Genomic DNA, 144,179 nt, shown 5'->3' with positions numbered 1-144,179 from the left:
TCTAATGTAATCAGTGGGTGTGACTGCAGATAAAATCATGTAGAAAATCACTGTATAATTGTGTAACGACTGTATAAAAACAAACCCATGATTTTATTTATGATCTTTAAGTTTTATGTTTGTTTACTAAAATAGATTTCCAGAATTTAGCATGCCACAGTTCATTTAACTGTGAACCCCTGCGAGTCGCAGTCTATTTTTGTCAGATTTGTCTCAAGAAGTCAAGTGAAGCACTTAAATGGCATAATGCTGATTAGTCCTTAGTGTGACATTCATCAGGCACAGCCAATGTGATGCATGATGTGCAATGATTGGAATCTGTGTAGACAGCAGACCTGAAGGTGAGGGGAAAATGTAGAGGGACAGAGGTGGCGGCTTGAAAATCGAACTTGAATAATCTGACAGTGGATCTGTATTCTCTGACCTGGGTGGCAGTGTTATTGTTAAGGCCTACAGTCTGTTGTGATAAAATTATTTATAACAGTTAACTGTAGCAACAAAGGCCTAGAAATTGAAAAACTGGTTATTAAATATTGTATGACTCTCTTGAAAAAGCAATGTTGCAATAAAGACATGCATTTAATTTCAGCTGGTAAATCCACTCTCCGACCACGCATGTCATACTATTGTATGTCTTTTAGACAGGTTCTATTTGGAATGTAAAAGACAGCCCATGGCAACATGGTAATTTAGCATATGGAAACTACTCATGTCGTAAGCATGAGCTCATAATTAATTTATGGTTGTAAGGGCTAATGGTCTCTTATGGTTAACAGTACTTTGGGCAGAGATTGAGGAAGTAGTATAAGATATTCTCTCCTTCTCATTGTTTCTGAGGTGATTGCTTTATGGTAAAAGCTGAGAAGAGGTTGGTTGTCTCCTTAACAGAGGATTGGTTGCTTTAATGAGTATTTGTTTTATCTAACATATATCAAATAAAATGTTATTTGTCACATTCACCTTACAGTGAAATGGTTACTTACAAGCCCTTAACCAACAATGCAGTTTTAAGAAAAATACACAAAAATAATAATAAATAAAGTAACAAATAATTAAAGAGCAGCAGTAAAATAACAATAGCGAGGCTATATACAGGGAGTACCGGTACAGAGTCAGTGTGCGTGGGCACCGGTTAGTCAAGGTAATTGAGGTAATACATAAACTTCAAAAGTTTGGGGTCACTTAGAAATGTCCTTGTTTTTGAAAGAAAAGCACATTTTTTGTCCAGTAAAATAACTTCAACTTGATCAGAAATACAGTGTAGACATTGTTAACGTTGGAAATGACTATTGTAGCTGGAAACTGGTTGCTGATTGGTTGCTGATTTTTTTTATGGAATATCTACATAGGCGTACAGAGGCCCATTATCAGCAACCATCACTCCTGTGTTCCAATGGCACGTTGTGTTAGCTAATCCAAGTTTATCATTTTAAAAGGCTAATTGATCATTAGAAAACCCTTTTAGCACAGCTGAAAACTGTTGTGCTGATAAAAGAAGCAATCCAACTGGCCTTTGGACTAGTTGAGTATCTGCGGCCTCAGCATTTGTGGGTTCGATTACAGGCTCAAAAGGGCCAGAAACACAACTTTCTTCTGAAACTCGTCAGTCTATTCTTGTTCTGAGAAATTAAGGCTATTCCATGCGAGAAATTGCCAAGAAACTGAAGATCTCGTACAACGCTGTGTACTACTCCCTTCACAGAATAGCGCAAACTGGCTCTAACCAAAATAGAAAGAGTAGTGGGAGGCCCCAGTGCACAACTGAGCAAGAGGACAAGTACATTAGAGTATCTAGTTTGAGAAACAGACGCCTCACAAATCCTCAACTGGCAGCTTCATTAAATAGTACCTGCAAAACACCAGTCTCAACGTCAACAGGGAAGAGGCGACTCCGGGATGCTGGCCTTCTAGGCAGAGTTGCAAAGAAAAAGCCATATCTCTGTCCAGTGTATGTGTTCTTTTGCCCATCTTAATCTTTTCTTTTTATTGGCCAGTCTGAGATATGGCTTTTTCTTTGTAACTCTGCCTAGAAGGCCAGCATCCTGGAGTCGCCTCTTCACTGTTGACAGTGAGACTGGTGTTTTGCAGGTACTATTTAATAAAGCTGCCAGTTGAGGATTTGTGAGGCATCTGGGACTAAACACTTGTGAGGGAAGTGTTTAGTCCCAGGTCCTTAGCTCAGTGATGATCTTTGAGGGCACTATGGTGTTGAACGCTGAGCTGTAGTCAATGAATAGCATTCTCACATAGGTCTTCCTTTTGTCCAGGTGTGAAAGGGCAGTGTGGAGTGCAATATAGATTGCATCATCTCTGGATCTGTTGGGGCGGTATGCAAATTGGAGTGGTTCTAGGGTTTCTGGGATAATGGTGTTGATGTGAGCCATGACCAGCCTTTCAAAGCACTTCATGGCTACAGACGTGAGTGCTACGGGTCGGTAGTCATTTAGGCAGGTTACCTTCGCTTCCTTGGGCACAGGGACTATGTTGGTCTGCTTGAAACATGTTGGTATTACAGACTCAGACAGGGAGAGGTTGAAAATGTCAGTGAAGACACTTGTCAGATGGTCAGTGCATGCTCGGAGTACACGTCCTGGTAATCCATCTGGCCCCGCGGCCTTGTGAATATAGACCCACTGATTGTGTTTGGCTCTGTTCTTGGGAAACGGCTGCTGCTGCTATTTTAGATTTCTGAACCAACATACAGATATGTACAGCTTAATTATGCATATCTACATACAGCGCCTTCAAAAAGTATTCATACCACTTGACTTAATCCACATTTTGTTGTGTTAAGGCCTGAATTCAAAATGTGTTAAATATTTTTTGGGGGTCAGCCATCTAGACACAATACTCCATGTTGACAAAGTAAAAACATGTTTTTTGATATTTCTGCAAATGGATTGAAATAGCTAATTTACACCCATGAGTCAATGCAATTTAGAAGAATCGGCTTTGGCACCAATTACAGCTGTGAGTCTTTTTGGGTAAGTTCCCTAAGAGCTTTGCACACCTGGATTGTACAATATTTGCCCATTCTTTTTAAAATTCTTCAAGCTCTATCAAGTTGGTTGTTGATCATTGCTAGACAACCATTTTCAAGTCTTGCCATACATTTTTCAAGCAGATTTAAGTCAAAACTGTAACTTGGCCACTCAGGAACATTCACTGTCTTCTTGGTAAGCAAATCCAGTGTGGAGTTGGCCTTGTGTTTTAGGTTATTGTCCTGCTGAAAGGTGAATTAATTTCCCAGTGTCAGGTGGAAAGCAGACTGAATCAGGTTTTCCTCTAGGATTTTGCCTGTGCTTAGCTTCATTCTGTTTCTTTTTTATCCTGAAAAACTCCCAGTCCTTAAGCATACCCATAACATGATATAGTCCATGCTATGCTTGAAAATATGGAGAGTGGTAGTCAGTAATGTGTTGTATTTGTATTCAGGACAAAAAGCTAGTATTTAAATTTGTACATGCTTCCTCCTTTTCACTCTGTCAATTAGGTTAGTATTGTGGAGTAACTACAATGTTGTTGATCCATATGGGGTGTCAGGTAGCCTGGCGGGTAGGAGTGTTGGGCCAGTAACCGAAAGTTTGTTGGATCTAATCCCAGAGTTGACAAGGTAAAAATCTGCCATTCTGCCCCTGAGCAAGGCAGTTAACCCACTGTTCCCTGGGCGCCGATGACGTGGATGTCGATTAAGGCAACCCCCCACACCTCTCTGATTCAGAGGGGTTTGGTTCAATGCGGAAGACACATTTCAGTTGAATGCACTCAGTTGTTCAACTGACTAGGTATCCCCAGTTTCCATCCTCAGTTTTCTCCTATCATAGCCATTAAACTCTGTGACTGTTTTAAAGTCACAATTGGCCTCCTGGTAAAATCAATGAGCGGTTTCCTTCCTCTCCAGCAACTGAGTTCGGAAGGACGCCTGTATCAAATGACTAGGTGTATTGATACACCATCCAAAGAGTAATTAATAACTTCACCATGCTCAAATGGATATTCAATGGCTGCTTTTTTATTTCCACCCCTCTACCTATAGGTGCCCTTCTTTGTAAGGCGTTGGAAAACCTCCCTGGTCTTTGTGGTTGAATATGTGTTTGAAATTCACTGCTCGACCAAGTAACTTACAGATAATTATGTGTGGTATACAGAGATGAGGAAGTCATGTTAAACACTATTAATGCGCACACAGGGAGTCCATGCAGCTAATTATGTGACTTGTTAAGCACATTTTTAGTCTTAAACTTATTTAGGCTTGCCGTAATAACGGGGTTGAATTCTTATTGACTGAAGACATTTCAGCTTTTCATTTAAGGAATTTGTAAACATTTCGAAAAACATTATTCTCCTTTGACATTATGTGAAGGCCAGTGACAAAAAATCTCAATTGAATCAATTTTAAATTCAGGCTGTAACAACAAAATGTTGAAAAAGTCAAGGGTTGTGAAAATACAGTGCCTTTCTGAAGGCACTGTATATGGTTAACATTCAAATCAGTATGGTAATGTTGCTTTTTTCAGAGGTTTAAGAAATTGTGTCACATACAGTATGCAACTATCAACAGTGAGCACATAGCCTACCTCCTACTCTCCACTCTCCCTGCGCTGTGTGTACGCTTATGCAAATAATTATTCTCGCGGACTTAACTCACACTCCCTTTACATGTTTGGTAATTACACTTACTCCTGATTCAAGGGTGTGTTAAGAAACAGACTGAAAAAAAATCCCTGGATGAAAAGCCTACAGTGGCAAGTCTGTTTGAAATGTACATTAGATTTGCAATTCTCCTGCTGCAAATAAAAGAGACTGAGCCAACTGCAGCGATGATATGATGCCATACTAATTTCTTAGAGGTACTGTATAGCCTTGGCTTTAACAGAGCAATTTTACAGTCCTGATTGTAACAATCTTCTTCGTCTGATGAACAGGAAGGATCGGACCAAACGCAGCGTGGTAAGTGTTCATGCTTTATTTAAAACTGAACACTAAATACAAAATGAATAAACAAAAATCGAAACAGTCCTGTAAGGTGCAGCAACACAAAACAGAACAACTACCCACAAAACCAACATGGGAAATGACAACCTAAATAGGCTCCCCAATCAGAGACAACGAGAAACAGCTGTCTCTGATTGGGAACCAATCCAGGCCACCATAAACCTACAATCCCCTAGACCATACCAAATCCCCATAGATAGACAAAACCCCTAGACAAGACATAAACTAAAACACCACCCTTGTCACACCCTGACCTAACCAAAAAATAAAGAAAACAAATATAACTAAAGTCAGGGCGAGACACTGATATTATTTTTAAACCAGGCAATGCTTATTCAGATATTCCACATTTATCTGCCATTGTAGGCTACTCACCTGACTGGCTGTGTAAAAAAATCTGACTTTGATCAACATACACATTATATTTACACAGACATTTCCCTGACAATATTTTTGTAGTGTAGTTATGGTCTGTCTTGCAATTGACACTTTTGATGACAAAGATTAGATCTGTAAGAATGAACAGTGTGCACTGTGGTGGTCTCTGGTGCCTTGGATTAGATTGTATATTTTCTATGACGTTTTCATCAGGGTTTCTCTGCCAGCCGAATTGCAGGAGCCATTGATTTATCTGAAATATTGCAATGTATGAAAGGGTTAGGCCTGTGCCTTTAAGATAAATATGCAGCTAGGGAAAGCAAAGTGTTTGCCCGTCTTTACAAACTGATCTAACGGCTGCCATAATGGATGGTGCATTATGCTGAATTATTGGAGTATTTTACATGAAGCCAGGACAACTTAGTGTGGCCCCTTGCTATACTTTACACTTCTGCTCGGTCCCTGACTGCACTGTACACAGGCAGAGCCATAAACTAGAGGGTGTTCTTTATCATTGCAGCCCTGGCTAGGGCCATCTGTCCTCCTGAAAGGTGGAGCTTCAAGCAGGTAATGTGAATGACAGCCCCACTTTTTCTCCCAGGCCACCGTAGAGACCTTGGCTGAGATGCTCTGGTGACTGGTCTTCATCCATTCATAAGTCACAAGCTTTTCTCTTGATTAATGTCTTTAGTATCATTTATTAGGCATTTGAATCTCATATATTGAGGCCTATATCTGATTCCTATTACCCTCAAGCTAGTGGCTTCCCTCTCCGCTATATTGGATTTCAGCCAACATACTGTTGTAAAACCTTGATCTGAGAGGGTCTGTAGGGACTTATTTAGAGAGGGCCAGGAGTATGAGATCTGGTGTTCTTTTACATATGCGATTCAATTCAGGAAACTAGGCGCATGTTGCAAGTCACTACTTCACAGGAGAGCCGTTTTGAACATTAATAAAAAAGGTTTTTATCAAAATGTGTTTTTTGGCAGAAATGCCTTCTCGAACATGTGAACTTGCAGGTGCCTTCATAACAAACGTGTATACCATCTGTAAATACGAATAAAATTGTTAAATTACAAGCCTTGTTGGTTAACTTCTCTGCGCTACGAATCCCGTTAGCGGGATCAGTTTCCTAAACAACCGCTAGAATTGCAAGGCGCCAAATGCAAAAATATTACTAAAAATATTTATAATCATGCAATCACAAGTGAAATATACCAAAACACAGCTTAGCTTGTTGTTAATCCACCTATCGTGTCAGATTTTGAAAATATACTTTACAGCGAAAGAAATCCAAGCTTTTATGAGTGTAGCAATCAATGCTACAACAGCTAGCCCCAAATTAGCATGGTCACGAAGTCAGAAAAGCAATACAATTAATCGCTTACCTTTGATAATCTTCGGATGTTTGCACTCACGAGACTCCCAGTTACACAATAAATTTCATTTTTGTTCGATAAATATTACTTTTATAACAAAAAAAAAACGCCATTCGGGTTGAGCGTTATGTTCAGAAAACCAAAGCCTCGTTCCGTTCGACGAAAATTCCAAAAAGTATCCGTAATGTTCATAGAAACATGTCAAATGCTTTTTATAATCAATCCTCAGGTTGTTTTTAACAAACATAATCGATAATATTTCAACCGGACCGTAACCTATTCAATAAAAGAGAGAAAGAAAATGGAAAGCTACCCCTCTCGCGCGTAGGAACTAATCAAAGGACACCTGACTAATTTTTCAAAATAAAAGCCTGAAACTATGTCTAAAGCCTGGTCACAGCCTGAGGAAGCCATTGGAAAAAGAATCTGGTTGATACCCATTTAAATGGAAGAAAGACAGGCAAGGAAACACAGATAAAAAAAATATAAAAAAATAATCACTTCCGGGTTAGATTTCCTCAGGTTTTCGCCTGCAGAATCAGTTTTGTTATACTCACAGACAATATTTTGACAGTTTTGGAAACTTTGGAGTGTTTTCTATCCTAATCTGTAAATTATATGCTTATTCTACGATCTGGACCTGAGAAATAGTCCGTTTACCTTGGGAACGTTATTTTAAGAAAAAATAAATAAATCTGACCCCTATCGTCCAGAGGTTAACTAGTTAACGTTAGCTGGCTGGCTCGTTAGCTAAGGTTACGAGACATGTGTACAACCCTCGTTGACTATGGCCGGTGTCAGTAAACGTCTGCAAAAAAACAAAATACTTTTAAACAAATCAAAATATATTTTAGATTCTTCGAAGTTGCAACTGTTTGCCTTGATGACAGCTTTGCACACTCTTGGCATTCTCTCAATCAGCTTCATGAGGAATGCTTTTCCAACAGTCTTGAAGGAGTTCCCACATATGCTGAACACTTGTTGGCTGCTTTTCCTTCGCTCTGTGGTCCATCTCATCCCAAACCTTCTCAATTGGTTTGAGGTTGGGTGATTGTGGAGGCCAGGTCATCTGATGCAGCACTCCATCACTCTCCTTCTTGGTCAAATAGCCCTTACCAAGACTCGCTGCCAAAGGTGCTTCAACAAAGTACTGAGTAAAGGGTCTAAATACTCACGTATGTAAATGTGATATTTCTGTTTTTAATCAAACAATGGAAGCAGGAAAACCGAATATCTCTCAGACGGTTGACGAGCAGGGTTACCTTCTACGTCAACACCATGACCAGCTGGCACAACTGGGGATGGCTATGGAGAGGTTCTTCGCAGTTTTCAACGTCTCGATCACGCCCGGGAGGCGTTGCCTTCAACTACCGGATGATACAACTAGCCGACCCAGTGAGCCAGCACAACAGCCCATTCAGCAACCCGCTCAGGTCAGTGATGCCTGTTTGTCCCTCCCAGATAAATATGACGGTACCCCATCCAAATGCCATGGCTTCCTTCTTCCTGTACATAAGAATGCAGAAAAAAATATTATTTCAAAGAACACAATAGCATTTTTAATTGTTTATGTTACTGTAAGCTCTATGTTCAAAATTCGAAAACCACTAAAAACACCACAATTCAAGTGTTAAATCTATCACAAAGAAATTAATTATAAATCCATGTTGGCAGAAACATGTCTGTGCTTTGTCGCCTAGGCTGCTGCCACCAGTGCTCACATTGGAATCAAGGTTATTCTAAATAGAGCTCATCCTCTCAAATATTTTAGTTAATTGACAAATTTAGATGTTTTAGGAACCTTAGAATATGCTCTTTCTGATAAGAACTTGCAAGACCTGCATGAACATCGGTAGGATTATTTAAATTTTTCTTTGTCTATTATACGCTGCGCTGTTCATCATTAGTCCCTTCATTCAGAAATTACAATTGATTATATTGTCACCCATCAGACTATTGTAAATGTAATATTTTCTTTAGGGTACATCTACAGTATTATTATATGTGAGAAATTAGTTTCAATGTGGTTTAGGTGGAGTTTTGATGTGCCATGATCAGATGGGCAGCCAACAGTGGGGTGAAGGACAGGAGGAAAAAATGAACATGTCATCCTAAAACTGCTTATAACAGAAACTCTGTTAACTCTGACATTGAAATTCTATCAACGTCAGTGTGTTAAATAAGTCAAGGACGGGGGGGGGGGGGGGGGCATGACTTTAAAAACGGCAGAGATATTTCAATTTTAAATTCACATGATGTCAAAATTAAGGTCTCTGCGCTTCTAGTACACTAGGCAATGCATTTCACACTTAATCTAAGGGACAGCTCTTAGGACCACTGATAGCTTTTATGCACTGATGCTTTCAATAGACAGCTGCAGTATGTGCAGGGTTGGATGTGAGGGAGAGAAGAGGAGGCTATTAGCGTGTCATTTCCCCATCAGGAAGGAAGCTCTAGAACTGCCAGCTTCAGGATTACAGGCTGACTGAGCAGAGAGGACTGGAACACCCTGTCTTTTCATATACAGCTGAAAATAGCAGATTGACATTTCAGTATCATTGGTGTGTAGCCTCTCACACCCTGAATGTGTGGCAATGAGCACTTTCTTATTTACGGCAACACTCATATGTAGATGAGTCCAATAGCTGAGGGATTCTGATTGTTCATAGAAAACTAATCAAGGGCCATTTAAGTACTTGCAGACAGATAGAACCATTTACATGTACCTGGTAAGATTAGAATGGTTATACTGTCAAGCAATAATGCAGTAGATAATGTACATACAATGAAATAATTAATACTTTCAGCAATGAAGTGGACAGTTTTACCTGACATTGTAATTACAGATAATATGAAGTCAGAATGCCTGAAGACTGTTGAACACTGCTACTGATGTAGTCTGAAATGTCCTTAGGGAAACCCCCCTTCCAGGCTGTCAACCTCTCCCTGGCTGACTTCACGTGTTGCTTTTAGTTCAGTTGATCTTGCCTTCAGGAATGGTTGTGTGCAGTCTGAGAAAAGCAACCAATGAATATTTTATGGCATAAATATGGTAAGTGGTTTGTAATGGTCCCTAAACGGTCCCTAAAATTACCCATAAGGCACTTTCCTTCACCCCTACGTACCCTCTCAGGTTGCATATTGTCAGACAGCCTTTGTGATGGATTTACTGCAACAACACCGCTCTCAACTAGTACTGTTTGACATTCTCAGGGGTGCAAACCTAAATGCTATCAGTTTCACTGAAACATGCATAGAGGTTTGACAGATAATCAGGAGACTCAATGCAGTCAAGAAAATAAAGATAACTCACACTGCCCTTTTCCCCAAGTGTTTTCCTTTCCTGTCCAGCATAGAGAGCTTTCTTTGTGTGCACAGCTTTGTATAAAAGGCCCTTGTCCGAGCCAATACAATCCATTGCAATCCAATCAAAAATTGATTATTTGAAAGCCATGTCAAATGCTTTCAAAATTATTTATAGAAAAAGTTGACACGGTGAATAAAAGGAAGAGGCTAATTTAACTACCACAAACTAGATTACAGTAAGTCATGAAAGGAGTAATGAAATGTTCGATGTTGTCTTCCCAGCCAGGCATCACTGAACTTGATAATAAAACAGCTGAGGAGTTATGGTGGATGGAAGGCAGCCTGGACTCCTGTCACACTGTAAACAATGGAGGCTCCTTGGTCTCTTTGCATGCCTTCCCGTTTATAATTTTATTTAAATGGGTTTTGAATGGATTGGGTTGACAATCCTCTCTGCACTGTAGTCATGGAGAGAGAGAAAGAGCGAGCACAGTCAGCGGGTTTTAAAGCTCTTTTTAAATTTATAGTGAATTTTCTGGAACGAGAACGTCCTGAATCTCTAAGCATGTTGTTTGCCTCTTGGTCTAGTCCATGTTGAATGCCAGCAGCAATCCTACCAACTGGACGTTAAGTCTGTGGGAATTATTTGTATTTCTATGGGAAACAAAAGTTCATTATACACTTCACAATGTGGTATCTCAGCCGAGCTCCCTGCCATCCAGGAGATCTATACCAGGCGGTGTCAGAGGAAGGCCCGAAAAATTGTCAGACTCCAACCATCCAAGCCACAGACTGTTCACTCTGCTACCGCATGGCAAGCGGTACCAATGCACCAAGTCTGGAACCAACAGGACTCTGAACAGCTTCTACCCCCAAGCAATAAGACTTCTTAACAAGACTGCTAAATCGCTAATCAAATGGTTACCCGGACTACCTGCATTGAACCTTTTTTGCACTAACTCTCTTGAACTGACTCTATGCACACACACTGGACCCTACCCACATACTCACACATACTTACACTGATACCCCAACACTCACATATACACACACACAGCCATTATCAAGGTTGGCATCACAGTAACACATCTAGAATATTATTGACACCACAAAGTCCAGGAATAGCAACAAAGCTAGTAATTAGACATACATAATACATTTCCAGTTATTTTTAATGGATTGCAGCTTAGCAAAATTAGGAGTCAAGTAAATAATATCTGTTAAACTGTATAGCCTCATGAAACATTAAGCAGCACCTTGGACAGCCTGCAGGGTTAGGTGTCTCCTGTGACAGTGGACTTTTTGGATCTGGTGTCCTCTTAACCTTTTACTGCAGTGGGCTAAATCAGGGTAACACAGAGTGATTCTTGGTAGTCTTAAACAAATCTACTTTGAAACAAAAGTATATACCTCACAGACATGGTTATGGGCTTTAAAAAAAGACACCTCTACCATGTCAGATATAGAGTTGAAATGTATTACATTTTGAGTTTGCATCCCAATATTAAACTTTATATACATCACAGAAGACTGAAATATAACAAAACTGTTTGACATAGAAACACCCGATTTTCGTTGTTCATTTAAAAAAACTTTATTAATTATAAAATTATGAAAAATATTAATAACATTCCACCCATGAGGCTAAAGAGGGCACTTTTGGTCATTGACTGCAGGAAAGGGCTACACAGCTATTTCTGCATTAATGATCACCCCCTCATGTCACCTGCCAAATGTGTACGGCCTGTCAGTGGCTGACTTATATACCCTACACAGGACATGGAATCTCCTCTCATCGAGGTGATGATTAACCTTTCAAAACTCAAAAATGTTACCGTTATTTTATACCCTCTTATGATCTGACACTATATCACATGTGGCAGTGATAGTTTGCCACCTCTTCCCAGAGAGACTGAAATCCCACCCACTTGGTGGATAGTGTCCTCATTCTCACAAAAAGCTGAGCTCTAAGTTCCCCTCTAAATCCCTTGGATGGCTGAGGAGACAATTGATTTATTAGTCTGTTTCTCCACAGTTGCCCGTTATAACTGTGCTCAGTGGGCTGGTTGGGGAAGGTTTAATTAACAGGTTTATTGGCCCATTTAAAAAAAAAATATGAATATGTCCAAGATCCATGTTGTGGAAGTGTCATTACTGCAGTAAACGCCTAGTATTTTTTTTATCCAGAGCTCTGCTACACCCTTCTGATGTCTCATTACTGCAGCCATTTAATCTGGAAATGTACACAAAAGCATAGAACAATATTGTTGATTGGGACATCGTTTACTCCTTTAATTCTGCAGCAATTACAGCACTTCAAAAGAGATGATCCCTGGTATTTAAGTCACAAAGCATGGGGGTTTTCTCCAAGGAACACTTACCTTTTATGGTAATTGAATGGTAATTAACACAGATTTGTTTCTAATTAATTGCTTTAAAATGTTATAAGAAATACAACTGATGTATTGACTTCAGTCCAGTAATATGCATGTATTGCCACCTGAATCAAGTGGAACAGTCATGGTAAGAGAGCCTTGAGGGCCATTGTGCACGCATCAGTCTTTGTTTTACCATCGACCTGAGTTGTGTCTGTATAATTAATATTGGTGACAGAAATATATGACAGATCTACAACCATGTGACAGAGATTACATATAGGGACTGCCAAAGCTGTCCGTCGCTCCCAGGTGGCACAGCGGTCTAAGACACTGCATCTCAGTGCTGGAGGCGTCACTACAGACACCCTAATTTGAATCCAGGCTGTATCACAACCGGCCGTGATTGGGAGTTCCGTAGGGCGGCACACAATTGGCCCAGCGTCGTCCGAGTTTGGCCGGTGTAGGGCTTCATTGTAAATAAGAATTTGTTCTTAACTGACTTGCCTAGTTAAATAAAGGTTAAATAAATAAATAAAATTAAAATAAAATATTGTTTCCTCAGGTAATTAAAGGTCAGGGTTGGGTATGTTACTTTCTAAATGCAATCCTTCACAGTTACAAGTTACCTGTCCAACTCAGTAACGTAACTTTTGGATTACCCAAACTCAGTAACGTAATCTGATTACATTCCGTTACTTTTAGATTACTTTAGAAGAAAAGAAAAATGTATATTACCAATTGAACGGCATCTATTGCAGGATAAATCAATGTTAAAGTTTACATAGCAGGCCATATTTTTATGTTACATTTTACTTTATGGGTTGGTTATGTAGGCTTCTTCTAATCTAACCCATCGCTTTCTACTACATACAATAATGTGACTAAATTATATCTTTACATTAAAAACCAAAGTCTATCAGAATTCCAGTCATTCCTATAAATGTTATATCCCTTGATTTTCAAGAATAGGACTTGAAATATTAGCCAAATTGTTTTACCTTAGCATGACCCCAAAACTAAGGAGTTATTAGCCAGCCCTACTCTGTTGTTTATGTTTTGTTGTCATGGAGGACTGATTGGGCTCATTGATTCGAGTTTAAAAATAAATGCTGCGCTCATGGAATGGCATGCTTTGCCAAAAGTGTGCAAAGCTGTCATCAAGGCAAACAGTGGCAACTTTGAAGAATCTAAAATCTTGTAACGGTAGTCGTCATATTCCTCCTCCTCGGACGAGGAGAGGCGAGAAGGATCGGACCAATACGCGGAGTGGTTAGTGTTCATGATGAATGATTTATTATAAAGGAAAAACTGAACACTGAAAATACAAAACAAATAAACGAAGTGCAGAAAACAGATACAGTACCGTGTGGTGAAAAAAAAAAACACGGAAACAAACACCCACAAAACCCAGGCTGCCTAAGTATGATTCTCAATCAGGGACACCGATTGACAGCTGCCTCTGATTGAGAATCATACCAGGCCGAACACAAAAATCCCAACATAGAAAATCAACCATAGACAAACCCACCCAACTCATGCCCTGACCAACTAAAATAAATACAAGACAAAGGAAAACAGGTCAGGAACGTGACAGAACCCCCTCCTTAAGGTGCGAACTCCGGGCGCACCACCATAAATTCTAGGGGAGGGTCTGGGTGGGCGTCTGTCCACGGTGGTGGCTCTGGCGCGGGACGTGGACCCCACCTTAACAATGTCTTTGTCCGCCTCCTTACTCGCCCCCGTGGCCTCCTCCTAACAACCACCCTCCATGTACGCAGCACCGGACTAAGGGGCAGCTCCGGACTGAGGGGCAGCTCCAGACTGAGGGGCAGCTCCGGACTGAGGGGCAGCACCGGACTGAGGGGCAGCACCGGACTGAGGGGCAGCACCGGACTAACAGATGGTTCTGGCAGCTCCAGCTCCTGGCTGGCTGGCGGATCCTGGCTGGCTGGCTCTGGCGGATCCTGGCTGGACGGCTCTGGCGGATCCTGGCTGGACGGCTCTGGCTGGTCCTGGCTGGACGGCTCTGGCGGATCCTGGCTGGACGGCTCTGGCGGATCCTGGCTTGACGGCTCTGGCGGATCCTGGCTGGACGGCTCTGGCGGATCCTGGCTGGACGGCTCTGAGGATCCTGGCTGGACGGCTCTGGCGGATCCTGGCTGGACGGCTCTGGCGGGTCCTGGCTGGACGGCTCTGGCTGGTCCTGGCTGGACGGCTCTGGCTGGTCCTGGCTGGACGGCTCTGGCTGGTCCTGGCTGGACGGCTCTGGCTGGTCCTGGCTGGACGGCTCTGGCTGGTCCTGGCTGGACGGCTCTGGCTGGTCCTGTCTGGCGGAAGGTTCTGGCTGGTCCTGTCTGGCGGAAGGCTCTGGCTGCTCCTGTCTGGCGGAAGGCTTGGCGGAAGGCTTGGCACCACTCCCCCAGGCTGGAATACTACTCCAGCCCGTACCCTCCAGAGTGCAGGCACAGGTTGAACCGGGCTGTGGATGAGCACTGGAGATCTAGTGCCTACTACGCGCACCTCTCCCTTAGGCTCCACTCCCACATTTGCCCGGTACGAGCGGAGCGTAGGCATAGGACGCACTGCACCCTCCCAGCGCCCGGAGACACAGCACGCAGAGCCAGCGCAGGATACCCTGGACCGAAACTGCGTACCGGAGACCAGACCCGCTGAGCAGGCACAATACGCCCCGGCTGGATGCCCACACTCACATGACACTTTCGGGGGGCTGCCCTATAGCGCACCGGGCTATGGGCACGCACTGGCGACACCGTGCGCTTAACCGCATAACACGGTGCCTGACCAGTAACGCGTTGCTTATGATAAGCACGAGGAGTGCGCTCAGGTCTGCTACCTGGCTTAGCCACACTCCTCTCTAGCCTCCACCCCAAAAAATTCTGGGGTTGCCTCTCGTACCTGTCGCGCTGCCGTGCTGCCTCCTCATATCGCCGCCGCTCAGCTTTCGCTTCCTCCAGCTCAGCTTTGGGGCGGCGATACTCCCCAGCCTGTGCCCAGGGTCCTTCACCGTTCAAAATCTCCTCCCATGTCCAGGAGTCCTGGGATTTCTGCTGCTGCTGTCGCTGCCCTTTTCCACTCCGCTTGGTCCTTTGGTGGTGGGTGTTTCTGTAGTCGTCATATTCCTCCTCCTCGGACGAGGAGAGGCGAGAAGGATCGGACCAATACGCGGAGTGGTTAGTGTTCATGATGAATGATTTATTATAACGGAAAAACTGAACACTGAAAATACAAAACAAATAAACGAAGTGCAGAAAACAGATACAGTACCGTGTGGTGAAAAACACAAACACGGAAACAAACACCCACAAAACACACGTGAAACCCAGGCTGCCTAAGTATGATTCTCAATCAGGGACAACGATTGACAGCTGCCTCTGATTGAGAATCATACCAGGCCGAACACAAAAATCCCAACATAGAAAATCAACCATAGACAAACCCACCCAACTCACGCCCTGACCAACTAAAATAAATACAAGACAAAGGAAAACAGGTCAGGAACGTGACAAATCTAAAATATATTTTGATTTGTTCAACAATTTTTTGGTTACTACATGATTCCTTATGTGTTATTTCATAGTTTTTATGTCTTCACTATTATTCTACAATGTAGAAAATAGTAAAATAAAGAAAAAGTTGGAAGTTTACATACACTTAGGATGGAGTCATTAAAACTCATTTTTAAACCACACCATTCATTTCTTGTTAACAAACTATAGTTTTGGCAAGTCGGTTAGGACATCTACTTTGTGAATGAGACAAGTCATTTTTCCAACAATTGTTTACAGACAGATTATTTCACTTATAATTCACTGTATCACAATTCCAGTGGGTCAGAAGTGTACATACACTAAGTTGACTGTGCCTTTAAACAGCTTGGAAAATGCCAGATAATGATGTCATGGCTTTAGAAGATTCTGATTGGCTAATTTACTTAATTTGAGTCAATTGGAGGTGTACCTGTGGATGTATTTCAATCAAAAGAAATCAGCCCAGACCTCAGAAAAGAAATTATAGACTTCCACAAGTCTGGTTCATCCTTGGGAGCAATTTCCAAACACTTGAAGGTACCGCGTTCATCTGTACAAACAATAGTACGCAAGTATAAACACCATGGGACCACGCAGCCGTCATACCGCTCAGGAAGGAGACACGTTCTGTCTCCTAGAGATGAACATACTTTGGTGCAAAAGTGCAAATCAATCCCAGAACAACAGCAAAGGACCTTGTGAAGATGCTGGAGGAAACAGGTACAAAAATATCTATATCCACAGTAAAACAAGTCCTATATCGACATAACCTGAAAGGCCGCTCAGCAAGGAAGAAGCCACTGCTCCAAAACCACCATTAAAAAAGCCAGACTACGGTTTGCAATTGCACATGGGGACAAAGATCGTACTTTTTGGAGAAATGTCCTCTGGTCTGATGAAACAAAAATAGAACTGTTTGGCCATAATGACCATCGTTATGTTTGGAGGAAAAAGGGGGAGGCTTGCAAGAACACCCTCCCAACCGTGAAGCACGGGGGTGGTAGCATCATGTTGTGGGGGTGCTTTGCTGCAGGAGGGTCCGGTGCACTTCACAAAATAGATGGCATCATGAGGGAGGAAGATTATGTGAATATATTGAAGCAACATCTCAAGACATCAGTCAGGAAGTTAAAGCTTGGTCGCAAATTGGTCTTCCAAATGGACAATGACCCCGAGCATACTTCCAAAGTTGTGGAATAATGGCTTAAGGACAACACAGTCAAGTTATTGGAGTGGCCATCACAAAGCTCTGACCTCAATCCCATAGAAAATTTGTGAGCAGAACTGAAAAACCGTGTGCGAGCAAGGAGGCCTACAAACCTGACCCAGTTCCTCTGTGAGGAGGAATGGGCCAAAATTCACCCAACTTATTGTGAGAAGCTTGTGGAACCGTTTGACCCAAGATAAACTATTTAAAGGCAATGCTACCAAATACTAATTGAGTGTATGTAAACATCTGATCCACTGGGAATGTGATGAAAGAAATAAAAGCTGAAATAAATCATTCTCTCTACTATTATTCTGACATTTCACATTCTTAAAATAAAGTGGTGATCCTATCTGACCTAAGACAGGGCATTTTTACTAGGATTAAATGTCAGGAATTGTGAAAAACTGAGTATAAATGTATTTGCCTAAGGTGTATGTTAACTTCCGATTTCAACTGTATATAATTTCTAAGTCCAAGAATTGATGTAGCAACTACAGATTGCTCCTTTAAAGCTAGGGGGCAGAATTTTTATGTTTGGAAAAATAACGTTCCCATTGTAAGCTGCCTATTTCTCAGGTCCAGATGCTAGAATATGCATATAATTGACAGAGTAGGATAGAAAACACTTTAAAGTTTCCAAAACTGTCAAAATATTGTCTGTGTATAACAGAACAGATTTTGCAGGCGAAAACCTGAGAAAATCCAACCCGGAAGTGACTCTTATTTTGATAACTCCCTGCCTTTCCTCCATTTAAAGGGATATCAACCATATTCCTTTTCCTGTGGCTTCCTCGGGGTGTGAAAAGTCTTTAGACATAGTTTCAAGCTTTTATTTTGAAAAATGAGCCAGATTTATCAAAACGCGTCAGTGGATACACGGATGTCCTTACATTAGTTCATGCGCTCGACACTGGTTGCCCGACATTTTCTTTCTCTCCAGTATTGAATAGTTTACAGTCCGGTTGAAATATTATCGTTTATTGATGTTAAAAACAACCTGATGATTGATTATTAAAAACGTTTGACATGTTTCTACGAACTTTACGGATACTCTTTGGAATTTTCGTCAAGCCTTGATGACCTGTCTAAGGCTGTGGAATAGTGAACATAACGCGCCAAACAAATGGAGTTTTTTTTATATAAAAATAATCTTTATCGAACAAAAGGAACATTTATTGTGTAACTGGGAGTCTCGTGAGTGCAAACATCCGAAGACCATCAAAGGTAAGCGATTCATTTCATTGCTTTTCTAGCTTTCGTGACCAATCTACACTGCTGCTAGGTGTTCTTAATGTTTTGTCTAGTGATCGATAAACTCACACAAACGCTTGGATTGCTTTCGCTGTAAAGCATATTTTCAAAATCTGACACGACAGGTGGATTAACAACAAGCTAAACTGTGTTTTGCTATATTGCACTTGTGATTTCATGAATATAAATATTTTTAGCATTTTTTTTTAAATTTGGCGCTCTGCAATTCAGCGGTTGTTGATGAAAATGATCCCGCTAAAGGGATCCGTGCGTCAAGAAGTTAAGTCTATCAAAAGTGTGCCAGTTTGAGCATGTGCCCATTAGACCTATGGATGAAAAACATTTATCAGTATGAATTGGATTGAGCAATAAAAGCCCAATTTTTATTCCATAGGCTTGGATTCGCACTATGCAGCTGTTGCAAGAGCGCATTTTTCACTGGTTGTCCACTGGTTTCAGAAACAATAATTGATAGGCAGCTTAAACTTCTTGAATTGGCTTTGTGGCTTTGCATTTTACATTTTCTTCTGGCTGCTTTATTGTATTATTGTAATTTCCCATTTCCATTGAATATGTATGTGTACTAGAAGGTGTGGTCCCCATGAGCATTGGCTATGAGCCAAAACAAACAAAGGTAGCACTTTATTTGGATAGTCCATCTGTAGATGCTCTACAGACTATCTATATGCTATCAGTAACATTTCAACTAACTATCTATCTATAACCCTAACCCTAATCTTAACCCTAAATGTAAACCTTATGCCAACCCTTATTCTAAACCTAACCCTAACCTTATCAAGCAGATACTTATCAACAGATAATTTGTTGATAGTGTGACCATCTGTAGAGCATCTACATTACAGAAGGACAATCCGGTCTATCCAAATAAAGTATGACAAACAAGCACTTTGTTTAATATTTTGGCTTATAGCATATCACACCCATTTAGCAGTAAGTACAAAAACAAGGTGTTTGTGAGTGTAGCCTGACATCAGAGGGCTCGGTCAGGGTTCAGTAGCCCAGCCAGAGCACTGTGAGCTGGGATGAGTAAATAGCAGACCGTCAAATCTCTGTGGAGCTGACCTGCATCTGGAAATAAGCACTGAATGACCATATTGAGTACCACAGTATGAGTCATAATGCCCATAAAACCTAGCGGTCAAACAAAGAAATGGTTTCAATCGTTTTTCCACCATTCATTTTTCCCATAGGGGATTTTAGAAACACTTCAAATAAGGGCTGTGTTTCGTGTAGGCTTACTCTGGTGTGACGTTTTGATAACCATGTAAACACTCTCGGGCAAGGTGACTTTTATCAATATATTCGCCTGTATTTACCCCCAACAAATGAAATGCTAATTATCTGCTAATGTGGATATCATAAAGAACTACAAATGCCATGATGATCTGGACTAGACTGATGAATCGAGACAAAGGTTAGAATATATGGATTTACTATCTAATGTTAGCTAAATGTAGTAATGAAAAAATTGGCAAAATGTATTTAAATGTACCTGTTAGCAAAGGTTCCAGCTAGATTTGACGTGCAGTAGCTTGCAGGGATTTGTAGTCTTGCATGATGTTCATTTTGATGCCAATTAGCATTTTCAAATCAGAGAAGAGCCGAATATATTGATAAAAGTTTACATGGTTATCAAAACGTCACGCCAGGGTAAGCCTACATGAAACACAGCCCTTATTTTAAGTGAATGAATGAAATGTTATTTTTGTGTCAAATCGCCAATTGGGGTTAATTGACACATAAGCAAACGTTACAATAATTCACTATGGTAATTCAATTATAATTCTTATTCCGGTGTTCTCTGCATTGCGCATCGCATAAAGAGTAAAGAATAAATAAGAATATTAAAATAAGAAAAAAATAAGGTAAAAATCAATACATAATAGTAAATTTCATCCCGAGAGCAGTAAAATAATATACATACATACTGTGTTTCTAAAATTCCCTATGGGTAAAATTCCCTGCTTGACCACTAGGTTTTATGGGTATTATGACACCTCCACTGTGGGGCTCTATTGCTAGTTCATATGTGCAATGTTTGAAACACTCTTAGCAGTGCAAGTGATAACAGTTGAAAACCACATGCTGCCCCTTATATTGATACCAGTGTAAAAATAGACAGCAAAGCCTCAGTGTGTGATGGTTTGAACATAGAACAGACACTGTTACACTATTTTTAGACAGGCCACAATCACTGAGCAAAAAGAGCCTCCTGACATTTTTTAAGGGATAGTTCAGGATTTTGGCAATGATACATAAAAATGGTATCCATGAGTTCATCTGACTCTGGGGAAATAGATAAAGGGCATCCTTGAGAAAATCCTAACATAAATCAGAGAGTTCTGCTGTGGCGCAAAAAACCTGAACTACTATTAAAGTAGCTGCAAATACCATTTGACTGTTATAATCATGCAGTATTTATGCACCATAGCAGAACTCTCTGATTTCTGAAAGAATGAAGCTGAACTCCACTTTTGGTCAGAACTGTATATTATACAATTGGGTACAAAGGCAGAGCAGCCCATTGTACTATGAATCTGATATTATTGTCTGTGTTACACATTGCCTGCTTTGATGTTAGATTACAAGCCTGACCTGTCGTCACCCTCTTTCTCACTCTCACGAGTGCTGTGCCAAAGGGCATGCACACTGTACACCACACTCAGTGATCTTTGTTTGTGAACTGCAATCCAAGGCCACTAGTTTAGCAGTTGCTCCTCAGAACTCCAGTAACCATGCCAATATATCCTCTAAACACCAGCTTCGAGGGCATTATCACTTTTATACAACAGGTTACCAAAATATTTAAATAATGATTGACATATTTTAATTAAAAAAGTTATTTTGATGAATTGAATCATACTATAACATCCTTCCACAATATATAATCCCGACATAAATATAGGGTTGCTATCCAAGCCGGATGGTCGTTCATTCTATCGGTTCGGTTGCCAGAGACGCGACCCAGTCGTTCAGTCTTTTTGTTCTGTATCAATTGATGCGATGCAGTCATTCGTTCTAAATGTTCCATTGCCATACTGGCTGGCAACATTCTTATCCCTTGCTTGCTAGCTAGCCAACTACGGCTAGCTTACAGTCACATCAAACAGCGCAGCCAGAATAACAACAGTAGCTGCATTTGCATTTGTTTAAGCTGTTTTCTAGTGGCATTTATTTGGATACATCCAAATACATACAACAATGAGCTAATGAGGCGCGATTTCGCCTGGCATAGAATTTTTTTTCAGTGGAGCTAGCCAACAACACAGCTAACACAATCACTTCAAACTGAAGCTGAAAAGACTGAACTAGCTGCACTTGGTTTTGTTTGACCTTTTTTCAATTGACATTTCTTTGTATATATCCATAAAAATGATGCCAGCTGATTCATGTTTTCGACTGGCTGAGAAACGCTGCCTGCCTGTGTGTCTCGTCCCGACTCCCGACACGTTCATTACTATGGGACAGCTGGGGGCCGAATTTTAATATTGAAACAATGTTGCAAATGTTGGAGTGACAGACAGGAAGGTTTATACAAATTTCCTCTGTTGAAAACTAAATGTTAGTCTATAAGAAATGTGAGATAATGTCTAGATGCTTTTATTGTGGAGAAGTTCATAAATTGAGTGGCCTATTGAGTGGCCTATTGAAACCTATTGAGACTTTTACTGCCAACTTCATGGCGGAAATAGATGAGAAAAAGGCATACCAGTATCTGTTTTTTGGTTCAACTTGAAATTCAGCATTAAAATTCCATGGAAATATCTTGATACTCTTGTTGTATGACCACTCCTATTCTGTCAACTAAAATATTTGAAATGTACAGTATGTGCAAGTGGCAGTAATAAAGCCTCTCTTGAAAAAGCCAAACCTTGACCCAGAAAATATAAAAACTCTCAGCCTATATCAAATCTCCCATCCCTCAAAAAAAAATGAAAAGCTGTTTCGCAGCAACTCACTGCCTTCCTGAAGACAGACAATGTATACGAAACGCTTCAGTCTGGTTTTAGACCCCATCATAGCACTGAGACTGCACTTGTGAAGGTGGTAAATTACCTTTTAATGGCGTCAGACCGTGGCTCTGCATCTGTCCTCGTGCTCTTAGACCTTAGTGCTGCTTTTGATACCATCGATCACCACATTCTTTTGGAGAGATTGGAAACCCAAATTGGTCTACACGGACAAGTTCTGGCTTGGTTTAGATCTTATCTGTCGGAAAGATATCAGTTTGTCTCTGTGGATGGTTTGTACTCTGACAAATCAACTGTACATTTCGGTGTTCCTCAAGGTTCCGTTTTAGGACCACTATTGTTTTCACTATATATTTTACCTCTTGGTGATGCCATTCGGAAAAATAATGTTAACTTTCACTGCTATGCGGATGACACACAGCTGTACATTTCGATGAAACATGGTGAAGCCCCAAAATTGCTTTCGCTGGAAGCCTGTGTTTCAGACATAAGGAAGTGGATGGCTGCAATTGTTCTACTTTTAAACTCTGACAAAACAGAGATACTTGTTATAGGTCCCAAGAAACAAAGAGTTCTTCTGTTGAATCTGACAATTATTGTTGATGGTTGTACAGTCGTCTCAAATAAAACTGTGAAGGACCTCGGCGTTACTCTGGACCCTGATCTCTCTTTTGACGAACATATCAAAACTGTTTCAAGGACAGATTTTTTTCCATCTACGTAACATTGCAAAAATCAGAAACTTTCTGTCCAAAAAATGATGCAGAAAGATTAATCCATGCTTTTGTCACTTCTAGACTAGACTACTGCAATGCTCTACCTTCCGGCTACCCGGATAAAGCACTAAATAAACTTCAGTTAGTGCTAAACACGGCTGCTAGAATCCTGACTAGAACCAAAAATTTAATCATATTACTCCAGTGCTAGCCTCCCTACACTGTCTTCCTGTTAAGGCAAGGGCTGATTTCAAGGTTTTACTGCCAACCTACAAAGCATTACATGGGCTTGCTCCTACCTATCTTTCTGATTTGGTCCTGCCGTACATACCTACACATACACTACGGTCACAAGACGCAGGCCTCCTAACTGTCCCTAGAATTTCTAAGCAAACAGCTGGAGGCGGGGCTTTCTCCTATAGAGCTACATTTTTATGGAATGGTCTGTCTACCCATGTGAGAGACGCAGACTCGGTCTCAACGTTTAAGTCTGTATTGAAGACTCGTCTCTTCAGTAGGTGTCACGTTCTGACCTTTATTTTCCTTTGTTTTGTCTTTAGTTAGTATGGTCAGGGCGTGAGTTGGGGTGGGCAGTCTATGTTATGTGTTTCTATGTTTAGGTTTCAGACGAAGAGGAGGACATCAGCCGTTACAGTAGGTCCTATGATTGAGTGTAGTCTGGCCCAGGAGTGTGAAGGTGAACGGAAAGGCATTGGAGCAATGGACCACCCTTGCTGTCTCTGCCTGGCCGGTTCCCCTCTCTCCACTGGGATTCTCTGCCTCTAACCCTATTACAGGGGCTGAGTCACTGGCTTACTGGTGCTCTTCCATGCCGTCCCTAGGAGGAGTGTGTCACTTGAGTGGGTTGAGTCACTGACGTGATCTTCCTGTCTGGGCCACAGTGTCTCCCGACCACTCCTGTCTCAGCCTCCAGTATTTATGCTGCAGTAGTTTATGTGTCAGGGGGCTAGGGTCAGTCTGTTATATCTGGAGTATTTCTCCTGTCTTATCCGGTGTCCTATGTGAATTTAAGTATGCTCTCTCTAATTCTCTCTCTCCTTCTATCTTTCTCTCTTTCTTTCTCTCTTTCTCTCTATCGGACGACCTGAGCCCTAGGACCATGTCTCAGGACTACCTGACCTGATGACTCCTTGCTGTCCCCAGTCCACCTGGCCGTGCTGCTGCTCCAGTTTCAACTGTTCTGCCTGCGGCTATAGAACCCTGACCTGTTCACCGGGCGTGTTACCTGTCCCAGACCTGCTGTTTTCAACTCTCTAGAGACAGCTGGAGTGGTAGAGATACTCCGAATGATCGGCTATGAAAGCCAACTGACATTTACTCCTGAGGTGCTGACCTGTTGCACCCTCGACAACCACTGTGATTATTATTATTTGACCATGCTGGTCATCTATGAACATCTTGGCCATGTTCTGTTATAATCTCCACCCGGCACAGCCAGAAGAGGACTGGCCACCCCTCATAGCCTGGTTCCTCTCTAGGTTTCTTCCTAGGTTCTGTCCTTTCTAGGGAGTTTTTACTAGCCACTGTGCTTCTACACCTGTATTGCTTGCTGTTTGGGGTTTTAGGCTGGGTTTCTGTACAGCATTTTGAGATATCAGCTGATGTAAGAAGGGCTTTATAAATACATTTGATTTACAGTAATTTGAGTCTAACTTTTGCAGCATTAAGCCCGGATGGTCAATTAGGGGAATTTTATAGTACAAGCTGTAATTTCCAAGCTGTATTCTGTTCTGTATGGATTTTTGCCTCTGAGATATTTAACAACCAAGTGAATGCTCCATAATCCTCATCTCATCTGTCAAAGGATCCCAGCATCCACCCAAAAATCTTCAGCTTTTTCTAATGCCACAGCAGTTGCCATGGAGACAGCTTTAGGAGGGAATGGGCAGTGGCATAGTATGTAGGGACTTTAGGCTTCTCTTGTGGACACTGCTTCATTGAAAGTGTTAAGCATATTTCCAGAGACTTTACACTTTACATTATTATCTTACTCTGTGAATGCGAATGACAATCAAATAAATAATGCCAATAGATTCTAGGTGATATTACTAGATGAGAGCACTATGAATATGAATGCCTATACACTGAGTATACCAAATATTCAGAACCCCTGATTTTTCCATGACATAGACTGACCAGGTGAATCCAGGTGAAAGCTATGATCTTTTATTGATGTCACTTGTTAAATCCACTTCAATCAGTGTAGATGAATGGAGGGGGTAGGTTAAAGAAGGATTCTTAAGGGGGGGTGACTCAATATTAGGAAGGTGTCCTAATGTTTGTTATACTCAGTGTACATCAAGAATAATGATACTGTATGTGAGTAGCTCCATTGCTGTGTATGACTCACCATCTCCATTGGAAATAGAAGGTAAAAGCCAGGATGTGTGAGGACAGGATTCGATTACTTGTAAGCTGAAAGCTTTTTGTCATCTCTTTGACAACATCTTTGTCACATCCTCTTCCAACTCACATAAAAAATGCATGTGTCATATGGCGCATCATCAAAAGTTTGCTGAGGTTATTTTGAGAAGGTCTCCTCTTTACTCTGACCTTTTCATTCCTACACAGAAGTGTGAACATTCTAACGTGATATACTAAGATACAGTATTCATGCATGCATAGGCTAGACCCCACATTGGATTCTCTCAGAAATATAGATTAGTGACTGTTACAGTACATCTCATAGCCTCTCAATCCTGACTTTATCTATAGTTCATATTGTGCAATTGAATATGAATTATGAATTAAAATGTACCTGCCTGTGTAATGTTGATTTGATAAATAGTCGAAGGAAATGTTATGCCTCATTCTACAGGTATGGCCGTGGTTTAAGCGTGCACATTGACCACAACAACTGAAGCCATGAGCAGTGAATGCTTTTCTTGGCACTACTTTTACAGTCCCTAGGATGGTGTGTCAATAAGAAACCCCTTGAGAAGCAGAGTGTGTTTTGCAGATGCATTAACTTCTATCATTCCATATCTCCAGGGTCATGCTGCTCCTAAAAAATCCCCCAAAAGGCACTGTGTTAAATTGCCTTCTCTGCAGCATCAGCCTGAGAGGTGCAGATAATGACAGTAATGTGGCAATCACAATGCCTTACTTAAGTACATAATTTATGGTGTAGTCAGAAAAATGTCCCTTTCGATGTTTAACACAAACTACCATCAAAAGGACATAGCATTGGTTTTTATGATGTTAAATGTGAACTGCACTCACCTATTCCGCATGTGTTTCTTCCGGTGCTCATTATGAAATGCAATGGCCATTACTGAAGCCCAAACAAGAGTTGTCTTTGGGGTGTGTTTTAATGTGGATGTTTCTTGGGTGTGTCTTTGCCATTCAATCACATTAAACAAACAAGGGCAGTAGTGAGTAACTTAGTGACAGTAAGGTAACCTAAGCTAGATTTGCTATGGAGAGAAATGTTGAAATTGAGGACTTCTCCCTTCCTGGCTGACTCGCCATCTCAAGATGATCTGCTAATTCAGTCCGACGTGTAGGCTAAAGCCTGCACTGACCTTGTGTTTGGGAATGGGAAGATGGCGCTGCAGTGGATAGCTGCTGTCTTACGGGCTCTTGACCAATTCTGCAACAACAAAAAAAAGCGCTTTTTTGTACATAACATTTCCGCTACAATTTCCTACTGTATGACCAAAAACAGCTTCTGGACATCAGAAGAGTGATCACTAACCGTGATTTGGATGAAGATTTCTACTTCAATGAGTCAGCAGCTGTGGATATACTGCTCATTCCAAGAGACAGGGCAAGAGAGGCAAACGAGCGGGCTCCCTGATGAGAATACGTTGGCAAGTAAATAAACCGCCTCTACCCTCCGTTCTATTGGTGAATGAACAATCACTAGAGAAAAAACTGGACGAGCTCCATTCGAGACTATCCTAGCAACGGGACCCGACGAATCGTAATATCCTATGAGTCGTGGCTGAACAAGGACATGGATAATATACATCTAACTGGTTTTCTATGCATCAAGACTGAACGGCAGCTTTGAGTAAGGTTAAGGGGGAGGTGTGTGGGCCTTTGTTTACAACAGCTGGTGCACAATCTCTAATGTTAAGGAAGTCTCAAGGTTTTCACACCTGAGTTAAAATACCTCATGATTAGCTGCAGACCATACTGCACTGAACAAAAATATAAACGCAACATTTCAAATATTTTACTGAGTTACAGTTCATATAAGGTAATCAGTCAATAGAAATTAATTCATTAGGCCCTAATCTATGGATTTCAAATGACTGGGAATACAGATATGCATCTGTTGGTCACAGATACCTTAAAAAAAAGAACTGTAGGTGAGTGGATCAGAAAACCAGTCAGTATCTGCTGTGACCATAATTTTCCTCATGCAACACGACACGTCTCCTAAGCATAAAGTTTATCAGGCTGTTGATTCAATGGCTGTGTGAAGTTGCTGGATATTGGCGGGAACTGGAAAAACGGATCCAGAGCATCCCAAAAATACTCAATGGGTGACATGTCTAGTGAATATGGAGGCCTTGGAAAAACTGGGACATTTTCAGCTTCCAGGAATTGTGTACAGATCCTTGTGACAGGGGTCCGTGCATTATCATACTGAAACATGAGGTGATGGCGGAGGATGAATGGCACGACAATGGACCTCAGGATCTCGTCATGGTATCTCTGGGCATTCAAATTGCCATCGATAAAATGCTATTGTGTTTGTTGTCCGTAGCTTATGCCTGCCCATACCATAACCCCACCGCCACTATGGGCCACTCTGTTGGCAACGTTTATATCAGCAAGCCGCTCGCCCACACAATGCCATACACGCTGTCTGCAATCTGTGCGGTAGAGTCGAAACTGGGATTCATCCGTGAAGAGCACACTTCTCCAGTGTGCCAGTGGCCATTGAAGGTGAGCCTTTGCCCACTGAAGTCAGTTACGACACCGAACTTCAGTCAGGTCAAGACCCTGGTGAGGATGACGAGCATGCAGATGCTCTTCCCTGAGACGGTATCTGACAGTTTGTGCAGAGATTCTTTGGTTGTGCAAACTCAAAGTTTCATCAGCTCTCCTGGTGGCTTGTCTCAGACAATCCCGCAGGTGAAGAAGACAGATGTGGAGGTCCTGAGCTGGTGTGGTTAGACATGGTCTGCAGCTTTGAGGCCAGTTGGACATATTGACAAATTCAAAAAATCTAAAAACTCTAGATCACCTTTACTTCACACACAGAAACACAAAGCTCTCCCTCGGCCTCTATTTGGCAAATCTGATCACAACTTTATCTTCCTGATTCCTGCTTACAAGCAAAACTCAAACAGGAAGTACCAGTGACACGCTCAATATGGAAGTGGTACGATGAAGCAGACTTTTTTGCTACCACAGACAGGAATATGTTTCGGGATTCTTCCGATTACATTGAAGAGTTTACCACATCAGTCACCGGCTTCATTAATAAATGCATTGACAACAAAGTCCCCACAGTGACCATACGTACATATCCCAACCAGAGGCCATGGATTACAGGCAACATCCGCCCTGAGCCAAAGGCTGGAGCTGCCTCTTTCAAGGAGCGGGACACTTATCTGGACGCTGATAAGAAATCCCGCTACGACCTCTGACAAGCCATCAAACAGTCAAAAAATCAATACAAGACTAAGATCAAATCCTACTACGTTGGCTCTGACACTCATCAGATGTGGCAGGGCTTGCAAACTATCAAGGATTACAAAGGGAAACCTAGCCACGAGCTGCCCGGTGAAGTGAGCATACCAGATGAGCTAAATACCTTCTATGCTTGCTTTGAGGCAAGCAACCATGCATGAGGGCCCCATCTGTTACGGACGACTGTGTGATCTCGTTCTCCGTAGCCGATGTGAGTAAGACCTTTAAATAGGTTAACATTCACAAGGCCGCGGGGCTAGACGAATTACCAGGATGCATACTAAGAGCATGCGCTGACCAGCTGGCAAGTGTCTTCACTGAAATGTTCAACCTCTCCCTAACCCAGTCTGTAATACCTACATGTTTCAGGCAGACCACCATAGTCCCTGTGTCCAAGAATGCCAAGTTCTCCTGTCTAAATGACTATCGCACCGTAGCACTCACATCTGTAGCCATGAAATGCTTTGAAAGGCCGGTCATGGCTCACATCAACACCATCATACTAGACACCCTGGACCCACTCCAATTCACATACCGCTCCAACAGATCCACAGATGATGGAATTCTATTGCACTCCACGTTGACCTCTCCCACCTGGACAAGAGGAACACCTAGCTGAGAATGCTGTTCATTGCCTATAACTCAGCGCTCAACACCATAGTGTCCTCCAAGCTCATCACTGAGATCAGGACCTCCCTCTGCAATTGGATCCTGGACTTCCTGATAGGCCGCCCCCAGGGGGAGAGAGTTAACAACAACACATTCGTCACACTGACCCTCAACACATGGGCCCCTCAGGGTGCGTGCTTAGTCTCCTCCTGTACTTCCTGTTCATCCACGACTGAGTGGCCGTGCACGACTCCAACACCATCCTTAAGTTTGCTGATGACACAACGGTGCTTGATTTGATCACCGACAACGATGAGACATTCTATAGGGAGGAGGTCAAAGGAGACAAAGGAGACAATGGAGACAAAGGATATGACCATGGACTACAGGAAACGGAGTCCCGGACACTCCCCCATTCATATCAACAGGGCTGTAGTGGAGGGAGTTGAGAGCTTCAAGTTCTATCACTAAGTAATTATCATGGTCCACACACACCAACACTGTTGTGGAGAAGGCACGACAACACCTCTTCCCCATCAGGAGGCGGAAAAGATTTGGCATGGGTACTCAGATCCTCAAAAAGTTTTACAGCTGCACCACTGAGAGCATCTTGACTGGCTGCATCACCGCTTGCAATGGCAACTTCTTGGCAACCGACTACAAGGCGCTACAGAGGGTAATGCCTACAGCCCAGTGCATCACTGGGGCCGAGGTCTTTGACATCCAGGAACTCTATACCAGGCGGTGTCAAAGGAAAGCCCTCTCTGCTACCGCACGACAAGCAGTACCGATGCAGCACGTCTGGAAACAACAGGGCCCTGAACAGCTTCTACTGTTTATTATCTATCCTGTTGTCTAAGTCACTTTTATTGTTACCTATATGTACATATCTTCTTCAATTACCTCGTACCCCTGCACATCGACTCAGTACTGGTACCCTGTGTATATAGCCAAGTTATCGTTACTCATTGTGTATTTATTCCTTGTGTTATTATTTTCCTATTATTTCTCTTTTAGCTCTCCGCATTGTTGGGTAAGTAAGCATTTCACTGTTAGTCTACACCTGTTGTTTACAATGCATGTGACAAATGCAATTTAATTTAATTTGTTTAGCCAACCTGACAGCAGCTAGCTAGCATTTCTTGGGGATAGCTACAGCTGGCTAGCCTATCTATCTAGCTGATATTTCTCTGTCAAATCACAGTTATGCCAAAAGAGTAAGAAGTACCAGTGTCTGTTTCATGAAACACTTGTTTTACAACACCTTGCTATGAAAGTAGCTTGCAACTTTATGTTTTATCACATCATGTAAAGACATGTTACCGTGGAAACGATATCAACAACTGTGAGTTGAATGCCTGGTCTTCAGTCAGCTCAGCTGTCAACACAATATTATATAACTGGCTAGTTTTGTCTCATCTCCTCTCTCCTTATGTCCGCTGTCAGATCTTTCCTGGCTGAGCTAATATCCCTGCAGGTTTAGGCTGCATGTGGACATTGCACAAACATGGCCAGCTGTAGTGTAGATCAACAATGTGCTTTATATTACACTTGTCTTTCATATTTTGTTATCATTCACAGCCGAGACAGATACTGTACCTATCTGCATTTTGTATGATGGTACATGTTAGTCTTCATCCCTTCGTATGGTGTCCCATATAAGACAGTGACATGTTTGAAGAATACACATTTCAAGAATACACCGCCACCATTCAATTCAATAATAACAAAAGACAATGAAAGTAATAGATGTGTCTTGTATCATTTTAATGCCGAGCGCCAGGTCTCACCCAGTTATGACATCCGTATCAACCTGTCTTTTAGTCAGAGGGCTCCATGACAAACCAACTCTTCTGTCCTCCATCTATAGAAAAACAAGGTAGAGTTGATACACACAACACTGATACATTATCAATGGTTGTTAGGTGAATTCCAGGACAGACAAGTGATAATATTTTGACCTATGACCAGATCAAATGTGACCAACCAGAAGTGGGACTGGTGCCTGGCCATGTATTGCCTCAGCCTTCTGGTAGGGGTGTTCCCACGACACTGTTGAACAACAAATCCACTAGGTTTTGTAAGTAGCCTGGGAATATAATACAATTTGATCGTGAGAAAAACAGCGAGAAAATAACTTTTTTATAGATTGGAAGTAATTATACTAATAGAGTGACTGTGTACGTACAGAATAGATTCAGGCCAGTGATGCTGACGGCATTACTATGCAACCAGATGTGTAACATTATGTTTCTGAATGCTTGCTGACACATATTTGTAGCATGTTAGTTAAAGAGACTGGTACTCAGCCTAGAAAAGTAACAGCCTGCATTTGTTTTTGCCCTATAAAATACACAATAGACTTTTATGAGAACAGTCATGTTGTTTTAACAGTAGTAGCAGACAAAACCTGTGAATGATAGCTAGCTAGTTCTAACCTAGCCCTTGATCATGACTCTCAGTTCCAGTACAGCAAAGGCAGAATGCCCCCAGGGCCTGAGATATCGAGAGCAAATGCTAACCCAAACAACATGAATGTTTTTATAAAGTAGCTAGCTACCTAACTTGCAAATCTGGATAATGTTATCAATATCTTTGTCAGAGTTTAAATGAATTGGCTAGCCAGCTAACGTTAGCTAGCAAGGATCTTCTTAGCTAGCCAGTTTCAAGTTGAAACATTATTCTTTAGCAAGCTGGCTAACGTTACATCCTATCAAACATTATTGCCAGTTGCAACGCTAGCTATGCAAATCTTCCTCTCTGATATTAGATACATCACGTTACACATTAGGGAGAGGCTTTGTATTTAGCTGGTTACATCACAGTATCACAGTATCATAGCTAGCTAACTACTCACCACACACCAGTCACAGCCATCATGTCGTACGTTTGTTGTATGTAATCCATTCCTTGCCATCTTGTGCAATATTGTTGAATGCATAAAAAATTTGCACCAACTTCATGGAAGCCCATTTTCACTTAATATATGTAGCCTTAGAAATAAGGTTCATGAAATCAATAACTTGCTAAAATCAGAAAACATTCACACACGCATTTTGCGACACCCGCAAAAACATCTGCTAAATATGTGTGTGACCAATAAAATTTGATTTGATTTGATATATTAGCCATTTCTGAGATTCACTTAGATAATTCATTTGATGATACAGCAGTAGCAATACAAGGATATAACATCTATAGAAGAGATAGGAATGCTTATGGGGGAGGTGTTGCTATATTTTTTCAGAGCCCTATCCCTGTAATGCTTAGAGAAGATCTCATGTCAAGTGCTGTGGTTCCAGGTTTACCTGCCTCATCTAAAGTCTATTATTTTGGGGTGTTGCTATAGGCCACCAAGTGCTAACAGTCCCTATCTAAATAACGTGTGTGAAAAACTTGACAGTGTTTGTGATGTAAACAGAGATGTGTACTTTCTTGGAGAACACATTTTTATTAATACTGTAAACATTTTTCGAAAGCTGTATCCGTGCCTATTGGATGCAGAGATCAGAAATAATAGTAGCTACAGTGGGGCAAAAAAGTATTTAGTCAGCCACCAATTGTGCAAGTTCTCCCACTTAAAAAGATGAGAGAGGCCTGTAATTTTCATCATAGGTACACTTCAACTATGACAGACAAAATGAGGGAAAGAAATCCAGAAAATCACATTGTAGGATTTTTAATGAATTTATTTGCAAATTATGGTGGAAAATAAGTATTTGGTCACCTACAAACAAGCAAGATTTCTGGCTCTCACAGACCTGTAACTTCTTCTTTAAGAGGCTCCTCTGTCCTCCACTCGTTAACTGTATTAATGGCACCAAACTCATCTTGACCTTCCAGGACACAACACACCCGTTTTCCACTGCCAAGGAAGCTCAAGACTTCTTCTAGAATAACATCAAATCCAACACACAAGGGGACAAGCAGACACATGAAACCCCATGACTGGCTCATTATTCAGATATACTATCCATGCACAATCATGCAGCCTAGCCAATGGCTTTAATGCTGCACCCAGCATAAGACAATGACGAGGATACTCCTCATCTTTGGGTACAAGAAACAAGGAAAGGGAAGGAGGAACGATTTATAGAGAGGGACATCTGGATGGGGAGCGGGTGGGTTTCCCAGTGGGTTCTGCTTTTTATTTTACATCTATAGGCTTATCAACACTAGATAACAATTACATTTTAGAAAAACAATGGCAACACTAGCAATTCTCTCAGGTAATTTGAAAGGCCTTAATATTCCTATCAAGCGTTCCAGCTGTCTTGATATTGTAGCAAGAAACCATATTGATATAGCAACGCTCCAAGAAACACACATGCTCCAAAAGGACACATATAGAATAGAGAACTATTTGTACAAACTGTCTGCTTTTTCATCAGCCCCAAACAAAACTAAAGTGGTAATCATAATGATACATAAGAAACTCAAAATCACCATCCTTGGTAAAGGTGAAGACCAAGAAGGTAGAATCACTTTCCTTAAATGTATCCATATTGGAAAGAAAATTGCCTTTGTTAATGTGTATGCTCCTAATTCATATGATCTTAAGTTTTTTGATTCTCTGAACAGCATATTGTTAGAATGAACTGAAATCCAACTGGTTATTAGGACAGACATGAATGCCATTCTGGACATGCGCAACAAATCTAATAAGACCAACTACAATCCACAGGCAACCAAGGTTCTCCAACATACAGTATACTCTCTGATTACAACCTCATTGATAGCAAAACATTTGATTTGAATTGCTTTTGATTTGAAGAGAACACTTTCTATTCAAACAGGCACAAAACATTCTCATACTATTATCTACTGCTCTATTTTCTTTAATCAAGAAATAGAAATTCGAAGTATGAGCCTATCTGATTATTATACTTATTACTACCAGATACAAACATCAGAATCTCCTAAAAGAGCTACATGATGGCGCTTTAATATTTCCTTACTACAAAATCCTACTTTCTGTGAACATTTTGAAACAGAATTGAATTAATTTATAATGATTAACAAAAATCCAGTAGATGATCCTCAGATTTTATGGGACGTCATTAAAGGTTTTATTAAAAACAAATCAACTGCATTTGCATCTGGACTGAATAAATCACAATTAAAGTAGGTATCAGAAGTAGAAAAGTTGTTAAAGATGTTAAAGCATTCTCAACAAACACTTTTTTCAGACCAGGTAGTGAATACTCTTGAAAATCCAGACAGAACTAAATCTATTGATAACACACAGAGCAGAATTTGCCATCCATCGAGTTAGACTCAACCATTACATCCATGGTAATTTACAGCTTCGCAGTTATGATCAATTATTGCAACTTCTGAATCTGAATTAGGTGAGTTACTTTCAGAACCCAAATTAATCAACCAAAGATTATCCTGTTTATATAAAGAATTGTACACCTCTGATTGTAAATCCACACTAAGCCAGATCGAGTCCTTTTTAAACTATATAACAAGTCCTCTTCTCTCAACTGAGGAAGCTGGCTTGCTGGTGATCCCATCTCACCTCCCCTATTTTTATTTTCTATGTGGCCCCTGGCTCAGGCAATTTGACAATTGAAAGAAATTACACCAATATCTCTCAATTCTACGGATCACGTCATATCATTCATTGTATGTCGATTATATCTTACTTTATCTAGACAATGTATCTCAATCCCTCCCAAAAGTTGTGAAGATCATAGACAAATTCAGCTCCATCAAGTTATAAAATAAATCTAACCAAAACTGTCCTACTGCCTTTCAAGACGACGATGGAGGACTCCATCCCTACTTATGGAATCCCAATCCTTTCCCATTTGAAATATCTGGGAATAGATATATTTACTTCCTTAGATAAAACCAGGAAGTTTTATCTAGATTATAATCAATCAACAGGATTCTAAAATCAATTCAATTCGACCTCAGTAGATGGACTAATATCCCAGTAGCTTTAACCCGCAGAATATCTATTGTCAAAATGAATATATTCCACAACTTAATTTCTGTAGTTCAATGCTTCGCTTGTCTCCCCCTTCTGGCTATTGGGATAAAATCCATAGTGTGTTTTCTAAATGGATATGGAAAGGTAATCGTGCCCGTATAAAATAAACAAACTTGCAAATCGGGAAAGATGTAGGACTATCCGTACCAAATTTGTATGAATTGTATTTCCAGGCACTAGCATTTCGTCCCACCCTGAATTGGTTTCGACATGATTCTTCCACCCCCTTAAAAACTTCTTGCCACTAGGGGGGTGCCATTTCGACATAGCACAAATTCGTATCCAAATTAAACTGCCTCGTACTCAATTCTTGCTCGTACAATATGCATATTATTATTACTATTGGATAGAAAACACTCTCTAGTTTCTAAAACCGTTTGAATTATGTCTGTGGGTGAAACAGAACTCTTTCTGCAGCGAAATCCATGACAGGAACTGCGAAGGTCTGAAAACGAAGCTCTGTTCTCAGATCAGTTTAAAGCTCTGTATGTATCCTATGGGTCGACATGAACTGCACCCGCCTTCCCCTGGATGTCAGTAACCAATGAGAAGTGGAATGGAGTGTCTACGTAGTTCTCAGAGTTTATAAAAGGCCAAGGAACGAGGGGAGCTCTCTTTTCGACGTTCGTCTTTACGCAAAGCAGGACCTCAGGATGGCATTTTGAAACGCTCAGTTATCGACCTTAGATATATCCGTCTGTAATTTAATTCGATATGGGTGTTAGAAACATCATAACGAAGTTATTTTAAACCGAGTTATATCAGTTTATGTGAGTATATTGCTATTTTCGGAATTTCCTTAGTATTGAGTTTTGAGGATTTGGGCATGTTGAAGCCACATAGCTATTGGTAGCTGCTAATTCCGAAGTTGAAGACGACGTTTTACAACCAAGCAACGATTCTTTTGGACAAAGGACCACTTGGCCAAGATTCTGATGGAAGCTCGTCCAAAAGTAAGAGCTATTTATGATGTTATTCCGTATTTATGTGGAAAAATGTAAACGGATTTGTCCGCCATTATTGCGGCACTAGTCTGGCTGTAACGCACACTGTATGTCTAGTAACGTTAATTTTAAAAATCTAACTCAGCGGTTGCATTAATAACTAATGCATCTTTCATTTGATGTCCAACCTGTATTTTTTAGTCAAGTTTACGATTATTTATTGATTAGATTAGGTGCCTTTCCAAGATGGCGCCGGCCAGAATGCATGACCTGTTGCCACTGATCACATTGTATAACCACGATTTGTGCTGCTAAATATGCACATTTTCGAACAAAACCTATATGGATTGTGTAATATGATGTTACAGGACTGTCATCTGAAGAATTCTGAGAAGGTTAGTGAAAAATTAATTTATTTTGGTGGTGAATACGTTATCGCTATGTTTGGCTGGAATCAATGCTGTTGTCTGGTTTGCTATTGTGGTAAGCTAATATAACGATATATTGTGTTTTCGCTGTAAAACACTTAGAAAATCTGAAATATTGTCTTGATTCACAAGATCTGTGTCTTTCAATTGCTGTACGCTGTGTATTTTTAAGAAATGTTTTATGATGAGTAATTAGCTAATACACGATGGTCTCTGTAGTTATTCTAGTCATTTTAGTGAGAGTTGTGATGGGGGCTGCAATTGTAAACTATGATTTATACCTGAAATATGCACATTTTTCTAACAAAACCTATGCTATACAATAAATATGTTATCAGACTGTCATCTGATGAGGTTGTTTCTTGGTTAGTGGCTATTTATATCTTTATTTGGTCGAATTTGTGATAGCTACTGATGCAGTAAGAAAATGGTGGAGTATGGGAGTGGTGTCTTTTGCTAACGTGGTTAGCTAATAGATTTACATATTTTGTCTTCCCTGTAAAACATTTTAAAAATCAGAAATTATGGCTTTATTCACAAGATGTGTATCTTTCATTTGGTGTCTTGGACTTGTGATTTCATGAACATTTTATTATATGATATCCCTGTGGCTTTAGGCTAGGCTATGCTAGTCAGCTTTTGTGATGGGGGGGATCCCGGATCCGGGTTTGGGAGGTGTTAGAGGTTAATGAGTATAGAGAGAAATGTGGTGTCTCCTATTGCCCTGGAGGAGGTGGTCTTCACTGATATATCCCTTAAACAATGTAAACTACACTTTGGTCCTATTATTGCTCACATAATTTTTATTTTGTGCAAAATTGAAAAACAATGTAACTGGGAATCAGAATGGCATGCCCATACTCCAATATTTCCCAATAACACCTTGCGATCTGGAGGGCAGCTTTTTGCATCCCCCAATGGTCCAAATGTGGAATCAATACCCATTCCAAGATTTCAAAGACATACACTTTACCCGGAAAATCCTTTTCTCTATATTTACAACTCAGGTCAGCTATGCTGGCCTATGTATCCCTTGGGAAACCCAACTACCGAACCATCCAATAATGGGATTTATAAATAAATTATCTGGGCTTCCGAAAGGACTGATCTCTATAATATATAAACAACTTTTGGAAAGCTCATCTTCTGAGAAAGCCATTAAAAAAGTATGGTCCACAGATCTAATTGAATCTGAACAACCCTTTAACTGGAACAGAATATTGAAAAATATGACCTTGGCATTCCGTAATCTTAACCATCAATTTATACATTTTAAAACTGTTCACAGACTGTATGTAACACAAAAAAATGGTCCCCAACTCCCAACTCTTCACTGTACTCCCTGAATCAGGTAGACACATTCCTCTAAAGGTATTCTGAATAGTTCTTCTGTCGAATGTTGATGGATGGCCCACTTGTTGTAAACATTGGCCCAGAGTAAGTGATTAAAACACACAAGTAATTGCCAATATTTGAGCAGAGTTCATGTAAATTTCGATTAGAGAGGGTAAATCCTTCACTTGTGTTTTGGTTGAAATTATAATAGCCTTGGCTGAGTTCACGTCTCTCTCTGCGCCCCCTACACCAGTGGTTCCCAACCAGGGGTACTAGGACACCTTGGGGTACTTGGCCTACCTACAGCGGGTACTTGAGAAGACTCATGAGACCATAGGTTTACTGGTAAAATGCACATGAGGGGGTATTTTAGGGGTACTCCAGTCAGACAAAAATTCAGTTGGTGGCAATGCTCCATCTAATTTTTTTCGGCACTGAGCAAATGTCTGCTGAGCGGAAACTTGAACATTGTGAAAATTCGGTGCATTTACTGGGAACACTGAGGCTGTACCCGCTTTAAGTTACAGTTTTAAAAGTAGCCAAGTAGGCTACTGTGGCTATTTGATCATAATGTAGGCCTATCGGAGTGGCCTACCATCAAAAACAATGGAGAAAATGCATCACATAACAGCTGATATCTCAAAGTGCTGTACAGAAACCCAGCCTAAAACCCCAAACAGCAAGCAATGCAGGTGTAGAAGCACGTGTTCAATGTAGGCCTACATTCCATGAGACTTTTGAAAAAAGATGCAGGGCTTGACATGCACCTGTTTATCCACTTGTCCTTCAGACTAGGAGGTGACTGAAAATGTTGTTGTGTTGTTTGATGCAAAATGCATTATTATTCCCATGCCATTATTACAGAGAATCAGACAAATTATGCTACCCTCTGCCTATTGGCTACTTAGCTTATTCAAACTTGTCTCAAAATATAATACTGCCCCTTTAACACACAAAAAGCTCTTCACCTGACTATCTTTTCAAAGATGTCTAGAAATGTACACATTTAGGTCTCTTGTAGGAACAATCACTCCCCTATTGCTGACTACAAACGATCTATAACTGGGCTAATGACTCACTAACAAGCAAAGGATATTTTTAAAAAGTGCACAAGTGGCTACATGCAGCTCTCACTTTGATCTCAAAAGAAGAGCATCTACTCACGACCGCTCATGCTGTAAACCAGTGGTTCCCAAACGTTTTATAGTCCCATACCCCTTCAAACATTCAACCTCCAGCTGCGTACCCCCTCTAGCACCAGGGTCAGCGCACTCTAAAATGTGTTTTTTTGCCATCATTATAAGCCTGCCACACACACAATATACGATACATTTATTAAACATAAGAATGAGTGTGAGTTTTTGTCACAACCCGGCTCATGGGAAGTAACAAAGAGCTCTTATAGGACCAGGGCACAAATAATAATATAATAATAATCAATCATTTTGCTCTTTATTTAGCCATCTTACATATATAAAACCTTATTTGTTCATCAAAAATTGTAAATAACTCAGCAAAGGTTAATGAGAAGGGTGTGCTTGAAAGGCTGCACAGAACTCTGCAATGTTGGGTTGTAGAGAGTCTCAGTCTTAAATAATTTTCCACACACAGTCTGTGCCTGTATTTAGTTTTCATGCTAGTGAGGGCCGAGAAACCACTCTCACATAGGTACGTGGTTGCATAGGGCATCAGTGTCTTAACAGCGTGATTTGCCAAGGCAAGAAACTCTGAGCGCAGCCCTATCCAGAAATCTGGCAGTGGCTTCTGATTAAATTCAATTTTCACAGAACCGCTTGTTGCAATTTCGATGAGGCTCTCTTGTTCAGATTTCTTATATGTTTTTATTCAGATATCGGTAAGTGGACTGGACGCAGGGCATGAAAGGGATAACAAATCCAGTTGTTTGTGTCGTCCGTTTCAGGAAAGTACCTACGTAATTGCGCACCCAGCTCACTCAGGTGCTTCGCTATATAACATTTGACTGTCACGCCCTGGCCTTAGTTATCTTTGTTTTCTTTATTATTTTAGTTAGGTCAGGGTGTGACATGGGGGATGTTTGTGTGTTTTTGTCTAGTCTAGGGTGTTTGTATTGTCTAGGGGGTTTTGTAGAGTTCATGGGGTTGTGTTCAGTGTAGGTGTTTATGTAAGTCTATGGTTGCCTGGATTGGTTCTCAATTAGAGACAGCTGTCTCTAATTGAGAGACAACAGCTGTCGTTGTCTCTGATTGAGAGCCATATTTAGGCAGCCATAGGCATTAGGTAGGTTGTGGGTAATTGTCTATGTTTTGACGTTAGTTGCTTGTGTCTGCACTTTCGTTTGATAGCTTCACGGTCGTTTGTTGTTTTGTCTAGTTTGTATTAGTGTTTGTGTTCGTTTCTTCTTCTATTAAAAAGAAGATGTATTTATATCACGCTGCGCCTTGGTCCTCTCTTTCACCTAACGACGATCGTGACAGAATCACCCACCATACCAGGTCCAAGCAGCGTGGTAACAGGCAGCGGCAGCAGGAGCAGCGCAAGGAGGAATGGACATGGGAGCAGAGTCTGGACTACACTACGTGGGAGGAGATCGACAGGTGGGCGATCGACCCAGGGCGAATGCCGGAGCCCGCCTGGGATTCTCTGGAGCAGTGTGAGGAGGGATACCGGCGAATGGAGGCAGCACGATGACGCGGTAGGAATCCCGAGAGTCAAGCCCAAAAATTTCTTGGGGGGGGCTACAAGGGAGTGTGGCGAAGTCAGGTAGGAAACCTGCACCAACTCCTCGAGCTTACCGTGGAGAGCGAAAGTACAAGCAGACACCGTGTTATGCGGTAAAGTGCACGGTGTCTCCTGTACGTGTGCTTAGCCCGGTGCGGTACATTCCAGCTCCTCGTATCGGCCGGGCTAGATTTAGCATTGAGCCAGGTGCCATGAAGCCGGTTCAACACGTCTGGTCTCCAGTGCGTCTCCTCGGGCCGGCATACATGGCACCAGCCTTACGCATGGTGTCCCCGGTTCGCCAACACAGCCCAGTGCGGGTTATTCCACCTCCCCGCACTGGTCGGGCTACGGGGAGCATTCAACCAGGTAAGGTTGGGCAGGCTCGGTGCTCAAAGGAGCCAGTACGCCTGCAAGGTCCGGTATATCCGGCGCCACCTCCCCGCCCCAGCCCAGTACCAACAGTGCCAACACCACGCACCAGGCTTCCAGTGTGTCTCCAGAGCCCTGTTCCTCCTCCACGCACTCGTCCTGTGGTGCGTGTCTCCAGCCCGGTACCACCAGTTCCGGCACCACGCACCAAGCCTCCTGTGCATCTCCAGAGCCCTGTGCGCCGTGTTGCTGCTCCCCGCACTAGCCTTAAGGTGCGTGTCCTTAGCCCGGTACCACCAGTTCCGGCACCACGCACCAGGCCTACTGTGCGCCTCAACCGGCCAGAGTCTGCCGTCTGCCCAGCGCTATCTGAGCTGCCTGCCTGCCCAGAGCCATCTGAGCTGCCTGCCTGCCCAGAGCCATCTGAGCTGCCTGCCTGCCCAGAGCCATCTGAGCTGCCCATCTGTCCCGAGCCGTCAGAGCCGCCCGTCTGTCCCGAGCCGTCAGAGCCGCCCGTCTGTCCCGAGCCGTCAGAGCCGCCCGTCTGTCCCGAGCCGTCAGAGCCGCCCGTCTGTCCCGAGCCGTCAGAGCCGCCCGTCTGTCCCGAGCCGTCAGAGCCGCCCGTCTGTCCCGAGCCGTCAGAGCCGCCCGTCTGTCCCGAGCCGTCAGAGCCGCCCGTCAGTCAGGAGCCGCCAGAGCCGCCCGCCAGTCAGGAGCCGCCAGAGCCGCCCGCCAGTCAGGAGCCGCCAGAGCCGCCCGCCAGTCAGGAGCCGCCAGAGCCGCCCGCCAGTCAGGAGCCGCCAGAGCCGCCCGCCAGTCAGGAGCCGCCCGCCAGTCAGGAGCCGTCCGCCAGTCATGAGCCGCCCGCCAGTCATGAGCCGCCCTCCAGTCATGAGCCGCCCTCCAGTCATGAGCCGCCCTCCAGTCATGAGCCGCCCTCCAGTCATGAGCCGCCCCTCAGTCCGGTGCTGCCCCTCAGTCCGGAGCTGCCCCTCAGTCCGGAGCTGCCCCTCAGTCCGGAGCTGCCCCTCAGTCCGGAGCTGCCCCTCAGTCCGGAGCTGCCCCTCAGTCCGGAGCTGCCCCTCCGTCCAGTGGCGCCCTCTAGGATGGTCTTCAGTCCGGGACTCGCTGCAAGGGTCACCGCTCCAGAGGCGCAACCAAAGCAGGTATTGACTATGATGGAGTGGGGTCCACGTCCCGCACCCGAGCCTCCGCCGTAAGAAGGCCCACCCGGACCCTCCCCTTCTGTGTCAGGTTTTGCGGCCGGAGTCCGCACCTTTGGGGGGGGGTACTGTCACGCCCTGGCCTTAGTTATCTTTGTTTTCTCTATTATTTTAGTTAGGTCAGGGTGTGACATGGGGGATGTTTGTGTGTTTTTGTCTAGTCTAGGGTGTTTGTATTGTCTAGGGGGTTTTGTAGAGTTCATGGGGTTGTGTTCAGTGTAGGTGTTTATGTAAGTCTATGGTTGCCTGGATTGGTTCTCAATTAGAGACAGCTGTCTATCGTTGTCTCTGAGAGCCATATTTAGGCAGCCATAGGCATTAGGTAGGTTGTGGGTAATTGTCTATGTTTTGACGTTAGTTGCTTGTGTCTGCACTTTCGTTTGATAGCTTCACGGTCGTTTGTTGTTTTGTCTAGTTTGTATTAGTGTTTGTGTTCGTTTCTTCTTCTATTAAAAAGAAGATGTATTTATATCACGCTGCTCCTTGGTCCTCTCTTTCACCTAACGACGATCGTGACATTGACATTGTCCGTGAGCTTGACTTCATTTGCAAACAAAAAATTGTACAATGATGGAAAGACCTGTGTGTTGTCCTTGTTAATGCAGACAGAAAAGAGCTCCAACTTCTTAATCATAGCCTCAATTTTGTCCAGCACATTGAATATAGTTGCAGAGTCCCTGTAATCCTAGATTCAGATCATTCAGGCGAGAAAAAAACATCACCCAGATAGGCCAGTCGTGTGAGAAACTCATCATCATGCAAGCGGTCAGACAAGTGAAAATTAGGGTCAGTAAAGAAAACTTTGAACTCGTCTCTCAATTTAAAAAAATGTGTCAATACTTTGCCCCTTGATAACCAGCGCATGTATGTTGTAAAAGCGTTACATGGTTGTTGCCCATATCATTGCATAATGCAGAAAATACACGAGAGTTCAGGGGTCTTGCTTTAAAAAGTTAATCATTTTCACTGTAATGTCCAAAACGTCTTTCAAGCTGTCAGGCATTCCCTTGGCAGCAAGAGCCTCTTGGTGGATTCTGCAGTGTCCCCAAGTGCCGTTGGGAGCAACTGCTGGCACGCGCATTACCACTTCACTATGTCTCCCTGTCATGGCTTTTGCGCCATCAGTACAGATACCAACACATCTTGACCACCAAAGTCCATTTGATGTCACAAAGTTGTCCAGTACTTTAAAAATATCCACTCATGTTGTCCTGGTTTCCAGTGGCTTGCAGAAGAGGATGTCTTCCTTAATTGACCCCCCATAAAGGTAATGGACATATACCAGGAGCTGAGCCAGGCCCACCACGTCTGCTGACTCATCCAGCAATAACGCATATAATTCACTGGCTTGTATGTGAAGCAGTAATTGTTTCAAAACATCTCCTGCCATGTCACTGATGCGTCATGAACAATGTTGTTTGATAAAGGCATTGCTTGTATAGTTTTTTTGTCCTTTTCCCCCAGCATTGTCCCAGCCATATCTGCGCAGCAGGAATAATTAAGTAGTACACAATAGTATGGGGCTTGCCTGTCAAATCAAATCAAATCACATTTATATAGCCATTCTTACATCAGCTGATATATCAAAGTGCTGTACAGAAACCCAGCCTAAAACCCCAAACAGCAAGCAATGCAGGTGTAGAAGCACAGTGGCTAGGAAAAACTCCCTAGAAAGGCCAAAACCTAGGAAGAAACCTAGAGAGGAACCAGGCTATGAGAGGTGGCCAGTCCTCTTCCGGCTGTGCCGGGTGGAGATTATAACAGAACATGGCCAAGATGTTCAAATGTTCATAAATGACCAGCATGGTGAAATAATAATAATCACAGTAGTTGTCGAGGGTGCAACAGGTCAGCACCTCAGGAGTAAATGTCAGTTGGTTTTTCATAGCTGATCATTGAGAGTATCTCTACCGCTCCTGCTGTCTCTAGAGAGTTGAAACCAGCAGGGCTGGGACAGGTAGCACGTCCGGTGAACAGGTCAGGGTTCCACAGCCGCAGGCAGAACAGTTGAAACTGGAGCAGCAGCACGGCCAGGTGGACTGGGGACAGCAAGAGTCATCATGCCAGGTAGTCCTGAGGCATGGTCCTAGGGCTCAGGTCCTCCGAGAGAGAGAAAGAGAGAAAGAGAGAATTAGAGAGAGCCTACATAAATTCACACAGGACACCGGATAAGACAGGAGAAATACTCCAGATATAACTGGACCCTAGCCCCCTGACACATAAACTACTGCAGCATAAATACTGGAGGCTGAGACAGGAGGGGTCAGGAGACACTGTGGCCCATCCGATGATACCCCCGGACAGGGCCAAACAGGCAGGATATAACCACACCCGCTTTGCCAAAGCACAGCCCCCACACCACTAGAGGGATATCTTCAACCACCAACTTACCATCCTGAGACAAGGCCGAGTATAGCTCACAAAGATCTCCGCCACTCAGTAGCTCACCATAAGATGCTTCTAGCCCCTTCTTATTAATGGTATCTGTTGCTTTTATACATGTCTTACTACTCAAAAGTCATCTTTATTCTCGCTCAAAAAACTCCTGTGACTTATTTTTCGAATTGTCATGTTTCGTTTCTAAATGTCTGCGCAAGAGTGAAGGTTTCTCGCGAGAGAGTAACGGTTAATGTGATTGGATGTTAATTATTTGACTAGGCTACCTGTATTTGACATTGTGTTGTTATTTCTCTGAACACAAGATGGTTTAATTTTATTTTTGGCAGTGAAACAAGGCTACCCTGGCGAGAAAAAAACTCACCCAAATGCATAGCCCCTTTGGAAAATATAAATGTACTGTTTGAAAATGTGAAGAATGCCTACAACAAAATATCTTGCAGAGTTAGTTTCGCATACTAAGTCTTGCATACTGTAGTTCATTTTGTTGTATTGAAAGTGGCAAATATTCCGTTGATTTGATCCCAATTGCCACAGTAAAGGGAAACGTTGATAGTGTTAATTAACAGGGAAAACTTTAGAAAGTTGAGTGACGTTCAGTCTCATGTTTCTCTTGGTGGGCTGACACTGTATTTCGGGGCTGCTGCGTTCACAGTTGAGAGGGAACATCGGTTGGTGGTACAGTAACCAAAACATGTAGGAAATCACTGTTCTACACCATAACCTCATTTGAATTAATGGACACCCAACAGAATGTGATCTTCCGGTGTGCAGGCAATTATTAATCGCTGGCAGAAACAAATTACCTTAATCTATCTACCTCAATGATGTTGTTAATCATGCAGGAAAAGAGTGCAGGGAAGGAGGAAATCCATGTGTTTGAAATTACAGCATTGGTCTGAGTCTCTGAAACGAACATTTGCTTCAACATATTACTGAACGAACTGTATACAGATAAAAATGTATGCTGTTGCAAAATAATAACCAGCATCTTTCTACTTCTCTTACCATGACATGCTCCTGTTAAGAGCCATGCTTTTCAGGACGTGACTTTTAGGATGTTAAGACAACTATCTCTTACAATGTGTGTATAAAATGTTTGTTATGCACAATGTGCAGGTTTCATAACAATTTTGGATGTTTTTTTAATACATTTTTTATTTCACCTTTATTTAACCAGGTAGGCCAGTTGAGACCAAGTTCTCATTTACAACTGCGACCTGGCCAAGACAAAGCAAAGCAGTATGACAAAAACAACAACACAGAGCTACACATAAACAAACGTACAGTCAATAACACAATAGAAACATCTATGTACGGTATGTGCAAATGTAGAAGAGTAGGGAGGTAAGGCAATAAATAGGCCATGGAGATGAAATAATTACAATTTAGCATTAACACTGGAGTGATAGATGTGCAGATGATGATGTGCAATTAGAGATACTAGGGTGCAAAAGAGCAAGAGGATAAGTAACAATATGGGGATGAGGTAGTTGGGTGTGCTATTTACAGATTGGCTGTGTACAGGTACAGTGATCGGTAAGCTGCTCTGACAGCTGATGCCTAAAGTTAAGCTGGAGTCTTATATCTCCCTCTCTCAGTGATTTTTGCAATTCGTTCCAGTCATTGGCAGCAGAGAACTGGAAGGAAAGGTGGCCAAAGGAAGTGTTGGCTTTGGGGGTGACCAGTGAAATATACCTGCTGGAGCGCGTGCTACGGGTGGGTGTTGCTATGGTGATCAGTGAGCTGAGATAAGGTGGGGCTTTACCTAGCAAAGACTTATAGATGACCTGGAGCCAGTGGGTTTGGCGACGAATATGTAGTGGGGACCAGCCAACGAGAGCATACAGGTCGCAGTGGTGGGTAGTATAGGGGGCTTTGGTGACAAAACGGATGGCACTGTGATAGACTACATCCAGTGTGCTGAGAAGTGTTGGAGGCTATTTTGTAAATGATATCGCCGAAGTCAAGGATCGGTAGGATAGTCCGTTTTACGAGGGTATATTTGGCTGCATGGGTGAAGGAGGCTTTGTTTTGCGAAATAGGAAGCCGATTCTAGATTACATTTTGGATTGGAGATACAGTCTAACCAGACACCTAGGAATTTGTAGTTGTCCACATATTCTAAGTCAGAACTGTCCAGAGTAGTGATGCTAGTGGCAGGGTGCGGGCAGCAATCGGTTGAAGAGCATGCACTTAGTTTTAATTGCATTTAAAAGCAGTTGGAAGCCTCAGAAGGAGTGTTGTATGACATTGAAGCTCGTTTGGAGGTTTGTTAGCACAGTGTCCAAAGAAGGGCCAGATGTATACAGAATGGTGTAGTCTGCGTAGAGGTGGATCAGAGAATCACCAGCAGTAAGAGCAACATCATTGAGATATACAGAGAAAATAGTCGGCCCGAGAATTGAACCCTGTGGCACCCCCATAGAAACTGCCAGAGATCCGGACAACAGGCCCTCCAATTTAACACACTGAACTCTATCACAGTGAACCAGGCAAGGCAGTCATTTGATAAGTCAAGGCTATTGAGTTTGCCTATAAGAATGCGGTGATTGACAGAGTCAAAAGCATTGGCCAGGTCGATGAAGACGGCTGCACAGTACTGTCTTTTATCGATGGCGGTTATGATATCGTTTAGGACGTTGAGCGTGGCTGAGGTGCACCCATGACCAGCTCGGAAACCAGATTGCATAGTGCAGAAGATACGGTGGGATTCGAAATGGTCGGTGATCTGTTTGTTAACTTGGCTTTTGAAGATTTTAGAAAGGCATGGCAGGATGGATATAACAGTTTGGGTCTAGAGTGTCTCCCCCTTTGAAGCTTTCCAATCTTTGGGGATCTCAGACGATACGAAAGAGAGGTTGAATAGGCTAGTAATAGGGGTTGCAAGAATTTCGGCGGATAATTTAGAAAGAGAGGGTCCAGATTGAATAGCCCAGCTGATTTGTAGGGATCCAGATTTTGCAGCTCTTTCAGATCATCAGCTGTCTGGATTTGGGTGAAGGAGAAGCGGGGGGCGGGGTGGCGGCTTGGGCAAGTTGCTGCAGGGGGTGCTGAGTTGCTGGCCGGGGTAGGGGTAGCCAGGTGGAAAGCATGGCCAGCCATAGAAAAAATTCTTGCTGGAATTCTCGATTATTGGAGATTTATCGGTGGTGACAATGTTTCCTATCCTCAGTGCAGTGGGCAGCTGGGAGGAGGTGCTCTTATTCTCCACGGACTTTACAGTGTCCCAAAACTTTTGGAAATTTGTGCTACATGATGCAAATTTCTGTTTGAAAAAGCTAGCCTTAGCTTAGGAGAGCGAGCGAGAGAGAGAGAGAGCCTGGCATCCACAGATCAGATCTGCCTCTGCTACTGATTATCTGCTGTTTCCAGCACTCTCTTCTCCATCACTTCCTCCGTCACCCCCTCCACTCCCTCCCCCCTAATTTATTTATAGAAAACAGAAAACCTCTCTTATTTCCAAATATATACGAAATATATACGAAGAAAAATATATATACATGGGACGGGACAAACAGACGAAACAAGACAAATAAACGTCCGACTGCTACACCATCTTGGAATCTATGTAATGTGTTATAGACAAGATGCAGTGTGTTATAGACAAGTATTTATATTGCCTTAGCATACATTAGGTTTATAGAACTACCAACAGTGATCTAGAATGTAGAGAGAGAGAGAGAGAGAGAGAGAGAGAGAGAGAGAGAGAGAGAGAGAGAGAGAGAGAGAGAGAGAGAGAGAGAGAGAGAGAGAGAGAGAGAGAGAGAGAGAGAGAGAGAGAGAGACCATGTAAATGATAGGTGGCCTAGTGGTTAGAGCGTTGGGCCAGGAACCAAAAGGTTGCTAGATTGAATCCACCAGCTGACAAGGTAAAAATATGTCGTTCTGCCCCTGAACAAGGCAGTTAAACCACTGTTCCTACGCTGTCATTGTAAATAAGAATTTGTTTTTTACTGACTTGCCTAGTTAAATTAAAAACATATATACATAACCTATGTTTGTTTATTTTAGCTTTTGTACTTCAACTATTTCCACATCATTACAACACTGCATAAAGACATAATATGACATTTGAAATGTCTTTTTTCTTTTGGAACTTTTGTGAGTGTGATGTTTATTGTTAATTTTTTATTGTTTATTTCACTTTTGGTTATTATCTATTTCACTTGCTTTGGCAATGTAAACATATTCTTCCCATGCCAATAAAGCCCCTTAAATTGAAATTGAGTGAGAGGGAGTAAGAGAGAGACAGAGTCTGTAAGTAAATCCGAGCCCTCCATTTAGTATGATATGTTATGTCTGGTATGGTTAGATAAGACAGATGGTTCCTTAAGGCAAAATTAAAAGAGGGTGGTTGGTCAGGGTGGGTGTGTAAGCATATAATGCAAACGTCTAACAATCGAAAGGTTGTGAGTTTGAATCTCATCAAGGACAACTTTAGCATTTTAGCAACTTTCCAACAACTTACTACTTTTTAGCTACTTTGCAACTACTTAGCATGTTAGCTAACCCTTCTCCTAACCCTTTTAGCTAACCCTTTGCCTTACCCTAACTACCCTTTTAGCTAACACTTCCCTTAACCCTAACCTTAACCCTTTAACCTAACTCCGAAATGTAACCCTAGCTAATGTTAGCGAGCTAGCTAACGTTAGCCACTTAGCCAGAATTCGTAACATATCATACGTTTTTCAATTCGTAACATAACTTAATACGAATTGTAATTCGTAACATTTCATAAAAAATGGGTGATGGACATCCACAAATTAATACATACCATACGAAACGTAACATAGTATACTATGTAAAGTGTCTCGGATTTACATACGGAATAATACTAAATGCTCTGAGACCATGTTGCAACCCAGAATTTGGTGCATGCTACACAGCGCCACTGTAGGGCTGTCAGTGGTTGGAAGAGGCGCAGAGTCAGAACATAGGCTACACAAGTTGTGGTGGAGGGAGTGAGTGCATGCTTAAATACTGTATAGCAGGCTACATGACCAAAGACCATGCCAAGTAAAGGTGGAGCAGCGACAGCGTGGCAAGATTCTTATCGATTGTTTTTAGAATCTACGCATTGTTATGCTTAACATTCGGGAACGAACGTCAAGATTCTGAAAAAATGCTATTTGAGAGAAAACCTGGCGTCTCTCGTTCTCGTATGCATATGAGAAAATCGTCGTGGAGTTCATGTGTCTTATTCGACGAAGTGGCAATGTTTAGAGCTTGCGGAGGGGCAGCCCTTTGGAGTATGGCTGAATATTTACTGTAATAGTTAGTCAGATGTAAAGCATAGGTTGAACGAGAAAATAGACAGAGACCGTGCGTCAGACACGTGCTGAATGTAGCCTACAGGGGCCGGTTACCCTCTGGATTTCTTTTCTCGCTATAATACAAAGTAGCGGCTCCAAAGGATGCAGGTGAAAAAACAGAGGGGCTCGGACACGAGCACTGGAGAGGGTACCCGTAAAAAGTCATCATGCTTCTCAAACATCAAGATATTTTTGATATCGGAATGTGCCCTGATGTTGGCACAGGGCACTGTTGGAGCCTACCTGGTAAGTGAAACATTTTAAGCTGTGTCATTACGTCTGTGATGTCTCTCATGAGAACATCTGTCCAGACTCAGGTTTCATATGAATTCTAATACTTTGGGCCATTTTATCTTAGCTATAACTCCGTGCCAGTATTGAGCATGTAAGCAAAGTAGGCTATCTGTCATGAAACGGGCAAAAGCAATGACATAATGAGATACATTTTAGCCGGTTTAAAGAAGGCTTGACATACACCGGTGTTTTAAATACGCAGTAGCCAGTGCCCATGCCAGGCTAGCCCACATGTGGACTCAATATTAAATTCGAAACTAATTTTCGTCTGGTTGAGGAGTTTAACCTTGTCCATATATCCACAGCTAACATAGCCTATTTTCCCTCTGTCAAAACAAACCTGTTAATGATGGTTTGTTCTCCTAATGCCGCACCTAAATAATCCAAGTACCCAAAATAACACTGATTCCGTAGAGGACAACCATTTACAGGTGATTTGTTAGTTTATGCGGCAAATGGCCCATATAGCTGTAATATACATGTAATATGCTGCAATAACACAATCTATTGATGTAGCTAGATAAGTGAAATTATAGGCCCCTGCCTGTATTATCAGAGTGCCAGGCTTGAAAGCAATGCTATCTTGTTTAAGAAGAGCATACAAGCCTATTCAACTCTTTTATCTCAAGTTCACACCTGATGCTTCTGATATGCTATAGGCCTACTCTTTTGAACCGTTTAAATCGTTTTAGTCCTAATAGGTCCTCCTCACAGAAATATTTTCTATACTCCCTTCTCAAATGCAGTTGTCTCATGATGATGTTCAACAGTTCACTTATGGAATGAAACAACAAATTGTGGATGAGTGAATGAATTCCTTTATAGTAGGGTATTTTAAGTCACAAAGTGGTATGGTGGGCTAGTGCCACTTCCCAGGGAAATCAGAGATGTAAACTGAAATGCTTTGACCTTATTTGGAGTGGAACGTGTTATCTATTCTGTGCCACTGAACCAAAAGCCTCCTCCTGACCATGGGAACAGTGTAGCCTATGTGGATTAGGCATGTTGGTATCCAGTCAGAATTTCCTCTGTAAGGAGTGGACTTGGATTGTTGAGTCAAATGTACAATTAACAAGAATTCACCACTTCCTGCCTTTGATATGAAGTTTAATGACCCCAAATTATTGAGAGGAATGTTTTCCAAAGTACTTTGTACTTAGTTTTTTCAATCTATTTTATTCTATTTTTAGAACATATTGTTATAACATGTTTTTAAAATCTATTTAGATGGACTAACTTTCTAACACTACTTGCTTGTGAACCAAGTAACGTTATCATCAAATTGGGCCTACAACCAGTAGTCTCCAACCTTTTCGCTCTGACTTGGATGGAACATTGCACACATTTTTCTGTGATGTGTCTCTCTGCTATGTACAGACTCGCCGGTCACAGTGGAAGGAATGGGTCTATCAGGATTCCTCTGTGTGATAATTGGTCTAGTTTTGTCTCATTGAATTGAATGTAGTTGAAACGGAAGATGTCTCATCTGCAGCAGTGGCTGCAGGGGACACTGATGGCTTTTATACATAGGCACTTATAGCTTAGCTTAGCTAGAATGTTTACACCTACAGTATAACTACCATTTAAAGCCCTGTCTCACTTTGACTATGTAAATGTTTTCAACTACACTTTCCAGGAGGTTATTCTAAAGAAGGTTAACACACATTTAACTAATAAGGGTACACTTTATACTGGTGAGTAAAGATTAGCAAATTATGGATCTGAGAGGGAAGCGCATGACAGGCCTTCAGCCATGCTCTATCGCTGTCAGCACAGGTAGTCTCTTTCACATGGCACCTGCTCCATTTGCATGGGTTGGAAACCAGGCACCAGCTACAGGGACAAGCTGATGACCCTGTCATGACCTTTTTTGAGGTCCTCCTGTGTCTGAGCTATTGTTGTATACATGATAGGGTGAAGCAACTTAAAGTGTGTGCTGGTAGCCAGGGAGCCAGCCTGGAAGTCATGGGTCATGGCCTATGCTCTTGCTCTACGTTAGCAGCTTACAATGGACTTTTTCCCAGGCAACATAGTCTCTGGGTAAACAGTCAGTGCACATACCTGCATAGACAAGTACTCTCAACACTATGGGGTTGTGGTATGACTCTCAGCTTCCCTAGTTTCATTTTGAGAATGATCTGGAAATGGTGTGTAAACCTACCTTAAGTTCTTAGTTCTCGGAAATTCAACAGAACTCTGTGGTTTCAGCCCACGTTGAATGTTGTGGTGATGAGTGACAGTGGTGAATTTGTTTGCTGTTACGTGCTCCATCTACGCATGGCAAAACAGGCTGAACTGTCTATGTACTTTATCATTTCCCCTGCATATATTAGATTTTCAAACCCAACATTAGTAGTTGATTATATTAATTCTACACTAAGTTTTCGAGACTTTAATGCGTTCAGGTTAAGCTATAGTTAAAGTTTGGTGTTACTACCTCGCCCTCTCCAATCTTGCAACTTGCCAAAACGTAATATATTTTGGAATTAGACAGGGTTCTGTAAAGGCTTCTGGCAGACACCGAATTGCCCTTTTGAAAGGGCGTCTAGACAGCATAGGAACCTGAGACGCACTTCAACAGTTTTATTTAGCAAAGGGCTGTAGTTATGTCATAAACTGTGCTTACACAAGCCTCATCCGCTTGTCAAAAAAGGGTGTGAGGCTTGGATCCTCTCATTCTGGACAGGTGAGGTAATGTTGAGGCTAATCGGTCACATTGTCCATGAAAACACAGCCAGACAAGTTTGCATTGTAACCATGCTGCAATAAATACACCAAACCTTCCTGACTAACTGTGTTTACTTTTGAGTTCAAGATTCCAGGTGTATCTTAACTAGCTTTCTGTAGCTAGAGTTACTCATCTCTCTGCAATGTATACAGTCTTTTTAGATAACATAGACCTAACTATAAATATTTTTGTCAATTATTGAGTCTAGAAATGCAGTATATTTTAGTAAAATGCTTTGATGGCAGAGTGCATATACAACACATGGAATTTGGGGGACGGGTGCTCTTCTAAATTCACTGCTGTCAGGCCCACTGGTGCCCGAGTCTAGTCTGGGCAAGAGATGACATGATATGGTCTGCTTGGCCTGGCTGCCATTCCTCTGCTGTGGTGTGGTGGTGAAGTGGAGGTTCAGGAGTCGGTGCTGGTGTCTGCTGATAGGCCTTGTACATAGGATGACTGACATCACCACATTGATTTATAACACTTAAAAAACATTTTTTATTTTATTTAAGTAGGCGAGTCAGTTAAGAACAAATTCTTATTTACAATGACGGCCTACCCCTGCCAAACCCTAACTTGGACGACGCTGGGCCAATTGTGCGCCACCCTATGGGACTCCCAATTACAGCCAGTTGTGATACAGCCTGGTATTGAACTAGGGTCTGTAGTGACGCCTCTAGCGCTAAGATGCAGTGCCTTAGACTGCACCACTCAGAAGCCCAACCTGTGGTCGTGTTCAAATGTAATCAAAGTGTAGGTAGTTGAATTAGTATAGTTAATTCTCAGTCACACCTGCCATTTAAAGTAATCACTTTGTAAAGTCACAGAGAGAAGATCATTTTTCCTACTGGCAATGGCATCCTTCTCTAAGTTAGCTGTTATTTTCCTGTCCCCACGGCTCCTAAGAGGAGCTTAGTTTAGCATGTTAGCCTGTTGGACATCACTGTCTAACTGGAAGAGGACCGTGCTCTTTCAAGGACATTTTGGGACACATCCGAAAATAGTTTGATAATAGTTGTGAAAATATGACAGGTGGGATATGGCTCAGCAGGTTGGTTCCCAGACATTACAAACCCACATTATTTTTTATGAACTCTCTAAACAATACTCACCAATTTAATTTGATACATCTGAGGATCCACTCCTTTGAGAAGGGGCAGCCTATTGTACTTCCTACAGAGCAAAGCCCCATTTCCACTGGCACTTAGAATTAGGGCTGGCTCAAATAGAATTCTCAAATTAGAGCCCATTCAGGGGAAACCGGGACCATCGCAGACCATTTTCACAACTAATGCCAGCTCGATTAGATTTCGGGTTGGTGACGCCATTACTATGCAACCACGAGCTGATCACAGCTGGATGCTGACACCACGTTTAGCTAGCTCGTCTGAGCTTGTTGCCGTTACCTAGCACATGGACAACAGTACTGAGTCAGACATGGCACAAATTACCACCAAAGCTGGCTCCTTCATTAATTTTTGCACTGCACAATAAACTTTTATGAGAACAGTCAGCCCTCGAATGCTAGTTACCTAACGTTAGCTAGCAAATCAGAGTTTAAAAAGCTAGCTAGCTAGCTAACATTAGCTAGTAGGAATTTTAACTGGCCAGGTTGTGAAAGCTAGCTAGCTAACTACATCTACGTCTTACAAAAACTTGCCTTCATAGCAGTTACAAATGGGGTTTGGTAAGTCTGTGATGGGGTACATAATCACATGAAAAAAATCTAAATTAGATGGAGATCAATTTAATCATTAGACGTAGTTAGGATCGTTATACTTAGTTAGGATCCTGTCTGATGAACTGAAATGCATTCCATGATGTCTGACTTCCATGTATTTTACCAACAATGGCAGAGGGGAGGCAAAATACCCTGCTGCCCCAACTTCCATCTAGAGACAGTGTTATGCTCTTATCTTTTACTTGCGTTAAATGCTGCACCATTAACTCAGAGAGAGAGAGAGAGCGAGAGCGTTTGGGGAGGATGCACTTTCCATAAAGCCATGCGAGTAACTGATGCAGTGCCCAGTTAATCAAAAACAGGGCTCCATCTTGGCAGAGAGATGATTTTACTCAGAGCACAATGAGAAACATCTGAAAGAGGTCTCAATGTGAGTCAGTATATCCAAAGGAAAGGGATTATTTACAAGGGCACAACCTCAATAACATGGTATTTTCATAGCCATGTCATATTTCTCTAAACCCTCTTGCATGCAACTTAATTCAAAATTCCACCGTGAAAACAATATCACATTTTTTTCTCATTTGCATGTACCTGAAGTTTGGAAACCCATTGGCATGTTAATCCTTATAATTCCAATATCTAGAGTTTTATGTAATTATTTTGTATTTCATTTGGGAAAATCACATCTTTCAGAGATGTTTACTATAGAAACATGTAATTTGTCTTATATATAGTTGTTTGTTCTGTAATAACCAAAATGATATGTCACTTAAATAACCTTAATTTAGGACACATTATTTTTTCTCAATGTTTAGGCCTACAGTCTTGGTTACTTGGTTTTCAATGGTAATTGTAAAATACTGCACCCATCTGAGATGTGATTCAGTATACCAAAGGCCATTCATTGAACTGCATCAAATGTTGCAAGTGATTCTTGTGGTAAAACAGTAACCATGATCCATGCCGTATTTATTTAATTGCTATTTGTAAGCTAGGTGTTTTCCCCCATTTTCCTCTCAATTACATACTTCTCAGCTAGTGTGAAAACAATTAGGCTTTACGCCTGGTAGTATTTTAGCCTCGTAATGATAATACCCTGTCATTTACGAAGTTAATCAGTTATGGGAAGTTAGTTATGATTGCCATTTATGAGCAACATATTTCCTCTGCTGTTGCTTTCTCAGGTGAGTGTCCTGACCACCCTGGAGCGACGATTCAACCTCCAAAGTGCCGATGTGGGTGTGATCGCCAGCAGCTTTGAGATTGGCAATCTAGCTCTTATCCTATTCGTCAGCTACTTCGGGGCCAAAGCAAACCGGCCAAGGTTGATTGGCTGTGGGGGTATCGTCATGGCGCTAGGAGCTCTTCTGTCAGCACTGCCAGAGTTTCTAACCAACCAATACGAGAACAAGCCAGGGCAGACATGGAGGACTGAGGTGGGCAGGAATGGGTGCGCCAACAGTACCAGGAATGGTGGGCAATATATAGAGGAGTTGTGTTCCAACAAGGCAAACACCAACATGATGTACCTGCTGCTGATTGGGGCCCAGATGCTGCTGGGGATTGGAGCCACCCCAGTTCAGCCCCTGGGTGTGTCCTACATAGACGACCATGTGAAGAGGAAAGACTCCTCTCTGTATATAGGTAAGTTAGTTAGATGCATTAATACACTATGGGAATACGTTGCTACACTACAGGATATGTTAATACACTATAAACCAGAATTACTACACACTGAGACCACTTCACACATGTCATTTTAATGAGGAAATATAACAGAAAAGGTGGACCATAGATTTAATAAAGGTTCAGGAGGGAAGAATCTCATTGTGTCATTGTGAGCCTCCATTTCTATTTAACTTTACAGTTTAACCTTACAGTTAAATAGAAATGGAGGATCACAATGACACAATGAGATCTTTGTCAAGGTGACAGACATCTTTGAGGGATAATTGGACATTTCACTGCAATATATTCAATTTTTTTCTGTAATGAGTGTGCTCCTCTGTAGCTCAGCTGGTAGAGCATGGCTCTTGCAACACCAGGATAGTGGGTTTGATTCCCAGGACCATATATACATGCATAACTGTAAGTTGCTTTGGATAGTGTCTATTAAATGCCATATAGCTATTTTATATTGAAATATTATTTAAGAGAAGGAGATTGTTATCACACTAGCATTTCACAATCTATTTGTTCCAGTGCCAACGGGTTCATAAGACTACCCAAATTGGCCCATCTGTATGGTGGGAGGACAAACAGTGGTTGTGTTTGTCTTCTGATCACTGCCGGAAGGTGCAGTGTGTACACAGCCCTGCCTTTGAGTCAATACAGCATGAATGTATTCTCTGTGTTGTGCTCAGTCTTTCTTTTGTCCCCAAGCACAATCTGGCCCATGTGACTGCCAGGTGAGCAGATCTGTGAGGGGTTTATTATCTCCATTACATTTGTGCTGGAGTCACAGTCAAGTGCAGATGCCTGGGAGGAAACAGGAGCATAAAAGTACAAAATGTCTCCACTCAGCTGGCTTGCGCTCTCACACAGGTATTTGACCAACTGCTGACTTAGCTTTTCAAGGTTTAACAGTGTATTCAAAGCACTTTCTGAGCTAACCTTAAATAGCAGATGATTGTTTGCGAATGTACCCTGAGGATACTGTCTCTTTGCAGTGCCTTACTGCATCTTTGAATATATTTCACTGATGTTTGGTAAGATAAACTGTGGTCAGTCATCCCAACAAACTTCTCAAAATTAAGGGTTGTCTGGCTCTGACGTATTTGTTCTGCTGATTGTAAAGGCCAATGTATTGACAACACCCTAATGTTGTTCTGCCTTGCACATTGAGCATTCAGTATATGTGTGTCATGAGCCCCCCTTGTATAACCACAATTAAATCAAATGAAATTGTATTTGTCACATGCGTCAGATACAACAGGTGTGGAATTTACTGTGAAATGCTTACTTACGAGCCCTTTTCCAATATTGCAGACTTAAATAGTAAAAAAAGAAAGAATAATATAACAAAAAAAAGGAAATAGTAACACAATAAAATAACAATAATGATGTGAGTCAATGTGAAGGGGTATGAGGTAGTTGAGGTAATTGAGGTATTATGTACATGTAGGTAGGGGTAAAAGTGACTAGGCAATCAGGATAGATAATAAACAGAGTAGCAGCAGCGTTTGAAAGTGTGTCTATCTGTGAGTGTGTGTATGGCGTCAATATGCATTGTGTGTGTGTGTGTGTGTGTGTGTGTGTGTGTGTGTGTGTGTGTGTGTGTGTGTGTGTGTGTGTGTGTGTGTGTGTGTGTGTGTGTGTGTGTGAGTGTGTGTGTGTGTGTGTGTGTGTGTGTGTGTGTGTGTGTGTGTGTGTGTGTGTGAGCATATGTAGTGTGTGTGTGTGAGCATATGTAGTGTGTGTGTGTGTGTTTTGTGTGTGAGCATATGTAGTGTGTATGTGTGTGTTGGAGTGTCAGTGTAGTATGTGTGAGTGTGTATGTGGGTAGAGTCAGTGCAAGAATGTCAGTGCAAAAAAAAAGGGGGTCAACTGTTAACTGTTTATCAGTTATGGCTTGGGGGTAGAAGCTGTTCAGAAGCCTTTTAGTCCCAGACTTTAAGCTCTGGTACCACTTGCCGTGCGATAGCAGAGAAAACAGTCTATGACTTGGGTGGCTGGAGTCTTTGACAATCTGTAGGGCCTTCCTCTGACACCGCCTGCTATAGTTGTCCTGGATGGCAGGAAACTTTGCCCCAGTGATGTACTGGGACGTGCGTACTGCCCGCTGTAGAGTCTTATGGTCAGATGCCGAGTAGTTGCCATACCAAGCGGTGATGCAGCAGGTCAAAATGCTCCTGATAGTGCAGCTGTAGAACTTTTTGAGGATCTGAGGGCCCATGTAAAATCTTTACAAGGGGGAAGAGGCGTTATCGTGCCCTCGTCATTACTGTGTTGCTGTGTTTGTGTGTTTACACACCATAACTTTGTTAAATATTTATTCTGATTGAGTGAAGGGCGTACACAGGGCATGTTACATGACATCACAGCCTTTAGGCTAGATGCTGGCTGCTGGTTAAAATCTGCTGCCAGAGGAAGACCACCTGGAGAGATAATTCACAGTCATCTCACAAGTCGAGATGAAGCAAAAATCATGTCTATGATTGCAACGCTTTAAAGTCCTACAGTTGTCAAGGTTACAAAGAGATATCGTTGAGGGGTAATTGGACATTTCCGTGCAACATGTGCTCTTTCTTCTTTATTTTTTGCTGATAATGAGAGAGAGAGCATTGTTATATCGTTAGATAAAGCCACAAATCCTGATTAAAGCAGCCAGGTTTCCTAGTTTGATAAAGGCTGGCCGTAACGTGGTGTCCATGGATGCACATTAGCCTTTGATGGGATAGAGGCGACGTGGCTTGATGAATCAGCTGCTACATGCATGGCCTTGTTTGATATCTAAGCAGCACCACAGAATGTGAGAATGGCTGATTGGGAGACAAGGTCCTTCCTGATATATTTACTACATTAGTAATGGGGATGACATTTGTTAGTGTAACACTGATGTGTCGGTCAAACTCAAACCAAAGGCCTTCAGTGTCTTGTTTGATCTCAGGCCAACAGCATATACATTTGATGTCGGAAGTTTACATACACCTTAGCCAAATACATTTAAACTCAGTTTTTCACAATTCCTGACATTTAATCCTAGTAAAAATTCCCTGTTTTAGGTCAGTTAGGATCACCACTTTATTTTAAGAATGTGAAATGTCAGAATAATAGTAGAGAGAAGTAGAGTAGAGTGATAGTAGAGTTTCATCACATTTCATCACATTCCCAGTGGGTCAGAAGTTTACATACACTCAATTAGTATTTGGTAGCATTGCCTTTAAATTGTTTAACTTGGGTCAAACATTTCGGGTAGCCTTCCACAAGCTTCACAGAACAAGTTGGGGGAATTTTGGCCCATTCCTTCTGACAGAGCTGGTGTAACTGAGTCAGGTTTGTAGGCCTCCTTGCTCGCACACACTTTTTCACTTCTGCCCACAAATTCTCTATAGGATTGAGGTCAGGGCTTTGTGATGACAACTCTAATACCTTGACTTTGTTGTCCTTAAGCCATTTTGCCACAACTTTGGAAGTATGCTTGCGGTCATTGTCCATTTGGAAGACCCATTTGTGACCAAGCTTTAACTTCCTGACTAATGTCTTGAGATGTTGCTTCAATATATTCACATAATTTTCCTACCTCATGATGCCATCTATTTTGTGAAGTGCACCAGACCCTCCGGCAGCAAAGCACTCCCACAACATGATGCTGCCACCCCCGTGCTTCACGGTTGGGATGGTGTTCTTCGGCTTGCAAGCATCCCCCTTTTTCCTCCAAACATAACGATGGTCATTGTGGCCAAACAGTTCTATTTTTGTTTCATCAGACCAGAGGACATTTCTCCAAAAAGTCCGATCTTTGTCCCCATGTGCAGTTGCAAACCGTAGTCTGTCTTTTTTATGGCGGTTTTGGAGCAGTGGCTTCTTCCTTGCTGAATGGGCTTTCAGGTTATGTCGATATAGGACTCGTTTTACTGTGGATATAGATACTTTTGTACCTGTTTCCTCCAGCATCTTCACAAGGTCCTTTGCTGTTGTTCTGGGATTGATTTGCACTTTTCGCACCAAAGTACATTCATCTCTAGGAGACAGAACGTGTCTCCTTCCTGAGCGGTATGATGGCTGCGTTGTCCCATGTTGTTTATACTTGCGTACTATTGTTTGTACAGATGAACGTGGTACCTTCAGGCGTTTGGAAATTGCTCCCAAGGAGGAACCAGACTTTTTAACCATGTTTAAAATAATTTTTCTGAGGTCTTGGCTGATTTCTTTTGATTTTCCCAAGATGTCAAGCAAAGGGGCACTGAGTTTGAAGGTAGGCCTTGAAATACATCCACAGGTACACCTCCAATTGACTCAAATGATGTCAATTAGCCTATCAGAAGCTTCTAAAGCCATGACATCCTTTTCTGTAATTTTCCAAGCTGTTTAAAGGCACAGTCAACTTAGTGTATGTAAACTTCTGACCCACTGGAATTGTGATACAGTGAATTAAAAGTGAAATAATCTGTTTGTAAACAATTGTTGGAAAAATTACTTGTGTCATGCACAAAGTAGATGTCCTAGCCGACTTGCCAAAACTATAGTTTGTTAATAAGAAATTTGTGGAGTGGTTGAAAAATGAGTTTTAATGACTCCAACCTAAGTGTATGTAAACTTCCGACTTCAACTGTACCTCCCCAACTTTTATTCTTAGTCCTAGCTATTTTTCACAATGTGCTCTGCTTTGTTTAGAAGCGACAGAAGCAAACAAGCACAGAACAGCTTTGACGTAAGGCACAACTGCAGCTCCTTGTTAGCACTGTACAGTAGGAAGTGGACTGATTAAAGTTTGGCAGGCATAGAGGGAGATTTGGTGTTGTTCTCCTCATAAGCTGCAAGGAGAGTTGGAGGAAAACAAGCGGTGAGCATCAGAGAACAATGTGGCATTGAGTTGGGAGCATGTGCTCAGCTGATCATCCTAATCCCCATTCTGATGGCATGTCGTGTGCTGGTAAGAGCATGAATGGAGGAGATTGTCTGAATCTCTGTAAGATTTATTTGCTGTAGCACCCCCATGAAAAATCAGAATATTTATGTATTTTTGGGAGAAACATTTTTTTCCACAAAAGAAGTGCACTGAGCCTTTACTATTCCTGTATTAGCGGACCGATATAGCTGTCTGTACCACGGGCATTTATAGCCCTCCCCAAAAAAACTATTCGCAGCACCCCCCCAACATTCTCCCGTGGCTATGAATGTATTGTATGATTATTCATGAAACATTATATGCAGGGAACGTACACATTGTGACAGTAATCAGATAAAGTTGTACTTAAGTTGTGTTTTGCAGTATTTTTCCTCTGCAAAATATTTTTCTAACACTTTTGCAAGACAGTCCTGATTCAGCATGCCAGCATTGACTTCCACTGCCTTGTAATAACCAGTCTCAAAAAGCTGAAATAGATGCTTCTATATTTTCAGATACAGAAATATATTATTTTTGATCAATGCAGGCCAAACACACCCATAGATACATTAGTAAAGAAAAATCACCCCAACATACTGTACTGTACATGCCTGGGGAGGTTGAATATGTTGTTTTATATGAGCTTAATACGTCCCAAAGGCCCATGATGAAGGTTAGTAGCTGGTGTTATGGTAGCCTAATTGATTCTGTATGTTTAATGACTAAAACAGACTGTCAGCATAGTGATTACCCTTTAGCCTCCTAGTCTGCCGTCAGTCTGTCCCTTACAGACAAATCACATGATTTCACATAAAATTTCACATGAAATCATGTACAAAAGTGTTTTTGGAACACTTCATGTGAAATTCATGTGGTTTTTCCGTAAGGGGTCTGTCTGTTTTTCGTCTGTCCGGCCTGAATAATTCCACTACATGCTCGCTATGGGAGATTTGACTCTTTATATTTCACTACTATGCATTACTGCTGTAAGGATAACCTGAAATAACAGCCTCACATACTGTCCATAAAATGGATGGATCAGTGCGGTGCATTTAAAAGGCATAAACGGTTGACAGAGCAGGAAGAAGTGGTAGTTGGCCTATAGGCAGTCAGAGAGCAATGAGTGACAATGGGACTCCTGCAGAAATAGAGAGCAGAACTACAGTATACAATATGATCCTTGTGATGGGTGATGAAGACGTATGCACTATTTGAACACTGCTTGTGAAATGTATCTCTGTGTTCTCACTCTGACACAACCAGGTTCATACTGTACATCAATGTGTCAGGAGGCATGAATATTCATCTGCAGTTCATTGTATAATGCAGTGAGACACAGGGTGTGAGGTGAGACTGTGGTGATTAGACTAATATACTACTACTATCACACCGTTGGTAGAAGTCTCTGCTCAGATTTATGTTCTGCTGTGATATGTTCATTTCTAATTGTTCATCATCACAAGCTTTTGTTGTTGATGGTGATGTTGAAGATGATGGCAGATGCCGCCTATAGCCTCATGCATAGCATATTATTTTAATTAGCCAGTGGTATAAACTGTTCAGGTAATGGCAATATGACATCAGTGGAAGGTCTGTGAAAATGTGAGAGTGGGCTGTGGAGAAGAGAGGAGCAGAGAGAGCAGTGGTCTGTAGGAGTAAAGCCATAATTACAGAGTGAGGCAGGAATGCCAACCAGCTAGCCATGAGGTGCGTCTGAGCAGCCCGACTGCACATGCATACCACATGTGAAAAACAGCTCCTACTGACTCGGAGACAGGGCTGGCCTGGGCAGAAGGACTGGGGCTGTCTCTCCCTGCCAGGCAGGACTTATAGTACTAATCGGCAGATAAAAACAGACTGAAACGATGTTAGCATTTTTTTTATATAGCAGCACTTACAGAGTGTTCTCAAACTGCCTGACTTTTCAGGAGTAGTAGGCCTGCTTGAAGGTTAGAGTCTGACCACTGCTGATCCAGTTGGTTTTACTTTCAGTTTTGGGATCTGTCACTGTTGAACTTGTGGATCCAATCATGTTGAGCGATGAACATTGTATTATTTTCCTCAAATGCAATACTAAGGGTTGAAAGGATTATTCTAGGTAGGGGTGAAATTGCTTCCATCACGACTTGATGTTAAAAGTGGTGCTGCGGATAAACACTGTGTTTTACGAGATTATTTTGTTTTCCATGTCTAGACGTAGGCACTCAATTGGGCCGAAGGGAGCAAATATGATTAGAGAGTTAGTCAACAGGATCTCCCTCCATTCCCACTGCTCTTTCACCGTATAGTTGTAATTATGGCTCTTCCCACAGGGCCTCAGGTTGCAAAACCATACAGCACATACATATACAGTGGTTCAGCAATGACGCTCCCTCCAAAAACCATTAGGTCTTAACCCTACCCATCCAACTCACTGCTTTTAAGGCTTTTTCAAGCCTGGGTAGTCTCCTGTAACATGAGAGGACCTGCAGACTGAAAGGATCACATTTGTTTATTCAGTGTCAATGTATGAAGTGGTCATGATCGGCTCAATTATTGATGTGCTTTTTGCCACCCGTGTAAAAGGCTGTATATCTAGGATCTGGGGTCTGTAACAGATCATTGTTTGATGATTGGAAAATTGTTATTACTGCTCTGCATCAGCTAATTTAATATCATATTAACTTCACAGGTTTCAGAAATGTTTTCCTAGATGTGGGGAGAGGCCATAATAGATTGATCAGGCCTAGATCTTTTCTATTTTAAATGAGTGCTTCCTGCATTGTCATTGATAAAGATAGGAATAGTGAAAGAAGATTTGAACAGAAGCGTCTGTCAAAGATGTGGCCTTTTTAAATGCAATTCCATTTATCAGCACTCTGGTGTTAAACTTTGACGTTTGAGGCTTCATGTACCGACGGCAACAGTCTGAGGTCCCAGCAGAGCAGAGCAGGAGAAGGGAAGAATGCTCTGTATGTTCAAACATATAAAGTACTCCAGTCTCTCCCTGGCCAACACAAAGCTGTGCAGGCAAAGGTTGCGCGCGCGCACACACACACACACACACACACACACACACACACACACACACACACACACACACACACACACACACACACACACACACATACACACACACACACACACACACACACACACACACACACACACACACACAGAGAGACACACACACAGACCCTGGGATCTGTCATAAAATCAATCCAAACTATATATGACAGACTAGCTACTGAGGGGAACACACAAAGGTCCTTCTTTTTTTATTATGGCCAAAGACAAGACAAGTGTCCACTCCTTTGGAAAGCCACAAATATGCAATTCTTACCTGAACAGTTTTGCAGCCTAATGCAATTTGCCTGTGCTTACTGGCAGACACTCCCACAGTAGCCCCTTACGTTACAGTTTCTGAAATTAAAACTCAAGACTTTACTTCAAAAAGTCCTGGGATAAGTCACTTCAAGACATGTCCAAAGAGAAAAAAGGACATGCTTACATACTGTATGATGATCATTATGAAGACAAGAGAGGTTTTTGTTTTATTTAACATGCACGATATATCGGTGAACATATCGGAATCGGACGATATTAGCTAAAAATGCCAACATTGGTATCAACCCGATGTCTAGTTTAACGGCGATGTGAAAAAATGATGTCAAAGCTGATGTGCGTACCTATATAACGTAGGTACATAACGTAATGACGCCACGTAAAATTTGGCGCTACACCTGCAACACAGCATTCCTAACCTAGCCCACAATGTCTGCTGTGTGGATCGAACAGTCAAGTCCAGCAGTCATTTGAAAGAGTACATTTCAGCGAGACAACTCAAAGACAAAATCCATTAACACCAAGATAATGGAATTCATTGCCCTTGACAATCAACCGTTCTCTGTCGTGGGTGATGTTGGCTTTCGCGACTGGTCGAGCACCGGTACACACTAACGTTACTGTTCCCTACCGGAGTTCCTTAGTAATAGCGTCACTTCTATTAGCTTCACGACATACTATGGAATGCCATTTGGATCTTTGCGTGTCAAAAAAGATACACGTCAAATAACACTATTTGACGCATTTAATAAGCTTTTAATTTGACACGTCAAATAACACAGTTCTATTATAGAATGTTGTGTGTTCTGAATTTGTGCGTGCAAACCAAGCTTCACCACTACTATCAGTAGCACTGTCAAAGCTGTACAAAAAAGTCTGCAAACAAGCAAACACTGGCCACGAAGATGTGTTTACAATACCGCGTTGGTAATAAAGCATTATTTGTTCAACTGCAAATTCTGGGGTAGCTAGCTAGCTTTAGCTTGGTACCTAGCTAGCACCAATACAACCAGCCTGAAAACAATGACCAGTAGAAACTGCAGTCATTTTCACTATTCTTAGCAATGATTTAGGAGTCATTGTGAGTAAGTATTAGCTAGGTAGCCAGTTGTTGTTCGCCTATTGAAATTGAACTTCAGTTCATGAAAATAAATAGCTAGCCAGCTACTTAACCCTGTTGTCCAAAGCTAACGTTATAATCAGCCAGCTAGCTTCCTCTGGCTAGTGTGGCTCGACTTGAGCATTTAGTTTTACTAGCATTTAAGAGCAGTTGGAGGCCACGGAAGGAGTGTTGTATTGCGTTGAAGCTCGTTTGGAGGTTTGTTAACAAAGTGTCCAAAGAAGGGCCAGATGTATACAGGTATACAGGATGGTGTCGTCTGAGTAGAGGTGGATCAAAGAATCACCCGCAGCAAGAGCGACAACATTGATATTTACAGAGAAGAGAGTCAGCCTGAGAATTGAACCCTGTGGCATCCCATAGAGACTGCCAGAGGTCCAGACAACAGGCCCTCCGATTTGACACACTGAACTCTATCTTTGAAGTAGTTAGTGAACCAGGCGAGGCAGTCATTAGAGAAACCAAGGCTGTTGAGTCTGCCAATAAGAATACGGTGAATGACAGAATCGAAAGCCTTGGCCAGGTCGATGAAGACGGCTGCACAGTACTGTCTTTTATCGATGGCGGTTATGATATCATTTAGGACCTTGAGCATGGCTGAGGTGCACCCGTGACCAGCTCGGAAACTAGATTGCATAGCGGAGAAGGTATGGTGGGATTCGAAATGGTCGGTGATCTGTTTGTTCACTTGGCTTTCGAAGACTTTAGAAAGGCAGGGTAGGATGGACACTTCAGCTTTGGTTCTGTAAGGAGCCTTCTGTAGTTGTTGCAGTGACATAGATCCTCGAGAGACCCGTCAACATTCTGCAAAAATGTTATGACTCCAAACAGTGGCTTCAAGGTGTGTTTATAAGCTACTTAAACTCAGCACTGTAATGTCATCTTGAAGGATTAGATTCTAAATGGGTTTTTCCATCTCTGCGATAAACTCCAAGCTGAGTGTGCCCTAGCAACACCATCAACAACATGGATTCATTAACAGGCAGCAGAGAAGTTCTCTTCATCGTTGTGGTGTGTGGACCTGTCCCTCCACTTGCCTGACAGCAGGCCTGGCATCACTTGCTTGGCAGCATAACTCCCTGGATGCTTCAGAGGCACCGCTATAGTAGCTATACACCATGTCAGAGTACAGTGGCCTTACTGAGCCGTGTCAATTGGATCTAACTGCTCAACAACAAGCTAGCATGTCTGGAGAGTGCAGAGAAATACAGCTACATATGCATTGGAAAATCTAATCATGGAAAGAAATCACATAATGTGTTTAATGCAATTAGATGCGGGAGACCTTGTACCCAAAAGAGCACACAGTCTGGTAAATGGCAACCTGTACCACACTGATTGATAAGTGATAGCCATCATTAAGCGTCGTAGTAAAATTATAGTGGGCGGATCTTATAATCTGCTGTCGTTATTTAAACTCAATGATAGCATTTATCAATGCTGTCTGCTGATGTAGCAAAACAAATGCCATGCAGTGCTAGTGAGTCATCTCCTGTACTCTATATCAGTGAAGCAGGAATAGGCTAATGTAGTTTGTAGCAACTTCCATTTGGGCCTTCCTCATGTTATCCTTCAGTTGTCCAACACTATGGTTATACCAGCCAGTCATTACTGCTGTCCATGGCACAACGCTGTTGTTATGTGTCTGATTTGGCTGCTCTTAGTTAAATATCATATGGTGTCACTAAATTCCTTTGTGTGCTGTTTGGGCATCTGGACACAGTATTGCTGTGTACTTGTTAATACACAGATTCTGTATGTGATTAAGGCTGGGCTAGCTACAATAGTAAGGCCTGTTTCCGCTATATGAACCTGCTTTCTCCTGTTGACCCCGATGTGACACCACATTGTGTGAAGGCTATACTTTCTGAGTGGCCATGAATAAATGACAAATGAGGGCATAAACTTGTCACCCAAACAGTGATGTCTCAGTGCTCTGTGGAAACAGGTGAGGGATAAGAGCTATATGGTTTCTTTATTCAAGTATTTTACAGTATCTTTATTGATGCCAATATAATACAGCACCTTTATCGCCAATGTTTGTAGCGATGTATCTAAAAGCTGAGCATGTCCTTTATCAGTCCTGAGAATTATGCTAGAGAATTATGCTAAAGAGTTGTCTATGTGCCAGATACTGTCATTTCCCTCATAGTTCTTGCACCTGCTCCTATCATTTGCGTTGGAGTCTAGTCAACCAGGAAGTGTTACAGTTAACTAACTAGAGAATGTTTCTGCACTGGTGTTAACAGGGTCTCTGCAGCCATGAGCACTGACCCATGTGTGTGCTTTGGCAGCGTAGTTTCATCAGAGCAGAGGGCAGAGCTGGACCAGTCATGCTGCAGCCCATGTGCCTTGGTTTAGCTCTGTTTTGGAGAGTGTGGACCTCTAAGAATTTTGAGCACATTACCCAGCCTAGAAGCTGCAATGTGGCTCACGGGCGCTAGGCTAGCCAGATGAGCATTGTGCATCCGCTCCTTCCAGCTGGGCTCACCAGAGAGGGACGTGAAGGTTGATTTTGGAAGCCTCAAAATATGTCAGACCTCTGGATGAAGTGGGTCAGTGTTGGATAACAGACGTGGCCCAGAGCCCCAGAGGGAGGCCTTAACATGGTAACACCAGAGCAGTGTGCTGCCTGCCGCCCGTGGCCTGCCTCTCAACATATCACTCACCGTACAGTACAGCCCGCCATCTGCAGCACCAGAGAGTAGGGCCAGTGGCCTGGTCCACTGCCCACCCAGAGACACTGCCCCCCCCCAAATTACCCCACCCCTCTCCGGCCCGGCCCAGCCCGGCACCTCCTGTACCAATCTGAACCCTGCTACTGTATAGCCTGGCCTATCTGTTTGTCTGAATGCTTAGGGAAGGTAGAGTGGATGTGTGTTGGACTAGGCAGAGGGTGGTCATCATAACCTCCTCATCTCCCTCTCTATCTCCAATCACTGTGGCCTCAGTACACCCGGCATCGTGCGACCTTCTCAAGGAAATCTGGGTCAGACCTTGTCGACGCTGATTAAAAAGGGGATTTTTTTCCGGTCAGGGGAGGGACAAGGGAATAAGAGTAGGCGGAGGCAGATCATAAACACAACAACATCAGCAAGCCATTGCCACGGAAAGGCCTGTTTGTCTAGCTGGTTTTGACTATTAGATTTAGATGCTCAGCCTTTCCCCTGACACGGCCGTCGGCTCTGGCCCTATGCCTGCTGGGAAGGAGGCAGCTGTCAGAAGGCTCAGGCTGATCTGAGAGGCGAGCCTCCAATCACAACACCGTGACATAGAGAAGTGTTCACAAATAAAGGCCCAGGAACTGGCCCTTCCTCTTTAGAAGAATGCAAGATCCACACTATTTCTGGATGCACCGTAGCTGTTCATTTTCTGAGGTTAGGTTGACCTTGTGCTTAGTGCTCAAAATGTGCAGATTCACTCTCCTCTCCTGGCATTAGCACAAATCCCCAGCATCACTGATTGAGTGGTCTATAAGTAGTGGCTCTGAGGGCTCCTAGGATTACCCAGTAGCATGTTCAGCACTTTATCCCTGTATCAATGCTGACGTGGAGCGCAGGATAACATTGCCTAATTAAATGGACTTGGATCAATAGCGTAAGAAGTGATTATTACAAACAATCAGATGTAGATTGAATCAACCTTTATTAAATAGCCAGGGTCAGGAGGTCCCTCTCGCTGGCATCCTGTATTCTCTAGGTTTTCAATGAATTCACAGGACTTTACTATTTGTGTTTCTCAATATGCAGACTACCGTGCTCTGAGCACGCACATTGGAGCACGCAATGGTCGGTGTATGAGTTCAAATTACAGAATACGAAACGGAGCACGAAGGGCACTTCTCGGGTGAATAAACCGTTTGTACATATTTTGAAACATGGATCGATGCAAGCTTTAACAATACATTCTCAGGATTGTTGACGTAATATGACGCAACGACAAAATGTATTGAAAACATTCTCGTCTCATATGTTGCCAGACTACAATATTTTATCTTGAAACGTTAATAAATACACCCGGTGTTAACTTTGGCATGTTTTCCTGCCTAAAATATCCACTGTAGTTTGCTTTGATCGCAGGCTAACTGACAAAGAATTGGTTGCTAGCTAGCTACCCACAAATAATTTGTAGCTAACGTTGGCCATCTACCTTTCATAACGACATTCTTATAGGTATTTTTTTACATTTAAAACTAGCTGGCTAGCTAGTTGATAATTAGGAAGTTACAAGCTTATGTTTGCATTATGTACACTGACCAAAAATATAAATGCAACATGCAAAAAAAAAAAATGATTTTACTGAGTTACAGTTCATATAAGGAAATCAGTCAATTGAAATGAATTCATTAGGCCCGAATCTATGGATTTCACATGACTGGGAATACAGATATGCATCTCTTGGTCACAGACACCTTAAAAAAAAGTAGGTGAATGGATCACAATATCATTCAGTATCTGGTGTGACCACCATTTGTCTCATGCGCGACACATCAACGCGACACATCTTCTAAGCATAAAGTTGATCAAGCTGTTGATTGTGACCTGTGGAATATTGTGCCACTCCTCTTGAATGGCTGTGTGAAGTTGCTGGATATTGTCGGTAACTGGAAAACGCTGTCGTACATGTCGATCCAGAGCATCCCAAAATACTCAATGGGTGACATGTCTGGTGAGTATGCAGGCCATGGAAGAACTGAGACATTTTCAGCTTCCAGGAATTGTCTACAGATCCTTGCGACATGGGGCCGTGCATTATCATGCTAAAACATGAGGTGATGGCGGACTCAGGATCTCGTCACGGTATCTCTGTGCATTCAAATTGCCATCGATAAAATGCAATTGTGTTCATTGTCTGTAGCTTATGCCTTACCATACCATAACCCCACCGCCACCATGGGCCACTCTGTTCACGACATTGACATCAGCAAACCGCTCGCCCACATGACGCCATACACGCTCTGTCATCAGCCCGGTACAGTTGAAACCGGGATTCATCCGTGAAGTGCACACTTCCCCAGCGTGCCAGTCGCCATCGAACGTGAGCATTTGCCCACTGAAGCCGCTTACGACGCCGAACTGTAGTCAGGTCAAGACCCTGGTGAGGACGACGAGCACGCAGATGAGCTTCCCTGAGACTATTTCTGACAGTTTGTGCAGAAATTCTTTGGTTGTGCAAACCCACAGTTTCACAAGCTGTCCGGGTGGCTGGTCGCAGATGATCCCGCAGGTAAAGAAGCTGGTACTGGAGGTCCTGGGTGGCATGGTTACACGTGTCTGCAGTTCTGACGTCAGTTGGACGTACTGCCAAATTATCTAAAATGACGTTGGAGGTGGCTTATGGTAGAGAAATAAACATGCAATTTTCTGGCAACAACATGTTGGACATTCCTGCAGTCATCATGCCAATTGCACACTCCCTCAAAGCTTGAGACATCTGTGGCATTGTGTTGTGTGCACATTTTAGAGTGGCCTGTGTAATGATCATGCTGTTTTTATCAGCTTCTTGATATACCACACTGGCCAGGTGAAATGCTCACTAACAGGGATGTAAACTAATTTGTGCAAAACATTTCAGAGAAATAAGCTTTTTGTGCATATGGAACATTTCTGGGATCTTTTATTTCAGCTCATGAAACATGGGACCCACAGTTTACATGTTGCGTTTATTTCTTTGTTCAGTGTAGTTATCTTGTTTAGTCTGTATTGGTCAAAGGTAATGCAGTAGCACGGGAGGGCGCAGTACTTCTCAAATGTACATTTTTATGCATTCTCCATACTCATCCTCACAAGAACGTACTCAAGAGAACGTCTTCGGGGAACGAACTTGGAGCATGAGAGTGTGGAGCACAATTGTTAGCATATTGAGAAACACCCTATGTTGAATCACTATGTCTCTAAGAAAAAAGATTACCTGATACAAAACTTGATGAGCTGTAGGTCTTTCTATTTTTCATTTAATAACGCCTCATGGTAAAATATTCTGTTCTTGCCTCACCACATTACGATATCACTTCCATATTTCACTTCCAAATCGAACCCTCTCCACATTATAGATCACTGCCAACCTCTCCCTCTCTATTGAACAAGCTTCACATTTGGCAAACCCCATCAATTTATCCACTTCCTCAGGATTAAGAACAATTAAGACTTATTTGTGGCAGATATGCTTTTGTCCAAGCAGCTTCATTATATTTCCCTTGTTGAGGAATGAGGAGCCTTGCTGTTGGCGTCTCTAGCCTGGTAATTGGGCCAAGCCACCTGCTGAAGGAGCTGTTACCAGCTACAGGCAGTCGCTGATCTCTTTACCCTGCTCTGGCTCCACCTCTCCTTCTATGGGGCAACAGAACATCAATAGACAAGAAGTGCTCAAAGACAGAACTACATACAATAGCCTAGGCTCTATACAAGGCTATATAAGGCTACTACGTGAGTCAGGAGATACATAATGCACTTGATTTAGGCTACATTATTGCATGTTAAATGTTTCTGATCAGTGATAGATGAGTAAACAAATAAATTAGCCACTTCCACTTGTCCAGCCAGAGATCAACTAACCAAATATAGAGACAGAAATTCAGTGAAACTAAATCACATTGATTGATTATCGGACGAGTTACTGTCTTTTGATCTGGAGTAGGACAGGTTACTACACGAGTGAAGAGCAAGCAGACTTGTAAAACATGCTAGGAAAATGTTCTGATCAGCTAATATATGAGCAAACTAGAATAAAGATGATCGTTAGCACTCACCTCAATTTAGCTAACATTTCCCAAGACTAATTGTTGCCAAATATCGAAACGGAGATTCAGTGAAAACAAAAATGGACATTGATTGATTTATCTAGACGAGTTCCCCACACCTGTCTCAAAGCAGCGCGATGGCACAGTTCCAATCAAACGGTGCTGAAATGATCATCTAGGTGCTTTAAATTAGTATAATGGTTGGATATGATTTTGGGAGTTTCAGTTCAAGCTTGATACATGCCTTCAATTGCATTAGCCTACTTTATTCCAATATTTTCATCATTCAGTTGATCATAACTAAGGTGTTTTCCTCTCTCTGCGCTTTTTCTAGGCCCAATGGCTGTTTCCTCATACCGATAGATCAGCATTCTAACTCCCCCTTGTGATCGTGTGGTGCAATGACAGAATGACGCAATTTACCACAAACGATCGCGGCATAAGCTCAAAACTTTAAAAGGAAGAACCTTTGAATTTATGGCGACTTTGTGTGATGTAAATATGCTAGGCTAAAGGTTTCCATTCGACAGCCTGTTTGGATAATGTGCCATAAAAAATGATGCCAATCTGCTGCTGCGCATGTTGTGTATTTTGTGGAATTGCATTAGTGCTACATTGGGAGAAAATGTAGTAATTTTCCAGATCTTGTCATAATTTATTTTGAGAAATGTGAAGAGTGGTCTCGGGACAATCCCTGGATCCTGGTTACCGGTGTTAATCCCTACAATACAGGGTTGCTATGGCTGTTAGACTGTGCCCTCCTCCCTTCTCTCTCTCTTTCTCATTCTCTCTCTCTTTTTTGCTCTCTTTCTTCTGCTCTCCCTCCCTCCCTGACCTGGCTATCATTACCATTATGAAAGGGCTGTAACTTAGCATTATTGAAATAATTGCAAATCACAGACTGTAGACATATCTCTCTTTTAATTTCTCAGCAGGGACCTTCCCTGGCCATGTTGGCTCTCAAGCACAATGACGACTAATGAATAAATATGACAAGCTGAATGCAGTCCACTGCTTCAACCACTCTCGGATTTAAAGGGATGAATGCCAATCAGGTCAAATTCACATTGAGGAATCCATCATTAAGGTTACTTAATATCAGGTTTTAAAGAAAATGTACTGCAGTTCCTTGTGATCAAGAATACTGTGTGGCAGTAAGTGGATATGTAGCCTATAATGAACAGGCTGTCCCATAGTACTGAGTACTGCACTAGTGTGAGTTCCATCAAACACTCACAGATTCCTAATTTATCTCCCTAATGTAGGTATTCAGGCTAATGAGGATTCTGTCCTACCTGGAATGGTGTGTGGTGACACAAGGTTAAGACCCACAGATTATCCGACTACATGTCAGGATCAGGTAGACTAATGCTGGTGACTTACGGCGTTTAGCAGTGGAAAAAGATAGACCTCTTCACACGTACGTAGGCAAACAAAACAAAAACACACACACACATACAGTATGCACGCACACATAGACAAACACATATTTAATTAACACTAAAAACATGAACGATGACATGGATGTATGACTCATTTTTTAAATACCATGTTAGGAACTACAGTATGTGGTTTAGTATACATGTATACTCTTCCAGATGACTACATTACAAAGATGCGCTTAACTCCAATCGATAAGGTAATCTGTGTTGTTTGAAATAACTCCTCTAAAGTGCAGGCAGGCAGTAGACTAGATAAACACAAGACAAGACAGAGCTCTGCTGTTATGCACCTGACATTTAGTGAGCTGTCATACAGGTCAGTGTTTAGGGATTAACACACAGGATGACACTTCAGTGACTCATTTTCAGCTCCGCAGCCAGTCATCCCTCCCGTTCCTCAGCCGGGTGTATGGATGATAAGACAGCGTCTCACAGAAGGTTATCTCTAACCAAACAGAAACATTCTGGGTACCAATTTCTTAGCTGGGTTTCATCAGTGAAGTGGGAGGGGAGGTTTAGGACTGCAAGCTATTGTCCTTAAATGGCCTCTGGTTATACAGGGCCGTGTTGCTGATGTCAAGCTCTGCCTTCTCCCAAACTGGAACAAAGATCCCTGTAGTTAAGATTGTTAAGTGTTAATGACAGTCATCGTTTAGAATGTTAACCCTAAGGTGAATTCTAATCATAGCAAAGACTTGATATAGACAATAGGTGCCTGCTACTCACTGTGCAACGGAATTCAGCTGTAAATTCAAATTGACAGTGTTTACCTTTGCTTACATTCTCTTACCCTGTTTTCCGTCCTCCGTTTCTAAGAAGTGCTACATAATCCTTCTGGCCTGTATACTTATTATTCTCCTTTAAAGGGAGCCTCAGACAAAGTACATTAATATCACAGATCTTAATGCAATGGACTCATATTGTGAATGAATTCAGGAGACAGGGTCATTTTATCGATCCAAAGAGTATTTATTGTCATGATAACATCCCAGAGCTCCAACAGATTCATGTGTCCCATTTGATAAACTGCTGTTTTCATCCTACTGCAGCTTGGAGTGATTTTACTCTAAATATGGTATTTCAGTTTTGTATTTTTTTTAAATTAGTGTCACGAGTGAGCTCAGATGCATCCTGTTTCCATTGATCATCCTTGAGAGGTTTCTACAACTTGATTGGAGTCCACCTTTGGTACATTCAATTGGTAGGACATGATTTGGAAAGGCACACAACTGTCTATATAAGGTTCTCAGTGGACAGTTCGTGTCAGAGCAAAAACCAAGCCACGAGGTCGAAGGAATTGTCCATAGAGCTTCGAGACAGGATTGTGTCGAGGCACAGATCTGGGGGGAAAAACTTTTCGGCAGGATTGAAGGTCCCCAAGAACACAGAGGCCTCCATCATTCTAAAATGGAAGAAGTTTGGAACCACCAAGACTCTTCCTAGAGCTGGCCGTCCGGCCAAACTTAGCAATCGGGGGACAAGGGCCTTGGTCAGGGAGGTGAACAAGAACCTGATGGTCACTCTGACAGAGCTCCAGAGTTCCTCTGTGGAGATGGGAGTACCTTTCAGAAAGACAACCATCTCTGCAGCACTCCACCAATCAGGCCTTTATGGTAGAGTTGCCTGACGGAAGCCACTCCTCAGTAAAAGGCATATGACAGCCCACTTGGAGTTTGCCAAAAGGCACCCAAAGGACTCTCAGACCATGAGAAACAAGATTCTCTTGTCTGAAGAAACCAAGATGGAACTCTTTGGCCTGAATGCCTAGCGTCACGTTTTGAGGAAACCTGGCACCATCCCTACGGTGAAGCATGGTGATGGCAGCATCATGCTGTGGGGATGTTTTTCACTGGCAGGGACTGTTAGACTATTCAGGATCGAGGGAAAGATGTACAGAGCAAAGTACAGAGAGATCCTTGAAGAAAACCTGCTCCAGAGCGCTCAGGACCTCAGACTGGGGCGAAGGTTCACCTTCCAACAGGACAACGACCCTAAGCACACAGCCAACAAGGACCCCGGAATACCATACCAGTCACACATAACAAAATACTGCCCTGGATCCTAGTAGAGAACCCAGGCTGCATCCCACGTTGAACCATCCATGCCTTTTAAATCCATGAGAGGTTACGGTTTCACACTTCCACTTGCCCCAGCCAACCTCGTCCTCCCCAGACCTCAGCAACTTTTGCGCACAGGAAGCAACCTTTAAGAGGAAAGAAGAAAACGAGACCAGAAGGGAACCAACTGGTGCGATAGAACAGGACAATACCAAACACAAAAATAAACAGTGGTCAGTCACGTGGACATTCAGGAACAGGGCGCACGAGAGAGTGCGTCAGCAACGACATTATCAGTCCCCCTGACACAACGCAGGAGTGGTTTTGGGACTAGTCTCTGAATGTCCTTGAGTGGCCCAGCCAGAGCCCAGACTTGAACCAGATCTAATGTCTCTGGAGACACCTGAAAACAGCTGTTCAGCGACACACCCCATCCAACCTGACAGAGCTTGAAAGTATCTGCAGAGAAGAATGGGAGAAACTCCCCAAATACAGCTGTGCCAAGCTTGTAGCATCATACCCAGGAAGACTCGAGGCTGTAATTCCTGCCAAAGGTGCTTCAACAAAGCACTGAGTAAAGGATCTGAATACTTCTGTAAATAGTATATTTCATTTTATTTATTTTTTACATTTGCAAAAATGTTTTTGTTTTTATGGGGTATTGTGTGTAGATTGATAAGGGGGGAAAACAACTTAATCCATTTTGGAATAAGGCTGTAATGTAAGAAATTTTTTGAAAAGTCAATACTTTCCGAATGCACTGTATGTGTCTGGAGGCATATCCGGACACATCAGTAAGATGTACAGTTATGTACCTGTGTTTATCTCTGTTTGAAGCGGATATGCCTGCAGAAGAACATGTTGACATTGTGATACACCATGCTCTGAAGGATTTATAGTCCAGGCAGGATAATGCTGTTATTTGTGGCTGGTGGGCAGGATGCAGATCCCCTAATCCTCTCTTACACGGTGTACTCAATGAAAATAGACCTCACCTAAGTTTACTCTGTGAGTTTGTCCGTTATTTGTCTTGTTTGCTTGGTCTGCGCTGTCTCTGTTTACATAATACAGCTAAATTCACTGCTTTGCTTTTTTCCAAACTACTCAATGACTCTTTCTCAGTCTGTTCTTAGACAGGTTGGTTGTTTGTGTAAAATGGTCAAGTAGGTTACAGAAAGGCAGAGAAGCCATTTAAGTTACTGTGCGAGATAGCGTGGCTACTCTTAAGTACCATGTCCTTGAGCAGGGCATGAGATGAGGATCTCTGTTCCTGTTATAATTAGAATAACTATCCTTTGGGTGAACCTTGCATGGCTAATGAGTAACAAGGAATCTCCCAATATATCCATGAGACTTCCCGAAACTGCAGCAGACAGAGAGAGCCCAATCAGAAATCATTGTCTATCAAACAGTGTTGCTGCTGAATTCCCTCACTAGGGGCAGCACAGTCTCATGGTGAATCACAAACTAGCCCCTCACCCCTTCCAACTTGTACGGATAGCCCTCTATTGTCACGTGTTGCTGACGACTTTCATAGAGTGGCGAGGGGATCAAAAAACCCATCAACTTCGTGACACACTCGTGACTTCAATAATGCAATTCATGTTAAACATTAAAATAAAAAATTCTAATTAACAAGATATAAACCTCAATTACAGTTGAACATTTCATTTGGGAGGACTTTCATTTGTTTTATGTGTCAAGCCTCGAAATCGGACACAAACAAACACAATTAGGCACACCTCTCCATTCTATGTATGAAATTGCTCAAACTCCAAACATATTGTGGTGCGTGTTCAGATAGCACTTCACTATACTTCGCCTTGCTGGCTTGATCGAAGTGGCTATGCGTATGGGGGAGGTGCACGTGAATGTGTGTAGATTATTAAGAATTGACACTGACTGAGGATGACAGAAATTAGTGCAGGAGGCACTGCATTGCAGTGCATTGCATTGCAGTGTTGCGGCGTCACTACAGCCTGGGGTGTGACCAGGAGTCCCATGGAGTGGCGCACAATTGGCCCAGCGTCGTCCGGGTTAGGGAAGGGTTTGTCCGGGGGGGCTTTACTTGGCTTATCGCGCTCTAGCGACTCCTTGTGGCGGTCGTCAGTTGAATGGTGTTTCCTCCGACACATTGGTGCAGCTGGCTTCTGGGTTAAGTGAGCGGGTGTTAAGAAGCGCGGCTTTGTGGGTCATGGTTTCGGAGGACGCAAGACTCGACCTTCGCCTCTCCCGAGCCCATTGGGGAGTTGCAGCGATGAGACAAGATCGTAATCCCTAAATTGGAGAGATAAAAGGGGGGAAAAATGACTAAACAAAAATAAATATATTAAATAAATAAATTAGTGCAGGAGGAATATGACCATAATATAATATTCAATCTGACTCCATTATCATGTAAATATTGCTATAGGCCTTTAAACGTATCCGATGGATAGTAAGATAGCAAGTCTTATCGTCCCCACTCGGAGTACTATAAGTCACACTTGTCTAGGTTCACCGTTATGCAATTATTAAGTGTCTAAGAGACAAAGAACTAATACCTTGCAATCATGTCCTAGCATTAATTGATTGAGTTAACCTTAGCCCAGAGATGCACTATGTGTAGTGTAATAACATTTACTCATAGACCATTAGATCAAAGACTAATTCAAAGAAATATGAGGACTACCGTACGTATCAATTTAAAAGTTATCAGATTTATTACAGATATACAATAAGAATACAGTTCTCAAATAGTCCATACCAGAACTCTTCAATGTCAAAATATACAAAATATCTGAATAAGTCTAAAGTATAAAAACACACTATAGATTGTTTTACAATGACTGCCTGAATGAAACAACTCAACACTTTTTATCCTAACTACGGCGGAACTCGATCTCAATAACTCCCATCTTTTAATTATCATCACTTTGCTTGGCCCAAAACAATAAAACAAACATCACACGCATTTTCGAATTGAATCATCACAACTCAATCTAAATGATAGGAGCGCACCTCTGTGTCAGAAATCCATAACACATACAGTACAATACAACATATCAAAATGTTCAGCTCTATATGAAGTCTTGAAACAATCCAAACATGTCAGTTTAATTCACACAGTAACATTATTTACGATGATTCAAGTCTTCATCTGACTTCACACCTCTGACGGTGTCCGTACTCCCAGTGTTCCATGGGAGCGTCCCGCCACAGAGAAAGCCACGGATAAGGTGTGTTTGACTCCTGTGATAGCAAACATATGGCCAGCCATCCGGACAATGTCATAAATTGGGATTGAATCATCACAATAGGCCCTGGCGCCGGCAAGTCTCAGACACATTTTTGTCAATGGCCTTCATCATAGTTCACATTCTTATTTTTCCACTGCACGCGCAAATGGAATTGATTGAGCTTGAACCTCGTATCAGACTCACTAAAAGGTTTAAATCAGACTCAGTAAAAGGTTCAAATAGGATCAGATTTTTTCCCCATGTGAGCCTGCTCCCTCAGTGTGTAGACTTGTGTAGTTCAGGTTAACATACATTATGTTTCCTTTAAAAATGTTACATTAGAGCTTGACTTAAGTGCACAAATGTAGTCATCTTTTAGACTTTTTGAAGTCTTAACAAATATGGATATTATCACACTATTCTAGGGGTTACCATTTGACACCAGAGGTTATGGCATCACGCCGCCTTCCTCCTTCTTATTAATGAATAACTAACTCAGAAAGGATTGAATGTGGAGCTGCTAAGACCATTTAAAATAGAAATCATTATTCTAATAAAACCAGGGTGTGAGCAACAGCTTGTAAATGATGAAATGTGAAGCTGATGCAGAGATGTTTGGACTTTTTGATGTCTTATGTGTTCAAGGTCAAGGAAGTCAACTCAGAGAGGAAGTGTGGAGGAAATGCCCTAACGGCATTAATGCAGGGTCAGAAGTGAAAGTTGCTCTCTAAGGAATTCTGGATTAGGCTTAAAGGGTTTCTGGGTGAATTGTTATAAACTCTAAAATGTATTTTCCTCTGATATTCTCATGAGTGATTGTTAACGTATTACTACTATTCCCTTTTAACCTTTTAACCTTCTAATATTGTAATATATGGGAATCTTACGTAGAAAATTAGACTGAACGTTTGCTTTGATACAGCCTGATACTATAATTACTGAGTGTTTATCATAATCATTTTTTTTACTTGATATAAAAAAGAGACAAGCCGGTAATAATAACAACGCAAGCTTATTGAAACACTTTGCTATACTCATTCATTGCAGCAGCAGTGCTGGTTGTAGTGCATTTTATGGCTTATAAAAGTGTTGAACAATGTGTTAACAGTGCTGAATAACAACTTAAACATGAACTTACTCATAAAAACAGCGGAGTTTTGCTGTATTTGTTAAGTCTCTCTCTAGTCATGATTTTAAAAGTTTTTAAATCTCACAGTATCAACTTTGTTGTGCGCTCAAGGCTTCTTGTTACAGTCTATGGCTCGAGGAAACTGTGCAGACTCTGTGATCTGAGCTATCTGATTGGCCAAGGGTAGGCCTGGAGGTGCACGTGATTTGCTCTCTGGGCCTGCCGGGTAGGCGGAGTTCTATCCTCAGACACATGAAAAGGTTCAAAATGGGAACACTGCATTCCCGGCGCTAGAGCTGTTGAATCAAATGCACCTACTGCCAACAGCACGAAAAAAATTAAAAAATAAGGACGCAAGGCTGTTTCATTGGGTTTTTTACAGAAATGTTTGGTGATCGACGAGGAATATCTTGAAGGTCGATCGGGAGTTGGTGACCACTGGTATATGCACTCCTTCTGACAATAAATCAAAGTCAGTGTGATTTGCATCTATTAGTACAGTGGTGTGCTCTGAAAACAGACCCATGTTTCAGTTGGCCTGATGCTGACCCAATCCCCAGTGAATGGAACAGACTCAAGCAACTGTAAAACCCCCCCCATCTCTTTAATGGTCCAAGTTCGAAGGAAGTAAAGTTTACCTAAACATTTAGGTTACTAGCTTTATCGTTCTTGGCAATAGACTATACTTAAGATGTTGCAAAGTTATTGCACTGCAGTGTTGCTCTGTATTTTTGCAGCAGGACATAGCATATGCCAGGTAGAAATGGAGAGTTTGAGGACAATTATCCAATAACAATGGGGAAAGGGACAGTCTGTGCAGTTTACTGGAGGCAGGAAGGGTATTTTGGTCTACTTTTCTTAACACACATGGCTTTATTTGAAGGTCAATAGAAAGTGATTTTACTGATGCAAACTATGGTTGGGCGGTATCCAGATTTGATGTCGTCATACCGTCCTTCTATCATCCCGGAATGCTAACAAAATTAGCACAAGTAATAGTGAATTTTCATGGGGGCTGTTTTCTAAATGCTAACAAGCTCAAACGAAAATAAACTTAATGCAAACACAGGCAATCCAGCTCGTAAAGTAATACATATAGAGGTAGGAGCTACCGAATGTCATTTTTGGTGAGTTTGGACATTTACAATGTGAATGAGAGACATTGTGCAAATGAACAAAGTTTTGACCCATGCTTGTCTGAAGGAAAAACAGTACTCGCTCTGGAGCAGGATGTTTACACATGCTGTGTCTGTGTGGAGTCTGAAGTTGCTAGGGCAACAGCCTGCCTGCTCGGAGATAAGGGGGAATAACGCCACCCATAACTTTAACTTGCTAGTTTTTTAATTTTTTTTCACACAGGAAAACATTTATAAAACGCACAAGAAATATCTTGCTGCATTTTGAAACACTTCTTCTTATAAAATGCTTCTTATTGTAATTTCTGCTCGGCATCAGGCTAATTTTGTGCTTCAGTTCACTTCACTCAGAAGAGAATTCACGGAAGGGCATTCCTTCACTGGACAGCGTTCTAACTCAAGGTAGGAGTCATAGTTTGCTTTTTAGGTACTATAATTCAATATCTCTTTCCCCTTGTCAGAATGTGAATAACCTTGGTGGAGATGTTTTGCTTAACTACATATGACTTCATAGGTAAGGCATTGTTGGAGAGATACTGTAACTTTAGCAGTTGTTGAATAGAGAAGTTTGGCCGACTGCCCATTTCCCCATTGCTTCGCCTTCCCTTGTCAGAAAAGTTAACACTCGTAATGTATTCAGTTACATTTCCCCCCATCCTAAACTACCCTTCAAAAGTTGCCTTGACAGAACAATAAGGTGCTATTTCAGTGCACATTGAACTCAGTGGAGAGAGAGGGAAGAGGAAACTTGTTGGGCGAGACCAGGGAGCACATTGTGTAGACTATATGTGACATGTCTAGAAGACATTGAGCTTTGTCGCCTCACGTTGCTCAGCGTTAACAAGTTGCTGACCCTTCCTTAGGGGCATCACAGAACTGTCCAATCCATTTCATACACTTTCAGTGTGAATGTTATTCCCTGTCAGTTTGTTCTGCTGGGCACACAGAGAACGGCCAGTGCTGAGTCTGACAACCCAATGCCTTCTCTCCATTTAGGGCTTTTCCTTTGGATCCTCCCTAGAAGACTCGTCAAAGCCTTTTTACGGGCAGACCCTATCGTCTGTGTAGTTTACTGGAGGAAAGGAAGAAGGGAAGGAGGGAGGGTATTTTGGCCAGGGTTGATATAGTGTAAAGAGAGGATATTGTTTGAACATTTTCTAGATTTATAGTCCAACGCCTCTACGTCGTCTCGTTTATTTCACTGTTCTGTATATACAGTGGAAGTCGGAAGTTTACATACACTTAGGTTGGAGTCATTAAAACTCGTTTTTAAACCACTCCACAAATTTCTTGTTAACAAACTATAGTTTTGGCAAGTCGGTTAGGACATCTACTTTGTGCATGACACAAGTAATTTTTCCAACAATTGTTTACAGACAGATTATTTCACTTATAATTCACTGTATCACAATTCCAGTGGGTCAGAAGTTTACATACACTAAGTTGACTGTGCCTTAAACAGCTTGGAAAATTCCAGAAAATGATGTCATGGCTTTAGAAGCTTCTGATAGGCTAATTGACATAATTTGAGTCAGTTGGAGGTGTACCTGTGGATATATGAAGGCCTACCTTCAAACTCAGTGCCTCATTGCTTGACATCATGGGTAAATCAAAAGAAATCAGCCAAGACCTCAAAAAAAAAGACCTCCAGGAAGTCTGGTTCATCCTTGGGAGCAATTTGCAAATGCCTGAAGGTACCATGTTCATCTGTACAAACAATAGTACGCAAGTATAAACACCATGGGACCACGCATTTGACATACCGCTCAGGAAGGAGATGCGTTCTGTCTCCTAGAGATGAACGTACTTTGGTGCGAAAAGTGCAAATCAATCCCAGAACAACAGCAAATGACCTTGTGAAGATGCTGGAGGAAACAAAAGTATCTATATCCACAGTAAAAACGAGTCCTATATCGACATAACCTGAAAGGCCGCTCAGCAAGGAAGAAGCCACTGCTACAAAACCGCCATAAAAAAAGCCAGACTACGGTTTGCAACTGCACATGAGGACAAAGATCGTACTTTTTGGAGAAATGTCCTCTGGTCTGATGAAACAAAAATAGAACTGTTTGGTCATAATGACCATCGTTATGTTTGGAGGGAAAAGGGGGATGCTTGCAAGCCGAAGAACACCATCCCAACCGTGAAGCACGGGGGTGGCAGCATCATGTGGGGGTGCTTTGATGCAGGAGGGACTGGTGCACTTCACAAAATAGATGGCATCATGAGGTAGGAAAATTATGTGGATATATTGAAGCAACATCTCAAGACATCAGTCAGGAAGTTAAAGCTTGGTCTCAAATGGGTCTTCCAAATGGACAATGACCGCAAGCATACTTCCAAAGTTGTGGCAAAATGGCTTAAGGACAACAAAGTCAAGGTATTGGAGTTGTCATCACAAAGCTCTGACCTCAATCCCATAGAAAATATGTGGGCAGAAGTGAAAAAGCGTGTGTGAGCAAGGAGGCCTACAAACCTGACTCAGTTACACCAGCTCTGTCAGGAGGAATGGGCCAAAATTCACCCAACTTATTGTGTGAAGCTTGTGGAAGGCTACCCGAAATGTTTGACCCATGTTAAACAATTTAAAGGCAATGCTACCTAATACTAATTGAGTGTATGTAAACTTCTGACCCACTGGGAATGTGATGAAAGACATAAAAGCTGAAATAAATAATTCTCTCTACTATTATTCTGACATTTCCCATTCTTAAAATGAAGTGGTGATCCTAACTGACCTAAGACAGGGAATTTTTTATTGGATTAAATGTCAGGAAATGTGAAAAACTGAGTTTAAATGTATATGGCTAACTTCCGACTTCAACTGTATCAAGTTAGTTAGTGTTTAAATTCTCTTTAGGCTATCTGATGTTTGTTTTGAACCAGTGTGCACACGGCCCAGTCTAAGCAGGTTCCTACCCAAGGTCTTGGTCTTTAATCACTCCAGTCAGCAGTGGTCCACTGTACTTAACACACATGGCCTTATCTGAAGGTCAATAGAAAGTGATATTACTGATGCAAACTATGGTTGGGCGGTATCCAGATTTTCATATTGTCATACCGTCCTTCTATCATCCCGGAATATACGGTATTACCGGCTTAGTACACAAGGGGGCGCCAAAACAACGCAAGAAAACCCATTAAAATTCAAAAAAACAGAATGCTAACAAAGTTAGCACAGGTAATAGCGAATATCAATGGAGGCTATTAGCTAAATGCTAACAAGTGCAACATAAAATAAACAAATTACAAAGACAGGCAATCCAGCTCATAAAATAATACATATATGGGTGGGAGCTACCGAATGTCATTTTTGGTGAGTTTGGACATTTACAAGCGAATGTGAACGAGAGATATTGTGCATTTGAACAAAGTTTTGATGCGTGCTTGTCTGAAGGAAGAACCGTACTGGCTCTGGAGCAGCATGTGTACACGGTGTTTGTATGGAGTCCTGAGTCGCTAGGGCAATAGGCCTTCATGCTCTGATCGGAGGGGCGAGGAGAAGACCAGCCGAGAACAAAGGGAGAAAAAACTAAAGGAAATCAAGATATTGACAGCTGTACAAATAACTCATCCAAATGGCTTTGACTTCTCAAACATGGCAGAAAGCTAACACAATATGATGCCCCGTCACCTTATTAATTCAGCCACTTATATAACTAGCAAGTTAAACTTCGGTGTCGCGATAACACAGAATTCTGCGTTTTACACAGGAAAAAATGATAAAATGCATAAGAAATATCTTGCTGCGTTTTGTAAACGCTGATGTAAAATGCTTATTTTTGTCATTTCTGCTCGGCATCAGACTCATTTTGTGCTTCAGTTGCAATTCCCTTCTCAGATGAGAATTCACAAACAGGCATTCTATCACTAGACAGCGATCTGACTGATGTGTAGCTACTTTTCTCTGGTACTTTTCTAGTTGTAGCCAGATTACTTTTCTCCAGTAAAATGCTAGATTAAATGCAAGGTTAATGCAAAACATCAGGAAATGTAGCTGGCTACACTCTTTCTATGATACACATTAGAAATATGATGGCCACGCATCGTTTTTGCAAAAAATACCTTGCTTTTTCATTGTAAGCTCTTACTTGTTTGGCTGCCAGCCAAATAGCGTCACTTCTGTTGTCATCTGATGAAAATGAAGCTATTTTCTGCCGATTGTGTTCCACTAATGTATATTCTGTGAAACCCTGAACACTATTGAGTGAAGAAAACAGAGTTGACTTTTAATATAAAAACCCTGCAATGCACAGCTGGACTCACCTGCTCCTGCTTTCTCTCATTGTGCTATTTACAAACAAACATGTGACTGGCTCAACTGTTCTGGGGAACTATGGTAAGCTTCATAGTGTAAAATTATTTGACAGGTGAAATGAAGAACGTGATCTGCTTTATCTCTTATTAACGTATTGCACAAATTGACTGCAGGTATTTACTTAAAAAGTACCTACAAATATTAAAATGTATTGAAAACATTCAAATAAATATTTTGTATGGTTTTAACAGTATTGAAAAACCATCCCGTGGTTATTTGGTATATACTGTATGCCGCCAAAGCCTAACACAAACAATGTTACAGTAAACTAACGTTTGTTTTGTGTCCAGGCCTGCAGTTGTATGTCACGCCCTGACCTTAGAGCTTTTTATGTCTCTATTTTGGTTTGGTCAGGGTGTGATTTGGGTGGGCATTCTATGTTCATTTTTCTATGTTTTGTATTTCTTTGTTTTGGCCAGGTGTGGTTCTCAATCAGGGACAGCTGTCTATCGTTGTCTCTGATTGGGAACCATACTTAGGTAGCATTTTCCCACCTGTGTTTTGTGGGTAGTTGTTTTCTGTTTAGTGTTTTGCACCTGACAGGACTGTTTCGGTTTCGGTTATTCACTTTGTTATTTTTGTTTAGTGTTCAGTTTAAATAAAAACTAATGAACACTTACCACGCTGTGCTTTGGTCCGAATCCTCTTCATCCGACGACGACACCCGTTACATTGTATGAATGTCCTACTACCCTTCCTGTCCTGTACATTGTGGTGTTGTTTTTTGTGACACCCAGTCAGTGTGTAGCGTAACCCAAAAAGGTCTGAGACTCTGAAACCCTAGCAGTTGGCACTAGTTTAAGGATGGTCTCTGCCTCTCAATCTGGCCCTCTGTGAAAGTGGCCTGGGGTGGGCAGGCAGTTGTTTGGCCTCCCATGTTGCACTGTGTCCTTATACTCTCACTGGGCTCTGGAGGATTACTCTCCTAGATGCTTAGTAAACTTGAGCAGGATTAATGTAGGGGAACAAAGAATCCCTCTGCACAGAGAGAAAAGCAAGAAAATGAACTGAGGGTTAAGACATATGCTATACAGGCTGAGGTTCAGCAGCCATTATTGTGTTCACACTTCCTTGTCTTTTCCTGCAACTTGTAATGATCAATAGTCTTTGTTTAGAATATACATGGTTAATATATTTTGGATGGTTACACAACTCTGTCACTTTGTATTTCATTGCATATGCCAATAGCATAGTGTGCATACTGTCCCGTGCACAGAACATGCTATTGGGCCATACATTGTAGCATTACACCTGTGATATGGAGTGCTTGTATGTAGGCTTATGTGTTTGATGGGTTGAATAGCTTTGAAACCATTTTCTCAAGAGGTTTCATTAGGCTCTGGAGTGATGGTGCCAGGAACAGTGCAAGGCTGGTCACTGTCTTTTATGGCCTGCATTCTGGTTTAATGTCTGTATTGTGTTAGGAAGGTCCATTAGAGGGAGCTCTATAAACTGCAGGTGCCTGTAAAATATAACTTTGCTGGACTCAATACACACATTAGTGGAGGAAAAGGCCTCTCCTGCCTTTAGATCAGGGTTACAATGTTGACATGACATTGCCACTTCTATTGTATCTCTATTAAACCTACCTCTTTGAAAGAAAAGCCCTCCTCAGCAGATATCTAGAACTTCTGAATCTGTGTTTGTTGGAAGTACCCAGTACTAGGTATTATCTTGGGATATGCAAACCTTTCCCTGTTTTATGTTCATAGATGCAGCATTTATTACAACAGAGCATAGAGACTAACATGCTGTGCTGTCGGTCAGTGGGATGGACCACTGGGTTAAGTAATATCACTAAAGGATGTGATTTATAGACAGCAGGAAGTGCAGCCTGGTTCTGTTGCTCTCTAAGCAAATTAGTGGAAGACAGAAAGACTAGAGCCCAGCGGTTTTATTGAATTACGTCTGACATGCTCTACAGAGAGTATAATTCACGGGATACTTAAATGCTCGAGCAAAGTACAACAGGAACAAATTAGTTTGTTTTGTACTTGTTCTATAACAGGACTGTTGGAAGAAAATGGGATTTCAGAGGCAATTAAGGGAAATATTTTGGACGATTACCAACAAGACCATTTGGCTCAGGTTATGGCCTTAATTAAGATGAAGATTTATTTCATTAAATGAAAATGTCCATTATTTCTCTTGCATAGTATAATATAGCAGTTTTGTCTTAACTGTTTTCATAGAACTTGAAATGAATGAAAGTCGTTTTTTGTTTAAGGCATGTCTTATTTTCATTCTCATTTGCTTGTACTGGAACCTCCCCATGCAGAGTAAAATGCTTGCTATCACTGTCATCTAGCAATGCTCAGTTCCAGTTGTGCTGAGATCAGTGGAAAGACTTGAGGTTTGAAAACATTTGAACTGATTCATCCACAAGATGGTTGGGGAATAACCAGAGGCCATGCTAAATGCAACCAAGCCTGTCAGTGGTGGCCTAGAGGGAAATCTCATAAATGAACCATGCAAAATAACCTCTCACATACGGCCACACCACATTCATTATCCCACAGAGTGTATTAACCTGAGCTCCTCAGAAAAGTGTGAGAGGAAGAGAGAGAGGGAGTGAGAGCGAAATGGAAAAGGTGAAAGGGGGCCTATCCGCTTGATGTCAGGAACTGGGGAGATGATCACTTGCTTTTGTACCTACTGTCCTGAGATGAGGTTGAGAGAGAGAGAGGGGAGTAGGTGGGGGCTGCCTGTTTGTCCTCAGTAGGGGAGGGGTAGGCTCATGTGGTGCACCTGCCTGCCTGGAGAGAGAAACATGGGGTGTTCTTGCTTGTCCTTAGAGTGAGCTTTTCTTTTGACAGCTCTAAAAATAAAACATCTCTTAGACCTATTTGCTGGCCATGTCATGTCTTCCAGATAAGACAAAATGAGGGGGGAATGGCTAGAAGCACTGTAGAAGTCCTGCAGCTCTGTGTTTGTTGTGACTCAGGCAGGGCTGGGTAGCTTCTGTCCCAGGTTCATATCACTAAGAATGTCTTTTTTTTTTTTTTTTCACTGCTATGGAATGTTAAGTCTCAGCATTATTTTCCTCATCTGGAACGCTTAAACCTGCAGGATGACAGCAAAATCATATGCCCCCCAGGCCTCCCGAGTGGCGCAGTGGTCTAAGGCACTGCATTGCAGTGCTAGCTGTGCCACTAGAGATTCTGGGTTCAAGTCCAGGCTCTGTCGCAGCCGGCCGCGACCGGGAGACACATGGGGAGGCGCCCAGCGTCGCCTGGGTTAGGGAGGGTTTGGCCGGCAGGGATATCCTTGTCTCATCGCTCACTAGCGACTCCTGTGGTGGGATGGGCACAGTGCATGCTGACACGGTTGCCAGGTGTACGGTGTTTCCTCTGACACATTGGTGCGGCTGGCTTCCGGGTTGGATGGACATTGTGTCAAGAATGGTTGGGCTGTGTTTCGGAGGACGCATGGCTCTCGACCTTCGCCTCTCCCGAGTCCGTACGGGAGTTGCAGCGATGAGACAAGACTGTAACTACTACCAATTGGATACCACAAAATTGGGGAGAAAAAAGGGGTAAATAAAAATAAAATCATATGCCTCTCATTTTCTCACTATCAGATGCACAGAACACATGGTCCTTCAAAAAGATTGAATGTTGAAATATATTAGGTTTATGACATGTCTTGTGCAACAGATGTAGGATAGTTGAGTGTGATTACCAAGGAGATAGTGTTTCTGAAAACAGAGTTTGGTTTAAACTTTGAGCCTGTAAGTGAGTGATTATGGACTTACTTTAAAGGCGTCAGCATGCTTCCCAGCCAAAACAGTTTGACAGAGTTTGTGCATATATTATGATGTCATTCTGTGACGTTTTTGTTTGTTTTGGACTTCGGTGATGTTTTTTTCCCGGCTGTTCGGGAACACAGCATTTTTTCTGAAGGCAATCCGAGGCTCGGAGTTGAAGTCTATGCCCCGTTGTTGGTCATTGGTCAACTGTAGCGATTCTTCAATAAATTCCTTGTTGTCATTCAAGGAGAGATGACTCGTTTTCATTGAAAAATACTGCACCAAACATCTTAGTTAGATGTAAAATTGCGCGACTACGATCTCTTCGGCAAAAATGTCAAAATGAACGACAGATTTCTGGCGTTATCTTAGATTAATTCTGACTATTTTGAGGAAGCATATACTGGCTACTGTGTCTCAAAATGGACAAACAGTACTATTGCTGCTTTTAAGGGAGTATGCGAGCACACTCGTTCGGCACTGAAGCATGCTGACGCCTTAACCGGCAAGCCTCTGAAAGGTGATATCACTAACTGAGTTTGTCTTTGATGTTTCCTGTGGTGAGAACAATGGTGGCGTTGTTGCTATTTGGAAACAACACTCTGTTTCTAAGGAAAGGCTTGAAACAGTGACTGCACAGTACTAATTTGATGCACAACAGGCCATTTAGTGTATACACAAGATGGAAACTGTGCTGGAGTTTCTCCTGAAAACGCTGTCAGCATGCATGACAACTTTATTGGCATAATCTGCTCCCTTTGCTTTCTCTCTCCTGCTTTTATTACATTTTTACAACTCTATGTACTATTTTGGGAATAGTTTTGTTCCATGTAGTATTTTATTCAGGAATGACTTACTGTAGGACACCATGGTGAAGCTAAGAGTGATCATTCAGTGCATACGTTATTGTTTCACTGGAATTGACTTATAGGCTATTCAATCACAGTCAGAGATCAACAATTGTTGTTACAGCTGGTTGGAGAAATAGATGACAGACTACTGGAATCTGGTTCAAGACTACAGACAAAGTGATTGATCCTAGAGCAGTGTTGGGGAACGGTACTTTTAAAAGTAACTTGTTGTGTTACACCGTTACTTACTATGAAAAGTAACTAGTTACATTACTTTTGAGTTACCAAAAACAGAAAACCCTCTGAAGAGGCCTTACACGTGTTGGTCATTCATTCTTATGCCCAATTGACTATCTTTGAATGGCTTGCATATCCTACCGTCCATAGCCTAATCAATAACTCTGGGCTATACCAGCTCAAGTAATAAAGACAGACGCCATATCTCCTTTACAATACTTAAAATAAATAATATAAAACCAACTTGGCAGTAAAGGGAGAGCTCAAATACAAGGACAAGAGGCTACTGTTTTACACACATACGAACTGGCCAGAGAGTTCTATGTAAAACTATACGATCACATTGTGTAATTGTAGTGCCCCTTCCTTTTATTGTGAAGACAGAGCTGGAGAAATGTAATTTCTTATCAACTGAGCCTAATTTGATCACCTAGCTACGTTGTTTGCTTTATTACCAGACAATAAATGGGTCAATCGCCTGAACCCGATGATCCTGTGTTTGCGTGTGAATCCTGCAAGTAGCATCAGTCAAGATTTGAGGGGTAATATCTGTCCTTTTCTTCTACCAATTTAAAGTAATGTGAATACTTCCACGATAAAGGCTATTGTCTCTGCCATCTTGCTAGCTATCTAGCTACCAGCTGCCATGCCAGCTACATGCTGCAACGTTCATGCAGAAACAGGAAGAGCGCGAACAATGCCGAATGTAGGATAGGGGGAGTGATTTTAATTTGTGCCAACAAAGAAAAAGGGAAATCATATTGCAAAAGTAACTCGTTATTATTTAAAGGGATAGTTCACCCGAATTACAAAATGCCATATTGGTTTCCTTACCCTGTAAGCAGTCTATGGACTATGACGGCAATCCATGCTTTGGTTTAGTTTCCCTGGCACTGTTTCCACATGCTAACATTTTGTGGCACAAATCCTATTCAAGTCATGGGACCGATATTATCATTTTTCGGGCATCACGTTGAAATCATCTATACGTGCTGTAATTTCTAAACGGTTTACCCGATATAGATAAATACCCTCAAATTAAAGCTGACAGTCTGCACTTTAACCCCAAATACATTATATCATTTCTAATTCAAAGTGCTGGAGTACAGAGCCAAAACAACAAAAAATGTGTCACTGTCCCAATACTTTTGGAGCTCACTGTAGCTGTGTCTCTATTTGCCTTCAACCAACAGGCCATGCTGGCCTTACTGCCAACCTCCCAGACAACCAGGGTTTTTCCTAGGTCTCAGGAAGAAGCAATATGTTTTGTTCCCAGCTTGACAACCCTAAAGCAAACACTCCAGACTTCCCTCTCTTTATCCAGACAAAGTGACCTGATTTGTCCTGTGTTATGACAGGAACAATGTGCAGTACTTTATTGCTGTGCCTTGCCTAGGAGAAACAGTCATTAACTGAGAGAAAAACCTTACAAGCCAGTAATGTGAAACATATAGCCTATGGAATACAAAAACCACTAAAACTGATGTGTTTGAATGTGCATGTTAATTCCCTACTTAGGTTTGGGTGGTATGGTGGTATGTTCAGGAAGCAGGGTCTTATTGTCAGTATTCACAGTGATGTACATGTATATACTAGGGATGCACGATATATCGGTAAGCATATTGGAATCGGCCTATATTAGCTAAAAATGCCAACATCGTCATTGGCCCGATGTCTAGTTTAATGCTGATGTGCAAAACCGATGTCAAAACTGACGTGCATACCTATCTAACGTAGATAGATGACGTAATGACACCACGAAAAATATAGCGCTACACATGCAACACAGCATTCCTAACCTAGCCCACAATGTCTGCTGTGTGGATTGAGCAGTCAACAAGTCGAGCAGTCATTTGAAAGAGTAAGAACATTTCAGCGAGACAACTCAAAGATGAAATCCATTAATGCCAAGATAATGCAATTCATTGCCCTTGACAATCAACCGTTCTCTGTCATGGATGATGTTGGCTTTTGCCGACTGGTCGAGCACCGGTAAACACTACCAAGTGCTCTATTTTTCAGATGCTGCCCTACCGGAGTTACACAGCATCCATGAGCTACTTGATATGGGCGTCACTGCTATTAGCTTCACGACTGACATTTGTACCAGCGATGTCAGCCCCATGAGCATTATGATTCTGACAGCACAGTGGGTCCACGAGGATTTCCTACTGAGGAAAGCCGTATTGTATGCTCAAGAATGTGCTGGTTCTCATGCCGCTGCTGACATTTCAATGGCATTTGAGAACATGTTTGAAACTTGGAAACATGAACACTCCTAGCTCCATTCGAACAACTGACTCGAGAAATAAGCTCAACTGTCTGCAGCAGACGTGATACCCCGTCATGGCGTTGAAACACCTGCTCAACAAAAATGCCAACACAGACCGTCGGGTTAACGTGGAAAAGTACTCTACTAGAGGCTGTGAACAAGCGATTCGGTGGCGTTCTCTCTGAGCCTCTACTGTGTCGCCACCATGGCGACGCTAGGTACAAGGACCGCTACTTCGATGCAGACAAGAAACAGGGTTTATGTGAAATGTTACAGACAGCTGGACAGGATGGAAACGGACATAGTGACAGTGCACACCGAGGAAGAGAGGCCACAGACAGACAGAGCTGAAACTTCACTGCTTGATATATGATGAAATCCTGGTGAGACTGAACAAATGAACAACGAAACAGCACAGCAAGTAAGTGAAAGAAATAGGTTTTTATTATGTTTTACTGGTAATGGGGACATACGTAAATGCCAAAAAAATAACTTTGTGGTCAGTGTGTGTGTGTGTGTGTGTGTGTGTGTGTGTGTGTGTGTGTGTGTGTGTGTGTGTGTGTGTGTGTGTGTGTGTGTGTGTGTGTGTGTGTGTGTGTGTGTGTGTGTGTGTGTGTGTGTGTGTGTGTGTGTGTGTGTGTGTGTGTGTTTCAACTATTTAACTGTACTCGAATGCTTAAAACGCTGCTAAAATGTTAAATATCGGTTATCGGTGTCTTTTTTTTTGGCGAGGAAAATATCGGTATCGGCCAAAAATGACATATCGGTACATCCCTAGTATATACAGCTTTGATCTAAGCCAGTGTAATTTGGTGAATGGTGAAACTGACTCATTTTTTCCATACATGCTCATTAATTGGCTGCTCGAGGCATATGCATAACATCTGTCATGCTGACTGGAGCTGGATTCCCATCGGTGCTAGGGCTGACCCGGAGCCAGCACGGCAAATGTCAGGCGGGTGCTCCACTCAGTGGTGCTCCTGCTCCCTTCCCTTCCTCTCTCCACCCCTCGCTTTAATGGAGCACAACTGCAAAGGGAGCTGGGATAGCAAGGAGTGCTACCGCTTTTGTGTATCTCTAAATCATCACAATTAGTCAACCAGGGCGTAATATCACACCTCTGCTTAAGTGTTCTCTGCACTCTAGAAAGGGAAGTGGGATACCTATTCAGTTGCACAACTGAATAGATTCAACCAAAATAGCACTGTTTCGTAATAATTTTGTTTGTCCTTTGTTCGCACATTTTAAAGTAAAGTGTAATTCCAGTAAACTCATTGCTGGATTAAAACATTACTATTTTAGGGTTTAAACCCATAATGCACCCATAATGCATAATCTGACTACCATGCACTAGTGGGAAAAGGCAAACATACTTTATCTTGTGCAGGCCTGATGAAAAAGAGACACACTTCTATCTTCTGACATTTACAGTATCTGTGTTTTTTTTGGCTGTGAATGAACTTGTGTTGGGTGAAGTGCTGCCTGTCGAACCCCCTCCCATTGTCTGTCTGCCCATCAGGCATTTCAAACAGCACCTGCCAAAGCTCAGTGTTACGCTAAGTGTAATTTTATTTCAGTAATAACATGGCCATGGGCTCTGAGCCTCCACAGCACAAGACCTGACTGGCCTGAGCTTCAGCCAGAGGCTCTGGGGAGTGTCAGTTGGTCCAGGAGCTGCTTACTGCTTTAACACACGTTATCCATAATATCCAATGCCTGGCTCACTAACACATTCAAATGTGATGTTTTGTTTCCACTTTCAATGAATCAGTTTACATTAAATGAGACAATGTGTCGAAAGATAAAAGGAGATTAGGTGACCAAATAAAGCCTCCCAGGTCCTCATGAGCGCTGGCTCTTTGTCCACCTCTGTCTGTCTGACTCTGTGTGCCAGGCTCTCACCCACTCTCTGACAGATAACACTTTAATGAGGATGTGTGGTCCCACAGTCCTGCTCCAGCTGGCCACACTATTAGAGCTGGGCAGTTTGTAGATTTTGACTGTTTTATAGTAGGTCTCTTTTATATCAAGTATTTTTTTTCTTCGATATGTACAGTATGAGCAACAATAATTTCTCGCATTATTGTATGGCATCAGTGGGTTGATGATTGTCAAAATCTGTCTGGTTGGGATCAGAGGTGATACACATGTTTAAGTGCAGTTCAATACAGTTTCCTTGACTCTGGCGCATTTTTGGGGGCGTAATTATTTACATAGCATTCATTTGATTTTGTACATTTTATGATATTTTTACACATTTTTAAGAAATCCCATGCTTTTAAAAATCCCATGTTTGAGAAATATACCACAACATTTTTGCTCTGCTTCAGTGACATGTTTAAGATTTTCATGGTTGTGCTTTTCTTTTTCTTTTTTTACAAGATTTGTCCTTACAATGAAATAGTCCCTTGGTTACGGCCCTCTGCATTATAAAGCTTGCCCCATACTGCCCTCTGGAAAAAGCCATGGATTAGTGAACATGGTTCACCACCTTGTGGTTGAGTTTAGAATTGTTACATTTCATCCATGAGATGGTTAACGTGTTGTCTACTGTACTACTATAAAGCCTTATCTCTCTACTTGTCTCCATGTCATTCCAGGGATCGTCTTCTCTACTTTGGTGTTTGGGCCTGCCTGTGGTTTCCTCCTGGGGTCCCTCTGCACCAAGTTCTATGTGGACTTCCTCTTCATCGACACCAGTGAGTTACTGGGAAATACAACCTCACATCAATCCCAACACTGTTCTATGGAAAAGCAATTAAGAAGTCCATTAACCTAGCAACACATAATTAGAGCTAAGTACTTTGTTATTCAAGGTAAGCCAAAATAATGTTAATTTGGTTTATTAACATTATAGTATTATGATTGAATTATGAGCCTATAATCTAATTGTTAAATTAACACTCTCCCTCTAGAATCTAACATTGGAATTCCTCAGTAGTTGAATATAAGTCAAGAGGCAAATGTTTTCCTCTCAATATTTAGTCTGATAAAAGTGTTCTGTCTGCACAGGTAAGCTGGACATCACTTCTGATGACCCTCGGTGGATCGGAGCCTGGTGGGGGGGCTTCCTCCTGTGTGGTGCCTTGCTCTTCTTCTCATCCCTCTTCATGTTTGGCTTCCCCCAAACCCTGTCAGACCGAGAGAAGGACAGGGACGGTGGAGGGGAGAGTGAGCAGGCCATGCTCCCCTCTACCTCTCTGCCCCTGGACTATAATGAGATGCCCAAGTCAAGCAACGGGGCCGTACACAATAACCATGAGCCTGTCAACGGCCCCACCTGCTTTCAGCAGCTCAGAGGTGAGGGGCGATTTTTTTTTCTGTCCCTTTATATTGCATTTAGTATTTGTTCAGTTAAATTAACACTTGTTATGTATTGTATATAGTGTAGCACATCACTTGTTCTCCATCTGTATCCCACCATGATTTGTTAGAGTACCTCACAATTAAATGCTGACCGTATTACCTCCCAAGAGTATATTCCCCCTCAAGCCGATACCACGACGGCCCTCAAGGAACTACACTGAACTTAGTGCAAACTGGAAACCACATATCCTGAGGCCGTATTTATTGTTGCTGAGGATTTTAACAAAGCAAATTTGAGGAAAACATTACTGAAGTTCTATCAAAACATTGTCTGAAGTACTCGCGCATCAAAAACTCTCGACCATTGTGACTCCCCCTTCCGGGATGGCTACAAGGCCTGCCCCCACCCTCCCTTCGGCAAATCAGATCACGTCTCCATCCTGCTCGTCCCTTCCTATAGGCAGAAACTCAAACAGGAAGTACCCATGCTAAGGTCTATTCAACGTTGGTCTGACCAATCGGAATCCATTCTTCAAGATTGTTTTGACCATGCGGACTGGGATATGTTCTGGGTATTCTCTGAGAATAACACTGACGTATACACGGACACAGTGACTGAGTTCATCAGGAAGTGTATAGGGGATGTTGTTCCCACTGTGACTATTAACACCTACCCAAACTAGAAACAGTGGATAGATGGCAGCATTCAAGGACTGTGGGCTCTAGCTCTCTGCGGCCGACGTGAGTAAGATGTTTAAGCGTGTTAACCCTCGCAAGTCTGCGGCCCAGACGTCATCCCTAGCCGCGTCCTCAGAGCATCCGCAGACCAGCTGGCTGGAGTGTTTACGGACATATTCAATCTCTCCCTATCCCAGTCTGCTGTCCCCACTTGCTTCAAGACGTCCACCATTGTTTCTGTACCAAAGAAATGACTATTGCCCCGTAGCACTAACTTCTGTCATCATGAAATGCTTTAAGAGGCTAGTTAAGGATCATATCACCTCCACCTTACCTGTTACCCTAGACCCACTTCAATTTGCTTACCGCCCCAATAGATCCACAAACGATGCAATCGCCATCGCACTGTACACTGCCCTATGCCATCTGGACAAGAGCAATACCTATGTAAGAATGCTGTTCATTGACTATAGCTGAGCCTTCAACACCATAGTACCCTCCAAGCGTATCATCAAGCTCAGGGCCCTGGGTCTGAACCCTGTCCTGTGCAACTGGGTCCTGGACTTCCTGATGGGCCGCGTCAAGTTTGCAGATGACACAACAGTTGTAGACCTGATTACCAACAATGATGAGACAGCCTACATGGAGGAGGTGAGTGCCCTAGCGGAGTGGTGCCAGGAAAATAACCTCTCCCTCAACGTCAACAAAATGAAGGAGCTGATCGTGGACTTCAGGAGACAGCAGAGGGAGCACGCCTCTATCCATATCGACGGGACCGCAGTGGAGAAGGTGAAATGTTTCAAGTTCCTTGGAGTACACATCACTGACAATTTGAAATGGTCCACCCACACAGACAGTGTGGTGAAGAAGGCACAACAGCGCCTCTTCAACCTCAGGAGGCTGAAGAAATTTGGCTTGGCCCCTAAGACCCTCACAAACTTTTACAGATGCACAATTGAAAGCATCCTGTCAGGCTGTATCACCACCTGGTACGGCAACTGCACCGCCCGCAACCGCAGGGCTCTCCAGAGGGTGATGCCCAACGCATCACCTGGAGCATTCTGCCTGCGCTCCAGGACACTTACAGCACCCAATGTCACAGGAAGGCCAAAAAGATCATCAAGGACATCAACCACCCGAGCCACGGCCTGTTCATCCCGCTATCATCCAGAAGGTGAGGTCAGTGCAGGTGCATCAAAGCTGGGACTGAGAGACTGAAAAACAGCTTCTATCTCAACGCTGTCAGACTGTTAAATAGCCATCACTAGCCAGCTACCACCCGGTTACTCAACAATGCACCTTAGCGGCTGCTGACCTATGTACATAGAAATTGAATCACTGGTCACTTTAATAATGTTTACATACTGCTTTACTCATTTCATATGTATATGCTGTATTCTACTGTATTTTAGTCAATGCCATTCCGACATTGCTCATCCTAATATTTATATATTTCTTAATTCCATTCTAACAGTGACATGCTTACTTACTTACTTCCCAACAATGCAGAGAGAAAAATGTTGAAAAGGACAACTTGTCCATATACACTGGTTACCAGTACCGAGTTGATTTGTAGGGCTATGAGGTAATTGAGGTAGGTACAGTTGAAGTCGGAAGTTTACATACACTTAGGTTGGAGTCATTAAAGCTCATTTTTCAACCACTCCACAAATTTCTTGTTAACAAACTATAGTTTTGGAAAGTCGGTTAGGACATCTACCTTGTGCATGACACAAGTAATTTTTCCAACAATTGTTTACAGACTGTATCACAATTCCAGTGGGTCAGAAGTATTAATAAACTAAGTAGAAAAACTGTGTTGAAATGTATTTCAAATCAAATTTATTTATAAAGCCCTTACATCAGCTGATGTCACAAAGTGCTGTACAGAAACCTAGCCTAAAACCCCAAACAATGCAGGTGTAAAAGCACAGTGGCTCGGGAAAACTCCCTAGAAAGGCCAAAACCTAGGAAGAAACCTAGAGAGGAACCAGGCTATGAGGGGTGGCCAGTCCTCTTCTGGCTGTGCCGGGTGGAGATTATAACAGAACATGGCCAAGATGTTCAAATGTTCAAAGATGACCAGCCGGGTCAAATAATGATAATCACAGTGGTTGCCGAGGGTGCAACAGGTCAGCACCTCAGGAGTAAATGTCAGTTGGCTTTCATAGCCGATCATTCAGAGTGTCTCTACCACACCTGCTGTCTCTAGAGAGTTGAAAACAGCAGGTCTGGGACAAGGTAGCACGTCCGGTGAACAGGTCAGGGTTCCATAGCCGCAGGCAGAACAGTTGAAACTGGAGCAGCAGCACGGCCAGGTGGACTGGGGACAGCAAGGAGTCATCAGGCCAGGTAGTCCTGAGGCATGGTCCTAGGGTTCAGAGAGAAAGAGAGAATTAGAGAGAGCATACTTAAATTCGCACAGGACACCGGATAAGACAGGATAAATACTCCAGATATAACAGACTGACCCTAGCCCCCCGACACATAAATTGCAGCATAAATACTGGAGGCTGAGACAGGAGGGGTTGGGAGACCCTGTGGCCCCATCCGACGATACCCCCGGACAGGTGCAAACAGGCAGGACATAACCCCACCCACTTTGCCAAAGCACAGCCCCCGCACCACTAGAGGGATACCTTCAACCACCAACTTACCATCCTGAGACAAGGCCGAGTATGGCCCTCAAAGATCTCCGCCACGGAGATTGTGCCGTATTTGGCTAAGGTGTATGTAAACTTCCGACTTCAATTGTAGGTGCAAATGTAGGATCTTAATTTGATCACTTTTTTTGCTGCGAATTTTATGCAAACTTGTAGTATATTCAAGGTTTTTAAAGGCTTCTAAGGTTAGTAATTTCCACTTAAAAATGTCAGACTTGATTTGCCCTAACGAAAAATGTATCTACCCTCACAACTTTTTAAAATAAATTATAATCCACATAATAATTCACATTTCCCATTGCTGTAGGATTATTTTATTTTATGAAAATGTTTATTCTCAGAACTGCGATTTGAAAAACACAGTTCCAGATTCTGTTTTGTAAAGTCTGGACTGTTTTGTCTGATAAGTCATCTGGGGTAGTGTACGATATATGTTGTCTGTTATGAGAAAAGAAAGCAAGGGAATTAAATCCTCTGCTTCTACTGAAATTATGTAGCTTTTTACTAGTTATGAGGAAAGAATAAAATACATTCTACATACAAATTACAAAATGTTTTCAGATTTTTATATTAACCTTACACCAGTTTAGTGTAACTGGCAGATTTTAATTTATAGCAAGAGAGAGATGTCTGTGTCCATTTGATGCTTTGATATTAAGGATCTTCTCTTTTCAGTGATCCCTAAAGTGACCAAGCACCTCCTGTCCAACCCAGTGTATACCTGCATCACGCTGGCTGCCTGTATGGAGATTGGTGTAGTGGCTGGCTTCGCTGCCTTCCTGGGGAAGTACCTGGAGCAGCAGTTTAACCTCACAACCTCTTCAGCCAATCAACTACTAGGTGAGTGGCATGCACATGCACGACACACACACATTCTCTCTCACATACACACACATACATACAGCCCCAGACCCCCTGGTGCCACACAGTAGACAGAGATTTACAATGAGATGCATCAGTGCAGTATATGAGAAGGAGATTAGCTTAACCTGGTGGTATTAACTCTCTCCAGGTATGACGGCCATCCCCTGTGCTTGTCTGGGGATATTCCTGGGGGGGCTTCTGGTCAAGAAGCTGAACCTCTCAGCCCTGGGGGCCATTCGCATGGCCATGCTGGTCAACCTGATCTCCACCGCCTGCTACGTCTCCTTCCTCTTCCTTGGCTGTGACACAGGGCCTGTCGCTGGGGTGACCGTCCCCTATGGCAACGAGTAAGAACAGCCTGTACATACACTGGTTTAGCATATGTAATAGCAGTGCTCGTGTTGGGGGCAGGGTGTTTGATGAAAGTGGGAACAAAGCCACACTCTGACTACGGAAACATTTGTCAGAATATACATTTTACTAAATCTGTTTTTACCGATTTTTTATTTAAATGTTTTAAATAACAATTATAGGATAATAGCTTGTAGGGGAAAGTGGGGTAAGTTGAGCTATTCAGCATCATTCTGTCAAGGAAAATATAGTATTCTTTCTAACAAAGATATCTACATACACTACCGTTCATAAGTTTGTGGTCACTTAGAAATGTCCTTGTTTTTGAAAGATAAGCAAATGTTTTGTCCATTTTAAAATAACATCAAATTGATCATAAAAACAGTGTAGATATTGTTAATGTTGTAAATGACTATTGTAGCTGGAAACTACAGATTTTTTTCAAATGAAATATCTACATAGGCGTACAGAGGCCCATTATCAGCAACCCTCGCCCCCTCGTCTGACCATAATTCCATCCTCCTGATTCCTGCTTACAAGCAAAAACTAAAGCAGGAAGCACCAGTGACTCAGTCAATAAAGAAGTGGTCAGATGACGCAGATGCTAAACAACAGGCCTGTTTTGCTAGCACAGACTGGAATATGTTCTGGGATTCCTCCGATGGCATTGAGGAGTACACCACATCAGTCATTGGCTTCATCAATAAGTGCATCGATGACATCGTCCCCACAGTGACTGTACGTACATACCCCAACCAGAAACCATGGATTACAGGCAACATCCACACTGAGCTAAAGGCTAGAGCTGCCGCTTTCAAGGAGCGGGACTCTAACCAGGACGCTTATAAGAAATCCCGCTACGCCCTCAGACGAACCATCAAACAGGCAAAGTGCCAATACAGGACTAAGATTGAATCGTACTACACCGGCTCCGACGCTCATCGGATGTGGCAGGGCCTGCAAACTATTACAGACTACAAAGGGAAGCACAGTCGCGAGCTGCCCAGTGACACGAGCCTACCAGACGAGCTAAATCACTTCTATGCTCGCTTCGAGGCAAGCAACACTGAGGCATGCATGAAAGCATCAGCTGTTCTGGACAGCTGTGTGATCACGCTCTCCGTAGCCGACGTGAGTAAGACCTTTAACCAGGCCAACATTTACAAGGCCGCTGGGCCAGACATATTACCAGGACGTGTGATTCGGGCATGTGCTGACCAACTGGCAGGTGTCTTCACTGACATTTTCAACATGTCCCTGATTGAGTCTGTAATGCCAACATGTTTCAAGCAGACCACCATAGTCCCTGTGCCCAAGAACACTAAGGTAACCTGCCTAAATGACTACAGACCCGTAATACTCACATCCGTAACCATGAAGTGCTTTGAAAGGCTGGTCATAGCTCACATTAACACCATTATCCCAGAAACCCTAGACCCACTCCAATTTGCATTCCCGCTCAAACAGATCAACAGATGATGCAATCTCTATTGCACTCCACACTGCCCTTTCCCACCTGGACAAAAGGAACACCTACGTGAGAATGCTATTCATTGACTACAGCTCAGCGTTCAACACCATAGTGCCCTCATAGCTCATCACTAAGCTAAGGATCCTGGGACTAAACACTTCCCTCTGCAACTGGATCCTGGACTTCCTGACGGCCCCCCCCCAGGTGGTAGGGGTAGGAAGCAACACATCTGCCACGCTGATCCTCAACACTGGAGCCCCTCAGGGGTGCATGCTCAGTCCCCTTCTGTACTCCCTATTCACCCACGTCTGCATGGCCAGGCACGACTCCAACAGCATCATTAAGTTTGCAGACGACACAACAGTGGTAGGCCTGATCACTGACAACGATGAGACAGCCTATAGGGAGGAGGTCAGAGACCTAGCCGGGTGGTGCCAGAATAACAACCTATCCCTCAACGTAATCAAGACAAAGGAGATAATTGTTGACTACAGGAAAAGGAGGACTGAAAAATTGTCAGATCCCAGCCACCCCAGTCATAGACTGTTCTCTCTGCTACCGCATGGCAAGCAGTACCGGAGCGCCAAGTCTAGGACCAAGAGGCTTCTAAACAGCTTATACCCACAAGCCATAAGACTACTGAAGAGCTAATCAAATGGCTACCCGGACTATGCATTGTGTTCGGATCACAAAGAAGAACATTCGTGTGACGCAGAAAAAATTTAAAGATGCTGGAGGAGTACCTGACGCCATCTGTCAAGCATGGTGGAAGCTATGTGATGGTCTGTGGGTGCTTTGGTGGTGGTAAAGTGGAAGATTTGTACAGGGTAAAAGGGGTCTTGAAGAAGGAAGGCTATCACTCCATTTTGAAACGCCATGCCATACCCTGTGGACGGCGCTTAATTGGAGCCAATTTCCTCCTAAAACAGGACAATGACCCAAAGCACAGCTCCAAACTATGCAAGAACTATTTAGGGAAGAAGCAGTCAGCTGGTATTCTGTCTATAATGGAGTGGCCAGCTAACACAGTCACCGGATCTGAACCCTATTGAGTTGTTGTGTGAGCAGCTAGACCGTATGGTACGTAAGAAGTGCCCATCAAGCCAATCCAACTTGTGGGAGGTGCTTCAGGAAGCATGGGGTGAAATCTCTTCAGATTACCTCAACAAATTGACAACCAGAATGCCAAAGGTCTACAGGGCTGTAATTGCTGCAAATGGAGGATTCTTTGATGAAAGCAAAGTTTGAAGGACACAAATTATTATTTCAATTAAAAATCATTATTTATAACCTTGTCAACATCTTGACTATATTTCCTATTCATTTTGCAACTCATTTCATAATGCCTTGCATTACGCCTGGGAAGAAAACACTTCAATTTGCTCAACTTGCCATCTGCTCAACCATTGGCTCAACTTAGCCCATGGCCTTTGGCTCAATTTACCCAAAGGCAAACATTTTGACTATATTATATTACAACACAGCTACAAGGATGCACTTTCATGCTAGGGTTAGGACCTCATATTGAAGCTTATAGAGACCCCAACTGATTTATAGAACAATCTAACACAAAAAATGTATTTGACTTTGTGAAAATCTGTTTTTTGGACTTAACTTGCTTACCAATTTGTCCTTGTGGTTTCTTCCTTCACAAACTCTATGAAATGATGACCCCTTTCTAAATATTTGGTCAAATGATTCATTTGTCTATGATTTCCTAGAAACAGAGATGGCTCAACTTCCCATTTGGCTCAACTTACCCTACACTCACCAACTGGAAATGTGCTTTGCACTGTTTAACTTGTTTATTTAGGGACATAGTAGCATTCCTATATGTACACAGTATAGTCTGAACAGCTGTTTGTATCTCTCTCGCTTCTCTCTCTTTCTTTCTCTCCCTCTCTCTCCAGGACACTGCGGGTGGGCGAGAAACCAGAGGTCCCCTGCATGAGTAACTGTAACTGCTACACCTCCTCAGTCAGCCCAGTGTGCGGCTCCAACGGAGTCACCTACCTGTCCTCCTGCTTTGCAGGCTGCACTACAACAGTGAGCACAGGCATCTACCCCCCTCCGGCTCAGGTCATTACCCTGGAAGCCTTCCACCCTCATCGCTCTGCATCCCATTATGTCCTGTGATAGATAGAGGCATTCACCACAGCCCAAATGCTAGATCATTAAAGAACAGAGCAGCCATCATAGAAATAGAATCCCTGGAAAGGACACAATGTTCTGTCTTATGAGCAACGGTGGACCAGTACAATATGTTGTCTCCAATGCTCCCATGTACCATACAGATACCCTGATGTTATGTTACCCTTAATTAAACCAAAGTGACTTCCATCATGGCCTTCATGCACATCAAACTGTGACAAATCCATAGCTTTTCAATGGCAATGTTGCATCTAGAGATCCTACATCTAGATGGTCTTCATCGTTACAAGTTACTCTGTATTTAGATGCTTCGCCACATGCTGTGACAAGCAAGCTGTGGATGAATGTTCTTTATCACACTCCTCTCACTTTTATGAATCATAGGTATTTTCTCTGTGTTACTGTGTGTAGTCAGAGCAGTGACCTTTCTACATATGAAATCTCTGGATTGTTATTATCACTGCACAAACAGAGTCGCCACCATTCGTAATTTTACATTTCCCCAACAACCTACATATAGAGAGATGGAAGAGATGTGAGAATGCCGTGTTGTATCTGTGTTCATTTGGCTTGTTGTCACATAAAGTAATACTAATGCTGAAATACCTATTCTCTTGTCTTCAGAATTTGACAGGGTGTACATGTATATCCAGTGACAGTGAGATGGCCACAGCTGTCCCAGGGAAGTGTCCCAGTCCAGGCTGCCAGGAGGCCTTCCTCACCTTCCTCTGTGTCATCTGTGCCTGCTGTATGATCGGCTCCATGGCTCAGACACCCTCCGTCATCATCCTCATTAGGTAACACCACTGGAATTCACCTTAACACCATGCCATAACATGCCCAATAGAACCCAGTCAAAATGTAGAGAGGGTTTACTTTACTCAGATATCTTTCTCTTTCCTGTGTGTAACAAATACTGTTTCTCCTTCTCTTCCTAGGACTGTGAGCCCTGAGCTGAAATCATATGCTCTTGGAGTTTTGTTTCTCTTGCTGCGACTACTTGGTAAGTTATAGTACCATTACACTTACATCTGAACTAGTCAGGTTGCACTGTTACATTACTTTGTTTATAAATCAAACATACTGGGGTTTCAGATTCTACAGTTTGTTGACCAGTACTGGTGTAATGTTAAGGCTCAGGTATTGATTTCTCCAGTTGTAGAGATGAAAAGCTTGTGCTGCTGATGTATTCCTCTCCTCACCTGTTTTGTAGGATTCATCCCCCCTCCTCTGATCTTTGGTGCTGGGATTGACTCAACTTGCCTTTTCTGGAGTACAGAGTGTGGGGATAAGGGAGCCTGCCTGCTGTACGACAATATCGCCTACAGACATCTGTATGTGAGCCTGGCCATTGGTCTTAAGGTCACCGCCTTCATTCTATACACCACTACCTGGTACTGTTTACGCAAGAACTATAAGAAATACATCAAAAATCATGAGGGCTATACGACGCCAACCGAACTGTTCCCCTCCAGTCTCACAATGGACAACATGAAGGATGGGAGTCAGAACCCAAACAGGACAACGTTTATATACAACCTAGAGGACCATGAGTTGTGCGAAAACATGGAGTCGGTTTTATAGTTTCTGAACCATCCAAAGGACTATCTGCTACATTCATTATTAAATAAGATCATAAATGACGATCATCCTCCTTTATATTTTTTTAATTAAACATTAGAATGTTTTCTATCTGAAGTCCTATACAGGCCCTGGAAGACTGTTGCTGCTCTCTTCTCCTTGGTAACTTTTGATAGAGGCCATTTTGTTTGTAGAGGTATTATCAGCAAGGGTATAGTTCAGTACCAGTGAACTCTGTTGTGATTGTTAGTAGAAGACAACTACTGTCTGGCTCTGTCCTGCTCCTAGGTGATTAGATGGTCAATATTATGCTACTGTTATAGGCGCCATACTTCTACCCACTCGAGTATAACATGGATCCAGTCACTAAAAATGACAGGACATGTTTGGTCAGTTTCACTATGTGTTACATTTCGTTCCCTTCCACCATGGAACCAAGACATAAAATGATAGGACGTTTCTCCACGTTGCCAAGAATATATAAATAAAGAGATGTGTCATTCTGTGTTGCGTAATATACGTTTTATTTTGATGAAACAAACAGAGAGCTTTCTCATGTACTATATAGTGGAGAAAGTAGAGCGCTTCTATAGGACGATGGTCTAACGTTACTGTATGCATTCAGTGTCAGAATGAAGTTCAGTGGTAGTAGCTGAAATGGTGTTAATGTCAGCATACACTGTACAAAAACAGTACTCTTACTGGAACACAGACACTGTTTACGACTATAAACATAGAATTGAGTTTGTCTTTCTATGGGTTCAAATGTTATATTATTCATATACATTTCTATCATTGTGAAAGAGATAAATCTGTCTTTTTGCAGAGTCCTTTCTGAATGTTGTAAACGTTTCTTTTCTTTTCTATTTACATGTTTTATTTGCTTAGTTTATTTAACCCTAATATGTCTTAATATGAGGGATTATCCAGATAAGAAGTATTATTTATGTTTTGAGGGGGGCTTTTGCGCCATAGTAGAAAAGCAAAGATTGGAAAATCAACATGTCTTTCTGTGTGTGTTATAATGACATCTCTTCAAGCTAAACAATGAAGATTCAAGTTTATATATTTGTACTGTATATGTGAGGTTCAGAATGTTGTATTAGAATTAACTAAACTGAGATGATAATATAGAAATTTGAGATTTAATTATTTAAAAAATGTTTAGTTGTGATATGCATCACACATAAAATGGGAGCCAATGTCATAACAAGAGAGGAATAAGAAACAAAGTTCAAAGCCAACTACACCAGTGCTTTGCGTAGGGCAGAGCAGAACTGCTTGTTACCTCAGAGCATGCAGAATCTGCATGTGAAGTCACACAAAAGGTACTGGGAGTAATTTATATGCAATGGCTGATAATCCTACAACAAGGTAATAGGCATTCTTATTTTGTTATCCCTTGACATATTTTTTTGAAGACCCTCAAGGCCTGATGGCACAGCTAACTTCTTTTACAGTTTCTCTACAGCAAAAGTTTTAGCATTGTCCCTTTTCTTACACTTTTTTGTATGGCAAAATATAATTTATTTTACTCTGGAAATAAAATTATTTTTTAGAAAATAATCCAGACATGGTGTCATTTTCACTGTATTTCTTTACAGGGAAAATATCAAATCAAATGTTATTAGTCACATGTGCCGACTACAACAGTGAAACGCTTACTTACGAGCCCCTAACCAACAATGCACTTTAAAAAAATATGGATAAGATTAAGAAATAAAAGAACAAGTAATTAAGAGCAGCAGTAAAATAACAATAGCGAGACTATATACAGGGGGGGTACCGGTACAGAGTCCATGTGCTGGGGCACCGGTTAGTTGAGGTAATATGTACATGTAGGTAGAGTTATTAAAGTGACTATGCATAGATGATAACAACAGAGAGTAGCAGTGGTGTAAAAGAGAGGGGGGCAATGCAAATAGTCTGGGTGTCACGCCCTGACCTTAGAGAGCCTTTTTATTTCTCTTTGGTTAGGTCAGGGTGTGATTTGGGTGGGCATTCTAGTTTTTCTATTTCTTTGTTGGCCGGGTATGGTTCCCAATCAGAGGCAGCCTTTTTTCCACCTTTAGTTTGTGGGATCTTGATTTTGCATAGTTGCTGTGTAGCCTGCAGAACTTTACGTTCGTTTTGTATTTTGTTGTTTTTCGGTGTTCATTTAATAAATTAAAATGTACTCCTACCACGCTGCACCTTGGTCCAATCCATCTCTAAACGAGCGTGACACTGGGTAGCCATTTGATTAGGTGTTCAGGAGTCTTATGGCTTGGGGATAGAAGCTGTTTAGAAGCCTCTTGGACCTAGACTTGGCTCTCTGGTACCGCTTGCCGTGCGATAGAGAGAACAGTCTATAACTAAGGTGGCTGGAGTCTTTACAATTTTTAGGGCCTTCCTCTCACAGTGCCTGGTATAGAGGTCCTAGATGGCAGGAAGCGTGGCCCCAGTGATGTACTGACAAGAAATGTACGTGTAGGCAGGTAAATACATTACCTGTATTTGATGTGTCTAAAGCTCTCAATCAGTCCTCTATACGTATACTGATGTCCAGGTCCTAAAATTATTGAGCAATACTTGATATCGGTTTCAGTCAGAATTTGATATCACTATTAGCTACCTGTGCTGATTTATCCAGATGCTGTAAAAGAGCTCATCGTATAGACACACATGATTCATAATGCTCAACAGCACCATTATTACCCTAAATGTTTTAGTGTTTAAAATAGCTTTCCCAGAGCATATGTTGGTGCTTTGTACTTGCTGAGTATCTTTTGAAAATGTGAACGTACAACCGTGCAGTGCATTTATCTGGTCTGCTTGGTAGATTAGGGTTAGGCTGCATTTAGACAGGCAGTCCAATTCAGATTTTTTTCCCACTAATTGGTCTTTTGACCAATCACATCAGATATCTTCACATCAGATCTCTTTCAGAGATGGTTTGATTGGTCAGAAGACCAATTAGTGAAAAAAAATCTGAATTGGGCTGCCTGTCTTAACACAGCCATATTGATATGGCTTAAATTTTCTTTTAAGCCATACCAGATGAATTGAGTTAACACTGGTGGAGGGGAAAAAAGTGCAAGGCAGGGTTTTAAGAGGAGGCCTAGAGCTAATCATCACTACTCCAGCCTTCCGAGTGCTTGGCAATACAGTAGCACAGACACAGACAGGAACTATCAGCCCACTCACCTGTCCTATCCGCCACTGGCTGGAGGAAACAAGAGAAACAGTCTTTACATCCCTCTAAGGCTTTCCATCCTTCCTGCGTGTGCAGTGTTCTACCTCTATCTCTTAATTCAAGTAAAAAAACATTGTGCTACAAAATGGGCTCACAATTTCACTGTGTGCATGTTGATAGTTCTGCTTTTACAGCCCTTGATCATAAAAAGAACAACCAAGGAAGTCATAGAACATTTTAAAGATTGCAACATTACGGGATGTGTTTGATGTTGCTTTCTGTTTATAGTCAATTTCTCAGAGACCATATTATTCCAGAGTGTTGGATGTTCACAGCGTTGGATGTCCATTGTAATCCTTGATTACATCCTTGATTGCATGCAGTTGTTTACTGTGGTACAAAGCCAATGGTTTACATCCAAGGGAAAAAGCAAGATATCTGTCAGCAGGACAAAAGACACATTCCCTGCTGTCGATTCTTACAAGGCGATGCGCTATCTTATCCCAAAGCACATTTGCATGTGTTTAAAACCAGTGACAAATGTCTGAAACCAATGCTGGCACAGATTTAGCGGTAACAGTGTTGTGTTCAATACTTATCTGTGTATTGCAGTCTGACCGCAACCCAATTTCTTTCTGGGTCTGGTCTTGTTTGTCGTTGATAGGGATGAGAGTGACAGTTTGTGCGAGTGTGACAGTTTGAGAGTGACAGTTTGTGCAACAGAGAGTTGCGATATAAAGATACATATAAAAATGCATACATAGTTGACAGCACTAGCACTGCAATAAACATTTTATTCTAAGAGGAGAAAGAAAGGAAACAGAGAGGGAAAGCATAAGAAATCTGTGATAAATCACCAACCATTTGAGTACGCAATTATTGAATGCCAGTCTCAAGATGCTGCAAAATCAAACAAGGCAAATAATTGTGCTTTGTTTATCTGTACAGTATGTGTGTGTGTGTGTGTGTGTGCATGTGTGTGTGTGTGTGTGTGTGTGTGTGTGTGTGTGTGTGTGTGTGTGTGTGTGTGTGTGTGTGTGTGTGTGTGTGTGTGTGTGTGTGTGTGCATGTGTGTGTGTGTTTACACTGCATCTGTTATGCTTTGTTTCATGTGGTGATCCATCAGCCGGCTGGCTATTGTATCACACTGCACATAATTCATTTGGGGATTCGTCGCGCAAACTGATTTCTCCAGAGACCTGCACCTTTAGTTTGTTAAAGTACATAGCATTTATTTTATAAATCAAACTAACAACTTCGTAATGTAGCAGATGTACGTAATATACATCCAACAGTCTATCCCTCAGGTGTAGCCTATTAAAGCAGTGCCAGGTCTTTATGATTGCAAACCACCAACATAACCCACATTTAAAAAAAAAAAATAGAAATAAATACCTATTCCATTTCATCTTTAGGATATTATTCAAATACTAACATTTACTACAATATTACAAAGTGTTGGTTTCCACAAATTTTCTACACATAAATTCATCTTAAAACATTTATTTTGATCTTATAATGACAATAATTAATGATGTTGGTAACTATGACAAGTGTTCTTGTAATCAAATATCACTCTGTAATTACCATTTGTAAGAGCTTCAAAATATTTGTGAACATACAGGACAAATGTCAAGAGCTACAGTATGGGAGTGCACTCACAGTGCATTACCTTGAAGAACAATATCATCATATTCTCAACTTGGAGTTCACTGCTAAAAGCAACTGATTGCAGCTCTAAAAAATAGAGTATTTTTGCTAATTCCAACCCATTGTTGATGTAAAATGTTTCCTGGGAGTCCTTTAAAGCCATTGTGCCATTTCTCCCAACATTGTCTTCCATTGTGGGTTTTAGCCATCATCATGTCAGACACCACAGTGAGACGCTTCAACAAAGGAGAGATGCTCATGCATGCCAATGACATTGGTTGCAGCATCAGAGGCACCTCAGTTACAAACACACTCCTCGAAATGTATCACACTGAGAATGCTAATGACACCAAAGCCCCACAAACGCAATTATCATTGATTAAAAAATATATATTTTGCAAGTAACATCCATGCATGACAAGTCTCCTGTCTCAAGGCTTGTTCGTCCCATCCGGTGCTGTCAAACTAATGAATGCTTCACCTTGTGAATCAAACACAGGATCACAAAACATGACAGTTTGAGTAAGTAAGATGGAACTACCATTGTTAGCAACACACTTAAATCCATACATTCATATTCAAAGGAATATTAATATTCTAGCCCAATGGCGCTTGACTGGGTGACATTTAGAGGAGAACGACAGGTTGATGTTCATTGTCTTACTGTAGAGGTCACAGATTGATTCAGAGAGGTTTGCATAGTTGAGATATGGCCCAGAAAATATACTCTGAACCAGTATCGGTGCGTGGGTAAATTCACTGGGGAAGCCCCATAAAGAAAAGCCATATTACTACCTATGTGTTGTGGTAATTGCATTGTTTGCTCTATAACCTGTTAGTTCATATGCCTTGTGACTGTGATATATAGGCCTAAAGGCTGAGACAATAAGAAGACACAGTGGCAGAATAAACCTTTGTTTTATCACAGAACCGGATAGCAACCTCTGTCCAGTGAAGTCCACAAAGCATATTGCATGTACAGTAACAGACAGTTACAGTTGAAGTCGGAAGTTTACATACACTTAGGTTGGAGTCATTAAAACTCGTTTTTAAACAACTCCACAAATTTCTTGTAAACAAACGATAGATTTGGCAAGTCGGTTAGGACATCTACTTTGTGCATGATACAATAATTTTTCCAACAATTGTTTACAGACAGATTATTTCACTTATAATTCACTGTATCACAATTCCAGTGGGTCTGAAGTTTACATACACTAGTGTGTGCCTTTAAACAGCTTGGGAAATTCCAGAAAATTATGTCATGGCTTTAGAAGCTTCTGAAAGACGAATTAACATAATTTGCATCAATTGGAGGTGTACCTATGGATGTATTTCAAGGCCTACCTTCAAACTCATTGCCTCTTTGCTTGACATCATGGGAATATCAAAATAAATCAGCCAAGACCTCAGAAAAAAAACTGTAGACCTCCACAAGTCTGGTTCATCCTTGGGAGCATTTTCCAAATGCCACGTTAATCTGTACAAACAATAGTACACAAGTAGAAACACCATGGGACCACGCAGCCGTCAAACCGCTCAGGAAGGAGACGCGTTCTGTCTCCTAGAGATGAACTTACTTTTGGTCTGAAAAGTGCAAATCAATCGCAGAACAACAGCAAAAAACCTTGTGAAGATGCTGGAGGAAACAGGTACAACATTTTTTATATCCACAGTAAAACGAGTCCTATAACGACATAACCTGAAAGGCCGCTCAGCAAGGAAGAAGCCACTGCTCCAAAACTGCCATAAAAAAGCCCAGACTACGGTTTGCAAATACACATGGGGACAAAGATCGTACTTTTTGTAGAAATGTCCTCTGGTCTGATGAAACAAAAATAGAACTGTTTGGCCATAATGACCATCGTTATGTTTGGAGGAAAAAGGGGATGCTTGCAAGCCGAAGAACACCATCCCAACCGTGAAGCATGGGGGTGAAGCATGGGGGGCTGCTTTGCTGCAAGAAGGACTGGTGCACTTCACAAAATAGATTGCATCATGAGGAGGAAAATAATGTGGATATATTGAAGCCACATCTCAAGACATCAGTCAGGAAGTTAAAGCTTGGTCTCAAATGGGTCTTCCAAATGGACAATGACCCCAAGCATACTTCCAAAGTTGTGGCAAAATGACTTAAGGACAACAAAGTCAAGGTATTGGAGTGGCCATCACAATGCCCTGACCTCAATCCTATGAAAAATTTGTGGGCAGAACTGAAAAAGCGTGTGCGAGCAAGGAGGCCTACAAACCTGACTCAGTTACACCAGCTCTGTCAGGAGGAATGGGCCAAAATTCACCCAGCTTATTGTGGGAAGCTTGTGGAAGGCTACCCGAAACGTTTGACCCAAATTAAACAATTTAAAGGCAATGCTACCAAATATTAATTAAGTGTATGTAAACTTCTGACCCACTGGGAATGTGATGAAAGAAATAAAAGCTGAAATAAATAATTATCTCTACTATTATTCTGACATTTCACATTCTTAAAATAAAGTGGTGATCCTAACTGACCTAAGATAGGGAATTTTTACTAGGATTAAATGTCAGGAATTGTGAAAAACTGAGTTTAAATGTATTTGGCTAAGGTGTATGTAAACTTCCGACTTCAACTGTACATGACCTACAGCATGATCAACCAAGTTAATGTTTCCGACATATTCGGACCACTTAACAACTATTGATTTAGAACCACAGCGAGTTACCACAAGTTGCGAAGAAAACAGGAGCTGCCTCCACTATTCCAGCACCATTTCATCATCATCACCTATGCTTAGTCTAATAGAGTGACAACTAAAAGATACTAAAAACAATTTAGTCCAGTCAACGTAAGCTAAATATGATGTGGCTGTCCATGGTTCTGATGTGTGTGTGTGTGTGTGTGTGTGTGTGTGTGTGTGTGTGTGTGTGTGTGTGTGTGTGTGTGTGTGTGTGTGTGTGTGTGTGTGTGTGTGTGTGTGTGTGTGTGTGTGTGTGTGTGTGTGTGTGTGCATGCGCGTTCGTGCAAGTACAAAAACATGTTGACTCACCCTACTTGTAGAGAAATGCCAATGCCATCCTCTTCTCTTTCATGTTGACAAAACATGTCATACAGTACACGCTTTTAGTTTTTGTTGTTCTATGCTACTTGGCTAAAATGCTTGCTCGCTACCCTAACTTCCATTCATGGGCGACGTTAGCTAGTTAACATTAGCCTTCTACATCTAGCTACATATTGAACTTCCATCCTCTCAGGCCAGGGGCACAGCAATGTATGAATTAATGGTTGGGTCAGAATCTCGTTATAATCAGTGGCGACCTGTCATTCAGGGCAGGTGGGGCACAGCCCCACATGTTTTCCATGTTATTTTGCCATTAATACGTGTCACATATCAGGTTGCAAACAATGTAAAAAATAAATATATCATTGAGTTAATAATGCTGCATACAAACATGGTCTCTTTTTTGTTTTCTTGAGTAAGGCAGCTCCAAAATGCAGGTGTTTCAGCCTAGCTCAGTGCTTTCTGTGGTGGTGGAGCAAGCCAGCAGAAAATACGGAGCGTTGCTCCGTGATTGGCTCAGTGTTCTGTCACTCATGAGGACATTACGTCAACGCCAAGTCTAAGGGTGAGCTAGAAAATTCTAGTCCCTTGGGTGCTGCCATAGAGTTACATTAGAAGTGCCCATCCGAGAAGGCTCAAGGTCATTGGCCACAGATTAAATGACATCAAATCACAATATATCTACAGTAGCTTTGATTGGACTGATCATGGCAACATCATACTTTCAAAATCTTAGCTAGCATTCATCATCATCATGAATCAAGTCGACAATCTACTGGCAAATCTATGTTAATCCTTGTGATATGAAGAGAAATAATGAAGAGAAATTATAGATAAAACGTATCGGTGCTCATCAGCCATTGGACATAAACATTACACAACAACTTGGAAATCGCAAATTCAAGGAATCAGTTGCTAACCTCAAGCATTGCAAAGCAATCATTAGCCTGCTAATCAGTGGGGTGGCTGTGTGGTGCCAAGTCTAAGTTTAAAGGTCTCTTTTCCTAGTTTAAAATTATAAGCCTTCAACATTGGCTATGCTGTCAATGAAGCATGATTTGTGTCGCGCTCAAAACAACTGTTAACTCGGAACTGCAAAATCTGACTTTAGTGAGTTCAAGACAACTGTCTTGTATGCTGGATATAATATGCCAGGGAGATATGTATACTGTAGCTAAGAAAGTAATACTAAGTGTGTGTTGTGTAGTAAGCTGTTAGTAGCCCATGTGCCTCACCCTAATAATTTTGTCTATTTTTCACCTCTTAATTTCGCCTACTGTTCTGACTTGGTGTTGCACATGTAGCCTATAACCTGTTTTTGAGAAGTGTAATCATCGGATATTGTAAGAACTTTCATTGTCTGCTTATATGCCCCCTTTATTTATCCCATGGTTCTTACTTGCTATACAGATAGAATACTGTAAGAACAGCCCATGTCCTGAATTCTGTTGCTGTACATTTCAAAAGTGCTGTTGAACAAATAGTTATATTGACATCGTCCGTCCTAGCTCGCTCATTAATGTCTTAATCTAAATTTTGGATTGCCTCTTATCCACTTGTCATCCCCTTATGCCATAAAATGTACATCTCAACTGTCAGTAGAAACCGCATTTGTTTAAGCAAGTCAGCCATATCAGCTATTTTTTTTAAAGAGCAGTAAATGAGGCTGAATGAAATGTTTCGCTGCCAGACAAGGCTCCGCTGACTGATTGCCAGGTGTAGCAGTGTTGGGACTGCTGTTGGGACTGCTTTTGGGACAGCTTTATGTAGGCCCTAACAGTTTGTGGGCACCGTTTGTCACCGTTTCAGTGCAATTAATGCATTGTTTAGTGTTGTGTTGTAGCTTTGCTGGAATGCAACCCACATTTTTTGGGGGCCCCACCAAGATCTACATGCTAAAATCGCCACTGGTTATAATAATTGGCCAGTACAGAAAAATAAGTAAAACCTCAAATCTAAATCCCTATTTCCATCCAGTGGTAATTTAGGAAAGGGGCAATTTTAGCTAGCTGGCTAGCTAACCACCGGAGGACAACAATACAACGATATGCAACAATTCAAGTTTTTCTGTCAATGACATATGCTCTCGATGGGATTTGATAAGGAGTGACGACAAATTCAAGCTGGCTTCCCTTGACACTTTTTGGGTGCGCCAGGACCATTCACAGATGAGCTCACTCAGTTTAGCTCAACGCTGATTGGCAAATGTTTTATACTTTTTTTGTCAAGGGAGGATATATGCTCGCTGGCTTTCCTTGCCTTCAATGCTACCGGCGGCAACAATGTCAATCTCGTTTGGACCACATAGCATCAGATAGATGGCCTACACGTAGTGAGACAGAGGGGCGCTGTTTCACTCGCTCAGATGCTTTCTCCTGTGAGATACGTTCAGCCTCTTGTGAATTGAAGAACAATTATGAAACACAGAGAGAAAGATAAATTATTTTATGTTTTGAAAAAAATAAATTGCAGATTTTTGGGGGAAGCCTGGCTTTCCTTGGCATCCATGACTACACCACACTGCTGTGAATAATATCTGACTGTGTTGAGATGCAGCGAAGAACTCCTCATTCTGTTTTTTGGCTACAGTATGTGGTTAAGGCAATGTCTTCCATTTATTATTAGTGATTCTTGAATCCAAGTCTGCTTTACAGCCATGGGACTGAGTACCTCATGAAATCAGATGTGCTCTGAAGGCAACAGAAATGAATGCCTATTGCTCCCCGGAGTACAATTGGATGGACATGCGTGAAATACAATGGAGGCAAAGAAATGAACCGTCCTTAGCTACAATGCCTTAAGTTATCTATTTGGCTAGTTCACGTTACCACAATAGGCATAGAGAATGAGAAGAATAAGAAGAATGCCTGCAATATTTTGTCACCAAGTTCAAAAACACACATAAAATGTATCTAATCTGGACAGCCTTTTTTGCTATGTTTTAAATCCCGAACGATGTGATTCCAATAATCTTTTCATGTTTGAACACATTAAAAGAGACAGCAAGTCTAATAATAAACATCATTTAATGGTAAAAGTGAATGACTTTTTAATGTGGCATGAACACAACCACTCATGATGCTTTCATCTGATTGTCAAACAAATCACTTCAAAAAGTAGGCTATCTGTGCATGTTCAGCCACTCCAAAATAATCCAAACAGTGCAATGTATGTACACTTGCACCATTTGATAAATGGAAATAGACATCTGTTACAAAACACCATAGTGTTCCTAATGACATGAACTTCAAATTGGTCGGTAAGCAGTGATGTAGTGGTAAAAGAAATAGGTGCTGGGAAAACTCTGATTGCCGGTTGCGGTAAAACAAAAGTAACGCTAGCTATACTTTCAATGCATTTTTCAGAAAAAGGTAGGTAAACTGTGTTTAGTTGCATTTACCCTCCACTAGCTCTACACCACTGCCGGTAGACGAGGCAATTTTACACACATGAACAAACGCAGAACAGGTAGCTTACATTCAATATAATACACGATTTGAATCAAAACACGTTTGCACCTTAGTTCATGATTTTTCCATAATTCATGAGTTGAATGCTTGGAGTCTTCACAGATCATGTGACTTAAAACACTAACTTTCTTTCCTTACATGAATAACATTTATGACATTGTTATTTGTAATTATTAAGCTTTTAACAATTTAATTAGAACATTGAACTTAAACCCTGTATGATTCCTGGATCTTGGAGATCTCAGAAAATGCACTGTAACATTTAATTACATTTCGCCAAGAAAACAGTTCTCAAGGGCACATAAATCCAAAATATTGTAAGCCTATGCCATTGCAAAATCGAATGCTTCTAACCGAAAGAGTCAAATATAGGCCTACTGTCATTAACGTTGGATGGATTGGATGCACATTGGTGTCTAGCTGTACATTAGGCTAGCTGTCTAATGATATTGGTGACCATCATCAGCTGATCCAGTAAAGAAAGCAAATATTGATGGAAAAATAATAAAGCTAAATAAATGGTCTACTTTTTCTGACCACTGACGGCGCAAAGAACACCAGTACCCATGTGCACTTGAAAAACAAAGCAATGAGCGCTCTAAACAGCTGACTGACAAAAGCAAACAATGATAAATCAACAGATAAATCTAATGCATTGGAATAAAGGCTATTTTTATCAAGGACACATGGCAAACAAATGGCAAAAGTGAGCAAGTACAAAGGGAAAAAGATGCGTTTAAAGGAGCTCAGCTGAGGCCGAAATGCAGCGGACAGGGAGACGGTTTGTGCAGCCATGTAGAAATAAATGGTTTCAACCCTGACAGAGAGGTAGGGGTGTTCGTTTCATTTGGAAGCTGTTATTTTCATATTTACCACTGTAAAACATATTTTCCACTGCATATTAAACAAATAGGCGAATGGTTAAATTAGCATTATTTGGAGACCCCACAAAGTTTGACTTTTGTTGCATTTAGGGGAGCAAATGTCTCATTCAAGGGAGCTGAGGCCCCCTGGCTCCCCTGTATTTCGCCCCCCCCCCCCCCCTGATTACAAACATTAGCTGCTACCCAATATCTGATCTTGACTTTTGATACATACAAACCGATCACTCTAAAAGTGTTGTTTGGGAGTCTGCCAAAATGACTGCTATTGAAACATTTACTTGGCTCTACTTGAGTGATTGTGCATTTTACACATGTCGATAGATTTTGTTTGTCCTTAATCTTATGACAGTATGAAATATAAATATATGGAGATGGGTAATTTATTTTATGACTGACGTTAAATCAAGGTCAGTGTTGTTATTCCCACTACATAACAGACAACAGATAACATTTTTGGATGCCCCCGGTTTGACTATCTTAAAAAGTTTGTGTTCAAAGTGGTGGACTTGAAGCAAAACCTGACATAGAAACCAAGGTGGTACAGTGTTGACAGTCTGTCTGCCGATATCAGAATGCTGAAAAGGGAGAATAGTTTGGAAAATCTTTTTCTGTCTTTTAGAAATACTTTGTGGGATGTGCACATGTGATCTGATTCACTAAGCTAAGGACCCTGGGACTAAACACCTCCCTCTGTAACTGGATCCTGGACTTCCCGGGCCACCCCCAGGTGGTAAGGGTAGGCAACAACACATCTGCCACTCTGATCCTCAACACTGGGACCCATCAGGGGTGCATGCTTAGTCCCCTCCTGTACTCCCTGTTCATTCACTACTGCGTGGCCAAACACGACTCCAACACCCTCATTAAGTTTGCTGACGACACAACAGTAGTAGGCCTGATCACCGACAACAATGAGACAGCCTATAGGGAGGAGGCCAGAGACCTGGCAGTGTGGTGCCAGGACAACAACCTCTCCATCAATGTGAGTAAGACAAAGGAGCTGATCGTGGACTACAGGAAAAGGAGGGTAGAACAGGCCCTCAGTAACATCGATGGGGCTGAAGTGGAGCAGGTAGAGATCTTCAAGTTCCTTGGTGTCCACATCACCAACAAACTAACATGGTCCAAGCACACCAAGACAGTTGTGAAGAGGGCACGACAAAACCTATTCCCCCTCAGGAGACTGAAAAGATTTAGCATGGGTCCTCAGATCATAAAAAAGTTCTACATCTCCACCATGGAGAGCATCCTGACCGGTTGCATCACCGCCTGGTATGGCAACTGCTATATACTAGGCGTGTCAGGGGAAGGCCCAAATAATTGTCAAAAACTCCAGTCACCCAAGTCATAGACTGTTCTCTCTGCTACAGCACGGCAAGCGGTACCGGAGCGCCAAGTCTAGGACCAAAAGGCTCCTTAACAGCTTCTACCCCCAAGCCATAAGACTAATCAAATGGCCACCAGGAGTATTTACATTGACTCCCCCACTTTGTTTTTACACTGCTGCTACTCACTGTCTGTTTACTATCTATGCATAGTCACTTTACAAATGACCTCGACTAACCTGTACTCCCGCACATTGACTCTGTATCAGAACCCTTGTATATCGCCTCGTTATTGTTATGTAATTTTATTGTTACCTTTTGATTCTTATTTTTTTTTTTACCTCTGTTTATTTAGTAAATCTTTTCTTAACTTTATTTCTTGAACTTCATTGTTGGTTAAGAGCTTGTAAGTAAGCATTTCACAGTAAGCTCTACACCTGTTGTATTCAGTGCATGTGACAAATAAAATGTGATTTGATTTTGATTTGATTTGATTTGATTCACCGTTGTAGGAAAATCATATACATTTACCTTAGTACCACTGCCACACACAACCCATGTCACTCCAAGCAAAAAAATCCTTAAAAGGTTTTTATTGAGAAATCCATTTCCAATGTCACTAGACAGATTTATTGGAATGCTGTGCTGAAAGAGCCCCAGTGTACCAGTACGATGAGCCAGTAAAGTGACAAAATGTACAGTAAATGCACATGCTTTTTAACTGAGTACTGGCGCTATTTAATTCCTCCCTTAGGTCTTCAATCACTCACCCATCCATCCGCCTGACAAACACAATTTTCACTGACTCAACATGACTACCATTAAGTTGAAAGCGGAAAGGTTTTGCATTGGAGCGAGGACAGTAATCAGACTCAGACAGGACAACCAGCTATACAAAGGATAATTTATGTTAGGATGACACCAGAATGGAACCCAATAAACATCTTTATGATACAAAATTAGATTTTTTAAATGTTATCTCAACAAACCTAACCTCACAAAGACAGCAATGACATATTTTATTATTTTGTGTCTATTACAATTATCTTTATATGATGAATGGTTAAATATAGACAGTGAATATTAATTTGATGACATATGGTAGCCTAATAATGTCAGGTGGTCCCTTGAACCTGGTTATCAGTTAGTTCTACAACAATAGTCAATCACAATTCAATGATGACCAGACAATGGTAATAGATAGCAGCCAATTATAGCAGCCTATAGCCTAAGCCTCCAAGAGCAACTATAGGCTACCCTACTGTAGAAAGCCATAAGGCGTGCTGTACCTTTAAGGTTTAAATCTTTTCCATATTGCTCGTATCTCAATCCCTTGTAGTTTCAAGCACAAGCTTTGAAAGTTTGACTGGGGGAATTGGGGTGAGAATGAAAACAGTGCCGCTGCTGTTGGGAAAAAAGGGAGAGAGAAAAAACGTTATAAAAGGACTTGAACCTGGGATTTGTTCGTAGACAAATGGTCTTCGTTTAAAATGAACATTGAAGAATTTTGGTGGACATAATTGAGTTTAATTGCGTACAATCTATCAATGTCAGCGATTAAAAGGATAATATATGCAATCGATTTGGATTTTTTGAGTGTAGCTTCGATTAGTTCTTCAACCTTCTCAGTCATGCAGTTAGAATTACGAACATTGATGTTTGGAATTGTAACAGTGCTGGTATTATTTTTGATCATTGCTGATATTGCTGAAGTCGAGAAAGAAATTGCGTAAGTATAGCGGTGGATTCTGATTCGAGTTGTTCATGCATTTTGTTGCACGTGTTATCTAGATGTTAAAATGCATTATTCAGATAAATATAATTATCTTATGTTCATATAAAATTGTTAGATTCAGCGTTATCTTCACTCATTCAGTTTAAAACTTTAGAAGATGTTGAGCGCTCCTCTTACATTTCTTCAGTAGGATGCATGTAGATTTTTGTGCATTTCAAGGTTACAAACCCCTGTGCATGTATTGATACGTTCTACTCCTATTCCTTTACATCTTTGAAAAAATGTGCAATCTAGAACCTAAAAAGATTATTCGACTGTCCCCATAGGATTGAAGAACCCTTTTTGGTTCCAGGTAGAACCTTTTGGTTCCAGGTAGAACTCTTGTGTTCTATGTAGAACCCTTTCTACAGATGGTTCTACCTGGAATCGAAAAGGGTTCTCCTATGTGGACAGCCGAAGAACCCTTTTGGAACCCTTTTTTCAAAGAGTGTAGTCTTTGGTTTGTAATCGAACCATTCACTTTAGCTGTTCCTTTGTTTGTGATATCCCAGTGTAATAATGCAATTGATGACAGCTGTTCAACAGACGCTCAATACCTGTATCTCCAAAGAGCAATTTGTGTGAAGTGTAGCCTCCATGCATTATACAGTAGGCTATAGTATCTTTAAGGACTACCTTCAGATCCTAGGTGTGTGTGTGTGTGTGTGTGTGTGTGTGTGTGTGTGTGTGTGTGTGTGTGTGTGTGTGTGTGTGTGTGTGTGTGTGTGTGTGTGTGTGTGTGTGTGTGTGTGTGTGTGTGTGTGTGTGTGCGTGCGTGCATGCGCATGTGTGTATACGTGTACTCTTGGCACTTAACTTATGGGGTGCATGGATTAACTAATTTCTATGTGCTGGTAATCAGATAGTTTCAGGTGTAACTTTACACTGTTAGCTCTCTTCAGTGAAGAATACTGTACTCTCTAACAGCTGTGTCAACTGGATTTTGCTCTAATTCTATTGCATTTTCATAATAAAAACAGTCTGTATAGTCACTGTTTTAGAAGAGATACTAACACAATAGAACAGACCACTGTATCAAAAGGAACCAGTCCAATAATTGGAAGCCCATTTTTCTTTCCACATCAAACCTTGAATCAATAGCATCGTGACAAATGGCATGCGCTTGGTGGTTTTGTTCCACACTTCAGTGTATCCTGTTTGCACTCCAGCTCCAGTCATGTCATGGTAGAGGGCTGTTTGGTGGGTGGCTGTGCAGATAGGAGATTACTGTTTGATTTGTTACTGAGAGAGCAACAGACTGGTGACAGAAGAAACAGTTTGCCTTTCTCCAGACATAATTGAGCCCTGCAGCAGAAATCCTCTATTACACAAATACAACTCTTGAAGCTTGGAAGATACATGTGCTGCAAACAGTTCTGCCTTGGAGACTTCTGGGGCTGGAGAGAATAGTAGCACAAGTCTCAAGGCTGTAAATGTTAAGCAGCTGGAACAGTTGGTATGCAGTACTTTGTCTTACGGTTCAGAAATGACCAGGTATTTATTAACAAACTTATGGTGGTAATTACACAGTAATAATCATGTTTATATGGTAATGACATGGTAATAACCAATGAATTACAAATGTTTCATGAAGGAGCTTGCCTATATTAGTGCATATCTCCATTCCAAGAACAATAGAATAGCTGTGTTGCTCCCCAGATAGCACAGCTAGGCCTGTCACATTCATTTCAGCAGATTGAATGCTCCTAGCTCCTGGTCTGCCGCCTGGTATATTAGTGATTCTCCTTGCCTCTGTAATAACTGACACAAGATGCAATTGCACATACCTAATTGGGATTTTCACTGTCCATTTGCACCTTCCAATTAGTGGAGCAATAGTATTATGGTACTGAGTGCTTGCTCTAATTGATTTTCTGGAGCTTTATAGTTTTACACACCCCGTGAGAGTTGGGTTTTTGAAGCAGATATGTGATGAGATTTTATCGTCTTTTCTTTATTATGTTGAGATTGTGGTCATAAAAGGCAATGATGATGTATCTAATGTTGTATATCTTGAACAGTAGTCCATGCTACTCATAGAGTACAGTTAATATACCATTCAGGTTGATCTTTACAGGAAGTGTAGGGGATGTTGACCGACTACACGTTTTTATTCAGACTCGGCAACAGTCAGATTGGTAGATCAGTTGGCATGTCCTGTTTTTTTCCCTCAGGTACATAAGATACCTGAGACATTGAGATATCTCGCCCTGCCAGGGATCATGTGACACATTGCCTACATACCTCTTTAATGACAAGCATGGCCTTCAGCGCACATTTTCCAGTATTATATCAATGTAATGGCTGTTCTGTGTCACCATCTGACTGCATTTTGATGCATGCTCTTGTCCTTCATGTTCACGTCAGCGTGATGAGCCTACTGCTCATCTAAATACACATTAAGAGCATAGCCATATACCATATTCTGACAGCTTGAGTTATATGCCTGGAATTTGATTAAACCAGCTCTTGCCCCTCACACTTCATGTTCTGCACGATTCCATTCATCTAACTAATAATATTTTTTGTACAGTTATTATTATTTTTTTAACAATACACTACATACACATACAAACAATATTGTGAATTATTCTGATGGTGGCTATAATTACTTTTTTCTTGGTCTAGAAATCTTGGAGGTTCCAGAGAATTGTACTTGCACAGCCTCATTCCCAAGCCAAACAGGTTTGTCAGGCTGGTCTGCCCCTTCCTCCATTGCCTCCTGATTTTGTAATACTCATCAATTCTGTTATTCTAGCTTTTTATTTGCTACCCTTCAGAGCTCATATGCTTGCAGACATGTAAAATAATTAACAGACTTAATACACATGAACATATCAGCAATCTCATTACCCTATGATTGGGTTTTGCCCTAAGGCAAGAGAATGAACCTGAATAAAAAACATTAAATTGCTTGTTTCCATAGAAACATGTAAGACCTATGAGATTTGGGAAAGCTGCATGGATTACAGAATTGTGTGTATCTAATTAAAATAATTAATAAATCACATAATTGATGTACAATCTCTGATGTGTACTGAACAAAAATATGAATGCAACATGCAACAATTTCAAAGATTTTACTGAGTTACAGTTCATATAAGGAAATCAGTCAATTAAAATAAATTCATTAGGCCCTAATCTATGTATTTCACATGACTGGGAATACAGATATGCATCTGTTGGTCATAGATACACTACATGAACAAAAGTAAGTGGACACCTGCTCGTCGAACATCTCATTCCAAATTCATGGGCATTAATATGGAGTTGGTCCCCCCTTTGCTGCTGCTGGGAAGGCTTTCCACTAGATGTTGGAACATTGCTGTGGGGACTTGCTTCCATTCAGCCACAAGAGCGTTAGTGAGGTTGAGCACTGATGTTGGGCGATTAGGCCTGGCTCGCAGTCGGAGTTCCAATTCATCCCAAAGGTGTTTGATGGGGTTGAGGTCAGGGCTCTGTGCAGGCTAGTCAAGTTCTTTCACACCGATCTCAACAAACCATTTCTGCATGGACCTCGCTTTGTGCACGTGGGCATTGACATGCTGAAACAGGAAAGGGCCTTCCCCAAACTGTTGCCACAAAATTGGAAGCACAGAATCGTCTATAATGTCATTGTATGCTGTAGCGTTAAGATTTCCCTTCACTGGAACTAAGGGGCCTAGCTCGAACTATGAAAAACAGCCCCAGACCATTATTCCTCCCGCCGACGCTGGGCATTGGGCATGGTGATCTCAGGCTTGTGTGCGGAAACCCATTTCATGAAGCTCCCGACAAACAGTACTTGTGATGACGTTGCTTCCAGAGGCTGTTTGGAACTCGGTAGTGAGTGTTGCAGACGCTATGCTCTTCATTACTAGGCTGTCCCGTTCTGTGAGCTTGTGTGAACTACCACTTCGTTGCTGAGCCGTTGTTGCTCCTAGATGTTTCCATTTCACAATAACAGCACTTACAGTTAACCGGAGCAGCTCTAGAAGAGCAGAAATTTGACAAACTGACTTGTTGGAAAGGTGGCATCCTTATGACGGTGCTACGTTGAAAGTCACTAAGCTCTTCAGTAAGCCCATTCTACTGCCAATCTTTGTCTATGAAGATTGCATGACTGTGTGCACGATTTTATACACCTGTCAGCAACTGGTGTGGCTGAAATAGCCAAATCCACAAATTTAAAGAGGTGTCCACATTCTTTTGTATATATAGTGTACCTTAAAAGAAGGTAGTGGCGTGGATAAGAAAACCAGGCAGTATATGGTATGAGTTACCACCATTTACCTCATGCAGCATGACACATCTCCTTTGCATAGAGTTGATCAGGCTGTTGATTGTGGCCTGTGGAATGTTGTCCCACTCCTCTTCAATGGCTGTGCGAGGTTGCCGATATTGGCAGGAACTGGGACACGCTGTTGTACACGTCGATCCAGATCATCCCAAACATGCTCAATGGGTGACATGTCTGGTGAGTATGCAGGCCATGGAAGAACTGAATCATTTTCAGCTTGTGTACAGATCCTTTCGACATGGGGCCGTGCATTATTAGGTGATGGTGGCACGACAATGGGCCTCAGGATCTTATCACAGTATCTCTGTGCATTCAAATTGCCATTGATAAAATGCAATTGTTTTCATTGTCCGTAGTTTACGCCTGCCCATACCATAACCCCACCGCCACCATGGGGCACTCTGTTCACAACGTTGACATCAGCAAACCACTCACCCACATGATGCCATACACGTGGTATGCGGTTGTGAGGCCGATTAGACGTACTGCGAAATTATATAAATGGACGTTGGAGGCGGCTTATGGTAAGAAATGAACATTAAATTCTCTGCCAACAGCTCTGGTGGACGTTCCTGCAGTTATCATGCCAATTGCATGCTGCCTCAAAACTAGAGACATCTGTGGCATTGTATTGTGTGAAAAAAACTGCAGAGAAGAGTTAGAGTTGCTTTTATTGTCCCCAGCACAAGGTGCACCTGTGTAATGATCATGCTGTTTAATCAGCTTATTGATATGCCACACCTGTCAGGTGGATGGATTATTTTGGCAAAGGAGAAATGCTCACTAACAGAGAGACATTTTTGTGCCTATGGAACATTTCTGGGATCATTATTTCAGCTCATGAAACATGGGACCATCACTTTACATGTTGTGTTTATATTTTTGTCCAGTTTAAAAATGATAAACATAGAAATTCCCTGGGGTTTGAAAATAAGTCTCATTAATGATGTCATTAAATGGACTATAGGGCTTTCATTACACGTTTGATGGCTTTACACACAGGACATGGTTGTTCATTCACACTGCTTTTTTAAGTGATGACATTAATTCTTATATCACATGTATCAAAGTCATGTTGCCCTTAATTTAGGATTAATGCCTCTCTGTCCTGTTGTAGAAATGTAGCAGTGAAGGTCAATCCTAAACCTTTAGTCAGTGAAGGGGAGGACAAGAGACCTGCTTCTCCTTCATACTTGAATAATACCACCAAGCTCTCTACAGATAACTGGACGTTCAACAGGACCCTCTCCAATCTCATCAGGTAGGCCAACCTCTGCATTGGTCTCCATCAGATCTCACACTCCTCTATGCTAGGTATTCCCTCATGGATAACTTATTTTCTTTCTATAGGAAGAACATCCTGAGGTTCTTTGACCCAGAGAGGGACATCTCTATTCTGAAGGGCACATTGAAACCTGGAGATATCATCCACTACATCTTTGATCGTCAGAGCACTACCAATATCTCAGAAAACCTATACCAGTTGCTGCCCACTGCATCCCCCATGAAGAACCAGCACCACAGGCGCTGTGCCATCATAGGGAACTCTGGGATCCTACTCAACAGCAGCTGTGGGCCAGAGATAGACTCCTATGACTTTGTTATCAGGTAAGATGTGCTCTCGTTCTCTGTGGTCGACGTGAGTAAGTCATTTAAGCATGTTAACTCTCGCAGGGCTGCCGGCCCAGACAGTATCCCTAGCCGCGTCCTCAGAGCATATACAGACCAGCTGGCTGGAGTGTTTACTCTCCATATCCCAATCTGTTGTCCCCACTTGATTCAAGATGTTCACAATTGTTCCTGTACCCAAGACAGGGAAAGGAACTGATCTGATGAAGTGCTTTGAGAGGCTAGTTAAGAACCATATCACCTCCACCTTATCAGACACCCTAGACCCACTACAATTCCCATATTGGCCCATACAGATCACCATTGCACTGCACACTGCCCTATCCCATCTGGACAAGAGGAATACCTACATTATATACACTGAGTGTACAAAACAAAACCTTTTGCCCTCAGAACAGCCTTGATTAGTCGGGGCATGGACTACACAAGGTGTTGAAAGCGTTCCACAGGGATGCTGGCCCATGTTGACTCCAATGTTTCCCACAGTTGTGTCAAGTTGGCTGGATGTCCTTTGGGTGGTGGACCATTCTTGATACACACAGGAAACTGTTGAGCATGAAACCACCAGCAGAATTGCAGTTCTTGACACACTCAGACTGGTACGCCTGGCACCTACTACCATACCCCGTTTAAAGGCACTTATATCTTTTGTCTTGCCCATTCACCCTCTGAATGGCACACAAACACAATCCATGTATTAATTGTCTTAAGGCTTAAAAATCCTTCTTTAACCGGTCTCTTCCACTTCATCTACACTGATTGAAGTGGATTTAACAGTTGACATCAATAAGGGATCATAGTTTTCACCTGGATTCACCTGGTCAGTCTATGTCATGGAAAGAGCAGGTGTTCCTAATGTTTTGTACACTCTCAGTACTGTATTCTACTAATGGCTCTACCTATATAATGTTTTTTTTTTTTTCTGGATTATGTGTGTATTGTTTTTTTACTGCACTGTTGGAACTAGAAACACAAGCATTTCGCTGGACCTGCGATAACATCTGCAAATCTGTGTACACGACCAATAAACTTTTATTTTATTTGGTTCTTATCAGGGGCGCATATTATTATTTATTTTTTCCAGTCGAATAAACACTCCAAACAGACTACACGACCGCTCGGAGGCGTCCGCATGGTCCCAAAGCACACCATTGCCTCGTGTTGTATCACATTCCAATGATAAAACTGTGGGGGACAAAAATGCCATTTAAAAATGTGATGGGGACATATCCCCCCCTACATCCCCAGTGAAAGTTGCACCCCTGGTTCTTATAACAGCTATTGCATGAAATGAATTGATGCAGGTGAGTTTCAATATAGTGTTGTTATTTCCATTTAATCAAAGTATCTTCTTGTACACAGTAAATTCTCCAGTGTTAAATTCAACACTAGTCCAGTGTCTATACCGGTCCTCACTTTTCAGTGTTAAATTAACACACTGCTTAGTGTAAAGCCTTATTTGCATATTTCCCACAGAGCTTTGCCTTCCAAGTGAATTGTAGAGTTACCACCCATGACTGTATTTGTTAGTGACAGACAGGGGTGCAAATTTGGTTTAAGAAGTGGTGGGGACATAAATCTTTTTTTTTTTATCCAGTCGGATAAACACTCCAAACAGCCTACCCGATTTTACGGAGGTGTCCGCATGATCCTAAAGCACACCATTGCATCGTTTTGTATCACATTCCAATTATAAAACTGGGGGGGACAAAAATCAAATTTCAGAATTTGGGCAGGATATGTCCCCCCCATCCCCAGTGAAAGTTGCACCCCTGGTGACAGAGACATGGTTGTTGCATTCTTACATTTTTGGTCCTGTGGCCTACTAAGTGAATATGGTATCATTAAATTAAAATATTTAACGCAATACAACACATATTTCATAAGGCCTTATTTTGAGGGCTTAGTTTTATCCTAATACAGTGGGCTGAAAATCATGGTTTACAGGCAACACCAGGCCTGCAAGTAACATTATGCTGGCTTGCAAAGTGATGTGTAATTCCTATTGGAATTCAGCCAGAGTGGGGATATCCAACATTTTTCATTTGTATTCACTCGCAACCTGCATTTAGAATGACTGCCGGGTTGGGAAGACTAAAATATGAGACTACCTAAAGCATCTAAACTGGAACAACCATTTCAGTAACGGGTGCAACAAGTCCCAGTAACTGATTGGATTTGTTTAGAAAAATGTATGTTATTTATATTCGAGACGCATAATATTAATTAATCAATCAATGTACATGCAAAAACATGGAAACATTTGAAACAAACAATTGTTAAAATCTACCTGCAATAGAGCATTCTGGTAAATATGATAATTTTGGGGCGTGATTTTGGTTTAAGATTGGTTATTAACATCAACACTGGGATTCTTTTACATGAATGAGTGTTAACATAATTTTACAGCTGAATCAACACTAGCAATGTTACACTGAGAAATCAAGACTAGGTAGTATGGGCCAATTTGCTGTGTATAGAAGTGAATGAGTTAATTTATCATTGAATTTGCAGTGGAATATTCAGGATAGTAATGAGGCTCTCTCTATTAAAGCACTATACATCTTTATACTCATAACTTTTATGTAAGCACAGTCCCTTAGATTTCACAAATACTTTACATTGAGGATTCAATGCCACTGCTCTATAACATATTCTCCACACCTTTGAAATGCCTGCTACTTTTAGAAATGAGCAGCAGTACTTACAGCAATTAAATACCTGCTGGGTAAATGTGACATTTTCAAAAGCTACTGCTATCCACCCGAAATGTAATGAGGTGCTTTAGAGAAGCACTGCCGTTTGTTCCTAGGACTGCTACACTCATTTACCAAGGGAGAATGTCTGTCTGAAACCATCCATCAATGCTGCTCTGTGCTAGTGTGTCAGCAAACGGCTTTCTGTGAGTGGGTTATTTATTGCTATATAACTGCTTTGTCTGTCAGTATAGCAACAGAGAAAGTACAGCTATGCATAGCAATTATACAACTACAGATGTTATAGGGGGAAGAAATCCAAGGTTGCCTAACTGTGTCCACACTACAGCAAGGCACTGTGACAGTGGCGGTCGGTGCCGTTTGAGATGAGGGAGGATGATTTTTTTTTTTATGAGCATGGCTTTATTTCTATTACAGCATATTGGATGATTGTCATTCAAATTCCATTCACCCAGCTCAATGTAACATCGATAGGTTTAGGCTACTACATGATAGACCAATTTTCCCTATACCCATCATGAGGTTGCTTAAACCGAACCTATGAATAAAAGTTTACAATGTAGGTGCACAGGTCGAGAGATTTTTGACTAATCAAGGTGACAGACTTTGACACATTCAATACGCCTTGCACACTCTTGCCTGCATCTAGCTGATCTAGGGTGTAATCATTAGTCCAACAGTTACAAATTTGAGTTTTTATTGGACAAATTCAGGCATGTTTATCCCGATTCAGTTTGCTTCCATTTAAGAAGCGCTTTTCAACAGAATCGGCAGAATGAATACACCACTGATCACACGCAAACACAGTTCACTTTCATAACAGCCACATAAAAACAGCATGATCACTGCTCGTTGTATATATAATTCCTTCTCGCAACTATCTACGCCCTCTCCTCCTGTCATCTTTTCCCTTCGCTTGTGGACTTCAGTGCACAACACAGCAGCTTTCTGTGACCAGGCAAAAATGCCTCCACTGCATCGTGAGTATGGGTAATTAGAAAGTAGAGCACATAAATCAGGGGTTTCAAACTCATTCCATGGAGGGCCTAGTGTCTGCTGGTTTTTGGTTGTTCATTTCAATTAAGACGTAGACTACCAGGTGAGGGGAGTTCCTTACTAATTAGTGACCTTAATTAATCAATCAAGTACAAGGGAGGAGCGAAAACCCGCAGCCACTCGGCCCAGTTGTGGAATGAGTTTGACATATGACATAAATTAATGATGAAGAGAGGCATCTGAACGAATGGGAATTGGGAAATGTGCGAAACCATATCAATATTTCACAGATTTTTTGGGATGGGAATCATAGTATATCTTGTATCTTTTGATTCCTGTACAACAATTGCAAAACTGTAGCAAGGCAGTGGATTTCTGCTGATATATTTGTACTGCTGTAATGAGATTGGGATATTTGAAGTCCCTCATTACTTTGGGAAGGTGTTTTTCCCCATCCTCCTTGTGTAACTTGATCTACCGTCTGGATATGCAGAGCCATACTGTATGCCTCTATGGTGGAAGAGTAAATCCCCAACCTCCCTGCTGCTGGAGTGTCAGATCAACAGGGAAACGGAAAGACAGGTCAGGATGGGTTTGCAGAGAAAGACATAGCTTAGTAGGGGCCGTTAGCTGGGAGGGAGTGATGAGGGATTTGCTGAGGTATTCAGGTAGGGAGATAATGCCTCTGCTCACAGCAGTGCTCAGTTAAACCCGACTCTGGCTCTCACACAGCCTCACATTATTTATTTTTATAGATACAGGACATTTTATTTCCCCTTAGGTCATTATCTCTCGGTGCATTGGTATAGTATAGTAATTACTTTTCCTGAGGTCAGTCAAGTAACCTTCTTTGGACACGATACCAACACACAGCAGGATGACACATGGAATACATTCATTAGGGTTTTCAGTTGCAGTTCACCCCTGAGCTAGCTGTGTTTGGTGTAGGGTTGTTCTTGGCTGACTGATTATGTGCTTAATGCATGTTGAACAATGTCAGAGCTACCTAAATTAGTGTATGTGGAGTTTACAAATCTTCATGGAGTTTATGGAGGACAGTAGGATTGGGCCAATTTATGAGTTCTGTGGTTTGACCTTAATATTTGTGAAAGACTAATCAAATGGACTAAGTGATAGCAGAGTCATTTAGATAAATGTATCTTTGCAGATGTAATCTGGCGCCAGTGGAGGAGTATGCTGGGGATGTGGGCCAGCGCACCAACCTTGTGACCATGAACCCATCTGTGGTGCAGCGGGCCTTTCAGGACCTGGCCAGTGAGGAGTGGAGGGAGCGCTTCCTGCAGCGGCTCCGGAGCCTCAGCGGCAGCGTACTGTGGATCCCAGCCTTCATGGCCAAGGGAGGAGAGGAGAGGGTGGAGTGGGCCATCCGTCTCATCCTGCTGCACACGGTGGATGTGCACACCGCCTTCCCCTCACTGCGCCTTCTCCATGCTGTCAGAGGGTAAGACAAGGAGGGAACGCGTGTGCTCTTTGTGACACTGAAGCTCGTAGTCTGTACACCTGTAAGCTCCACAATCCAGGGCCTGGCAGCCACTAATTAAGCAGCAGTTCACAGGTCCCCTGCTATTTTTAAACAGAGTATTAGAGCTACTCAACAGGCCATTGGTGACCAACTTACTGCTGCTGGCCTCTCTGCCTGCTGTTGAATTTGCAGGAGGACAGCTAGCCAGCAGAAGTGTTATTTTTTTGTAGTGTATTTTGACAAAAAGCCTTGACTCTTTTCTGAAAGGGCAATAAATGTTTTGAAATGCAGGGAAAACGCTGTTAGAAATGCAGTACATGTCTATGACCTTTTAGCTACAGTGGTGCTTGATAAATGCCAAACTGAATACTTTCCCCTGGGTTTCTGCTTCTCTGAGTACTAGATATATCCACCATTGACCTCCTGCAAGTCCTAGGCCACTGCTAGGTCACTGGGCTCCTCTTAGAGTATCTTGAAGTCCAGGTAGGCCATGCTGGGCTGGGGGGCTGTGAGTGAGAGGACCAGATGGGGCTTGCATTGTGACTGCAGGCCCAAGACCTGTCTCTCTTATTACAATTTTGTTCCTCTTCTTGAGCCCACTGGCGCCTCAGCATACATCCACCCAGAGAGCTGAGTGAAAGACACCACATAGGGAGAGAAAGGGTGCTTATTGTATGGGCTTATTCAAGGGTGAGTGGACTGCCATTGTAGTGCTAAGAATGCAGAGGGTTCAGTGCTTTCTAATGGATATTGGCTTCAATGCACACATCCTCTTTATCAGGGCTTCAGATAATCTTCAACACGATTGTATTCTTGCTATGTGTTATCTGTCATAGGACCTTGGCGTGTGCAAGTGTCCACTGGTTTTATAGGTTCTGTAGATTTATTTTCCAGATACAAAGGAAAATATTGAACACTGAGAAATAGCTCTATCCTAAAATAAAGATTCCAAAGATTTCCTCTTAGGTATTTTTTTCAGATGTCAGGTACCTCTTGAGTGCCTTAAAATACCTTTAGCTTGGTTATATAACTATCTTGCTCCATTCTTCAGGTATTGGCTGACCAACAACATCCAGATAAAGAGACCCACCACTGGTCTACTGATGTACACCATGGCCACTCGCTTCTGTGAGGAGATCCACCTGTACGGTTTCTGGCCTTTCCCTCAGGATTCACAGGGGAAACCAGTGAAGTACCATTACTATGACACTCTGACCTACGAGTACACATCCCATGCCAGTCCGCACACCATGCCACTGGAGTTCAGGACCCTGAGTTCACTCCACAGACAGGGGGCGCTGCGTCTCCACACTGGCTCTTGTGGTGTAGGAACATAATCTAAAAACACAGCAAGGAATGTACTGTATGTCTCCATCAAAATGACCCTTACGCTTTTGGGAAAATACCTCCTGCTCAGTTGATGTCTGTCAGACACGGACATCTCAGAGGAAATACTTCCTGTATTAAACTGTAGGACATTTTTATGTAGCTGTGAATTTAGTTGAACGACAGTATGCAGGATACTTATTTGGTATGCATATCTTATTTGGGCTCACATTGTTGTCCTACAAGAGAGCACTGAAGAGTTTTTAACATTTCTACAGTAACCTGTGAACATTTTACCTAAAACAGACACTTTTTAATTTGTTAAAAAATAACAAATTTATGTTGGTATATGCTTTTTTCAACAAGAATACTTTTTCTTTTTACATGGAATGTTTTGTAAAATGTATATAATTACAACATTTATAAAAAACTTCCAAGGGCTTTGTGATTGTAAATTTAACTACTATCAATAATATTATATTATAATATATATTATTATATTATTATTATTATATAATATTATAATAGTATAATATTAACTATCAATAATGTTTGTCTTGATATTTTTGTAATTATTCCTTTGAATTATATGATAAATCTACTTCATCACTACTGTTGGAGACATCATATCAGACAGATCCAAGGAAGGAGCACCAGCCTGCAGAGCACTGATTGAGCCACAAGATGGAAGCACTTCTTCATAAGGAAACTATGAATAGTAGTGCATTTAGTTTTCCACATTTAGTTTATTAGTGAACATGGGTTCAACTACATGTGATGTTTTGTTAGCTCTCACCTTAAATTGGGAATTGTATTATTTAAAGAGTAGCCTAATAGTGTAGGACTAGTTTCTTATTTTTGCCTTAACTTCTTCCTCATCAGGGAAACCGGTTTGTGGTATTTGGAAATCGAGACCGTGGGACTATAAGGTTATATCTGCACAAAGCATGGTTCTGAGATATTGAGAATTACATTTTTCACATCCCAGATCTCAGAAATGTTTTGTAGTGAATTATTTGCTTTCATAACCCATTAAGGTCCTCGCCATCAAGGAACCTAAAGTGCAGAGTATCCCAATTCTAAGACATTTGTCAATCTTTTTTTGTGTGGGGTACACAGGATGTTAAAATGATGTCAATTTCAATAGAAAAGTACAGATATTTAATGATTAAATAAAGAGAATACCCTTCATTATTTCTAATCACATTATCAAATATATTAATTCATGTTCATCACACATTTGTTAAAGAGATAGTATCCTATGGATAACTAGCAACATCTCACAGGTAAAGGACCGCCTAAAGAGCAACTCTATGTGAATAACTCATTTTTTACCAACATGTCAGAATCTTGTAGTCCCCAGGTTATGAAATACAGTATCGCATTTCTTTCCTTGTTCTGTTTAGGGTGTGAAGTATAACGAGTCTTTGAATGTAGTGTTTAAGAAATAGCTGCATGCAGCAATCACTGAGATTAAATCACCAATGTTGGAAAAGATAGAAAATAATAACCAAAATAAATAACAGATGTTTAAGCAGCTTCACAGCTTATTAAATGGTCCTACAGATGATCTACAGAGCTCTTAAAGCCACGGGACTCAAGTCATCCAGGGCAGACATTGGCTACTATTAGTTTACCTACTGCTTAGTCTGAGGCGGTGCACTGTAGTAATATTGAATAGAGGCACTCAACTGGAATGCAAAATGTTTAAGCGATAACAGTCAGACAGGGAACACACCCAGCTGTTCACACACTACTGTTTACACAGGAACAGCCAACAGCAAAGTCCTGAACAGCAAACTCCTGAACGGTTCCCTGGGGGTTTGACAATTTCTTCTTAGGAATTTGCCTCTTAAGACCATTTCCAAGTATAGGTGTGTTAAAAGACCTTGTGTTGATGTTGGCTAATGCTGTGCAGATATTCAGAAGGTTGTGCTTGTTTTGTTGTTGTTTTACTATTTGTCTTAAGAAAAAAAAAATCCTCAGCAATCTACACACAATACCCCATAATGACAAAGCAAAAACAGGTATTTAGAATTTTTTGCAAATAAAAAAACAGAAATACCTTATTTACATAAGTATTCAGATCGTTTGCTATGAGACTCGAAATTGAGCTTAGATGCATCCTGTTTCCATTGATCATCCTTGAAATGTTTCTACAACTTGATTGGAGTATACCTGTGGTAAATTCCATTGATTGGACATGATTTGGAAAGGCGCACACCTGTCTGTTGACAGTGCATGTCAGAGCAAAAACCAAGCCACGAGGTCAAAAGAATTGTCCATAGAGCTCCGAGACAGGATTGTGTAGAGGAACAGATTTGGGTAAGGGTACCAATACATTTCTGCAGCATGGAAGGTCCCCAAGAACACAGTGGCCTCCATCATTCTTAAATGGAAGAAGTTTTGAACCACCAAGACTCTTCCTAGAGTTGGCGACCTGGCCAAACTGAGCAATCAGGGGAGAAGGTCCTTGGTCAGGGAGGTGACCAAGAACCTGATGGTCACTCTGACAGAGCTCTAGAGTTCCTCTGTGGAGATGGGAGAAACTTCCAGAAGGACAACCATCTCTGCAGCACTCCACCAATTAGGCCTTTATGGTAGAGTGGCCAGACGGAAGCCACTCCTCAGTAAAAGGCACATGACATCCCGCTTGGAGTTTGCCAAAAGTCACCTAAAGACTCTCAGACCATGAGAAACAACATTCTCTGGTATGATGAAACCAAGATTGAATTGTTTGGCCTGAATGCCTAGCGTCACATCTGGAGGAAACCTGGCACCATCCCTACAGTGAAGCATGGTGGTATCAAAAATCCTTGATGAAATCCTGCTCAGGACCTCAGACTGGGGCGAAGGTTCAACCTTCCAACAGGACAACGACCCTAAGCGTACAGCCAAGACAACGCAGGAGTGGCTTCGGGACAAGTCTCTGAATGTCCTTGAGTGGCCCAGCCTGAGCCTGGACTTGAACCCGATCAAACATCTCTGAAGAGACCTGAAAATAGCTGTACAGCAACGCTCCCCATCCAACCTGACAGAGCTTGAGTGGATCTGCAGAGAAGAATGGGAGAAACTCCCCAAATACAGGTGTGCCAAGCTTGTAGCGTCAAACCCAAGAAGACTCGAGGCTGTAATTGCTTCCAAAGATGCTTCAACAAAGTACTGAGTAAAGGGGCTGAATACTTATGTAAATGTGACATTTCCCTTTTTTATATATATATATAAATTAGCAAACATTTCTAAAAACCTGTTTTTGCTTTGTCATTATGGGGTATCATGTGTAGATTTATAATAAAAAAACAATTTCATCAATTTTAGAATAAGACTATAACCTAACAAAATGTGGAAAAAGTCAAGGCGTCTGAATACTTTCTGAAGGCACTGTATTTCCATTAGAGGAGGGTGGGAGGGGCTAGAGGAGGACATGCTCATTGTAATGGCTGGAATGGAATCAATGGAACAGAGTCAAACATGTGGTTTCCATATGTTTAATGTGTTTTTAATTTCCATTTATTCCATTCCAGCCATTACAATAAGCATGTCCTCCTATAACTCCTCCCACCAGCCTCCTCTGATCTCCATCAATGGAATATCGTCGGCAGACGACTTGTTATCAACAAATAATGTGAACATCTTGGTTACGCAGGCAAGACATAGAATTGTTTGAGATGGAATGTGTGTAAATATTTAGGAGTCTGCAGAATGACGATGTGCTTATCTGCACCCCTAGCTCAAGGCAGCTGTGTTAAAGAAAGTGATTTAATTCTAAAAGTTGTTTCAAAGGTTTGGCAAGATGTTCAATACTCTGGTGATCTCCCAGAAACAGATTTTTTTTGCCTCCATGGCGGGAACATTCCTCTGTTAATACAGTGCCTTCAGAAAGTATTCACACTCCTTGACTTTTTCCACATTTTGTTGTGTTACAAAGGGGTGTCACGCCCTGGCCTTAGTTATCTTTGTTTTCTGTAATATTTTGGTTAGGTCAGGGTGTGACAGGGGGGATGTTTGTCTGTATTTGTCTCGTCTTGGGTGGTTGTATGGTATAGGGGGTTTTGGTAGAGTATATGGGTTTGTGTTTGAGTGTAGGTGTCTAGGTATGTCTATGGTTGCCTGAATGGTTCTCAATCAGAGACAGCTGTCATTCATTGTCTCTGATTGGGAGCCATATTTAAGGCAGCCATAGGCATTAGGCTATTGTGGGTAATTGTCTATGTGTAGTGTTTAGTGTGAGCACGATTTGTTTGTATAGCTTCACGATCGTCAGTTTGTTGTTTTTGTTCGTTTGTAAGTGTTTGTTGGTCTTCATTAAAGAAGATGTATTTCTCTCACGCTGCGCCTTGGTCCACTCTTCCTCAAAGTTACGATGATCGTGACAAGGGGGATTAAAATTAATTTAATTGTTTAATTGTTAACGATCTACACAAAATTCCCACCAAAAAATATTATGGGGAAAAAAACGTATTCAATCTCCTGAGTCAATACATGTTAGAATCACCTTTGGCAGCAAAGTCTTTCTGGGTAAGTTTTTAAGCACTTTGCAAACCTGGATTGTACAATATTTGCCCATTATTCTTTTTTCTTCAAGCTCTGTGTAGGTGGTTGTTGATCATTGCTGGATGGCCATTTTCAAGTCTTGCCATAGATTTTCAAGTCAATTTAAGTCAAAACTATAACTAGGCCACTTAGGAAAATGTAATGCTGTCTTGGTAAGTAACTCCAGTGTATAATTGGCCTTGCGTTTTAGGTTACTGTCCTGCTGAAAGGTGGATTTGTCTCCCAGTGTCTGTTGGAAATCAGACTGAACTGGGTTTTCCTCTAGGACGTTGCTGTAACGGCGTTCCTCCTCCTCTTCATCCGAAAAGGAGGAGTAGTGATTCGACCAAACTGCAGCGTTGTAGTTCGACATATTATTTATTAAACAAAACAGAAAACACGACGAACACGAAACACTTGAGAATTTACAAAATAACAAACGCAGTCAACAGACCTGGACACGAACTTACATATAACGTGAAGAACGCAATAACAGGAAAACTGACTACATAAAACGAACGAACAAACAAAACCGAAAACAGTCCCGTGTGGCGTAACATACACTTACACAGACACAGGAGACAACCACCCACAAACAAACAGTGTGAAAACACCTACCTTAATATGGCTCTCAATCAGAGGAAATGAAAACCACCTGCCTCTAATTGAGAGCCATATCAGGTCACCCTTAACAAACATAGAAACACACAACATAGACTACCCACCCAAACTCACGCCCTGACCGTCAAACACATACAAAATAACAGAAAACCGGTCAGGAACGTGACATAACCCCCCCCTTAAGGTGCGAACTCCGGGCGCACCAGCACAAAGTCTAGGGGAGGGTCTGGGTGGGCGTCTGACCACGGTGGTGGCTCAGGCTCTGGGCGAGGTCCCCACCCCACCATAGTCAATCCCAGCTTACGTCTCCCCCTTAGAATGACCACCCTCATTTTACACCCACTTAATTTAAATGGTAACCTTAATATAAGGGGCAGCACCGGGATAAGGTAGCTCAGGACAGAGATATAGCTCAGGACAGAGAGGTAGGTCAGGATAGAGAGGTAGCTCAGGATAGAGGGGCAACTCCGGACTGAAGGGCAGCTCCGGACAGAGAGACAGCTCTGGACTGAGGGGCAGTTCTGGATAAATGGCCGCTCTGGGCTGAGGGGCAGCTCATGACTGGCTGACGGCTCTGGACGCTCATGGCTGGCTGACGGCTCTGGACGCTCATGGCTGGCTGACGGCTCTGGCTGGTCATGGCTCGCTGACGGCTCTGGCTGGTCATGGCTCGCTGACGGCTCTGGCTGGTCATGGCTCGCTGACGGCTCTGGCTGGTCATGGCTCGCTGAAGGCTCTGGCTGATCCTGTCTGGCGGAAGGCTCTGGCTGATCCTGTCCGGCGGAAGGCACTGGCTGCTCCTGTCTGGCGGAAGGCTTTGGCTGCTCCTGTCTGGCGGAAGGCTCTGGCGGCTCCTGTCGGGTGGAAGGCTCTAGCGGCTCCTGTCTGGCGGAAGGCTCTAGCGGCTCCTGTCTGGCGGACGGCTCTGTAGGCTCATGGCAGACGGGCGGCTTTGCAGGCTCATGGCAGACGGGCGGCTTTGAAGGCTCAGTACCGACGGGCGGCTTTGAAGGCTCAATACAGATGGGCAGTTCATGCGGCGCTTGGCAGACGGACAGTTCAGACGGCGTTGGGCAGACGGACAGTTCAGGCGCCGTTGGGCAGACGGGCAGTTCAGGCGCCGCTGGGCAGACGGCAGACTCTGGCCGGCTGAGACGCACTGTAGGCCTGGTGCGTGGTACCGGAACTGGAGGTACCGGGCTAAGGACACGCACCTTCAGGCTAGTGCGGGGAACAACAACAGGGCACACTGGACTCTCAATGCGCACTATAGGCCTGGTGCGTGGTACCGGAACTGGAGGTACCGGGCTGAGGGCACGCACCTCAGGGCGAGTGCGGGGAGAAGGAACAGTGCGTACAGGGCTCTGGAGACGCACAGGTGGCTTAGTACGTGGTGCCGGAACTGGAGGCACTGGGCTGGAGACACGCACCATAGGGAGAGTGCGTGGAGGAGGAACAGGGCTCTGGAAACGCACTGGAAGCCTGGTGCGTGGTGTAGGCACTGGTGGTACTGGGCTGGGGCGGGGAAGTGGCACCGGAAATACCGGACCGTGTAGGCGTACTGGCTCCCTTGAGCATTGAGCCTGCCCAACCTTACCTGGTTGAATACTCCCCGTCGCCTGACCAGTGCGGGGAGGTGGAATAACCCGCACCGGGCTATGTAGGCGAACTGGGGACACCATGCGTAAGGCTGGTGCCATGTAAGCCGGCCCAAGGAGACTTACTGGTGGCCAGATATGTAGAGCCGGCTTCATGGCACTTGGCTCAATGCTCAATCTAGCCCTACCAGTGCGGGGAGGTGGAATAACCCGCACCGGGCTATGCACACGTACAGGAGACACCGTGCGCTCTACTGCGTAACACGGTGTCTGCCCGTACTCCCGCTCTCCACGGTTAGCCTGGGAAGTGGGCGCAGGTCTCCTACCTGCCCTAGACCCACTACCTCTTAGCCCCCCCCCAAGAAATTTTTGGGGTTTCTTCTCGGGCTTCCTTGCTAGCCTCGTACCTTCATATCTGCGGTTTTGAGCTTGATTCTCCGGCTTCCAGCCACGTCTCTTTGCTGCCTCCTCATACCACCGCTCCTGGGCTCTCGCTGCTTCCATCTCCTCACGAGCGCGGCGATATTCCCCAATATGAGCCCAGTGTCCTTTTCCCTCCAATATTTCATCCCATGTCCAGGATTCCTGTGTAGCAGGCCACTGCTCGAATTCACGCCGCTTGGTTCTGGTGTGGTGGGTGGTTCTGTAACGGCGTTCCTCCTCCTCTTCATCCGAAAAGGAGGAGTAGTGATTCGACCAAACTGCAGCGTTGTAGTTCGACATATTATTTATTAAACAAAACAGAAAACACGACGAACACGAAACACTTGAGAATTTACAAAATAACAAACGCAGTCAACAGACCTGGACACGAACTTACATATAACGTGAAGAACGCAATAACAGGAAAACTGACTACATAAAACGAACGAACAAACAAAACCGAAAACAGTCCCGTGTGGCGTAACATACACTTACACAGACACAGGAGACAACCACCCACAAACAAACAGTGTGAAAACACCTACCTTAATATGGCTCTCAATCAGAGGAAATGAAAACCACCTGCCTCTAATTGAGAGCCATATCAGGTCACCCTTAACAAACATAGAAACACACAACATAGACTACCCACCCAAACTCACGCCCTGACCGTCAAACACATACAAAATAACAGAAAACCGGTCAGGAACGTGACAGTTGCCTGTTTCTCTATTTCTTTTATTTGTATTTTTAAAAACTCCCTAGTCCTTGCCGATAACAAGCATACCCATAACATGATGCAGCCACCACCATGCTTGAAAATATGAAGTGTGGATTTGCCATAAACCTAATGCCTTGTATTCAGGACAAAAGTTAATTTCCTTGCAATTTTTTTCTTCACTTTAGTGTCTTATTACAAACAGGATGCATGTTTTGGAATATTTTCATTCTCTACAGGCTTCCTTTTCATTCAGTCATTTAGGTTAGTATTGTAGAGTACAATGCTGTTGATCCATCCTGGTTTAAAATCACCATTGGCCTCATGATAAAATCCCTGAGTGGTTTCCTTCCTCTCCCTCAACTGAATTAGGAAGGATGCCTGTATCTTTTTAGTGACTGGGTGTATTGATACACCATCCAAAGTGTAATGAATAACTTCACCATGGTCAAAGGGATATTTAATGTATGTTTGTTTTTATCTACCAATACGTGCTCTTCTTTGTGAGGCATTGGAAAACCTCCCTTGGTCTTTGTCATTGAATCTGTGCTTGAAATTCACTACTCGATTGAGGGACCCTACAATTATCTGTATGTGTATGGTACAGAGATGATGTTAAACTCCATTATTGCATACAGAGTAAGTCCATGCAACTTATTATCTGACTTGTTAAGCACATTTCTACTCCTGAAGTAATTTAGGTTTGCCATAAGAAAGGGGTTGAACACTTATTGACAAAACAAACAAAAAAATTCAAACAATTTCACTTTGACATTATGGGGTATTGTATGTAGATCAGTGACACAAATCTAAATGTAATACATTTTAAATTCAGGCTGTAACACAAAAAAAGGTGGAAAAGGTCAAGGGGTGTGAATACTTTCTGAAGACACTGTAGAAGTTACTAGAAATCAAATGTTACTGGTCACATACACATGGTTAGCAGATGTTATGTTATTGCGAGTGTAGCAAAATGCTTATGCTTCTAGATCCGACAGTGCAGCACTATCTAACAGATAATATCTAACAATTCCACAACCTAATACACACAATCTAGTAAAGGAATGGGATGAGAATATATAAAATATATATATGAGCAAGAACTATTAGAAATATTCAGTGTGGCTTACTCAAGTCCAATAAGCAGCCTCGTGCTCTCACACGTGATCTGTCTGTAGAAAAATGTTGTTTTGACATGATGCTTCTGTAGAACTACATGTTGCTCTTATTACACTTCCAGTTAAAAATAGACGTAGTCTTACTTTAGATGTCAGTGGGCCTTCCGGAGTAATGAACGTATCTTTTCATAAAAGAAAGTCTGTGTTTTGCAAAAATAGAAACAGTATGTGACCAATACCACTAAACTAATTACCCCTGAAACGGCCTTGGGGTCACAGCTTATGGGACATTCTGAAGAGATGTTTACATATCCTGCTGTCAAAATGTGTTAATGATTATTCTTTGGTATTCTATATTGAGGTTTTTCCTGTCTGAGCTATATATCCTCAGCATATTGTTAAGATGTATTTTATGGAAATTCTTGTGTTGGATCTGAAAGTGCTTTTTGTTTTGGAAGGACACCATACTAAAACGATTAAATCTTTATTGAAATAGGCTAATTTAATTTACCTTTTACAGTGATTGAAACAGGAAGCGCATAGAAAGTACATCTGTAGTATCAAAGGAACTGTGTGTATGTTACAGGAAGGAGGAAAGTTTGCAGAAAGGTGTATAACATTGTGATAGGCTCCCAATAGAAGGCTGGAGAGTACTGCTGATATACAACCATGACTTCATATGGAACTACAAAAGCCAAGGGCTTAGCAAAAATTAATACTGACCAAGTGCAAATGTCACACTTCAGTAAAATTATTCAACAAGACCAAGACAGGAGATGGTTGATGGTGAGGGAGAGTACTTTTATTTGGGGAAAAAACATGGAGCCAGCCAGTGGGTAGTTAACTCTACAATGACATTTTCTGTGACAGAAAAACCAAGCTAGACATGCTTTCTATATTCTTCAAAAGAAGCATTAAACAATGGTTCTCTCACTTAGGCTTTTTTGGCTTAGTTGGGATGAGGGTAATTAGCAATGATCTAGATATAGTATGACAGCTTTGATTGCATTTACAAGAGGAAAAGCTGCCTTAACCAGAATATTCATTTCAAATAAAAGTTCTCAATAAAGTTCAAATTAACATTGTTACGAGACATAAACCCCAAAATAAATTACTTGTACATTCAAACACTGCACTGAAGATCAGAAACATTCACACTATTATCCTTTTAGAGAGGATATTGTAGAAGAGATCAATTGCAGAGGAGAGAAATGAGGAAGGTGGAAATGTTCTAGCAACAATACATCTAAAAGAAATATATCAAGAATACAATCAAAGAAACAAGACTACCTGTACATTATTGAAAACCACAGCATTAACTAAATCACACTCAAAATATCCAAAATAAAAATCCTCTGAT

The 144,179-nt window shown here is 42.1% G+C and overlaps 2 protein-coding genes across 2 annotated transcripts; both read left to right on the top strand.

Moving 5' to 3' along the window:
* The first annotated feature begins 49,798 nt into the window (after positions 1-49,798).
* LOC120066268 (solute carrier organic anion transporter family member 3A1-like) lies at positions 49,799-107,824 on the top strand. The gene is made up of 10 exons (XM_039017523.1): positions 49,799-50,396; positions 56,041-56,500; positions 95,598-95,696; positions 96,010-96,297; positions 100,320-100,484; positions 100,657-100,855; positions 104,241-104,409; positions 105,106-105,278; positions 105,420-105,484; positions 105,695-107,824. The coding sequence occupies exons 1-10, from the start codon at positions 50,253-50,255 to the stop codon at positions 106,063-106,065; spliced, it is 2,133 nt and encodes a 710-aa protein (XP_038873451.1). The 5' UTR covers positions 49,799-50,252; the 3' UTR covers positions 106,066-107,824.
* A 13,411-nt stretch (positions 107,825-121,235) lies between these two features.
* On the top strand, positions 121,236-133,819 carry LOC120066786 (alpha-2,8-sialyltransferase 8B-like). Its single transcript, XM_039018256.1, has 6 exons — positions 121,236-121,333; positions 124,007-124,063; positions 126,775-126,918; positions 127,008-127,265; positions 132,168-132,461; positions 133,534-133,819. The coding sequence occupies exons 1-6, from the start codon at positions 121,236-121,238 to the stop codon at positions 133,817-133,819; spliced, it is 1,137 nt and encodes a 378-aa protein (XP_038874184.1).
* The last annotated feature ends 10,360 nt before the right edge of the window (positions 133,820-144,179 follow it).

This window comes from Salvelinus namaycush, chromosome 21 (genome assembly GCF_016432855.1).
Source record: "Salvelinus namaycush isolate Seneca chromosome 21, SaNama_1.0, whole genome shotgun sequence".
NCBI lineage: Eukaryota > Metazoa > Chordata > Actinopteri > Salmoniformes > Salmonidae > Salvelinus > Salvelinus namaycush.
The sequence above is the reverse complement of the archived record's forward strand: the minus strand, read 5'-3'. Positions and strand labels throughout refer to the sequence as shown.

Coding starts and splice junctions, on each gene's coding strand:
- LOC120066268 (XM_039017523.1), top strand. CDS start 50,253: ATGCAGGTGAAAAAACAGAGGGGCTCGGACACGAGCACTGGAGAGGGT. Junction 104,410..105,105: donor TCTACCCCCCTCCGGCTCAG/GTCATTACCCTG, acceptor TCTTGTCTTCAG/AATTTGACAGGGTGTACATG. Junction 105,485..105,694: donor TCTCTTGCTGCGACTACTTG/GTAAGTTATAGT, acceptor CCTGTTTTGTAG/GATTCATCCCCCCTCCTCTG.
- LOC120066786 (XM_039018256.1), top strand. CDS start 121,236: ATGCAGTTAGAATTACGAACATTGATGTTTGGAATTGTAACAGTGCTG. Junction 124,064..126,774: donor CTCATTCCCAAGCCAAACAG/GTTTGTCAGGCT, acceptor GTCCTGTTGTAG/AAATGTAGCAGTGAAGGTCA. Junction 126,919..127,007: donor ACCCTCTCCAATCTCATCAG/GTAGGCCAACCT, acceptor TTCTTTCTATAG/GAAGAACATCCTGAGGTTCT.